Raw genomic sequence first — 144,179 nt, forward strand, 5'->3', positions numbered from 1 at the left:
CGTTTAGCTCCCCTAGTGATCTATATTCTATCTATTGAGCTGTCTCCGCAATAATTTAATGCCGGTGACGCCCATGCTCAGGATTGTTGTTTTTTCCTATTCTTATCTCTGGCTTACTCTGATTGACCGAGCGAGGTAGCGCAGTGGCTAGCACACTGGACTCGCATTCGGGACGACGACGCTTCAATCCCACGTCCGGCATCCTGATTTAGGTTTTCCGTGATTTCCCATTTCCCTAAATGCCGGGATGGTTCCTTTAAAAGGGCACGGCCGACTTCCTTCCCCGTCCTTCCCTAATCCGATGAGACGGATGACCTTGCTGTCTGGTCTCTTCCAAATGGCTCTGAGCACTATGGGACTTAACTTCTGAGGTCATCAGTCCCCTAGAACTTAGAACTGCTTAAACCTAACTAACCTAAGGACATCATACACATCCATACCCGACGCAGGATTCGAACCTGCGACCGTAGCGGTCACGCGGTTCCAGACTGTAGCACCTAGAATCGCTCGGACACTGCAGCCGGCTGGTCTCTTCCCCCAAACAACCCAACTCAACCCCAACCCAACCCAAACTTACTCATGATTGACATCCATTTACGTATTAGTAACAGAACTTGCACATTTATTCGTCCAGGGAACCTCCATTTGATGGTCATCGATTTGCGACTCAGATTGGATGCACACACACTTTTCTGTCCTCAGCGTTGTCAGTGTCAGTTTCTCACACTTTTGAAAAGCAATGGTTGAGTGATTGATAAGACTCGTACTTCGTCGTACGCCTCCTTTTGTTTGTTGTACTTCGTACCAGTGTAAGATCTTCATGCATATTTGGAGTTTTGTCTTGGGAAAGGGAAAAAAAGAGTTGGCAGCACGTTGATAGACATAGTGGGGGACAACATTTCAGACATCAGAGAACATTCAGCGCGGCGCGGCGAGACAATTGTCCGCTTCCCGTGACTCACAATGCCCTGCCGCAGAGCACGCATTGTTGTTACTTAATGGCCCCCATCTTGCCAGCAAAACAGCAAAAATAATTGAGGATGTCTGCCGTCGCGGTCAGCTGGCCGCGGGGACGCGCGGCCGAAGCCAGCGAGCGTGGGAGAGAGGAGAGGAGAGCGGCCGCGGTAAAAATCCCGCTAATGAGCAGCAATTCGCCCGATAGGAACTCGCGTTAGGGCGCACTCTGGCGCAGAAACGAGGATGCGCGGCAGCGGCCACGCGAGCAGCCGCCGAGCGCATCGGCCGCCGGCAAAGTGATCGCAATTTGGCGTCTCCGCTTTGTGCCGCGTCCGCTCTCGTCCGTCGGCGGGGACAGGATGCGAGGACAAGACGCGCAAGAGCAGTCCGAGCACGAAGACGAGGTCTTGCTCCGACCGTAATTTGGATGAATAATGATGATGAAGACGACACGACAACACCCAGTCATCTCGAGGCAGGAAAAATCCCCGACCCCGCCGGGAATCGAACCCGTGCGCGGGAAGCGAGAACTCTACCGCAAGACCACCCATTGGGGTGAGTCTCTGCATATTCCCCATCGGAAATGAGACCCTACATGTAACTGGGGACCTATTTTGCATTTCTGAATCATTTGACACTTGCGGCAGAAGTGTAAGCTTATTTCCGTCACTGTGCGAAACTAGACTGGGCAGGAAGTAAGTTCCGGAAAAGTTTTAACGCTTTGCTGTCATCGAGGACATTAGCTGAACTACCGACGATTCCAGGGGGCGGCCGTGACCTGTTTAAGAACTCTTTCAAGCGTTACCCTGATTCAGTGAAACTACACATAATGTATCCACTTTGGGTGGACGTGTATCAACCACTTACGAAACTAGATCCGTTTTTGTGATAGAGAACATTCGCAGTTAACTTGTTCCAAGTTGTGTTTAAGGATATTGTCTGCATTACTATGATGAATCTGAGACTTCGTGGTACTTTTTATTGTATGCAACCAAGTGTGATTATGAAGGCAACTTAAACTTGGAGAAGAGGGTGGGAGAAGATGGAGTCCCATCTAACACAGAACAGCGTTCACTATAAGAAGAGTGAAGTTGGAAGGGTTATAACTAGGGCCCAGATTTTAATTACCTAAAAACATTTAATTACATAAAAACAGCGGAGTGTGCAAGTATTTATGACGGAACATGTATATAATTATTACTTTAACAAATAAAGCACGGCTTTAATTTAAGTTTATTCAAAACATTATAGTTGGTTTTTTAAAATAAAGGGTGTAATGTGTATCAGTGCAGATGTTTTATATGTGTTGTTTGTTTTTTTTTCCCCTCCGTCTAACAGTCTTCCGACAAACATACCACAAACTTTACGACCTGATGTTTTATGCACGGTCGTTACTGCGCCACTAAGTGGACTACGACTTGTCAATATAGATTAACCGTTTTCTTCCATGCGTCCACACTTACACACATGACCTGCTGCCCAGGGGAAAATAAAGCATTAATGGCCTGCTAGCCGCGCAGGATTAGCCGAGCGGTCTAAGGCGCTACAGTCATGGACTGTGTGGCTGGTCCCAGCGGAGGTGCGAATCCTCCCTCGGGCATGGGTGTGTGTGCCTGTCCTTAGGATAATTTAGATTAAGTAGTGTGTAAGCTTCGGGACTGATGATCTTAGCAGTTAAGTCCCATAAGATTTCACACACATTTGAACATTTTTTGAATGGCCTGCTCTTGCTACATGTACTTGGAGGTACTATCCATCCTAAAAACATAAAATTTATAATAGTTATGAGTAGTTGTCTGAAAATGATGAAAATACTGATGTAATGTTATTCAGTACACCGTCGTCAGTCACAAGTAGAAATATCTGCAGTTCTACCCATTACATCCTGTATACCACGTAATACAAAATTAGCTTCTGAACAATTTGTGAGTACAGTGACATATTTTTGCAGTGCTTGAAACTAACTAGCATTTACTTTTGACATGTCTGCATGTGAGTGACTGCAGATATAAGTGAAATCGATTACACGGATGTTTAGCGGTGTAACTGGAAAGGTGGTTAGAAGGCAGAGACAGGTGGAGAAGGGAATCGAACAAGTTGCAAGACTGGTGAATAATATATATATATATATATATATATAAACAGGCAGCAAGGGAGAGGGTTAAACTTGATTGAGGGCGACATACCTCACGAATAGCAAGAAGGGACCGCAGAGCAAAATGCGCCTATTCCATAAATGAGTTGCCACGAACAGTGTCTCCTGCATAATGCAAGACGGACAGGTTTGGAATTTAATCAGAACATGAGTGAACAGTTCCTTGATATGAAATTGTAGATTACCGTCAGTCACCTGCTTTATGACCGAATTCTGGCGACGAAAATTCCTCCCTTCAAGAGATAGATGCGGATACCGAATTGACTGGCGCTTCCGTCTCAGCACGGTTCGACACAGGTGGTTTTGATGTGACAGTTAAGAAATTTTACGTATCGTTCTCTAGTGGTGTGAGCGAATTACGCGTACTCTGAGACCTTGTCTGGACGCCGACATCCGGTGCGCCGGTCGGTTTCCGGCCTGCCGGCCCTCCCCTGGCAGTAACTGGCGGCCGCGGAGGGCGCTTTTCGCACCTGGATCCGGCGCAACCCGAAGTCCAGCCCCCCCCCAGTGACGACTCTCTTCTGAAGCCTGTACCGAGAATGGACATGGTTTCTTCCGTTCCAGAATTACACCTCATAATCGGAACATGACTGAAAAGGGCAGTGAAGCAACTACGAAGTTAGCTATTTGAAAAATGGAACATAGTTGTCAAAGTTTTCACGTGTGACAGGACCAAAGCTCAAGAAATGTACTGTGGCGGTAAGGTGGCAAAATTTAATTTTTACATCAGTTGTAGGTAAAGCTAATAGCAGGCTCCGATTCGCTGGTAGGACGCTGGGAAACTACAGCTTGTTTACGACTTCTCATAGTGAAATACAAAGAAGGCTTGTTTGGCTGCTTAAAGAATTAACACATTGTTGTTATGGCATCAGTCCGACTATCGATTAGATGCACATAACCATGCTAACTATCCTGCGCAAGCCTCTTCGCCTCCGCAACACCAACACGACTTACATACACCTTCTTTCTTCTTCTTCTTTCTCAGAGCCTTTGTCCCGCTCCAACGCGGGGTCGACTTTGTTACGACGGACTTGGCAGAGGGTGTCCTGGTGCCCTTCCTGACGCCACCCCGAACCCCCCGGGACGGAAGTAGTGTACCCCAACTGTCCGCGTCCAGTGTAAGTCATGAAATAGTGCGAACGTTTTCAAATGTCTGTGAGTCGTGTAACTGAGGCGAAACTTGGGGACCAGCCCGGTATTCACCTAGCGGGATGTGGAAAACCGCCAGAAAACCACATCCAGGCTGGCCAGCATACCGGCCCTCGTCATTAATCCGCCGGGCGGATTCGACCCGGGGCCGGCGCGCCTACCCGAGTCCAGGAAGCTGCGCACTAGCATTCTCGGCTACCCTGGCGGGTCCACGACTTACATACACCGTAAGTCCAAAAAGTTTCTACACTGGATTAACAAAAAAATAGAAAAGTTAAAAATATGGTTTTAATACGTATGCGTTCGACTCACGGAACGTTATAAAAATCTGTATTTGGAATGTTGTTCAACTTGATATTGGCTTGAATGTCTGTCATGTCGTCGAGGCCTTGATCCTTCATGTGAATGAAACGGAGGAAACTTTAACCTGTGTTCGATAAAAAGATACTCTATGCCAAACACTTCACAGTGGACCTGTGTAGTCGAGGAAAATTTGTCTGAGAAAATTAATTTCAAACCAGTACATTAACATCAACCAATGGGAAGCTAAAAATGGGACCTCTTTTCTGTCACCCTTCTACCAGTTCAGAATACAACGATGATCTGTTTCAGATGACGTTTCCACTATAGTGAGATTTCTTGTCAGTCACATCACCATTAGCGTTGTTACGTTAAGTGTTACGACGCAGGCGAACGATGCAGCGATTAAGCCATCGCAATGTAAGAGTCCTGTAACGTGAGGTCATCTTGTCAGCAAGCGGTTCCCTAGGTATCAGAAGCGCCATAGATGGCTGTCACACGGTGTGGTCACACTAGTTCGAATGGCTGGTTAGGTCCCTAGCGACCGCGCGTGGCTCCCCACATCCCCCCCCCCCCCCCCCCCAACCCGCCCAGTGGCTTCCAGCTGCTCAGGGGAAGCGGGGGTTGCCGCCGCCATTTTGTTTCAATCCAGTGAAACGAGACACTGGGGGGATTTGCTCCGTGATTGCAACGTCTTCATTTAAGGGGCGAGCTCCAAGTCCGGGCGAGGGTGGAGTTTGACGGGCCTGCTTGTTCCCGGGGATGGGGGTGAATCGAGAGAGTTGCAGATACCGATCGCCAGCGGCCAACCCCTGGCAAAACGGCTTCGCTGGACATCGGCTGTCCACTCCCTACCCTTTGCATACCCTCCGGAGAAACAGCGTCGCCCAATGAATCAGTATTCCACATCCGTTGTTTGACTCCTTTCTCTGAATAACGATAATATATAGAAAAAATAACACACCTTGATATTACGTGGACTGGTAACAAGACGCTAATGAGCCAGATTAACGTCTCAGGAAAGTCTCGTTCGCAACTGAAATTGACAGAACAAATTCCGTGTTAACAGATGTCACAGTGAATTTCACCTCCTCCTTATCCCTTCATAGTATGAAACGATTTATCACCTTTATGCGCTTCAGCATGTCAAGTTGGGTTGGGAGTTTGCTTCACTGTGCTCTGACGTAGTTCAGAGAAACAGGCTAACGCTAAGAGAATGTTTCCGAAGAACTAATTGTCTCCTGTTTTCGTTCAATTAAGGATTAGTGCTTCGCGAAAGAAACATCATAAATCGCAGTCTGCTTCGCGAAAGAAACACCATAAATCGCAGTCGTGTTCAGCGGTTCTAGGCGCTACAGTCGCGACCGCTACGGTCGCAGGTTCGAATCCTGCCTCGGATGTAATTTCCTTAGGTTAGATAGGTTTAAGTAGTTTTAAGTTCTAGGGGACTGATGACCTCTGCTGTTAAGTCCCATAGTGCTCAGAGCCATTTGAACCATGTTCAGCGTAGCTGAGCTTAAGTACTAATGGATAGAGCTTATCATCTCGGCAGCTTCGAGATCATTGAAGGCAGAGCATTCGTCATGGATAGTAATGGGTAACAGCTGCAGTCTTCTGTAGGTATCATCCTGACATTCACCACGGATGACGCAGACAAACAACGGATAAGTTGAATCAGGGTGGCCATGCGGGAATTGGAAACCGTATCTTAGCTAACTGCTTTTCTCAGCGACTGACATGTGCGTTTGACTACTCTTTGACCTGTGAGCTACGCCTTTCTTAATTACATCATTTGAGGAGATGCATGGATGGTTTCTCCCAAAGTACCGTGACCAATACATTCTCGCACCCTTTTCTTATCGCGACAGTGTTCTGTTGCTAATGACCTAACCTTCTACTGGACATTACATACGTATTTCTTCGACAAGCCTTTAGTGCGAACTTTTTGCAGTGCAATGAACTGCTAACAACAATCGTGTGTTTGATGTGTTGCATGCAGTGTTTGGGCCGAGAATGTAAATGTTACAATCGTCAGGAAAGCTACAAAACGTGCTCGCACACCTCAATACGCAGTGACTTAACTTGTGAGGCAACGAATGTCATCCGGCCTCAACGTTAAAATGAAATAAATTTGCGAAAAATAAAGGACCCTGTGCGACGTTATAAAGGCAGAGAGAGAGAGAGAGAGAGAGAGAGAGAGAGAGAGAGAGAGAGAGAGAGAGAGAGAGAGAGAGAGAACCATCAGCAAAGTTAAATAGAAATTTCTCCTCGAGGTTTCCTTTCTACTTGATAAATTGAGACATCGTTCGTGGCTGATAACATACGTAGGCCTTGCAAGAGCTGTCGAGAAAGTGGCGAAAAAGAGCGCAGTCGATTTCACAATTGTGTGCGTGGAGTAAGAGGACAATATGGCGAGCGAGTCAGTTCTTTGGTGCCGGAAGGAAGATCCGCACTGATTGGGCCAACGAGAAGTGTGCTCTGGTGGAGGAGGCGCAGAGTCAACAGTCCGCCGGGCCTGGGACGGCTGTAGACAGACAAACAGAACACGAAGGCGGCGGCAGCGGCAGGTGCAGGCAGACATCTGAATAGCGACAGTGGCGGGCATTCCGTCCACTCACCACCACAGTCGTGGGAGGGCCCTTGCCGAGTGTAAACACTGTAGCCAGAGGGCGCAGCTTCTGCCACATTCTACTGGAGCTGCCGAGGCTTCCCAGCTTTTGCTGTGGTGGTCTGCCGATGCTGACGTCCTCCTTTCGATTCCTGAAAAGTCCGGCTTGGTGACCCTGTGGCAAAGCATTGGACAGGCAAACGAAAGTTCGAGAGACCTAATCCAGATCGCATCACGGTGTACTTCCGTTTGCTTTCAAAATATACGTCCCCTCTCAGTGACGTGAAGAGTCGCCAGAAATGATACGTGGTTCGGAGTCCACTATAAACTGTGGGTATTCTTTCCCCAGAAGGACTTGCATGGACGTGCAAGGCTCCGAAATGGCGTCCATCTGAAAGACTTAAACTAGGCCGTTGAGCCACAAGGAATTACTACTATTATCCCTGAAAAGTACCACAGGGGTCACTCAATTTCCAGCTGAGAGTCTGTTTATATGAACAGGCAAATACGCCCCTGTGGTGTCAAGTAGAAACGCTTCCAGCCCATCTGTAATACTCTCTATGACTCCTACATTCTTACTCTCTAAACCATCTAACAGTGTGTGGTGCAGAACATTACTGGTACCAGTGCGATTCGCAAATGGTAAGCGGGGAGAACGACTAATAGGAAGTCTCCGGAGTTCACTGGTTTTGCGTTCTTGGTTGTTCTGTGATAGGAAGAAGTAAAATGTTTTACGACTCAACTTGGAATCTACGCTTTCGGAATTATAACAGTAAATATCTCTGCGATGTAGAAACGGCAATTGCCGGCCGGAGTGGCCGAGCGGTTCTAGGCGCTACAGTCTGGAGCCGCGTGACTGCTACGTTCGCAGGTTCGAATCCTGCTTCGGGCATGGATGTGTGTGATGTCCTTAGGTTAGTTAGGTTTAAGTAGTTCTAAGTTCTAGGGGACTGATGGCCTCAGAAGTTAAGTCCCATAGTGCTCAGAGCCATTTGAACCATTTTTTTTAGAAACGCCTTGATTGTAGCGTTTGCCACTAAACTTTGATGAACACCTCTACAAGGCTTTCACACTTACTAAACGATCCCGTCCCAAATTGACATGCAGTAGAAATGGGTCGAACGACAGATTTTTTTTTTTTTTTGGTCGCTTTTAGCAACTTTCCCTTCTGGCAATTAATTGTTATTGTGATTAATCCTAAGATGCACCATGTTCAGAGTCGACGTCAAACTGTAGCTCCTTGTGCAACAACTTCAGAGGTCTGCGGAGGGCAAGAGAATACCGTCTCCAATAGGACTATGCCTAGTGAATACTGTGGTGTTAAACCGAACTTCGGTGTGAGAGCAAGTTCACTTTAACTTTCCATAATATTCCATCACATTTTGGTATTCCTTTGTATTTATCTCATTACTACTTCAGGTAAAAGCTAAACCATCCACACATTTCGCCACAGCAATTTATGTTGTTCATGGCGCTAGCCAAAGGCTGCTTTCAAGAAAGTCCGCGGAAGGGTGAGGCCCTAAGAGAAGCTTCGACGGGACGCCCGGCTAAAAGCTGCTGAATATCTGAGTGATTTAAGCGTGGCATCTCACTCGCAGCGTATATGGGAGGACGTCATTAATGTGAGTAATAAAAATGTCTAACGACCCTCATCTGGAGACCCCCCTTCTCTTTTTTTCCAGCGTCCCGCTATTTATGTTCCGGAACAAGCTGTGTGACGCGGAGTTGGCTGTCGCCGGCGGTATGGTGCGGGGTGCGCATCGCGGGAAGTGGGAAGCAAGCAGCGCCAGCAAGATGTTGGTCGTTTGAAGCCGGAGGGGAAAAATGGCATTATCCGTTCCTAATAGCGCCGCAGCACGCCTATCTAATCTTAATTTCCAGGGCCTCTCCGCTATTTTTTTTCCCCAGGCCGCCTCCTTCCGTTCCTTACTCGAGCGCCCGTGTGCCGGTTGCCTCCGCCGAGCAAGGTAGGCGAACGAGGGCTGCGAGGGGGTGGAAAGGGGGCGGCGTGGTGGACTAACGTAGAGCAGTGCCGGCGGGAAGGGGAGGGGTGGGGCGGGGGAAAGTGAGAGAGTCGTAGGGGATGAGAGGGCGGCTCGGGATGTGGTAGCAGCGTCAGGGAAATAATGGCACTTCGGGGATTGTGATTACAATTAAGAGGATTGCAGTCGTAATGGCAGGACCGTGTTGTGTGACGTCACGCCAAAGAGGTTAGCAAAGCCGCGCCTACCCGAAGCAGGGGCACTGCTCCGGACTCCTGCGACACGATCTCCCCCCCCCCCCCCCTTCCCCTCACTCTGCCCCTCCAACATCGACCCCCACCCCACCGCCTCCACCCAACAACCCTTCGGGTACTCTGGAAAATAAAACGAATTTCAATCAGGAGAGCTAGTGTGAGTGTCGCGTCCCGCCGCTGCAAGGTATTAAAGGAACGGCGGACTGATGCGGAAGCCTGTACGAGCACGCGGGCGCTAGAAGCTGCACCGTCCTGCGCGTTCGGGGCATGTCTCCGCCCAACTCTCTTTATGGGTCCAAACTGGCTTATCCCGAGACTCGCGCCGAGGGAGAAAGCCCGCACGTGCGTGACAGCTAATTCGAGGGCAAACGCGATTGTGACCCCGGCTTTATTTGACGTCGCTCCCCGCCTTACCGCCTGTAGGGGCATCCGTCTAAGCAATATTGAGGCCGAAGGCGGCTCGTCGCCCATGCACTGCATCTAGTGGCCCATCGCTATCTTCGAACGCAGCTTGTGTGGTAGCCTAGCGATGTTTCCTAACGGCAACTCTCCGTAATTTGATTTTGGGGTCCACTGGTCCGCCTAGCCTAGTAGGAAAAGACGCACATATGGCAGCTCTTGGTTGCAAACAGTCGCACTCGTCGTTCTCCAACTCAGATGCGACCAATACATAAGGGAAAACGGAATTATTCCCTTCTACTTCCAGCTTGTTCTGTCACCAAGTGGAGGAACACTCCTTTCCAACTTTCACGTTGTTCTGTCACACTCTGTATGACATTAAGTCTAAGCACCCAGTTCATTTGTGGGAACAGACAACCGTATCATAGCGAGTTGTACGTGCACTGTCTTCCGTCACTTCCTTTGGTCCTAATATACCGGGTGATCAAAAAGTCAGTATAAATTTGAAAACTTAATAAACCACGGAATAATGTAGATAGAGAGGTAAAAATTGACACACATGCTTGGGGGTTTTATTAGGGGGGGAAAAAAGGGAAAAAAACATATTGCTAGACGTGTGAAAGATCTCTTGCGCGCGTCGTTTGGTGATGATCGTGTGCTCAGCCGCCACTTTCGTCATGCTTGGCCTCCCAGGTCCCCAGACCTCAGTGTGATCGACCGACATCTCTAGGGATGCTGAAAGACAACATCCGACGCCAATGCCTCGCCATAGCTCCGGACATGCTTTACAGTGCTGTTCACAACATTATTCCTCGACTACAGCTATTGTTGAGAAATGATGGTGGACGTATTGAACATTTCCTGTAAAGAACATCATCTTTACTTTGTTATGCTAATTATTGCTATTCTGATCAGATGAAGCGCCATCTGTCGAACATTTTTTGAACTTTTGTATTTTTTTGGTTCTAATAAAACCCCATGTCATTCCAAGCATGTGTGACAATTTCTTCCTCTCTATCTACATTATTCCGTGATTTATTCAGTTTTCAATTTTATACTGACTTTTTGATCACCCGGTTTGTTGTCCTATGCCTTCTATTTCTCTCTTGCTTCCGACTTCAGTGTTTCGTTAAAGTTTTGAAGAGCCTAATTTTATATTGTCTAATAAGTACGGTGCCTTTCTACCTCCCACTTATGAAACAAAAGAACACACACTATTTTAGTGCACCACAGTTTTAAAGTGTCGAAAGTCTGTCTTTTACAAGTCACATTTGAGCACCGTATCTGTTCGTGCAGCGTCAGTACGTTTAATGTTTTAACTTGCATCCCTATTAACGAACCTATTTAAAGATAAGAATTTCCTGCTCATTCACCATTAGCATGTATTACAAGCTGGGGGAAACTGTAGTGTACTCCATAGATTTTTCCCTAGTCTATTCTTATTGTATTTTCTTTATTTTTGTACTTTATTGTCCACTTAAATTTGAACGTTCCCCATGGCGCCCCATTTGATGCTATTGCTTTCGCACTTTATTGTTCTCCAGATATTTGGTAGCGCACGTTTCCTGGTAACGCAGATCTACAGCGTCGGGAATTGTACGTCAGTTTCGCATCAGTATCTCGTACCAGTAGAGCTGCCAGAGAAACGCGAGCAGAGAAATCGATGACTGATGCACTCCCGGAGGCAGGGACGGATCTCTGAGGCTCGAGAAACTTGCGCAGGGGTACGCGTGTCACCGACGGGAGGGTGTCCGAATTTTTCAGAGCCCGGCTACCCCCTGAGTGATGGAGCTCGGCGACGGGCGGTGGTCTAGGACGACGTGCACACACAGAACACACGCACACGTAGCCACGCACACACGCACGCGCGTACACAGGCGGGCCTGCGGCGCCAAGTTTCCGAAGTTTGGCCGGCGCGGCGACAGCCCGGGCGTGGGGCGGCAGCGGGCCTGGTTGGCTGCGTGGTTGGCTGGTTCGTTGGTTGCGCTCTTATGTGCCAGAGGAAGCGCCAGCGGAGACGAGCGAGCGAGCAAGCAAGCAAGCGAGACGGGCGGCCGGGACCGAATATATTGACGGAGAGGTCAGCGTGGCAGTGATTGATGGCTGATTGTTTTACAGAAACCTAATAATTGGACGGACTAACAAAGCAGGCAGGCAGCCACCGTCCGCCGGAGGCGGAGGGAGGTGAGGAGTGGATATAGGGCGCGACAGGGAGAGAGAGGAGAGAGAGAGAGAGAAAGAGAGAGAGAGAGGGACGGAGACAGAGGGGCAGTGTGGCGGCCGGTGTCGCCTTACAACGTAAGGGATACTCAGCCGGCTAATTTTAGTGTCGACCAGCGGGGCTGTCGTTCCATCGTGCGCCGCTGCCTGCGTATTAGCGTTCAGTTTAAAAGCGGAGAGCGCCTCTACCGCGGACAATATCGCGGCTGTAAATGATAACAGCCGCAGCCTTTGTTGGCTCAGGACCACTGGCTGACGTGCGTGGGGATGGAGGGAGAAAAAAAAGAAAAGAAAGGAAGAAGAAAGAAGCAATACGAAAAAATTCGGAGAGGGAGGGGTGAGAACATAAAGAAAGAGAAATTTCGCCCGCCCCCTGGCGGCGTCGCTGAATCCGCGCTACTGTGTAATGTCCAGATCTCTTTTAATACATTTCCGCAGATAAATATCTTGCTCATTTACTTTTTTTTGTTATCTTTGCTCTCTGTCTGCGCGCCGGCCGGTACTTTATTAAAGTTTTTCGGCCTTTAGGCAATGTTCCAGGGCGCTTCCGTCAGGACAGCGGCTGCCGTTCGGTAAGTTTGGGACGGAGCGGTCACCGCCGCCGGGCTGGGATGGCGATGTGAAATATTCTTGCGGCTCGCCGCAAAAGTTTTGTGAGCGGCGATGGCAGGCCAGGAGAGGGGGGACGGGGAGGGGAGGGAAAGGGAGGGAAGGAGGAGGAGGAGGAGAGCGCAACCGGACGGGAAAGAGACAATCACTTAGGAGGACGCACAATAGCCCCTTGTTAGGGGCCCAAAGGGTTTTGCATCAAAGCGTCCATTGAGCAGTAGCCGGCCGGCATCGCTCGCCTACGAGCCGTCCGCGCCGAACTGGCCAGCCGTCGTGTTTCTTCTGCTCTGAATATCGCCGTGTTCTCTCCCATTGTGCGACGGAATCTGCGCTCGCCGGCCGCTTGTCTCGAGGGAGAAGTACCCCAGGAATTATCGATATCTTGCAGTCCCGCAAAGACACTAACACAGTTTAGCATCTACTGGTACATGACGAAAACGAGGTAACACATCCTTACGAAGCGCAATATTCTACAGTGCCAACAAGGTGGATGGTGTTCACCCCTAGACCGTGTTTGCCGGCCCTGGCAGGATTATTTAAGAAATAACGATGCATCAAGAACACGTTTACATAGAGGAATCCTTCATAAACGCGAAATATTTTTTTAAGAATCTAGCATTCGCAAAGATTGTTACAGATAATTATGTACAAATTAATCAAATAAAACGCCGCTCTCATTTTTGCCACTTTCTCAGAACGTATAAAATGCTATTTGGACACTGCATGAAAATCGTTGTATTCTTCAATGTGTTCGTAATTAGGTACAAACAAATAGTGGTCGAAACTTCTTGGCAGATTAAAACTGTCTGCCGTACTAGGACTCAAAGCCAGAACCCTTGTCTGTCGCGGACAATGCTCTTACCAGCTGACCTACCCAGGCATGACTCACGAACCGCCCTCACTGCTTCTGCCATTGCTTCTTTCCTAATTATCAAATTTCACATAAGTTCTCCTGAATACCTAGCGTGACTCTTACCTCAAACTGATGCATTTATCCTTACCCATCATCCTAGAAAGTTTTGTAACAACATACGTTTACAGGGCCGGTGCCCGTAGCTTTTATGCTCTGTAGCGTCGTTGAATGAAGTTTCCGGACACGAGTTTCGATGTAAAACTTGACCTACTAAGTCTCCTCTACAACCTCTAGAAGTTTGTAACGTGAACTGTGAAACACCCTATATAAACGTAATTGAGTTTGTACGTAATCAAATGGTTCAAATGGCTCTGAGCACTATGGGACTTAATATCAATGGTCATCAGTCCCCTAGAACTTAGAACTACTTAAACCTAACTAACCTAAGGTGGAAGGACATCACACAACACCCAGCCATCACGAGGCAGAGAAAATCCCTGACCCCGCCGGGAATCGAACCCGGGAACCCGGGCGTGGGAAGCGAGAACGCTACCGCACGACCACGAGATGCGTGCATGTACGTAATCCTTGTGTCACAGTACTACAACGCGCCGCTAGACGTCCAAAACCAGATTGCGCAGCCCATCCCCACTTTGCTGATCAGCTTCTTCGTCGTTTTGTTTTGAGTCGGGTAGCGGCGGCTATGGTGCCTGTGATACGACTGAGAACGATACGGTGTAAGAATTTAGGGATTAGACCGGCCGTCGAAGTGTTCGCGACAATCTCCGAATCGAAGCCGTGTTTTAGCGATCTCGTCCACGGAGGCAGGTTGATTTAAGAGGTAAAGAAAGGGAATATCGAGACGCGACTGGGCTTTCCATTACTGGCTTCTCCCCGTATGCGCTAGCGGCGTACCGAGGGACGGGAAATGCCCTGAAATAGCTCTGTCACTGAGGACAGCCGACCGGCCGGTCACCGCGGGAATCCCCTGATCGCCAACAAAAGATGTCAGTCAGCCCGAGGCCGCGCTCGGCCGTGTGAGCGACGGCAGGGGGCGGCCATAAGCGCCGCTAATTTTCGCAGACATTTCCACAGTAGCCGCCGCGGGCGACGCCGCGTCTGCCGTGCGCGAGTCTCTCCCTCTCTCTCTTTCTCTCTCGCAGGCCGACAGCCGGCTTTCGCAGTCTCGGGACGCGATGGAAAAAAAAAAAAACCACACACACACTCATACAAAAAATTTACGCAAAATCAAAGAAACGTCAGCCGCAACCTGCTGGCCCTTTTCCCTGCCCTTCACGGCCCTTTCGGCCGACCCTCCGTAAACCGGTCCACAAAACCCTGCGGCGCCGCCCGACTGGGCGAATGCGAAAATAATAATCAAAACACGCACACAGAGAGAGGGAGGAAGGCGCGCGCGCGGAGGCTGGTTGGCGGAGGGAGCAAGAGAGAGAGAGAAATACACAGACGGCGCAGGAATGCTCCCCGTAATACAAAACGTTGGTACGCGTGTTTGCAGAGCTACCGCGGGGAGGGACGCAGGGATTTTTATTTTTTATGTACGTGTGTGTGTGTGGTAACTAATGGAAGGAAAGGCAAAAGGCTGAGATGGACAGTGCGGGATGGTGTGCTCGGTGGCGGCGGTGGTGTGGGGTGAAGGTGATCTACTCGGTGGGGGTTGCGTATCTGCACGAGCGGCAGCCTCTGCCGGAATTAAAAAATAAAGGGCTTACTCAATAGCGCGCGATACGTAACTGATACGCGGCCGGCCACTTGCTGCGGCAGCAGAAGTTGTGTGTTCAAGGCAGAAGGCGGCGGAGCGCCCAGGAGCGCGGACCGTTGCCGCCGAGAGGGTGCTCCGCGGCTATTCGGACCCTCCTGCGAGCGCAAATGTGTGTGTGTGTGTGTGTGTGTGTGTGTGTGTGTGCGCGTGCGCTCGTATGTGTGGTGGCTAAATTCGCAATGAGATAGGCGAACGCAGAAAAGAGTCGAGTGGGACTCGGTGGAGGATGAGGGAAAAGGGGTTCGGAAAGGCGAGTGGGGTGGGAGGGGGGTTAGGAGTTTGCTGTCGGCGCAGGCAGATCTGTGGGAGCGTGTGAGTGTGCGTGGGTGTATGTGTGGAATCGGTGGCCCGGTGTTCGCTTGCTAGACGATTTTTTTTTTTTTTTTCGGGGTCTCGTTTCTGTGTGTGGTGTGCGGTGCTGTGGGTGGGGTGGAGGTCCAGGGGAAAAAGAGGGGCGGGGAGGCAAGAAAGATTGAGGCTATGTAGGCGCAGAAGTCATGTATGTATGTATATATGTGTGTGTGTGTGTGTGTGTGTGCGTGCGCGTGCGCTTGTGTGTGTGTGTGGAGTGAGAGATAACGAGCCGGGTTTCATATTGTGCCGGCGCGCAGTCCTCGGAGCGCTACTTGTGAAGTGCTTAGCGGCAGACCCCGTGGCTATCCGCAATCGCGCAGAGGATTTGCCCGCCGCAGGCCAGCCGGCGTGGGGGAGGCTGTGTGTGTGTGTGTGTGTGTGTGTGTGTGTGTGTGTGTGTGTGTGTGTGTGTGTGTGTGTGCTGAGGGCAGCGAGCGGGCCTGTCTTAACGTAGGAGCAGTCCAGACGGGAGCGAGCTATACTTGCGGTGCGAGCTTCGTCTGTTGGTGACTAGCACTTACCGTAGAGACGACAGTATAGAAAATTGTCAAGGATTTGGGACAAACGCTATTTGCAGTTCACAGTGGGCACCGTACTGGACACGTTCCACAACTGCACATGTACGCCACAAGACACTGTACAGTGTACCTGCGTCCACAGTTGTCTTACACAGTGGATCTTCGTCTGTACGCTGCTTAACTTTCTGAGCCCCAAGGTCGATTAAGTTGTGCAGCCATATGTATGTCTGATCATGATAAATCGACAGCATAATCTTAACAGTAATTGAGTGGAACATTCCAAACATACATTTTTTTCTAAGTAGGTTTCTTCTCAATGCACGGAGCCATTCTTCTAGCGTCTCCCACGGTAGTTTACTGGAGATCGCCGAGACATTTTCATTCTGGCTAAAGAAACCCATTTGACCAAGCGACCTACCTCTTTCGCGAATCCAACTTGGTTAGGATCCCAGGGCGACGGACGGTACTTAAAAATTGGTTGGATCTCTGCTGTGTATTTGAGACAGCCCTGCGACATGTTTTAGAGTAGCCTTGTATCAGTCATGTTTCTTTCATTTGATTGACAGCCATATATCCCCCCTTCTTAGACTTCCGTTTAGTTGTAACATGTCTAACACCATTCTAGACGGTACCTCTAGAGGAAGATATGACCTTGCTGTTTAAACGGGCCGGCCGGTGTGGCCGAGCGGTTCTAGGCGCTTCAGTCTGGAACCGCGCGACCGCTACGGTCGCAGGTTCGAATCCTGCCTTGGGCATGGATGTGTGTGATGTCCTTAGGTTAGTTAGGTTTAATTAGTTCTAAGTTCTAGGGGACTGATGACCTCAGAAGTTAAGTCCCATAGTGCTCAGAGCCATTTGAACAATTTGATTAAAACGGTCACATCATCACAACGAAAATGTCTGCTCTGCCTGTTAGAAGATGTACGCAGCTACTTCGCCGTCTTGCTACGCACAAAGAGTGCACTCTTCTCCTTAATTGGCCGTTTTTCACGCTGACTCCAGTTGGTAAAGAGGCCCAGAAAGACAGTGTTCTAGTACTGTTGCGCTACCAAAGGCGAGAAATAGGCGCCACTGTTGTCGAACGGGAGAGAACAACTGAGCCTTGTTGTTGATTTCGACAATTCGCGCGGCGCTGTGCTCGTCTACGTCGCAGTTTACCCTACTGGTCACGCACTCTACTGAGCAGTCTAGCACGCAGCTGCGTAATCAGTGACACAGAAACACGCCCCCCCCCCCCCCCCCGCGCTGGCCCCCTCCCCTCCCCTGCCCCGCGCACACACGCACGTTCGGTTACAGACTCGAATGAGATATGGAAACGGGGTGGTCTTGTGTCTCTCCCCAATTCTCCCCCTCTCTTTCCTTCTTCTAATGGTCACCGACGATAAATCGATCTGCTGTAATCGATAGCAATTTATCTTACGTTGTATTACCATCGATCACGTTGCCCACCCCACACCCTTTCTCTCTCACTCGAGAGGGAAGCCGATTCCCCTTGGACTCAGTTAGGAAGAAGGGAGAAGTAGAGGAAGGGGGGCAGGCATAATTATTAATAGGTCTCATTGCGAAAGCGCTGTGGCACAACAGCTGCATCGCGCGGCCGGGTAGACTTGCATTTGAGGCACCCCTATCCTCCTGCCGTCCATACGGAAGCGTCACATTAAATGTAAGTTTTTTTAACATCTTAGCGTCATGATCTTTCGTCTTAGTTTCCCTCTTTCAGCACTGCAGGTATCGCCGCTTTGTAGACTCGCTTAACCTACGCTCCCAACGTACAATAACAATTGGTCAGCTTCAGCGCATTCGCGAATTTCTCATCAAAATACATTACTCCTTCGTTCATTAGAAATAATGTTACACCTTAAAATTGTACCAGCTCTGCTGTGAATTTCTGTTTTCCTAGGTTACATGTACCACAGAATGGCTACGCAGTTGTAAATCGCTACAGTCCGTCAGATAACAGATGTGCGCCGTCATTTTGTTCGAGTTCTCTCTTGCGTACAAGCTATGTAGGAACATGCCAACCAGGCAGTGGAGCATAGCACGGTCTTCTGTGGCTGCCATGTTTAAGACAGTCAAAGTGGATTCCGAACGATGTGGCATGTTATTTTTTCACATAAACAAAAGTTGTCTGGACGACCAGTCACGTTATGCACCACAAAATTTCTATTACCATCTGTACTCTCTTTGGTAACGAGGTACTTATTTAAGACTGACTTGTAGCAAATTGAATCGGGCAACTGAAAAAGACCTCATTGTCGAATGTATAGACCCCTCGGAAAAAGAGCTTAGTGTCACTGTGTGAGCTGAGTTTTTCTCCCCAGCACGCGAGAAATGTGCACTCGTAAAATGCCAGAACTAAGAGCAAACTCCTTCAGTAACTAAACAGTTTCAAAACTTTCAGCACTTTCGACTAGTGAACCGAAGAATAAGTTTACATTGACCTGCCGTCAGATTGTTACAGAACCGACCCTGTAATTACGTAAATTCTGAGCAAAAAAGCTAATTTTCAGAATAATAAAATTAAGCAATAACTGATAAGAGTTTTTTATGTTAATGATAGTGGGGGGAGGCGGTATGCCTGAAAAGGGTAAGCAGTAAGTGCCACATACCGTAAGCCTGCGTGATTACTGGGAAGCCGGCTGCCAGAGACGAGTGTATAGAGGTAGGCCCTCCCCCTTTGTTTCTCAGTACCCACTGCAGCGTTTCCAACAGCCTCTCCAGTCATGTCTTGTCCGCTGACAGGCTTCCTGCTTGGCGACACATACAACTACAAAGCGGTTGTCCCACTTGTCATCCTGCTTCCCCAGAAAGGTTGCGGTGCTTCCACACGAAGTGCTTTGCAAGTATTTCACATCACAGTATGCCATACTTCTAGCATGCTGCCAGCGTATTGGTCTGCGACTACTTCTGCTCTTTCAACAAGGATTCCGTCGAGACAAGCCCTTGTTTCTCTATTCCCAAGAGGAATACGTCCATACGTCCGTCACATAATTTGAGGAACTAAGACGGTAACCCACTCCCCCCCCCCCCCCCCCCCCCCCCCCCCCCGCCCCCCCCCGCCGACTTCGAAATGGTGGAACAGTAAATCGGCTATGTTCTCTTTATATAAATAGAAACGAGGTGGGACGTGCACAAGCGCTTTAGGGAAACCACTGAAAACCAAATACTGGACGACCTAATGGAGAATAGAACTCTGGTTCCTCCGAACGCGAGTCCACTGTCGGTGGCTTCTTGTCAGGCTATCTCAATTTTGATAATAAAGTTCTCCATGGTGCACAACGCCTTATTTGTAGCACCTCTAACTGCAGTTCGCTGAAAAATTCTGTTAACACTCTCACGCTGTCTAAACTCATTCGTAACTAATTACACAGCTCTCCTTCGAATCTTCTCCGAAAAGTGCTAAAGAGCTGGTTTAACGACGGATACACCCACTTCCTGAAGGAATTGTTGTTGCTTTATATACTTCCCATTAACGACAATCCGGGGGCTTAATTTACATAATCGTTAAATCTTAAATTGCTCACGACACAATACACCTACATATTTGGCGGTTATGGCGGTTAATGTGCAGTGTGGGCCAGTGGGCTGGGCGAATGGAACCGAGACTGTTTTCAATACCGACTATGAATGATGCGTATAGTCGGGCAGAATTTGACGCCATGAAAATCTTCTTGTTCCTGAAGAAGTAACTCCTAATTAAGATGTAAGCTTGTTTATTTTTCTTCAGTCTTACCACTCGTACGGGCTGGAAGCTCTCCATTTACATCGTCCTGTTCCTCTTTCTTAATCTGCTGGCAACTTGGTCCATTTTTAATGTCATCCAGCGTTTCGAATCTTCGTCTTCGTGTCCCTCCCTATAACATATTTCTTCTAAGACTCTCTATTGCACGGAGTTTCTTCGCAGTACTTGTCTCAGCCAAGATCCTTTCCACAAGATTTCTTTCCTCTTCTCTTCATACAGGTACTTCTTTATCCGTCGTTCTGCCACCACATTTCACAACTGTCTCCGTATTCTCCCTCTCTTTTTTTGACTGTCCATGATTTACTGCCATGTAGTACTACATTGCAGAAAAGCACTTAGTAAATCTCATTCTTAATTCTATTGGAGTTCTTATTGCGGTCAACAAACCTCTCACCATCCTTCCGACGGTATTTTGACGGAGTCTTCGTGCTTGATGATCCCCACCACTCTGGTATTCCCTACATTTATCCTCACTCCGTACTTCAGGGGAAGAAAGCCAAAGACTGGAATTAAATGGTGTTCATCCATTTTGATTATGATTGATTTCGGAGGTTCGTGCCTCACCACAAACTGTACCTCATACATATACATCTTATCGATGAGCGGTATCTTCTTCTTAGGACCATGTCTTGTCCTTAGATAACGTTAGTAGGACTTGGTTCTAAGATGGTCATACTACACATCGATTCAATGTATGTGTATGAGGTACATGTCATGAAATTAAGAAGCCTCGAAATAGGTCATGGTACACCAAAGTGGAGAGCAGTGTGAGGTTATACGGTGCTATTTCCAATCTGTACTGTGTACTGGAAATTGTGTGAGCACTGTTTAATATACAGGGTGTATCGGTATATGTGCAGATATTTCTGTTGGTGATTGATGACGGTGTAGTGGAAAACATTACATCAGTATTTACTTCATTGGCAGCTGCTGTTAGGCGTAGAATGTTTTGAGATTGGTTAGTACCTCCAAGTACATGTGCCATGAGCAAGTCATTAATGCTTATTTTCCCCAGGGCTGCATATCAAGCGTTGAAGTGTGAACGCAAAACGGTTGGTCTATACTGGTAGGCGTAGTCCACTTAGTGGTACATTTACATCCGTGCAGAAACCTCAGGTCGTAAAATATTTGACGTGTTTGAGAGAAGTCTGTTCGACGCAGAGAAAAAAATAACCAACACACTGGTGAGTGTACAGGTACATATTAAGGTACCAAATATAAAAATATCTGGACTTATACTCGTTGCGCCATAAAGGTGTGTTCATGCACAAGTGGACCACAAGAAAACCTAAAGGAAAGAGAGTAATGTAGCATTTCACACATCGAAAGCAGCGAACGTAAATGTCATAATTGCGATAAAGCGCCCTAGGAAATGAGAATCGATTCCCAAAACACGTCGTGCAAGAAGAAAATAAACAAAAGAAAACCGTTAATGACAGTAAAATAAACAGGCTAGCTTTTAGTTCAAATATCATTGCACACTCTTTTCCCACTTTGGCGATCCTCAGCACTTTAATTTGTCGGTCTTCCTATGATTTAAACAACACTGCTTGATCGCCTGCAAATTTTGTCTCTATCGTTTCTGCTCCTATTGATATGCCTCTTGCTTTCCCTAATGCTTTGGCCTTTAATGGAGAGTGCTAATGCAGATTAGTCAAATCGTGGGACTGAACGGGTCCCGTACGCGCCTTATCCGCCTTGCGACTACTGCAGTCAGACGGAGACCTGTGGATGCCGATAGCAGCGTGTGAGCGCATCTTCTGCAGGCGCACAGTGCGGGCGCCTGTTGTGATGGCGGTAACGGGAACAAACACATTGCGGGTCGGCGGCGGACAAACAGGCATCTTCAGAATTGGGGCCGCGGCACAAGGCGGCGACTGTGGCGGCCCTGAGGGGCGCCGATTGTTTCCCGGGCAGGGGCGCCGGGCCCGACCGATAGACGCGTAGCGTCTGTGCAAACAGGCGGCGGCGCTTGTGGACTCAAGGGGCGGCGTAAAGGCCAGGTCAGGCGCGGCGCGAATCCTAAGCTGAGGGCTCCCCTCCACACACTGGCTGCTCTTAGGTATGGATTCGGAATGTATCCCATCGCGTGCGCGGTGGAGTTTCCACCGGAAGGCAAGCGGGTTCGATTCTTGCGCACGGCAGCGGTCGATGAAGACGGCGTACGTGCGCTTGAGTGTCCCTTACAGTTACAAGAGCGCGCTTCATCTCCTTCGTACGAACACCTTATTGTACGTAAACAGCGGGATAATAATGTGACACATTTCCCCCATTTTCTCATATTTCATTGTGCCATTACATTATGTGTAACAGTACTACAAAGATATGTAGTTAGTGTATTTTCTTTTCGATTGACTTCTAATTAAACGTTTAACAAACTTCCATGCTATGCGCTGTAACGTGGGCCGTACGTAGATTGTGTGGCACGTGTAAACATAAAATTCAGACATAATGTATTTTTCCCATTGTTTAGCCATCTCACTTTGGTTCGGGACTGTACAGCGTCAACCGATGACATATCCATATGTATACTCTCAGATACTGATAGTGGGCTGAATTAGACATATGATGCAGCGCATGTAGCACAAAGGAGTACAAGTCTTATTTTAAAATTCAGGCAGTTCTGAGAGCGGAGTTACAAGTGGAGGGAGCAGCAGCTAGTACAGAGAGAAGGATTTTGATGGAAAAAAAAGAAAATCGATCTCGCGCCCTATTTGGGCGTTTCCCCTGGGTGTCAGCCACGCACCCGGGTCTCTTTTGTGCCACACCGCGGCGTCGCACTCACAGTGTTATTATTCTGACGGCACGGCGCATTTCTAATTAGACCTATTGGATTCCTCTTGCCGAGACGTATCCGTCGAACTGAGCGGCTGCAGCGGACCCGGCCTGGGTATGGATTAGGCGGGCGACTAATTTCTCTTCTTCTGCAGATCTCCCCTGCCCCTCCTTCTGGAAACGCAGCTGCCTCGTTCCTGTTTCGTCGCCCCTTTCTCTTTAGCTCGGAACCCTTTCAGCCCCCACCCTCACCCCTAGCCTCCCTCGCGATAATTTCTTCCCGAAATGCTGCCCTGTCGATTTATGTTTAAACTCGATACTCTGCCCAGAACTCCACTGCCTCTCCCCACCCCCACGGTAGCCGCTGGCCATCGGACGCCCAGTTGGCCTTCTAATTCCTCTCGCTTAGCCCGTCTTTTCGGCCTTAACTCGTCACGCATTTTATTCCCTTTTCCGAAACTGTTCCCTTTTTTCTTTTGCCTCTTCCCACTCCACCTTCTTCCCGAGACCACTCGGGGAGTATTTCGTTTGTTAAACCTACCCGAAGGTGATTTTATCCCCCTGCAGGCCTCCTAATTTGAAAGTTTTTAGGCGGAGAGGATTAACCATAATCTACTTGCCAGGAGATCTCAATAAAATCAGTTCATATGGCGTAGTGTTTTGTTCTTACTCCTTCGACTGGTGGCCACAAGACCATTTTTTTTATATCAGCGCAGGTTTCTGTGTCCGGTGTCAGTGCCGGTAAATAATAAACATCAAATGCTGTTCATCACCTTGACGAAGCTCCTGTTTAATAGTAGCCGATGTCACACAAATACACTTAGAATACTGATATTGTTTCTTCTTTTCGGAAAGAAGTACCTTCCGTCGTACTGTAGAAGTCTGTAGTTGTTATAATACTTGTTATCTTTATTTGTTATACGGACAACAGTAGCAGGATATCAGTGTTCTCAATTGTGTTGATGATTACAGTGTTGATCATATATCTATCGCAGTTGATTAACTCTTAAGCTTCTCAATACTAACTTTCAAGACGGAGTAGACAAATAAACTTAGTCAACCTAACGCAGTGCAAAATTTGCTACTTTATAGTTATCTGACTCTGTTGTCGATTTTGCGACAGTTTTTCCCCTCTTTCTGTCATTATGGTGCGGAACCAACAATAAATTACAGTTTGACCGTTTTACCTGTTCTAATCAACAAGCAAATAGAAAAAAAAAAGAAATTGTGTTCTTTTGCTTTATTTTTCTTCTTGATTAGACAATTTCGAAATAAATGCGGAAGGTTATACCTTAATCTATTCTTAGTGTGTCCAGAGTTTGGTGCCAATTTTTAACCTCATCACCAGTCGCTAAAGCTGACAAATATTTCTAATTATTTCTATTTTGCTGTAGTCACGCTTACTTTTTACCTCGGAGAAACTGTAAGAAATTCAGCAAAGTACCGCAACGTGCTGTATGAGCTTTGGCTTGACATCTGTTGGCCTGTGTATATGGTCCATTATTGTTTCACGATTACTAGATGGTACTGAAATGTATTGTTTGCACCGTAACGTAATGAAATACGCGCCGATGTGGAGCCGATATGTTTGTTTACTCCTTTTCTTTCAAACGTAGGCAGTATTCAGTTTCAACTTAACCACTGTTTGAGGGTTGGTATCAGCCTATAGTGAATTCCAAACTTTGATGGCCGGAAGTATCCAGACAGTAGGAAACTTAAACTGAGTGTTTTGAGAACATGATCTAATGGCCGCTAATGAATATTTCTGGCGGTACGAGGTCTTGTATGAACAATACGTGTGTGGTACGGTTTTGTCAACTGTTGGACAGTGCTGGTGAGAGCTTGAAAAGCATCTGTGATGTGTCCACAGCTAATTTTTTCCCACGGGTTTACGTGAAGTCGTAAATGAATCAAACGCCAGTGGAAACTAGTGGCTATCCTGCATTGTCCTAACAGCCTCTCTCATTGCACAACAGGCCACATTGTTATCTGAGAAAGAGTTAACGAAAGTTGTATAGGTCGTTGTAGTGCAAGCGCTAAGGCCGGCGGTCGTTCCTTTGTACAGAAGTTGTGAACTTATGTTGTTGCTAAGAGGTGCAATACGTCAGCAAAAATACCGAGTATTGTTGTCTGACGATTAGCACCTTATATTAAAGTATCCAGTTTAGGATCCTCTGTAGTCTGTACAGCATCGGCCGTAAAAATTTGCAACAACCTTTGTTTTACTCATAACCGTTAGGTGTTATCATAAGCGAACTTAAGTAGTCGGAACGTTTATTGTGTTACATGTAACAGGTGTCGAGCATTTTGGAACACAGGACCAGATCTGGATGGCCCGGGAGCTAGAGAGAGAGAGAGAGAGAGAGAGAGAGAGAGAAGGAATGAGTGTCAGATATTTTATCACTGGAATGCTATTTAACGAATGAGCTCGATGGCCGGTTGATAGCGAAACGAATCAATAGCACAAACAGGGGCAGACACGCAGAGTGCCGTGCGTGGGCGCTAGCAGTGTTGCCGACGCCCCGGCGCCAGCGGTTGGTTGGTTGTTTTTAAAGACGACGACGCTACTTGGATGTCGACGCAGGGTGCAGATGGCCGGAACTGGCCTGCTCCGATCGTAGTTCGCCCACACAGCTGGGCCACCACCACTGCTCTTCCGAATCGCGAGATGAATTTATTTTGTGACCAGCTAACACAGATGGGGAAAGTAAGTAGCGTCACAGTGTGTAGTTCTTCACGAGGGTGTGTATTACTTCTAAGACGCCTCGCTTCGGTAAAACGAATCTAAACTCGCCACCCGGAGCACGATCTATACGGGATGTGCGTTTCAGCACTTCTGGCCTTATGCTTGGTCATTATTTGGCACATAAAGTCGCGACCTGAACTAAAATGGTAGGCCGTGAAGAAGGACTCGCTTGAGCAAGCAGACAAGTGTGGCGCCGGTTTTGCACCTGTGGGGTTGTAGGCGCGGCGTGTTCGCCGCGGAAACAACGCCCGTCTTACCCCTTGCCGGCCGCCTCGCTGCCTCAAGTAAGCTACTGGCGGGGGCCGCTAACCCCTCACCAACGACTAACGGCCCGAGGCGCTGCTGATCACCCAGTGAAGGGTTGCTCTGGGGTGGCAAGGGGAGCCGGCCGGGTACGTTAAAAAAGGGGGAAAAGGACGCAAGGAAAGGGGAAAGGGAACGGGGGAGGGTGCCGCCTCCGCTGACCACCGACTCTTTCGGCCAGATCGCCCCTCAGCATCCCTTCCGATATTCACAAGAGCTTCTCCCCAGTCCCCCCCTTCCCCGCCGCCCTCCACCGTCGCCACAGGCCGAGGGTTCCGAAAGGATACTCCAAAACATGAGCCGCAGCATCGGCGCGCGGATTGAGTCGAAATAACCAGCTACTTTCTCTGTTAGCGAATAATTTCGGGAACAGAATCTTGACTGCTCAGATGCGACGCAGACAACACTCTGCGTCTCTCTCTCTCTCTCTCTCTCTCTCTCTTCGAAACTTCAGCTGTTAATCCATGGCACTGTGGTAGTTTCTTGTACCGTCACGTACGCCGCAACACGTTCGTTGTAATCATTCCTCTAGCATTATTAAACTTGAACTAACATCAGTCTGATCTTGAAATAACTACGAAAGAGAAAAATGTTTTCTTCGGGAAGTATTTCCCATCAAGGTTTTCACAAAATGTCAAACTTTTGTTTCACGATGACTTTTTTGCTAGACTATTTCAGGAGTTGTATCGCGGTAGTAACAGAGACATCTGGGGAGTTAAAAATTTATAATGAATTTACACAAATAAATTAGGAATTCGTAGTTAAATAGATATCCAACAAAATCATCTGCCAGTAGCGTCATTTGACTTGGTAATAAGGGGCATGGGTCGACACACCGTTCTCCCGGCCGTTGTGTTTTCCAGACTTCGGACCCGCTACTTTTAAGTGAATCGTAATTTCGTTTCACGATGCTGACTGTACCTCGTTCCAGCCATTCCATCAAGGAAATAAAAAGTATGGTAGTATCAGGAACTGAATTTTCATTTCCTCCACATCGCAGTCATAAAGAGTGACCGCTCAGCTATGGAAGCGGACTCCATGTGTGTACTTTATGGAGGGATGTAATGTCATCCTTGTTCACCTTAAACGCGATTGGACGTTTTTATACTGCACCAAACTTAAATAGCACATTACTCCATGATATGAGTGAAGATACGTAAGTTGTTTTCTCTCGAGTCCGCTAGAAGCTACCTTAGGGGAAGAAAATGTATTGTCGATAGTGTGGGTTGTCACAAAAGGTAGCACATGTCAAATGAGTTTCTTGTATACAACAAGATGAGGAAAAACAGACTTTTCATCTCATTACAATACAGTAAAAATCCTCTTACCGTCGTCAAGAAACGTTACGAAAGTGAAGAATTTGAACTGGTATTATCTCCTGCTCTTGCATTTGCGTTAGAAAACTTAAATATCTGATGCTAAACGAACTGTAAGTCGTAAGTAATCTTTGAGACACGCTTCGTTTCATCGTTTCCTCTCTATAATTTCCCTATTGAAGTTGCATCGTATCTGTGAGGCAAGACAAGAGCGTTGGCATCTTAACCTGCGCCGAGGCGAGGCTTTATGAATAGCGGTGAGCAACCTCTATCGATCATTCTGTGTGTTACTGGCGGACTGGAATTTTGATTTTTATAGAGTATCTTCGCGCACTGTCAGAATAGGTCACAAGTCCCGGTGAGTCACTAGGATGCCGTATTACACAGAGTAAATAATGCAGAACATTAATCCTGTACAATGTTCGAATTGCCTAGTGCAAGATTTATTTTATCGTGTTGCCATGATCAGTAACAATTAGTGAGAACACACATGTAGCTACGAGGAAATAGCTAAGATTTTTCGGCTGGCCGGTAGAAATATCGATAGAAGTATTAATCATACTTTTTGTTACTGTAGTCATTAGTTTTGGCGCTTCTTATTGTTTGTCATAAACAGCTTTTGAAACACATGTACAGCGTAGATCCTTCCGGGTGACTGATCAGATATAACAGTGCTCTCACCACGGTCCTCCACAGTCTAGGCGCGCCGCTCATATACCCTTATCCAGATGACGGCATTATCTTTTCAGAAAGTGTACATGCATAATGTGAATCCTTTCCGTTTAAAGAATCACGAACTCATCGGTTTAAGGGTACTCCTATTTGATCAGTAGTGGAATTACACGAGACGCCGCTCTGACAATTAGCAAGGAAAGAGTCTGTAGATTGAACGGCGCAGTTCAAAAAATGGTTCAAATGGCTCTGAGCACTATGGGACTTAACATCTATGGTCATCAGTCCCCTAGAACTTAGAACTACTTAAACCTAACTAACCTAAGGACAGCACACGACACCCAGCCATCACGAGGCAGAGAAAATCCCTGACCCCGCCGGGAATCGTACCCGGGAACTCGGGCGTGGGAAGCGAGAACGCTACCGCACGACCACGAGATGCGGGCAAAACGGCGCAGTCTTCGGAAAAAAATGGCGTGAAAAAAGTGGTGGCTGGGGAGATACAGCAGTGGCAGCTCTTACAGGGGAGGCGGATGCTGTTGTCTGAGGGAAAGAGATTGTGACTCCAAACCTGGGAACATTTTTTTGTTTGTTTCTTTATTCCTTTCTTCGCCGTGCTTTGCTTCTGAAGATGATTGTTTGGTGCGGGACTGCGAGAAGGCAGAAATTGGAAAGCTACTGCAATAAGACGGGGCGGCCGTGGACGGACTGGCTTCATTGTGTCCTTCCCTCTTTAATAGTTTTAGTTTTAAGGTAAAATACGGTAAAAAAACTGTCTGTGGGACCAAAGGTGAAGATCACATTATGCGATGACCCTGTGTCAGTTGAGGTAAATCTATGCCTCGCTGGTAATCTTGACATTAATATTAAATCATCCTCCTTCTCCTCTTATTCTTCTTCTCCTCCCCCTCCAATTAAAGGTGGATTTGGAAAGGTGACATAATTTTACTGAAAGCAAAACGAAACATTTCATCATCATTGCGTCTGGAAAGAAAACGTTATGGCTGTTACCGCCTCCTCCGTTTCTGTATTTTCACATGGGAGAGTATCATTAATACTGACGTACTTTCAAGAGAAAGGTAGGAAGAAAGGTGGTCAGCAATGAACGTACAGTCATTGAGAACCAATGTAAGAACAGAGGTACTGAGTAGATGAAATTGGTAACGGTATTCTTAAAGGAACCATCATACCACTAGAATAATTTAGAGCCATATTGACTATTAATCGACTGTGACTTTCAAAAATAAGGCCAGATTTTACCAATATCCGTACCAGTCACAAAATTTGTTGACTATTTAAATTATTTTATCAGCACCGTGTTTCGAGGTTAGATCTCATCATCAGGCGGCAGTGCCAGAACAAAAAGTACTGAACACAGATGCACACTCATATTACAGACTTTACAAAGGAACTTTAATATATTGTCCATTTGTGTTAAATGTTTTTTGTACTGCCACTGTAGCATGATGATGAAGACTTCTAATCTCGAAACGTGTTGATCATTAAATGAGTCAAGTAATCAACAAATTTTGTGCCTGGTAGTGGTATTTGTAAAACCTTTTCATAGTATTAAGAATTTTATGGAGTAAACGGAAAATTTGACTCTGAAATTTGAACTCCCGCCCGTTTTCCCTGTGTGAACACGGTGTGTTGACAACTGCACTGCTTCAAAAAATGGCTCTGACCACTATAGGACTTAACTTCTGAGGAGGTCATCAGTCCCCTAGAACTTAGAACTACTTAAACCTAACTAACCTAAGGACATCACACACATCCATGCCCGAGGCAGGATTCGAACAAGTGACCGTAGTGGTCGCGCGGTTCCAGACTGTAGCGCCTGGAACCGCTCGGCCACACCGGCCGGCTGCACTGCTTCCCTCGTTGTAGAGGACAAGCGAATAAACACACATAGTGTGAATTGGGAGTACTAGACGAATCATCAGAATGGAATGATTAGGTCCTGAGCCTCGCACATTTTGGATACTGGGGTGTTAGACTGTAGTACCCGAATATGTTGACCGAATTATTGTGCTATTTCAAGCGATCGTTCGATGAGTTCCTTATAGGTATGTGGCATAATATAGCCGAAGGATAAGACAAAACAAAGCTCGTAACAGTAGCCAGCAGATGGCAATGCTCTTTAAGACGCTTCTGTTAGGGGACGGGTCGGATAAAAAAAAATGAATGTATTTTCCAGCAAACCTCTTAACAAGACGCCGCCTGAGGCTGGGAAGATAAAAAGAAGGGAGGCCTTTAAAAGGCGGACAGTTTTGTAAGAAGTGGGTCGGCAGCAGGCGTGCGAGAGTCCGCGCCAGGGGCCAGCGCGGCTCGGCGCCTTCGTCGACGCCTGCCGCGCCGCGCCGCGCCGCACTGTGCTCTGCTGTGCCCGGGTTGCTTGTGTTTAGTTCCTCGGCAGGCGGGCGGGCGAGCAGTAGCCTTTTCGCTCCGTCCCTCTCCAGCGCCACCATCCGTCTCTCCTTATTCCTCTTTATTTGAGTATAATTATTGATTATTGGAGGACGGAAGGCTAGTTGAGCTGCCAGTTCAGGGTGGAGACGCGGGTGAGAGGGGGAAGGGAGCCGGCGAGGAGGGGAGGCTCCGGGGGGGAGGAGGGGAAGGGGCCGTATAAGAGAGGAGGAGGAGGAGGAGGAGGAGAGAGAGAGATAGAGAGAGAGAGAGAGGAGCTGGAGGCGGCGGCGCGGAGAGGCGCGGAGGCGGCGGCGGCAGCGCGGGGGCGGGTGGGCGAGTGATTAAGCTCTATACGGCTCCATCGCTTCCCCGCCGAGTCTTGCGTTTGCTACTGACAATTAGACAGATACGCTAAGTCTGCTATCGATTTATTTCAGAGCAAGACTGCCGGCCTCCCTCCATCCCTCGAAACGGGGGGAGGGGAGCGGGAGGGGGTGGAAGGAGAGTTGCGGCACAGTGGTGAAGCCGTGGACGACGCGCGGGGCGGGGGATGGGGGTGGACGACGAGCGGAGGGGAGGGAATCTGGAAGGGGTGTGAGAAGCACAGCTAGCGAGGGGAGGGCAGTCCCTCTGTATGTTGTGAGATATATCGAGGAAAGTAAAGGGAATGTCTACATGGACGGCGTCGCCTTCCTCCGCTCCCGCCGCTGCTCAACGTAAGTGTTACTGACGCTTCTCGCTTTCCCGAAGCTCCTCTTTTTTTCGCCCACTTTTTTCTCCCAAACCCTTCCCAGCAACGCAGAGCTTTATATTTTCGCTCCATCTCCTTTCCTTTATAAATATGTATTAGGCACAGGAAATTTCCACTCGATCCACAATATCTATTTCTTCTATGTAGTACCACCTCCGAGTCCACCTGGGTGCATTTTGCACTTTGCGCCAGTGCTAGCTGCTCTGTCCTTTGTTTGAGAACGACGGTTCAAACCCGCTTCCGGCCGTCCTCATTCAGGTTTTCTGTGATTTCCCTAAATCGCTTCAGGCAAATGCCGGGATGGTTCCTTTGAAACGGCACGGCCGATTTCCTTCCCCTTCCTTCCCTTATCCGTGCTTCTACTCCGTCTGTAATGACCTCTTTGTCGACAGGGCGTTAAATACTTAACTCCTACTCCTCCAGTACTTTTCTAAAAACATTCTTTCGCTCACCTAAACCCTGCCCCTAAGTGTAAATGGCATAGGCAACTCCGCCCACTGCTTTGCCGTCTCCTGCTGCTCAACCTCGCGAATTTTGTGCCTCGAACCTCCATGTTTTGTTGTGCTGCTTAACGAAAAACGGATTTAGCTGTTTGTGTTCTCAGAGCAAAGGAAAATTTCAACCCTAATTATTATCTTTCCCAGTCGTTATTATCCTTTAGAGAGGAACGGTAGAAAAGCACAAGGAACAAATAAAAAATTTTCTGTTCCCCTGCCAGACTCACACCTGGCCTATTTCTTATATTTTAACGACAACAGGGATGATACTCAGACGAAAACAAACTAACCACCTACATGGGAATCAGCTACATTTACACCGATCTTCAAGCGACTTTCTCGAAAAGTCCTTGACCTTCTTCCCAACAGCTGCTTAGCGGTTAGCACACTGGACTCGCATTCGAGAGGACGAAGGTTCAAATCCGTGTCTGCGCATCCAGATTTAGGTTTTCCGTGATTACCCTAAAATCGCTCCAGGTAAATGATGGGATGGTTCTTTTGAAAGGGCACGGCCGATTTCCTTCCCCCTCTTTGAAACACTCCCAGCATGTGCTCCGTCTCCTGTCTATCTTTCCCAAAAGCACTCCAACATAATACGACGACAATTTTTTACAACCACACGATGCTGAAGATAGTGATCGATTGATCCGCTGCCGACGACTTTGCCAAACTGATGTGTCTGCTATTTATTCTTAAAGACACACTGGCTATTCGTCTCGTGCCTTGTTATACGTTGCCGTTGAGCGACCTCTAACGTTTGAGTACATCTTAGTCGTTGTTTTAAATACAATAAATGTGGTATATTGAAATATTTTACACTATGACGTAGTCGGGTCGTTTACTGGCTGCTATTCTCTTACGAGGTTTCACCCCCGGTTACAAACGGCATAGTCATCCAGTGTTAATGTCAAGCAAAGGCGAGACACAGAAGTTATCAAAATCCCAGTTCCTTCCGTATCGCAGTTAGTTCCGTGTTTCGCGGATTATATTCACAATAGACGCCGAGATATGTGCTGTCTCAATTCCGCAAAAGATTAGAGTGATTTACCAAAGTGAACAAAAATACCGTTCTTTCAGTAGAATGCTTCTCGTACATCCAATCCACACTAATTCGGTGGCACGTTACCTTCATTCTGTGGCCACTACATTCTAACATACTGAAATTATAATTTCTTAGATCCTGTCGCACCAACTGAAATTTTCCGCCCCATGGATTTTCATCTCATTATTCAGCCGCAAGTATTGTAATTTTCCTTTCGGTTCTCTCTTACGTTACGCGTATCAGCTGATGGTATCACATTATTCTTTTTATTGTCCTCTTATGTTTCCTTTCTTATCTGTCAGTTTTACATTTTCTCGATATTGTTCCTTTACTTTTATCTCATCACAGAACTGTTGATATCATGAAAGCCATTTGCTGTTTAGAGAGATATTAAATCATCACCTCTCCTGCTGCTTTAAGGCTGTTTTTATTCTTTAATTTAATACTTCCGGATACAGTATCTTGATAGATTTTTCTTAAACTTTTCCGTTTTTCTTTTGTCGTAATTTGTTCATTTTCCATACCCCTCTCAAAAGCCTTTTTTTTGGGTGTGATGTTATTTATACCCCCCCCCCCCCCCCAGCCGGCCGCGGTGGTCTAGCGGTTCTAGGCGTTTCAGTCTGGAACCGCGCGACTGCTACGGTCGCAGGTTCGAATCCTGCCTCGGGCATGGATCTGTGTGATGTCCTTAGGTTACTTAGGTTTAAGTAGTTCTAAGTTCTAGGGGACTGATGACCTCAGATGTTAAGTCCCATAGTGCTCAGAGCCATTTGAACCCCCCTCACCCCGTGTCCACCACATTACGCCATTCGGTCAAAAGCGTAATTATATGGCACCTTTGTACTATGATAACAGAACTAGAGACGTAATAGATCTTACAAGTTATGTAAATATTTAATGGTGCTGGACCAATAGCGTGTTTCTCCATCCTGGTGTCTTTAATCTGTAGTAACAGCCAAACCAGTGGAAAATGATGCACTACGGTACGGCCACACGGGCAGGAAGTATAGAGATGATTTCGCCACTGGCCGCTCACCAGAGAATTATTTAATGAAAGTACAGATTACAGCCACAGGTCGCGTATTATTTGTTTTCATTTGATGATTAACGTGCTAATTTTCATTCATTGCCCTGGTGAAAACAGTCTGTGTCGATGATGGTGCCGAGCGGGGAATTGAACCCCTAACTAGGGCAATAAATATCTCAGGATGTTTCGTACAATGAACGAAACTAGTTAATAAATCAAACAATACGCAACTGTGGCGGTTTATCTGTACATAAATTGCAATGGTCGGCGTGTCCGCTACATACGATGCCTGCGAACGCTACATTTATTTAATTATTTTGGTGTAAACACATCGACATATCGCGCAGTGATCTAAAATGGATCATACGAAGAAAGGCGCACAGTGTAGATCCTCGCAAGTCATCCACTAGTTGCCTGAACGTATTGGAAGGAGATCAAGTCTCCCAACACGCCCGCAGTGTTTGCAGTACATTTTGGACGGAAGGTACAGACGAGAGGCAGTGCGATATAAGGAATACGGTGCGGAGTTGCTAATCGATAACCTGACTGGTGGTCTAAGCGGCGTCGGCTGCCGCCTTTGTCGGGAGACGGCATCTCCGGACGCGAAAGCACGGGCCCGGCCGACCCGGCTACACCTGCTGCCTCCGTCCGAATGCGCAGGTATTTATTGTCAGCCGGCAGATCCAATATCTGGCGCGGCGCGGTGCGGCGGGTCCCGAGAAAGAGACAGAAGCTGCCATTGTTCTGCTGAGATAACTCATGCAAGATTGGAGGCAGGCGGAAAGGGTTGTAGCGGGCCCGGCGCTGTCGGAAGGTGTGCGGAGGCGGAGGGGGACGGCGTCGTGCGCGGCGGAGGCGGGACGCGGGGGCGGGCTTGATTTGGATTCTCCGGCAGCTCCTGTCTGGCTGTCGGTCGCCGGGCGGCCTCCGCAACCCTCCAATAGGCGGCATGCAAATATTCTATAACAAGGTTTGGCATAAAGCGCCTCCATTCGCCCGCCGCCTGCCGTACCCACCCCACAGGCCTGTCAGGTCTCGGCAACCCTAACGCACTTGCGTGATCGTCTTACCAACGTTCATCTGAATCCCTTTGCAGAGACGGCCTTACACGTCCTGTGGGCAATGCCACAATAGACTCTGTTCGCCGCGTCTGCGGCTCTGGAGTGGGAGTAAAACTGTAGTCACACCCGAGTTGTGTTCCAAGTCCTCGGTATACATGGCTATCCTGTGAAGAGGGTTTCATGCAGTAACAACGGATACATTAAAATATTTTGCACGGTCGTGGACATAACACTCATTAGGTTTTGTAGCTCTTGAGGACGTAGAAGCAACGTCCGTATCTACATATGAATTTGTATATTTTATAGTTAATCCATTTGCCGGCCGGTGTGGCCGTGCGGTTCTAGGCGCTTCAGTGTGGAACCGCGAGACCGCTGCGGTCGCAGGTTCGAATCCTGCCTCGGGTATGGATGTGTGTGATGTCCTTAGGTTAGTTAGGTTTAAGTAGTTCTAAGTTCTAGGGGACTGATGACCTCAGATGTTAAGTCCAATAGGGCTCAGAGCCATTTGAACCTTTTTTGAACCAAGTTAATCCATTAACTCATATGACAAGTCTTCCAGCCTCGTCTCTAACTGCGCATATTGTGTTTGGCATGCTTCAAATGTTTGAGGAAAGACATCTTAAGAGGCAACAACGCTGCTATAGAAATGCTGTTATTTATTCTTCAAAATAGTTCAGAACTTCTCATCTTTTGGCGGGTCTTAACGTTTCATCCTGTATAATTTACAGAGGAATCCCCTTGGCATCGAGTGGAGCGCCGTGTAGTGTCATTGTATACGGATAAGACACAATAACAGAACAATAGCCACTAAAATCACTATTTTGTTCCCAGTACGTGGACATTTACGATGAAACTTCCCGTTTACAATTATTTTATCGTCATGAAATGAAATACTACACATATTTTTTTTACTATTCGCACGGGAGTATATCAGTTTCTCTTACCGTCTTCCACGATCTTTCTTTCTTTTTTTTTCTTTTTTTTCCGAAGTAGTACTGCCTACTGACCACAATTAGTCCACACCGCTGTAACTGTAACGGAACATTAGGTACTAAAATAGCAGTTTTATTTCCACTGCCTGGAGTTTTATGTTGCAACTTCGCATCGGCAATTATTTTTCCGTCGTGAAATGAAATACTACACATATTTTCTTTAGTACTCACTCAGGAGGGTATGAATTTCACTTCCTTCTTCCACAATCATTTTCTCAGTGATGCTTTCTCCTAAAAATAATTCAGTAATTCTCATAGGACAGAAGTCTAATTACGTAAAAAATAAAAAAATAATTAATACTCCTAACGTGCGTATGTTAAATGTGAAGGAACATTTGTGCGAGTCGTGTATAAAACGGCCAAGCTCTATGGCTCTCGCATTCGGGAGGACGATGGTTCAATCCCGCGTCCGGCCATCCTGATTTAGGTTTTCCGTGATTTCCCTAAATCGCTCCAGGCAAATGCCGGGATGATTCCTTTGAAAGGGCACGGCCGACTTCCTTCCCCGTTCTTCCTTAATCCGATGAGACCGATGACCCCGCTGTTTGGTCTCTTCCCTCAAACAATGCAATGGATCTGTCACATAAGCATCATAATATATATAGAGGTGTAGCGTTTTCGTCCGCCTGACTCACAACAGCGACACGCTGTATTGGCGACCATAAGCAGTGAACAAGTAAGCAGACTTCCAGCAACAGTCATCCTTGAGGTGGCAAAGAGGCCATCACAATACTCATAGAAAGGTCATACATGTAAGAGAAGAAAAGCACATTGTTACGATGCTTGTGATTTTGAAGTGGAGATAGGCGAGGCTTTAAGCCTGCAGAACTGATGGACAATGGACTGGGCAAATTCTTTTGTGGTACCTACGTGTTAAGATACGTTCTAGAAGACGACAACTTTTTATCTACGATATCAGGGCAGTGGCAGGATTTTACTGGGTGGCATAAAGTTGAAGATCGTAGGATGTAGAAAAGTTGGGAAGACACCTTTATCCGACACTGAATAAAACATTGCTGCTGATGCAGATGTTAGCAATAACGAGGCGGTTTAAGATGAAATTCAGCCCGCTTGCACCTTGTATAAACTTGGCCCCAGGACGCTGTTCTCTCTTGGAGAGTACAATGTGAGAGGAGGTTCCGAAGTGCAACCACAACAACGTACTAGTGCAGAGGTACGGACAAGAAGTTCCGCGCTACGCCAGGCTGTGTTCGCGGCGACAAGTGTTCTGCTGGACCGCCACCCCTCTGCAGGGGCGAGGAGGGGGAGAGAGAGAGGGGGGGAGGGACCAGGAGGCACTTTGCCAGCACCGCCCGCTTTCCAGCGGACAAGATGTTCCGCCTGCTCGGGGCAGGACCAGCTTGTAGGTCACAGCTATCGGTTTCTAATAACAGCCGCCGCCGCCGCAGAACGCATCCTATCTTCTGCTTCTCGGAGACAATAACATTTCGTTCCATTACCCTCGTACGTCATGCCGTCCGCTACAACGATTGCTCGCGGATTGCTGCCTCTCCGCAGTAATTCCGGAATAAGTGGCGGGCGATCTTTTGGCAACCTTCGACAGCGAGCTATACCAATTTAGGGCACCAGATCGATATCTATAAAGAGCACAGTTCGGGACAGCATCATCCAGTGGAGTCTTGGAAGGCTACTGCGGAGTCTAAACAACTGCAACATGTAAGGAAATAAAAAGAATTATAAGCACACCGGATGAAAAAATTGTCTCCTCCACGAGACATTGCGCTAATATCTTCTAAACCTCTTCTAACGTTGATAATTATTCCAAATCGACGAGGAAGATAATTTAAAAGTTTCTTCCTGTATGCCATATCCAGGTGAAGGCGGTAGTCAGATGATTAGAGCTAGCAGATTGCGGGTATGTTGGTTGCTAGATTCACTCGCTGTTCGAAATAGTCCCAGACAGGCATTTTCTAGAGGATTTAGTCGACCAGACTTGATGACTGCCTGAGGTGTAGCAAAGCCTGCAACGGGCGCATGCAGCACTGTGAACACAGTTGTTGTCGTCTTTGAAGACAGGAACATATTCATAATGGAGATGTGTAAGAATGGGCAACACTTGATTTTTACAGAAATCTGAATGAATAGACGCAAGTCGTTGTACGAAAAGTCCCCGAAACATCGGCAGAACCATATCTGGCCTGAACTACAACCCCCCCACACGCATCTGCACTCGACGCCATTAGTCATTTGAAAAGAGGCAAAATGCCTCTGTGAGCAATGGCCTTTTCCGAGGTACTCAACTCCAAATGACGACTGCATGCAGTTCCCTTCGGAAAGTCTGCTTAACTGGTTGAGATGGAGTTGTATTCTCTGACATTCTGGTTTGAAAATGACTGTTATTGGCAAGGAGTGGCATTGGTCCTCGGTTTCTGCCGGCCACAATATTCTTAGGGCGCCGCGTTACATGACTATGAATGGTGTTATAGTGTGCACGTCAAAACACGATAGCTCTTTTCTCTCACGTCTTTACTTTTACCAGTATTACGGTGGCGATTCTTTACAACTGACTTACCCTGCCGAGATTTACGTTAGCGGTGGAGGGTTACTTGACAGCCTGGTAGCATTGTTGCGCCATCTACGGCACTCCGAAGCGACCAGGGTGCTGCTTGGAAGGGATGACTAAATTTTTGTCCTCAGAGCCTATTTAACCGAGTGCTTCCAATTGCGTACCAAGCTTTTCTAAACCGCTGCCACGAGAATGTTGTATCTGCTGTACATAGCGGGCGGCGCAACTGATGATGCAGCAGCGGTCAGTCTCTAAGAGGTTAACCGCCGAGGGAAACAGGTGCGCGCTGGAATCGGCCCGTACAGCTAGCGCTGCCGCATCCCCCCGGGCCGGTGCGCCAAAGGAAAGCGCCCGCTTTTGTATCGGCCGGTCTGACCGGTGGGGGTGGGGGGTGGGGGGTCCTAAGCTCAACAGCCGCGGGCGTCGCATGGCGCCCCACGCTGCTCCGTGCCGGCGGTATCAGTGCGCGCGGATAGACAGACGGGCCGCAGAAAACTCCCTGCCGCATCGTACTTTCAAATCACTCGGGCAATTAACGCCGCATCGCAGTTTGTTTAGCCTGCTTGTAAATGACGTAATTTCCAGCCGCTGTTCATTTGCGCGTAACCGTAGCGGAGTGCTGGAGGCACCCGCTCGCCCCCACGAGCGACCGCATCTCTGTTCCAACCTGCCTTGTCTCACGTACTCTGCGCGTCTCTCTCTCTCTCTCTCTATCTCCCTCTGTACGCATGTGCGTGTGTCTGTCTCTGTGTGTGAGTGTTTTTTTTTTCTCGCCGCCCTCGTCTCTCGGTTCCCAGTTCCCTTTCATTTGCGCAACGTCACAGACCTCCCCTCTCCCCCGGCCCCCTCCTACTCGGTGATCAGCAAACGTGACGTGTAACATAAAAAGAACGGCTGCGGAAAAGTGAGTGTCGGCTAAAAGATTGTACCGATGCAAATAATCCGACATTTGCCGAGCAATCAGCTTTGTCTTCTGTTGCGTGTACGTTCGACCGGTTCCTCTGTAGCTAAACTGCGATTAGTAAAACAAACCAACCTCTGTCGTCCCTATTTTTTTTCAGTTACCTGTATCCTCATTAGATTACTCCGAATTGTCACGCTCAGCTAACTCTGGTGTACTGGGACCATACGATGTGCTCCCCAACCTACGACCGCTGCCGCTGCTCCATCCGCTGTCTGAAACGACGTTGAGCAGTTAGAATGGGTGGTGTGCGGCACGCTTCTTTCCGGCCGTTAATGTCGGAGTTATAATACGAAGCCGCTAATTCTGCTTCGAGTAGTTTTCTACTCGAGTGCTCACCGTTGCACACGTCCCTCAGAGAAAAAAGGCTAGCCAGTCTCCTACAATTTTTCTCCTGTATTAATACGTGCTGACAGAATAGTTCCTTACTTGGCACATGCCCCTTTAAACAGTCCTTTCTCCTCGTAACTGTTTTTCATCGATTTCTTTTCAAGCTTTTTGTTTTTAGCAACTCTCATTTTCATTTAATTTTCACGTCATTCTGACGTCCACTCTTCAGAAGCTTCCAGTTTCTTCATTTCTAATTTTTAACGGTCCACCTATCCCATACCATGCTATATTGCTCCATATGCGTTATTTTAAAATCACCTTCCTTTCTAGATATAAAATTCTTTCATTTCTATTACTACAGCGCAGTTTTGCTTTTTAACAAGGGATTTTTCATTTTGTTAACGCTCTTAAAACATTTCAATGCCTTCCTCATATCATTTCCGTAATGTTTGTAATGCACGATACTGTCACGCTACGAAGAAATTTACTGTAATTTGTTTCTTTATGAAATACGTGCTTAACCATTCAAGTCATACAATTAATACTGTATGTTATTCACTGGTGTTGCTGAAGCCATTGCAGTATATAAAAAATTAATTTATGTTCAAATCGTCCGTCGACCTCAGGGACCTTAAGATACAAGAGAAGCTAAGACTAAAACAGATAAGGAAGCCCACAGGCGGTCATTTCTTCGTTTGCTTGAAGAAGCTAGAAACTAATGTTGATACGTGTACTAGACTACGAACAGAATAGTGGTAGCCGAGCTGTGGACAACAGTATGATAAGGGGACAAAGTCGTGAACACACGCACGCACACACACACGCACGCACGCACACACACACACACACACACACACACACACACACACTCTTAAGGTAGCGAGATGTTAACCCGTAATTGAGCAGTAGGATTCGGTACTTTTCCTTGCTAGAGCAGTCTCAGAGTAAGTGCGTGTCTGTTACCCAACCGCACAGTCCTGGTCGTGACAAGAAAAGTTGGAGCCCGCAGTGCGCAGCGATTATAGAAGGGGTTGACGGGGCAAAAAGAGTTGGAGGGAAGCATCGGATCCATCCCACTCCGAGACGAGAAAAAGGGGACGCTGGGGTGACAAAACAAAACACACGCTCGGACAGAGACACAGAAATGTGTAGAGGGGAGAGGAGGAGAGGGGTGGGTAGGGAAGACACAAAGGAGGGGAGGTGGGAAGGGTGGGATCGGGGCGCAGCGGAAGACGAAAAAAAAAAAAAAAAAAAAAAGGAGAGAGAGAGAGAGAGAGAGAGAGAGAGAGAGAAAAGAGGCGTGGAGGCGGATTGCAACGTCCAGTTAGTTTTCTGTCACGTCTGGGAAATGACACGGAGCTGGAATAACGATTCGGGCTGAAAAGGGAATGGACGAAGGACGGACACGTTAAGGGAAGGGGTGGTGGTAGCGAAGCAGGAACTGATAGGGCTGCGGCCTGGTGCCGCCGAGGAAAAGAAAATGAGTGGTTCTACCCCGCGCGCGACGCTCGTCGCCATTTATGTGCGTGCACACACACACACACACACACACACACACACACACACACACACACACAGAAGGTTGCAGTGGCAAGTGACGGAGAGTTGAGACTAAGGCGAGCGCTGTTCAGGAAGAAATGTCTACGTCGGGGGTGGAATGAGGCAGAGCAAGCACCGAGCAAAATAAATGGACCCGACGCAGGGATGTGGGCCCTTCGAGAATACACACCCACCCACCCATACACACACACACACACACACACACACACACACACACACACACACACCGGATCGTACGGGTTCGGGGTAGTGCTATAGCGGCGATTTGCAATCTGGAATCCAGTGCTCGGGAATGGATCCTTCTCCTTTCGCAAAGAATGCGGCAGGTAGCTCATTCTTTCTCTTTCTCCCAGCCTTTACCTTCGCTTCTTCTATTGTGTGCACACGCGAGTGGTCACCAGTCGCTCTCCCTATCTGCCTATCTGTTTCTTGCGCGGACTTTGTAATCCCTCTCTGATCCCACTTCTAAATCCAGGCTACCCCATCTTCGTCTCTCTCATTCGCAATGCGCGGGAGGGGGGTGGGGGAGTTCGTTCTTCTGCGTCCACCGGACCAGCGACCCACTAATACCACCGATGTCCTCCTTTCCCGCCAAACGCGCTGCGATCCAACCACGCCCCCACGCTCTACTGCAGTCAGTTCGTCGCTTCCACACCCCCGCTCATTGCCGCGAGCGTCAGCCTGCCGAGGGAGTTCAATAGCCATATCGTTTTTAACGGCAGTAAGTAAACAAGCAAGCAAGCTCGTCCGAGCTGCGTGGTTTCTCCGCCACTGCAGCCTCTGCGCATTCTCGCATGACGGCTGTGGCGCCAACTCAGTCGCTAGATCTCCTGGCGAGCCCCACGGTGGGCGCTTCTCCTCTTTATACCCTTTCTTTCGTGCCCCTCCGCATTTAGCTTTCTCTCTCTGTCGAGGAAGGGATCGCAACGCCGCTGCCTCCTCTGCGGGTGTACACCATTTCGTTCATATAAGTGTGCGCGAGAGTGCGCGCGTCGTCTATAGATGTGTAAGTCTGTACGTTGGCCGTTTGCGCCGAAGACACTGCAAATGACAGGAGCAGAAATGAGAGAGGGGAGAGGAAAAAAAAAGGACGAAAGCAAAAGTGGTTTGCTTATAGGGAAGAGGGGGCCGCCAGCTCTGCGCGTGGGGTTTCGGACGGAGTTAAAATGTATCCTTGTGTTATCTCTGCGTCCTCCCCTCTCATTCCCCCGTCCCCCTTTCCATGGCACCTCAGATCGCGTCGAGGGTGCGACTGGTCCTAACATCTCGCTCTCTGGCATTTCCTTTTTTTTTTCATTATTTCTTTTCCGTCTCAGTCTCTCTCTCTGCGTCTCCCTCTCTCCCGCGGCGGGTCTGCTCAGGTTACTTCAGGCAGGGATGCGGGCGTAAAGGGGTAAGAGGGCGCGGTGGGCCGGTGACTAACGCAGAGTCGTTATTATAGAAATAAGGCCCATAGCTCGGGCACTTTTATAGTCACCGTTGTTTCTCCTGGTATCGCGTCCAGGCGGGAGCCGCATCGCGCTACGTGTGCGCGCCGCCCCTGGCGGGCTGTAAACTGCCGTTCGTGGCTCTTTTAGCGGGGCGCTAAATGCTGTTCGTCTCTCTCTCTCTCTCTCTCTCTCTCTCTCCTTCGACCAACCTAAAAGCGTCCGCCTCCTCACAGGCAAGTATCGAGGCTGCGGCTAGCACAGTCGCCATGCGGTTTCCTCCGCTGCACGACGAGCCTGACTCCCCCTCCGCTTATACAATCTTTCCCTCCAAGACAGAATGACTTTGTACTGTTGTATATGGTAGCGCAAAGAGCAGGAAACAATTTTTAAAAAAGACAAACTGTCCACAGAGAAAAGTGAACGAGATTTATTATACAATTTGTTCCTATTTCTTACGGAGGCAAATACAGTGTTTGTTGTTGTGGTCTTCAATCCGAAGACTGGATTGCCCCATATCCCCACGGTAGTTCATCCTATGCAAGTCTCTTCATTACTACATTATTACTGCGACCTACATTCGCTTGTACCTGCTTACTCTATCGTTCTTTAATCTCCCTCTACAATTTCTACACCCTCACACATCCCTCCGTAACCAACCTGACGATTCCTCGAAGCATGAAAATATGTCCTATTACCGATCCCGCATTTGAATCGAGTCGTGTCATACTTTGTTTTTCTTCCCATTTCATTAGTTATCTGATCCAGTGAGTAAAGCAGTCACCAGCTCACCAGCCCAACGTTTGGTGTGATCCGACCTACCGAAATAATATTCAGCATTGTTCTTAGCAAAAACTTGTACTGAACTGTTCAACATCCATGTTTCACATCTGTACAAGGCTTCACGTCAAATACCAACAAATTTCTGTTTTTTTCTCTGTCGCTTTTCTTGGTATTGCCAGTTTGTATATTATTTTCTATCTACTTCTGCCAATGTCAGTTATTATCCTCCCAAAACAGTAAAACTTGTCTATTAGGTTCATTGTCTCATTTCCTAAATTCATTACCTTATGATCAACTGAATTAATTCGATTACATTCCATTGCCCTTGTACTACGCTTGTTGATATTCATCTTACAGTCTCTCTTCAAGACACTATTTATTCCACTCAACTGTGGTCACCCACATCCTTTGATGTCTCAGGCGTAATTTATATGTCATAAGCAAATATCGAAGTTATTGCTTCTTCTCCTTCAATTTTAGCTCCCAAACGCAGTAGCACACTTGTAGTTGTGACCATCAGAAACCTTGTCTTAGACACCATATGGTGAAGAGATGCACACGACAGGTGTTGTAATACGTATGATTATAGTGGTTCTTATGTTCCGGTGCTCCGCGGTACACATTATACTACTTGCGCGACCAAGATTTCCCCTTTGTTAAAGTAAAAGTTGGTAGTGCCTAGAAAGTACATGCGACGCCGTCGCGGATATGAATAGTGCCAATATACGATTCGTGATGGTTGGCTAGTCCTGATTACTGGTCTAATGATAAATGGTACGTGCGCAGCTTAAATGTGTTGTCTTCAAAAATGTTTACCAAGTATATAGATGGTCGGAAATGGTCTGCAGCTCCGCCTCTCTGGAAGTTGGAAAGTTGTCGTAAGGTCTTATGGTACCAAACTGCTGAGGTCATCGGTCCCTAACCTTACGCAAAACTTAATCTAACTTAAACTAACTTACACTAAGGACAACACACAGAGCCGGCCGCGGTGGCCGTGCGGTTCCAGGCGCTTCAGCCCGGAACCGAGAGACTGCTACGGTCGCAGGTTTGAATCCTGCCTCGGGCATGGATGTGTGTGATGTCCTTAGGTTAGTTAGGTTTAATTAGTTCTAAGTTCTAGGGGACTGATGACCTCAGATGTTAAGTCCCATGGTGCTCAGAGCCATTTGAACCATTTGAACAACACACAGAGCCATGCCCGAGGGAGGACTCGAACCTCCGACGGGCCTCTCTGGACTCGTGACTTTAGCGGTAGATTTCCTCGTGAGTTAATCGCAGTATAGCTGTCCAGCTGTGTGACACGGGGCTTCGCCGTGTTGCAGATCGCGCAGCTGCTGGAAGACGTGCAGCGGCTGCAGACGACGCTGTCGCAGCTGCAGGAGTCTTCGGCGGCACAGGTGGCGCGCCTGGAGGAACAACTGGAGCATCGGCGGCAGCACATCGCGCGCCTGGAGAACAGGCTGGACCAGCAGCGCGACTACGATGACCTCAAGCGGGAGGTTAGGTGAGTCCTCACCGGAGTGGATGCACTCCACCGCCTAGCAGCAACGCTGTCTGCCATAGGAGGATAATCACTGCCTCGTAAAAGCAGCTGTGACTACGCTAAATTGTCTGACTTCAAAAACAGTGACAGCTGTATCGCAAACCAGAAAAATGAGGGGCACTGACCTCTAAGCTTGAGTGGAGTTTCTTGGTCCTCAGTAACACTTTCTACGCCTTCTGTAGATTATATCAGTTCATTCCTCCCTTCATTGTGTAGGTTAATCTTTCTTGCACATTCGGAAATGGCAGCAACGGGCCATTATCCTTCAGAGTATGTGATACACTGAAGGAGTGGTGATATGTGTAAAGACTGTTGGTCACAGAATAAAGTGTCCGCCCCACAGTGGGCAAACGGTGGAGTAAGTCCAGAAAGGGGCAAAGAAAAGATATCGTGGAGTGAAAACATGACATGAAATGCGTTCTGCTTGGTTTATATTCTTCCAAATTATCGTGAAGTCCATTTGGTTGTGAATATTATTTGCAAAATGAAATAAAATAAGATCTACGGTGCTATTTACTAGTAACGAGCCCCCCCCCCCCCCCCCCTTGACGTAGATACTGCTAGTTACTGCAGTCTGATTATTCTTCGAAGATGTTGCTAAACAAACTGGATTTTTATTTGTCTGCCTTTGCGACATTTATAATACACCGTTAGCCTGTCATTGTTAGGAGCAAAACTGTGTAAGATCTGGAAGGGTTGCTTTTTGGCAGCTGACAACAGACAGCCAATTATTGGGAAAATTTATTGTACCGTAGACAGTTATAAATGGTGGGCAAACATTCACTCTTTGTCCTGTCGTGTCGCTTTATTCGGTACTACAGACAGCAGAGTGAAGGCGGTATTGAAGTTGGTAACTCGACAGGGAGCTGTTTTTGCACATAACGTCCTCAATTACTTGTTGTATGTATTCCAATTTTTGTCTTTCCCAACAGTTTATACCCTCTACAGGTCCCTCTAGTACCATGGAAATTATTCCCTGAAGTCTTAACATATGTCCTATTATCGTACCCAGTCTTCTTCTCAATACTTCTTACATTTTTATTTTCTCACTGATTCTGCAAAGAATCCCCTCATTCCTTATCTTATCAGTCCATCTAGTTTTCATTACCTTCTTGTAGCACCACATGACTAACGCTCTCGTCTTTTTCGTAGCCATTTATCAATAGAAATAAGGGGCATTTGGCCTCGGATGCCGAGTCCGATGGCCGTTTTGAGCTGCGAAATGGATGAAATAACAAAAAGCACAATAACTCTAATGGAACAGTGTCTCGCACATACATTTAATTTAGTGTATGCTGGCGCTCGTCGTTCATATGTGTCCCCGCACTTCCTGTGGGACTCATCAAGGCGAGCGATCGGGAGCGCTTCATTGTTATCGTAGTGCTGAAATCGGCCAGCGGATGTGACGTGACGCTCGGTTGATTCGCGCCCTCACCTGTTGCTCGCTGCCGAAAGCACACGTATTGATGGGGGGAGGGCGACGTGTGACGGCCACGAGGGTGGTGAGGTGTGTGTGTGTGTGTGTGTGTGTGTGTGTGTGAGAGAGAGAGAGAGAGAGAGAGAGAGAGAGAGAGAGAGAGAGAGAGAGAGAGAGCTGCCACGAAGCGAGCAAATAAAATATTGCGTTCAGTGCCCTCGGCGCGCCGGAACTTGTATTGTCACAACCATCAGTTTGACTAAAGATTACGCTGCCGAAACTCACTATGCATGTTGTCCTCAGGCATTATGTATACAACCTGCGTTTTGTTCGGTCCAATTTATTTGGAACATATGCAACGACTAACTCCTCTCTCGAGTAAAAATAAACTTGCAACATCTTCCAGTAGTTTCGGCTGTCTGTAAAGAATATTTAATAATTCCCACTGATGTTCTGTCGTAGATTTCAATTTACGATATGTATTTGTTCAACACCACACGCATCGAACCTGTAGATTAACTTCCTTCCGTGTAGTTATCATTCAGTGCCTTACATGTTAGAATTCTTACGTTTATTCGCGCTCAGTGTCGTTTGTCAAGCATCTTAGGAGCAAAATATTCTTTTTTCGCAACCTTCACACCATTTATGTTCAGCTACGAGTCACTTCACTTGCAATATGCAGTGTTTCTCATCTAAGAGTCGTCAGGAGCATTTTCTCTGGTGTTACGACAGATATTTGCGATTTCATTCTTGCAGTGTGTTGCTGGAATCGGATCAAATAAAAACTGCTCGTTGTGTTTCATGTGACGCCCAGCCTCGACGGAAAGCGTCGTTTGGTTTCCCCTTTCAAAGAGAATGATTTTTAAATCGGAATTTTACCTGGCACTTCGAGAGAGCTGTCTCAAATTAGTGTAGTGCAATATTCGTTTCATCAGTATGTATTAACAGGAACAGTAAAACACGAAGGAAAACTAGTACTCCAGGAGCGAGAGCACAGCCATGGCTCTTGCTGACTACTACTCCCACGCAGCAGCACTGCTCTGTCGCGTTTGGAGTTCTAGGTTATTCTTCGTGTTTTACTGTTCCTGTTAATACATACTGATGAAACGAATATTGCAGTAGACTAATTTGAGACAGCTCTGTCGAAGTGGCACATAAAATTCCGATTTAAAAATTAGTTTTTTTGTAACGGAAAAAGAAACCGACACTTTCCGTCGAAACTGGGTGTCACATGGAGTCTTAATGAGCAGTATTTGTCTGGGCTGATTCCGGCAAGATTGAACATCTAATGAAATACTGGAGGAATTGTGCCTGACGACCCATAGGACAGTGACCCGGTGAATTACAACACCACCTTAGCTAAATTTTGTTCACCCATTCATCTGTGGAGTTAGCTCCCATGAAAGATTTTAAATAAATACGTTTTCTGCTGTTTTTAATTGGGTTCCAACGACGTTCTGTAACACTAGATAAGTGCGAAAAAGTTAGAAGGTTGTTCGGCGTCATTGTCTTTTTCTTCTCTCCGCTCGAGTTATTTTCTAATGTTCTATTATTGTATAGCTATTTTATTCCACGTACATTTCTCTTACGTTATAGAAGCTCACATAGCTAACCGTGAATGACATACAACATATTTCTACGCCTCAGAAGAACAGTAAACATCGGCCGCAACCAAGTTCGCCCAATCGGTGCGAAGTTCATCTCTGACGAAATATGTTCCATGTTTACATCACGGATTTGCGTAGGCCGTAAGGTCTTTAGGAAAACTCGTACATTTGCTCTTCCTCAAAATCCCGAGAATTTCTCAAACGTCGCACAAAGACCACAAACGAGAGCGGAATAGCAGAGAGAAGCGAAGCTGACAGGGAAAGCCGTTAAGCCGAATAAACGCGCGCGATATGATGTCAAATACACTCGTATTAACATTTTTTGTACACTTGGTGCACACAGCTTGTGAAATATGTCCTCCTTAGTTACACAAAGAAGTATGCACTGCACAGCTTTTAAAATTCTGACCAAATTCAACTGTTTGTGGGACCACGTTTTCAGACGGGATAAAACGCTTACTGCGGCGACACAGTTTGACAAGATTAGTGGGGCGTGTTGATACGAGTTTCCACGCTCTGTTGTGACACACCAGTTGAGAATATGGACTCAGACCATCTAGCACGGAACAAATTTAAACATTTCATATGAAGCATGATGTTAACCGATTTTCTGCTTTTTATAAAATTCCATATTTGGTATGGCAAAAGTGAGTCTACCGACTTTTGGGTTTTTGTGTAACGCAACTTAGACGTAATGTGTTTTTGTCTCGTACTGAAAACAGCAAAACCGTGTGTCTTCGCACGACGTGATGTTACCGCTGTAAAATGAAATTGCTTCTCAGCTGCTAAAGCTAGTTTCCTTATGAGCAAGATGCGCGTAAAATTTTTCTCATAACTGGGAGAACCGATGAGAAATTTTCACCTCCGGCGAGGACGAGTAAAAATATTTAATATGTGGGAAAGACGATTGGCAGTTATCGGAAAAACGCCTGGCATCTAAGGAACGCGGCAAGTTCTCCCCTGTTCGGATGGAAAGAGACCATACAGAACGGAAACTTACGATGGAACACTCCGCTTTCACTGACGTCTGTGTCTAGATAGTATCGATATTCGGTAAATTCTGATGTCGTTTCTAGAAAGGCTAATCAAAAGATACTTTGAAGTTTGTCTTATCCTTTTCTTTGTTAAAGTTGCTCTCTACTGTTTCATGGGCCTTATTACCATTTTTTCATTACTACATTCCGATTATTGGCGGATATTCTCCTTATTTTATGGTGTCAAATACTATTTTTACTTCACAACTAAAGCCACGTCGATCTCTTACCCCTGCACTTGTCTAATACGAACAAATACTTCGCCGCTACAGACCTCGATGTCTACGAAATGCTAACTGTAACTTCCTCTTTTTTTTCTGATTAATAACTTCGTGCAGCAGATACTATGCGCGTCAAAGATATTGCTTTACACTAAACTATTACTCCAGAAACGGAGATCTAAGAGAGTGACAGATGCAGCCTATTTCCATAAGAATTTACAACCATTAGAGCATTTAATGAAGGACATAGGCTTCGAGAATGTCATGAATTTCACAGTGAAGATGACAGTTGTTGGCGATATTGTAATATTAGTGCTTCATTTCCCAGGGTACTGATTTTCTCCTCGTTCAGATCATGACTTGAGTATGTTACCAGGACAGTCTTACGACTCCTCGCCTCCAGTAGTCTTTCGCAGCTGTACTTGCAGCTGCTGGTGAGATGTTCAGCTGCTGAAGATTAGTGAAGACAACGTTCCCAGAAGAATCAAAAGTCACACTAGGATTGGCTACCAGAAGACAGCAAAAACTATTATAGCTGGAGAATTTGTTTGCAGTTGTGACTGTAAATGAAATTGTTTTATAATGCAGGGCTGTTTAAAAATATACATCTCGTTTAGTTAATTTTTATTTTATGAAATATAGATTCCTTTTGCTGTCTTCTACGGATAGCCAAGCCTAGCGAATTACAAGTAGTCTAAAGAGAGCTTTGCGAACTTTTTCAGTAACCCTGTATTTGTTTCGTGGTACCTTATCCGCGTTCTGTGCTGTTACTGTGCGGCACGAGTAGTAGTCATAATGTTTTAATCATCACCTCGAAAAAATAGAGTTATATAATCGTGGGTTTATTTTCCGGTACATGTCTGCAGTTCTGGTACACGTTGAAATCTCCTCACCACAGTACCGTAACGCGCTGTTAGAGGAACCAAAGGAAAATGGCACAGGCAGTTGCCAAAGTGGAGACTGACTGCCTAATTTTGTTTTGGTTCCTCTAGCTGCTTACTGTGGTACAGTGGCGTGGGGATTTCAGTGTGCAGCAGGACGTACACGTACAAACACAAAATTATGTAAATTTATTCTTTCGAGCCTTAAAGGCTTATCACTGCCCATCATATAGCTATGCCTACCCGGAGTCAGTGGGCATGTCTAAAGTGTGTTGCTGTTTTCAGTCTGCTGCGGGCGATGGAGCTGCCACTGTCTGGAGACAAACCGCTGGAGCTTCTGCTCCTGGAGAGGAGCAAAGCGGCTGCGACGGCCCTGCAGGCGGAGGCCAAGACGCCGGAGTCCGCAGGTGGGTGGCTGGACAGATGTGCGCGCGCGCGCTGGAGTAACAGCTACCGCTGCAGCCTCTCGGTCGCCGTCACGGGCATTCGCGGGGAGGGGCTAGAGCAAGAACCGCAGTAGGGCTAGGCGGTGTAAGTACTTCAGGACTGAAATGGAAAGCAGGCACGGGAAAACCTGTGAAAGCGGGAGAAATCGTCTTCTCATATCCAGCAGAATACTAGCATAGGGCGAAAATGAGGACGATGAATATTTCCCAAGGAAACTCGTGATTTTTGAATTGCATTCTGTGGTGTAGAGGTATTTACGGAACGACTACCTGTCTTCGAAATTTCTGACAACGCTTCTGTGCACAATGGTCGTCTTGTGCCCAGAAACGAAGCTCACGGATACCGTAGCACGCAATAGGTGTACTCTGCGCTAATAACCAGGAATCTGAGATAGGAAATGTTAAACTCAGACTAGTTGGGAGATTCCTAAGGAAGTCTAAATCGTGTATTAACGAGGTCTTGTAAAAAAAAAAAGTATTTTGAGTATTACATTTTATTGCGTGCGTATCGCTGCTCTGCGTTGCCTTAAGACCTAACTGGGTGGTAATGTTAGATGTGAAACGATTCTTACTTGAAGAGAAATACTCTTCGTATCTACATAGTTAAGCATTGTTTATCGAATGAGCGCTCTAGGACGAATATTTTTTGCTCCAAAAAGGACCATCACTTAAAAAAAAAAAGGTCCTCTGACACGTTAGTTGCACTCACGGGCGCAACAAACTCTACATTCGAGAAGTGTGACGATCAACTCATAAAAAGTGACAGATCACTTCCCGGACGTGGGCATTGTGCCACAGTGGCGATTACATTCACACGGCAGCAAACATCCCACATACCGGTAGGCACACCATACAGAAAAAAGGTGGAGCTTCCGCCTGAAATTGCTTCACTCTGCATCCTGTCGACAAGAGGCAGTCACCTCCGCCCGCAGACGCCCGAGAGGGCGCATATTAAATATAATCGAGTTAGGTAAAATATTACGACGTATGTTTCCTAGGAGTTGGCATTACTGAGAAATGTCGGAGGAAAATTATCGTAGCTGCAAAGTGTTGCATTTAAGGAAATACTAAGTTGTACAACAAAGAAACTGCTATATCTCCTCTTCACCTGTTGCAACCTTCTTTCGATATTTTGAACCATTCATCAAATATTAACGTTTCGTTGCTTCCGTTGCTGCATGTGAATGCTAAATGTACTGTGACGCACGTGAGTGGTATACAATATTTATAAAATTCAAGATAAAGATCCAGCCAGGACGAGACCGTTGTTGTCAACGTGTTAATGTATCTGTTGAGAACGTCACATACAACCAAGTATTGCGACCTGTTCTAGAACGCTGCTCCACTGTTTGGACTCATCATTATTTCTGTCAACAGAAATAGAAAGAATCGAGAGATACGCTGCTACACTCAGAATAATTCCGTTCAGACTATACTAAAGTACGGGTATAACTGCATTGATTGATACGTTAAAATGGCAACTGTCGGAAGGCGAATTTATTGTCACGAAATTCAGTGAACTGGTATCGAGGCAGACCATGGACCGAGTCTGCTGCCTTCATTATTTCTTGTGGCTAAGGAACAAGAAAAGAAGAAAGACTTGGAGGCATAGGGACACACAGAAACAGTATTTTCTCGCCCACTCCGTACACAAATGCAAAAGCACAGAGTGGATAGTATTAGACTAAAGTAATCTCCGTTATACACTGTGCAATGGCATGTGCGCTATATATGTAGATATATTTACAGTATTTTAGTCTTCTCAGCTGAAAGTACTAAATTCGTAATTAGCTTCCTGTGTGCGACAATTTGCAATAAGTTTGGCATCGTTCCTAGACTTGCTCCAAAAATAGTATGCATATCGATGTACAGAATTTGCTTTCGCCTCTGTGTTCAACACCAACTGTGACGGTGCCAGAGCGCTATGCTTAGCATTAGCAGCTTCAGCTTCTAATTCACATTTCTTTTTCCTGTGTGTATCTCAGCCGTTGCCTGCCTCATGCACGATCTGTTTTAGATGTGTATCGTTGTACCCTCTGAGTATAAAGAAAATCGATAACCCCTGTAGCTGCCCGTCCTTCTTCTGTGTCCTTCCTAATTTTTGTTTCGCTGTGATTGTTGTGTTCTGCTAATAAACCTTTTCCGATATATTCCCCCCCCCCCTTTTTTTTAATAAAAAATCTGTCGCTATTCTGGCATTCCGGACAACCTGCCTGGCTTCAGTGCATGCGCCAAAGTCGAACAGACATTAACCACGCATGAAAACCAACCGTAGTAGAAAAAATGTATGTTTATTTTTCTTTATCATTAACAGTTATCTTTAATATACATGTTTACTCTTCAGAGGAAGTCAGCTTGATTGCCTTTTTAACTCCTCCCACACGTAAAAGTTGAAAAGTATGGCAGCTTCATAAAACTGGCGTCTAGTTAATTTGTTTCTGTAACCACTTATCAGGCTAACTTCGTAAATCTGATTCAGTGTGCTATATAAATATATCGCCTCATAGAAGCTATAACTAAGAAACAGGTGTAAAAAAAGCGGCTAAACATAAATATACGACGGTAATTAACATTGAAATGATTTCATTTGTAGCTACCAGATAACATTAACAAAATTTATACCATTATGAAGTTCTGTTAATGCGCAGAATTTTCCGTTTATAAATCTGGGGCTTGTAAGTGTGTGTAACGGCAACGTTTCAGTGGTGGTTACCGACAACTACGTGAGATATGGTTGGTTACATCCAGTGCCTGTTCAGAGTGCAGAATACTCTGGGTGCATCCAATTTTGAAGCAGTTACCTACGTTTTGGTATTGTAATAAATGATGTCAGAAAACATCTGCTTTTTTTTAGTTTCCATTAATCTGTGATTGCCATAGATATTGGCAAACAACAGGTATAAATAGCCGTAGCTCACGAACGATAAAAATTTTGTCCGGTAGTATTACCACGGTAAGCTGACACTGTCTATTGACGTCACCTTCTAACAACATCATACAAAAGGAGAATCACAGCATTATAGTTTTACAGTGCCTCCGATGAATTAAGCAAGAGCTGCAGAGGAAAAACGTGTTTTTTTTTCCTGAAGTGTGGGATCAGCTTAGTTTTTTAATGGGACCGTATGATAATTCTGTACTATCACACCAGGCCTAATAAGTCAGTTTTTAAAATACTTGTATGGTATTGTATTTGAGCGAATAGATATTGTTGAAACAGCTGTAACTTGGTCATGTGGTCCTCAACCACACCAACGGCACTATGGCGTTGAACCGTTTCAGTACCTCCATTGAAGGGAAGCATCATGCGATCGTCCTTCATACAAGTTCGTCTAGTCGAAAAATCTACTCACTTCAATACTTTTTTCAAAAAATTAGATCATTTAAATTGTCTCCTTAAGCTTCTGTTAATAGTCTAAAATTACAACGAATCACGTGAACCTCAGTGCGTAGAAAGCAAGGTAATGTAGGCCAATAAACATCATTCGAATGCGAATAAAACATGTGCTGTCGTGAGTTCCTCCCTCTGATTTAAATAAAATATGATTAGAATGTCGTAGCAACCTCGGCATCAAGTCGAACAGCAAATTTGTGTGTTACACAGTTGCAAAGATGAAAGACGGTTTCATACTTTACGTTCGTCGCAAAATGGGCTGGGGGGGGGGGGGGTGTCCATTCCTTTCCTGGAAGATATTCGGGAGAGCGTCAGAATACAAGAATCACAGCGAGACAAAAGCGGCATTCCCCGTGTGTTTGCAGGGCTGCTGGGCGCGCCCGCCACCGCCCCCACGCCCCTGGGCGGCGCGCAGCACCTGCACCACGGGTCCCTGCCGCCCGCGTCCGCCTCCACAGCGGTGCCGCCCCCGCACTTGCACCACCTGGGCGAGCCGCCGGCGCTCGGCCCGCCTCCGCCCGTCCCGCACCCTCTGGACCCGCTGTCCTCCGCCCCCGGAGTCCAGCAGGCGCCGCCCCCACCGCAGCCTCCGTCCACCCCGTCCTCCTCCTCCGCCTCCTCCGCACCCTCCGCGCTGCCACAGCAACAGCCTCCGCCGCCCCCGCAGACGCCGTCTTCGGCGCCGCAGACCCCTGCCCCGCACTCTTCCGCCCCCTCGGCCACGTCGGCGGCCGCGGCGGCAGCTGCGGCGGCGGCCGCGGCGGCGGCTTCGTCGTCTTCCCCGTCAGCGGCGGCGGCGGCTGCAGCGGCCGCCATGCTGTTCCCGCCGCCGCTGCAGAACGTGGAGACGTTCGGCTCGTTCCTCGGAGAGGAGATCGTGGCCAACTGGAGGCGGTCCCTGGAGCGCACCATCCTCAGCCAGGGGCACCCGGTGGGCCACCCGGGCGTGCCCCCCGCGCCCCCGGGCCAGCCCCAGCAGCCGCAGGTGTCGGCCCCCGAGCACATGCAGCCGCCGGCCTCGAACCAGCAACCCTCTCTGACGTCAGTTCGCTCGCCCCCAGATCCCCTGCAGCAGCAGCAGTCGACGCCGCAGCCTCCGTCTCAGGGTGGCGGCTCGGGCGCGCCGTCGCCGGTCGCGCGGACGCCACCGGCTCCGTCGTCGTCGTCGTCGTCGTCGTCCTCGTCCGCCGGCTCGGCCGCCGCGTCATCGGCCGGCGCATCCCCGGCGTCGGCGTCCGCGTCCGCGTCGCTAGTGAATACGACGCCCGCCATAGCCAGCCCGCTATCGGCACCACTGGACCACCCAGGTCACCACCACCACGCCGGCCACCACCACCACCATCACCACCACCACCAGCAGCAGCAGCAGCAACAGCAGCTACTGAACGGCAGCCCACGTACGCCGCCGGACAGCAGCGGACCCGCCGCGACAGACGCCGTCACCAGCAATCCGGGACTGGTATGTACCACTAACATCCTCTACGTAACCTGCATTAACATTAGCGCTTTGTGGAGCCGTATATAAAAATTCGATCCTTTGTATCAGTGCTGCAGGCACCCTTCATGTGTAGGACAATGTTTACCACTCAGCGGTACCCTGTCCTTGAAGATAGCATGCATTTAGCGTTCGAACTGCGTATCACTTTTCGTTATATCCGTAGTTGTCAACACCTACAGTCTTCTCATAGGACGTAATTGATTAAAGAAATAGTTAGGGATTGTCCGCTAGCGAGTGACGGTGGAGCGGTGTCGGTCGCAGGTGATTCCGCCGCCGCCCACGAGTACGCCGACGCTGCCTCCCTCCTCCGCCGCCCCCATGTACTTCCGCAGCCCAGCGGACGAGGCCAGCATGAAGAGCCCCTTCCGCTTCGACGACCCGCGCAGCCCGTTCCGCTTCACCGACGACTCGCCCGTCGGCGGCGTGGCCCGGCTCGGCGAGTCGCTCATCCCCAAGGGGGACCCCATGGAGGCGCGCTTGCAGGTGAGTCCCAGCACGGTTTTATGTGGTGTCATAGTCCATTATCACATCGAAAAAGTCGGGGCGCGACAGTAAAAACTTGGTTACGCTGTTAGTCCTTCTCACATATTCACTCTTCAATGCGACACATTTTTCCGAATGACGGATGGCTTCGCAAAGTTGTTGGTTGCAAAAGTCTGCGTTTTGGGTGTTTAGGATACGTCCCATCTCGTCGTCATTCTGGAAATGACTGCCACGCAATGATTTCTCATCCGCATGAAGGGGAAGGGGGCCGGCCGCGGTGGTCTAGCGGTTCTAGGCGCTCAGTCAGGAACCGCGCGACCGCTACGGTCGCAGGTTCGAATCCTGCCTCGGGCATGGATGTGTGTGATGTCCTTAGGTTAGTTAGGTTTAAGTAGTTCTAAGTTCTAGGGGGCTGATGGCCTTAGAAGTTAAGTCCCACAGTGCTCAGAGCCATTTGAACCAATTTAAGGGGAAGGGGTCACTGGGCTACATATCGAGAGAATGTGATATCTCGAAGAAGCAGTATGTTTGACTACGTCGTGTGCAGAATGAGCTGGTGCGTTGTCGTGGAGGAAAGACACCCCTGTGTCCAGTCTCCTGCTACGCATCGTCTTGACGACCTTCCACAACCTCGTCAGAAGATTTCCGTTATAAGCTCATGCGCCACATAACCACTGCCTCGAATGGCGGCGCATTGTAATTCATTTCTACCAACTCAACAAGGATTGTTGCAGCGCTGTTCCAGTTCTTAACCCTTCCAGCCTAACAATATGAAAAAATATAATTTTAAAGTTTTATCACATTATTAACCTTTATTATCATAGTAAGCAACGAATACAAGAAGGAACTGGCAAAAAGTAAACAGTTGTTTTAAAGAGGTGGTTGCGCTTTAAAATGTAAAATATGTAAATTTTTTTACAAAATTATTCTTACGATCGTAGTAAGCAACGAATATGAGCGTAAAATGGCAAAAGGTAAACAGTCTGTTGTTTTGAGGAGGTGGTTTCATTTCGGAACCACTAGAACACGCAGTTTTCGACCACCAATCGTTTCGTGTGAAGCAAATTTGTATTTTTCATGTGAAGCAAATTCGCATTTTTACTAGACAAAATACCACGTCTCGAAACTTCCATGAACATATAACGCCTAAAACAAATTACATTCCTGGTTTCATTTCCATACTAGTAATAAAAGCAGTAGTACATACTCAGATTCTCTATTAAAAAAAAAAGAAAAAAACCGCATGTCACAATCTTCTACAAGCACGTAGCTAAATCTCGGCGCCGACTGTTGCTTTAAACGCTGTTAAGTGACTGCTAAAATATATTACATTCGTAGGAGTGCCTTTCCCATCCTTGACACAATCCGAGCTTGTGCTCCGTCTCTGATGATCTCATCGTCGAGGGAACGTTAAACTCAATCTTCCTTCCTTCTTTTCGTAGAAGTATCTCAGGTGTGCCACTAGAAATCTCTGTCTCGCAATAGCATTGGTGGTTTTACGCGAAAGGCACTGGTACTTAAAAAAGTTGAATCAGATGGTGGCTTCAGACAGAAACTATTAGGGCTCAAAGGATTAACAGTTAGACTGTCACATTGACGGACTTCGGGAAATAAGGAGAATTTTGGTTTCGAAGGACGGGCATTTATAATGAGGTAAAACGTGCATTCAGAAACAAAGTCAGACATTATTGTTGTTTTAGGTGGTACGCTAATTAGCTGCCATTTGAAGCTAGATGGACTTGAAAGGAAGAGGCAAAACAAAGTAGCTGTAGAGTGTGAGGAGCACTGCTAAGGCAAGCACCGATTGTCCGCTCTGTGCAGGAGATGCTACGCTACAACATGGACAAGTACGCGACGCAAAACCTGGATACGCTGCACATCTCTCGGCGGGTGCGCGAGCTGCTGTCCGTGAACAACATCGGGCAGCGGCTGTTCGCCAAGTACGTGCTCGGGCTGTCGCAGGGCACCGTCTCCGAGCTGCTGAGCAAGCCCAAGCCGTGGGACAAGCTCACCGAGAAGGGCCGCGACTCCTACCGCAAGATGCACGCCTGGGCGTGCGACGACAACGCCGTCCTGCTGCTCAAGTCGCTGATCCCCAAGAAAGGTGAGTGCGTCGACACGCTAATCCGTCCTAGAGCGACGAGTTCAGAGACACTGCGCCCTCATTTGTCACGTCGAAGCTTTAGAACACGGTGTACATTTTATAATCTGGGAGTACAAATTCTCCACAAGAAGACAACGACCGACCTATTTCACTATTAACTTCCTTCTCAAAGGTTGTGGAAAATTGATAGTATTTAAGAATGATGGAGCATGTCTGTGAATATAAGAGTCTGAGTCAGTCACAGTTTGGAGTCCAGAAAGGTCTCTTCATTAAAAGGTCTCTTCATTAAAGGTGTGATCAACAATTTCACTGAAATTATCAAAATGACAAGATTTCAACTACGGTGATGTTTGTCGATGTTTACGCCATGTGACTGAGCAGATTACAACACTCCTTTGGACAAAACGTTGTAGCTTTCGAAGGGTATAACGAGTAAATGGTTCCCTTCGCACTGAACTGATATGAAACAAAGGGCTACGTTAGACAGCTCATCCAGTCCTCATGACGTACCTTTTTCTTAGTGGGGACAAATTATTATTGAAGTTCCATATGTAATCACTATCGTTCTTTTCTCATACAAGGGGCATTCAGTAAGTAATGCCACACATTTTTTTTTCTGAAAGCGGATTCGTTTTATTCAGGATTCCAATACACCATGATATTCCCTACTCTTCTGGCTACAAACCCTTATTTTTCAACATAATCTCGGTCCAATGCGACAGCCTTTTGCCACGTTACTGAGAGGGTCTGTATGCCCGCATGGTACCACTCTACTAGTCGAGGTCAGGGCCAACGTCTTGCTGCATCAATAACCTCCCAATCATCCACGCTCTGCTTCCCGCAGAGTGCATCCTTCACTGGGCCAAACAGATGGAAGTCGGAAGTCGAGGAATCCAACAGACACACACCTTTGCATACCCCGACTGGTGGACAAGTGCGCCACCGCTATCAGCAGAGACGTACTGTCGAGTAGCGAGGTGTTTGATTGTGATCCATCAGTCAACTCGAGTGAGTGTCCGCACGTTCCAACATTGCAGGAGTCACAGCTTTGGGCTGCCAGGCGGCACGCGGAAGATCGGGCAGATTTGTGCGACCTTGCGATGATAACAGACGCCTCACGCAACGACTCATCGTGCTTTTGTTCACTGCCAGGTCCCCGTAGAGATTCTGCAAGCGACTATGAATATCTACAATGCTCTATTTTTCCGCCAAACGAAATTCAGTGACAGCTCTCTGCGTGGACGCGCCTCCGTTACATGCGCCATTTTAAAGGCTACGTATAGCGCCACCAGCTATAGGAACTACATGAAACTGTAGGGGCTAAAGCGGGAATATCCCAAGATGTCCTACAACAAATTTAGCATTTTTTTTAACCGAAATTGGCCGAGAAAAAATTTGAGTTGCATTACTTACTGAACGCCCCCCTTATAAATAACCTTCCATCTTACACTGATAAAGCAGATCTTTGCTGAGGTGCAAGCATCATAATCGAGCTCAACAGAGCTGCAACAAGAGAAGGTACCATAAGTAAAGTATTCAAAAAGTATTATTAATTATTCCTCTGTAAATGGTACTTCATCTAAAACACAGGTTGTTCAATTTCGTATAATACAAGCTGTATAATCATCAATAACAACACAGCACAGGGTAAAGGAAATATATAAAACTAATTGATCAGAACTTGAATTGGACGTAGGGGATACGCTGGTAGCTACCCTCCTTAAAAATCAAATGTTCCTCCTGCTGTTACTAGTATCGTAGACAGCCGCGTCGTCAGATCGCTACACTTGTTTTAACACTGCGCTTCTGTGGCATTTTTGGTGTTCCTATCATTTCTGAGAAGAGATATATACTTATAGACTTTCAGAGCTCAGTAAACATGGGCTCTAAAATGCGTATCTTAAGAGTATGAGGACTTGTCCAGTAGAAGAGGTGTGTTTAACAGTAGCGAAGATGAATAAGTGATCATAGCTCATAAAGTATACATTTTAGAGCTCATTTTTACCAGACATTTTTCTTGTCTTGGTCCATACTACCAACACTGAAAATTTGTCGGTGGAGTTTCAAGTTCACCCTGACAGAAAAAGTGAAGCACCCAGAAGACGTCGGATGTCAATCTACTTTCGCGCACATACACAGTGCCGGCGTGTATGTAAATTAAGACTTTTAATTCTCAGTAACAAATAGAACGTCCACTAGTGAATTAGTGTTGTCCGTGTTTAGTGTTTTCAACGAGCCTCGTAGGGTGTGTAAGGGGTATAAAGGGTATATAAGGTGTTTGATGTTAAGTAATCACTGTAAAGGACCCGCAGATGCCGCGTGCACCTCTGAGACAGCGTTATCAGCAGCTGACAAGAGTCTGAAAGAGGCCTCGTTGTGGGTCTCCATTTGACCAGTTGGTCGAACTGTGCAATATCCAGATTTATGAGGCGTTAGGATCTGACAGTAGGCCGATGTTGGACTGCTTGGGGGAGGGAGAGCCGGGAAGCATGGACTGCTGATGAACGGCTCGCTTTGTGTTTAGTGATGAATCGCTTTCTGCACGACCCCAGAAGACCGTCGTCGGACAGTATGGCGGCGACCTGCGGAGGGATCCAGATTTTCTGATGTTGTGGAGGGGCACATCGTTGTTATTCCTGGCGTCATGTGTGAGGAGCCATCGCGTATGACTTCTTTAGGCGATGGCTGGTAGCGATTAAGAGAAGTCTGACGGCACAACGGTACGTTAAAGACACCCTGTATTACCTCTCATGCGACAGTATTGTGCTGCCATTTTATAGGAGGACAGTGCTCGTTCACATATGGAACGTGTATCCATAAGCTCAGAGAGGCGAACTGATGCATGCATCCAGGCCGTAGAGGGTGTAGGAGCATACTGGTAAGTGGCTGATAATGCAAAGTTCTTTGTAGTCACTGATATAAGATCACATACCCTCTCAACTCGTGAAGCTTCATTTCGTTTCCTCCTCCCTTCTGGGTGCTTCGTTTTTCTTGTCAGGCCGTATGTATACAGGTATTAGAAAGTCTTTGCATCACACATCTAGGGTTGATAGACCATGTCGTGGGGAGCAACTTCTGTTAGAGACAAAATGTTTGCTGATGCTTCCCGGCGACGCTAGACGTCCTTTAGTATTTACTGAAAGGAAGAGATTTCACCGAACTAGCATACTACCTAACCCAGTAAATTTATAGAGTGGTTTTCAGTTAGAAAACCGTACGAATGAGTGTCTCTGAGTGGTGAAAGATATTTTAAAAGTAAATGAGGAACTTCAATTTTTCTGGGCTATCCCCTTTCGTGTGTAGCTGATGACTGGATTATAGGCAACACGCAAGGCATATACTTGCCGCAGAGGGTCTACACCCTTATGCCCCCCAGGGGCATAAGGAATACGCAAGGACGCCTTGTGTCGCCAGGAAGCATCAGCAAACATTCTGTCTCTCGTAACATTTGTTCCCCATTAGGTGACCTGTCATCCCTAGACGTTTGATAGAAAGACTTTGAAACATCCTATATTTATTAATGCCAGAAAAAAAAATCAATTTGTTCAGACGAGCAGTTTGAATCCTATAAAAAGGAATATCGATGAGGTGGAACAATAGTAAGTATTAGACAGTGATTATGCTACAATGAAGAAGTTATAAGGATATCAGAGCTGGTGTTGCAAAACTCTAGTCTTATATAAATTATGACGCAACGCAAGATAAAATATTGCAACAAGGGAAGGTATGGATCATCTGCGACAAACCCAAGTATAACATGCTACTTCTCTGCACGAGATATTTGAAGCGCTCGAGGGTTGCCGATTTTCCCAGACCCCAAGAGTACCCGATGACTCTTTGTCATTAATCACCATCAATAAATATCTCTTCCTGCGCGAGTGGAAGGTAGTGGTGTTCTCACTCACCTCTATTTTACGTGTCTCTGTGTAGGATAAACTCCTGAGCAGGTGTACGAAAAATATGCGCCAACATTAGTCAGTTCCCCCTTTCTTCCGCTGCTCTTTTTTTTCCTGGCAAGGTGCTTTGGATTAGACGACCAATCCGCCTCGCTTATTTCTGTCGGGACGGGAGATAACTCACGTTTTTGCCCCGTAATCCCCCCGCGAGCGCTGTAAGATATCGGTCCCACGCCTCGCGACCTGCACACACACACACACACACACACACACACACACACACACACACACACAGTAGGTATACTGAGCGCTGGCGAGGCGCACCTCCGCTGTCACGGCGATAAATAGTCGTCGCTTCCAATTAATAAAATATTCCGCGTCCCTGGCCCCACGCGGCTCGCATCTATCACGGTAACCGGATGAGGTCAGCGAATATTTTTTCCCTTTACGGCTGTGGCGCCGGCCAGCACTTGAACGCGGAAAGCGACGCAGCGGCCATTGCATACTCGCTCGTCGGCCAGGAGAAATTCGATCCACATCCTCCAAGCCACGCCCGAGTTCGGGCACAATATTTGTACTCTCAGCATACAATCTCCTGTGGCTCCAAGCGTAGTAAAACTCTGCTTTGGGAGGCAGTCCTTCGGTACGTGACAACTTCGCGCTTTTTTATGCCAGAGAAATTAACGCACACTATACGCTACAGCTGATTTTTACTATGTATAGAAATCGTCAGCGAGTACAAATACTTTGCTCACAACATTCATATAGTAACAGCCAAACAAATGGCAGAAATTCAACGTAGAACAGGATTTAGTTGAGCAACATTCAGAAGTCTTCAGTTCAACGTGACTAACTAGGAAATTCCAGCGAGCCTGAAAACGATGTGTGTAACAGTTATGTCCTGCTAGTAGCAGCGTAGGTCAAGAATCATAGTCTTCGTCTACTAGTAACACTTACACACCCTCAGTTATTTGTTGGATATATTTAAATCTCCAATTTTCCCTACAGTTTTTGTCCTCTACTGCTCCCTCTAGCATCACTGGAATTATTTTTTTGATATATCAATACTTGCTTTGTTCCTTCGTTCTTTTCACACATATTTTGCTTCTAAGGTAGCAAAATTCGTTCATTTCGCCTACTTTGTGGTTCCCCAATTCTGATATTTACGGTATAGCTAATTTCATTTCTGCTTCTCTTCATTACTTACGTCGTTCTCTGGTTACTCTCAACGCTCAATCTGTGTTCAGTGAACTGTTCACTCCATTCAACCTGTCCTGTACGTCTTCCTCATTCGCAGCAATATTATCACTGATATCCTTTCATCCTGAATTTTAAACTCCACTACAGAAGATTTATTTTATTTTCATCACATTGCTTCTTCGATGCACAGGGTGAACAATCCTTTCTTACGCCCTTTTCAATCAGAGCACTTCTGTCTTGGTTTTCCATTATTTTTGCTTCCTCTTGGTTCTTGAATGTATTGTGTAGTACCCATCTTTCTGAGAACTGCATCATTTACGTTGACGCACGCCTTTTCTAGGTCGAAAAAAATCCTATGACAGAGTCCTCTTCTTCTTCTTTTTGCCTCCTTCGTAAAGCGCAACGATAAATCTGTCTCTCTAGTGTCTTTCGCTTTTCTAAAACCAAACTGAAAGCTCCCTAACGGGTCCTCAGTTTCCTTTCCCAGTTTTCTTTGTATTATTGTTATCAACTTGGTAAGCATACCTGTTAAGCTGATAGTGCGATAGTTTTCGTATTTATTTCTCTTGCTGTCTTCGTAACTGTGAATGACATTCTTTCGAAAGACCGATGGCATGTCTCCAGTCTCCTAGATTGTACAGAAATGTGATCCAGACAGTAACAGAATGCACAAGGGGAAAAATGGGGCAACGAATGAGCTCCTACTTTTCCGGTCAGTACTGGAGTTCCGTCCGCGCCGATAAAAATCAACAGCTCTGATGTTGATGCGACAGGTGGTTTGGAGGACGCAGAGGCAGGTGCTTCGTCCACAGCTGTCTCTGGGACATGTGGTGCCCGAATGTGCGAGGGTCATCACCATTTTTAATTGAACTTTTTTCCTCTAGCTGGCCAGTTATTTAGCCAATTATATTCTTATGTTAATAGCAGTATTTCGATAGTATCACTCCTTATTAATTACATATTATTACTACAAATAACACAAACATATAAAACTTTCTTATTCTTGTGCTGGGAATGTTTATAATTATTGGTGATCATTTTTCACGCACTTGCTGTGGATCGGTGTTGGGTCATCACCTAGGCTCCTATAATATCAGCTAGGGACGACGGAAGGCTAAGCGTAGCAAGGTCGAAAGAACGTATTCCCTTACAATCGTAGATTCCGCTGGACTCCACCCGCCCATACATAAACACACTCGCTCTCTCTCTCTCTCAATACTACGGGCATGTAATAAATCTTTTCGCCAGTAGTTCCACAGTTAGTTCCGGTAGACACGAAAGACTGCATCTTGCTGTGTCCCATGACGCATGACCAAGAAACACTTGAAGTGTTTGTTGTTTCAGTTTTGTTATTTGTAAAAACTTTCTCCGAGAAGGCACATCCTGTTTGTCCGAGAGTATAAACCACAATAGTTCGGTATAATAAATGCAGACGGAAATGCCAAAGACAGCTGTTTGCACATTTCTCGCGCTTGAATAAACATTGTTGTCAACACTCGTCTGAACGCTAACACACTCTCTGGCGGAACTGAAGGCAGCCGAGACGTGTTCGCTGTTTTCGTATTAGCGATTACGTGTCACAGGCACGACGTGGTAGTAAGTTCTACACTACACAGAAATTATGTGACGAGATGGGGAAAATATCCTGGATTTTGCATTAATTAAAGCCTCACATATCATACAAGTAGCCGCTGGACATGTTGATGTAGACTACAGAATAAACAATTAAATAATACTGGTCCATACTCTATCACCGAGCGTCAGTGAAGAACAAGATGGTTGGGCGTGGGACGTTGAATACAGACAGGGGAGCGTAATGCACCCAAACGACTACCTTGCGTAAATTCATAATAAATGATTGCTGTTGTTACCCTCCCAGCTGCTGATCGGTTTTTCTGGTTGCAAATATACCTGCAGTAATTGCTGCACACTAAGCCGTGGTGTCGTTCTCCTCTTTGCTTAGAAAAAAAAACTGCCAGATGGTAAAAAGAAAAACTTAGACCTCCTTGAGTTCCATCAGAAAACTATCCGATCACCAGATAATTGTCAAACACTGTGACGCCATTAAGCCATAAGGATGACACGCACGGACGAGGATTAGTGGTAACACTCCATCGAAATTTAATGATTATAGACAAATTAGTCGAAATAAGGCCGAAAAATGTCCTCCTCTACCCTGAAACTTTCCTTTTGCTATTTCCGCACTCATAAAAAAAGGAAGAAATATTCAATGTATTTTACTGCCCCTCGCGTACACATATTTACATCTCGCCTGGAGGAGCAGCATTGAAAAGTAATATATGTACAAAATTACTCGAAAGGACAGAGCTACGTCCGAAATTATGTAACACTTGTGATTACTATAAATCAGTTCGCCAATTTCTTAATATATCAACTACGTTGCTGGAAGAGGAACGATTACATAAACGAAAATTTAAAACCTTATCCATGAATTTGGATGCCACAAATTGGTTACAGAATGGATGACCAACTGAAAGATATGGCATATTCGTTTGAAATCTGTTAACGTGTTGTACGTCATTTTCCAAGAGGAGTTTTCTTATTCGCCATATCGAATTGGAGATAGTAATTCATAGATGAGCTTTATAGGATGGAAAAACTGCACTTGTAACTTTATCGAGCGTTGTGGCTTTTTTCTTTTTTTTTTTTCTTTTTTAAAGCGTCAATGACTTAGAGCATACAGAATGAAAATTCTCCGTTAATTTTCCACATTCATGTATAATTATCTGTTAGCTAGAAGGTCTTCTTGACCTGTTGTAAAGTGCGTGCCTGGAAACTTAGAGGTCGCGGGGTCTAATCCCGGTCGAATGAGAGGGAAATTTTTCAGTGCGTCTTCACCTCTCAGTGATGTGAAGATTGGCCAGGAACAACACGTGCTTCGGATTCCAGGTTAACTGTAGGGCACCTTTCCGTGTGAGGAATACTGGAATAGGTTACGGACACGCAAGTTGCCGAAGCTGTGTCCAACTGAAACACTTTTTTGCGAGACCGTTGAGCTACACAAACTTAATATTATCTGTTAGTTTCCGCATTCTGTTTGTAATGAAGAGTTTCCATTAATCAGGCCGTTAGTTCAAGAATGTCTGTTCCCATTTTCCGAATACTATTCGCAACTGCTGCGTAGATCTGTCTTGTTTCCTAAGACTAGTTTGGCAAAGGTATAGATGTGCGAAATGTGAATCCTGAAGAAAAGCTTTACTGCTACATTGCCTTTTTTGTTTCCCGTTTTGATGGTCTGAGGGTCTACATATTGCTGAGTTTGCAGCTGATGCGAGTTGAAATTTCGAGTGCATTCTGCATACGAGAGATGCTGGACGCTGGCAGCCGAGCTAGAATACGTATGTTGGCAGGCGTGCCGTGTGCAAACGAGTCCAAATCGATTTATCACGGCCGACTATCGGAACACGTAAGACGGGGCGGTCACGCTAGGCAGCAACGCTACAGCCAATAACTGCGCTCCACTGTGCTTATTCTCAACAGGCTGCAGCGCTGCTCTGTCAGCACATTTGGACAGGATCAAGTTCTGAGAACTACCTGTTTCTGTTTCTCAAAAGATATTGTTGTGACAGACCGCCAATAATCGACCAGATTCTTCAAGTTATTCACCGTAGAGTGGAATCGGTATAATAATAATAATAAATGTCACGAGATGAACGCTTGCGTGAATTAAATCACTTAGTTGCGTAGGACAATCCAGAAAAAAATCGATCAGCCCAATGACACCTTGGGCAAACATGACCCGTGTATGGAAGTACAAACTCTCTTCGTCCACGGGTGAACAATATCAGACTCAGAAAGAAGAGTTTTGAGGTTACATTGCTTCGTCTTAGACACACTGTTTTTGTGTAAAATGATGAACACTGCGTTTTCCTTGTGCTGTATTTAAAGTATGACGTGCGCATTTTTCTTTCGATTCTTGCAGTACAGTAGAAAAACTTACGCTGCTGCGTAACGATAAGAGTGCTGCAGCAGAGTAACGTTAAATTCCTAGTTAATCCAGTTGGACAAGCCTCTGAAAGAAAATTGTCGACGATGGGGCGATTGGAGATGGAGCACAAGCTCTCGTAGGGGAGGAAATCGGCCGTGCCCTTTTAAAGGAATCATACCAGCATTAGCCTTAAGCTGTTTAGTGGATGACCGGACAGGGATTTAAACCAGCGTCCTCCCGAATACGATTCCGACCAGTATCTTAACCAAAGCGCCACGTCGCTTGGTGAACGTAAATCGGTTCCCACGACAGAAATAAAATGTAAGGCTTACAACTCGTTATGATGTTCCTTCTCCATACAAGAGATTCACTTTACTGATACGAAGTTCAAAATATTTTGCATGTGAAAGCCGACGGCAACTCGAGCTATTTGTGTTCGTTACAAAACGGCATCAACGCACTGGCAGTTTACTCACAAATTCCGACGACGCACACAGTGAATTGATCGTCTTAGTCTGACATCATTGTGTACTGCCGAGCATCTTAGCTTCAAAGTTGTCGCCCCATCCCACGCAGTCATCAGCGTCACAAATAATAATACACTGTTGCGCTGCGGAAAACTTTCGTTATTAGTTCAGGTTTCGCTACACAAAAAAGTGCGACACAAAGGCTTGTTAATGGTCGGCGATTAAAGTTCATTAGCAGCTGCCTTTCCTTTTTGTTTATTTGTGGTGATCACTTTTTCAGACCCAGCGAATACTTCGTCAGGGATAATTACGGAATTCCCTATAAGTCATTACCGATTCCGAAGACCAGACAACTTTGGAGCTGTCTATCAGCGAAACAAACGCTCTTGTTTCCCGCGCTGTTTTTGTGTCTGCCCACTTTTCGAAAAGGCGTAACAAAGTGGGGCCCCCATTGTCGGCGAGCTTTTGTTTCTCATCTGGGTGTCTAAACCGCAGAGCGGCACACCATTCACTCTTCATCTTGGCCGCCCTCAACGCACGAACGACTGTATGATTTATGGATGATCCCTGCCACTACAGTACTGGAGTTTCTTAAACGCCTCTGCCTTTAGCTCGTAGCTTCTGAGGTATTTCATCTCAATAATAACTGAAGTCATGGGGCGACGTCAACGTTTGGCGGGTGCCTTATGATTGTTCAGTTCTCTGCAATTCAATGCGACAATCCTTACACTCTAGATACACATCGCAGGTACAGTACTTAGAACTCCATGTGGAAAATCATTCTTGTAGATTCATCTACACAAATAATACATTTCCAAATATAAAAAATTGTTTTTGCATATTTGACCGTTTAATGTCGTTTTCACGACCCGAGTAACAGTCTCATCTATCGGTAGTTTACGAAATTTTTTTCATCAATCTTGTGCGATGTACCCTGCTACGACTTCCTCTCCTGTGTCTTCCCCTACAATTATTGCCCTCCGAGGCTCTCTGTAGTAGAAGGGGCGATCAAAAAGTTTACCTTCGAAAGCCTTACAGCCCAGCAACGTTATGCAGATCAGGCAAACTCGCCCTGTTCATTGAGACAATCATTCCACCGACGCACCAGGTTGAATATATCCGTTTGGTATAACACCATGTCCTGCTACGTAAAGGAGTCCGTAACCGCCTGCTGCACATCCTTGTCGGACAGGAATCGTCGACCCTTCAACGCCTTTTTTAAAAGACCTAAGGCGTTACAATCGCGTGGAGAGAGATCGGGGCCATAGGGCAGGTGCTGGAGTGGATGAGGTTGGCCTCTAAGATCGACAACGTCTTCTGTCGAACCGCGACCAGCACGGAACTTGGTGCACCATTCCACAACGGCGGTTTTTGACAGAAATTCTGCCCCGTATAAATCCTTCATTCTCCGATCGATGTACCAGTGTTTGCCCTCCGGCAGCCAACATAAGAATAACATGTTCGTCGCTTTGGACCCATTTGTTAATAATGTCGCCATCGTTCACGAATCCGAATTTACCGCACGCGGTTTGGAAAGACACAAATGCCACATTAATTCGTTGCCTAAATGGCGGTGCTTATAAACTCTCGTCGGGAACACGCTACTTTACATATACGGCCATGGAAATTCCTTCTCTTGTTCCTCCTTCCAGTTCCGTTTTCTCGCTGATTTTATGGAAAACGACCTCGTTTTATTAGTTTATGGGTTTAAGAGATTAGCATATTAAACCACTGTATGTTTAGTCGTTTCAGAAGGCAGAGGACAGTCTCATAATTTTTCCTCTTTGTAGCAGTCTGAACTTTTGTTTCCCCAGTCTCATTAGGAGTGATGCACTAACCATCCTAGTTTTATGTCTAGGCTGGATTATGTGCGAAATATCATGATAACAGAAAGTATATTAGCAGATGAGATTATAATAGACACAGTTGAAATATGTCTTATTTGATACAGGCATCTCAGGAGGACACAAAGATATTCGATAAGGGCACGGAGACGGGTTCGACCAGAGAGAAGAAAGCTGAACAGTTGAGGTGAAGACGTTCGTAATGCGATAGCCGCGAGGTGACTCCAAGAGGAGCGGATTTTCAGTACATCTAGGTATTTTCGGCTCCCTACACAAGATGGTGACATCTGAGGCCTTCACTTGTACGCTGAGATTCGGGACCGCAGAGTTCGGCGCCACGGCGACTGCAACCCTCACTGGTAGGAGCCGCGGGGCCCCGGCGATATAATTACCCTCCCCGCCCCTCCCCTTCCCACCAGCCTCAAACAGCTAACCCTCTGTGCCTCCCTCCGACCCCGGCTGGCAGAAACAAAAGCGTGACTGATCTTCGGAACGCCGCGCGACCGCACGCCCACGCCGTCGGGGCGCCCCGTGCAACAACAGAAATGCAGATTCCATTTATGTAAGCATCGCCGCGAAAACAAAGGAGCCTCCGTCATTTTTTGCCCCTCTCGAAGCAGAATAATAATAGGCCTCCCACGAATAAATAATTTAGAGAGGAGGAAAAAAAGAGGAAGTGCAATCTAGCCCTGAACCGTCTCTATCACGCGCACGGAAGGGATGGGCGTTGGGGGGGAGGGGTGGGGGGTGGGGGTAGTACCCCGACAAGGGACGGAGTGAGAACGACATTTGAAGAGATTGGGGGTGTACGGTTGGAGGTCGGAAAATGAAAGGCTGCGCAATCGTTCTTTTATGGAGACGTCACCGTCAACCCATTTGACGTGATGGAAGGACCGACGTGCCGAGTGGCTGCCCTTCATTAATTTACCCTCTCCTTCCCCGTGGATCCCTTGTTTTCCTTCTCCCACGACCTTTCTATATTTAATTGTCAGGTCGTCGTATTTCCATATATTCAGTTTGACATCTTGGCCATATTCTTCCCGGTGTGGGCACGCGCCCGTCGCGTGTCATTTGTCACTGGGGCGCCGGGACGCCGCCCGTCAGTCCATCTTTTGTCTCGGCCGCCGCCCCGGAATTAGCCGACCGCCGGGCAGCATTCGGCAGGGTCCTATTCTCCCCTCTCTCCCCCCCCCCCCCCTCCCCCCACTTTCACCGGCGGCGTGGGCGACCCAGCACTCCTTAGAAGCGAGCCGCAGCCGACCGCCCGGCGAACACCGGAAAGAGCTCTCAGGACTGCCCTCGCCACTCGCCCACCTAGTTCCTTCGAGTACGCTCATTGAAGAAACTGCAACGAACGCAAACAAGACGGCAACATTGTAATTTACTTCTGGCCATTTCGAACTGACTGATTTCCGTACAACTCCGTCTGAGGTCAAGACTTGAGGACTGTTTCGTGCGCAGCCCAAGGAAGTGTTTTAGCGCCATTGTTATGTACACGACATAGTGGATAAAGTCGGAAGATTCATGAGGCAGTTGATGGTGTTGTACGGAGAAGTTGTAATGCTACGAAATTATAGCAAAATGTCGCAAGCCTTGCAGAGGATCGACGCTTGATGCTAAGATGGCAGTTGACCCACAACTGTAACGTAGCGCACATAAATGTCAGAGTGAGATTCATCGCTGTCCTCAAGCGATGGGCGTAGCAGATGAAACCCTTGTCTTGTTCGACCGATAGTCGAGAACTTCTCAGCAGTCGGGGATTGTTACGAGATGTGACTGACAGAAGAAATAGAGAAGATCCAAAGAAGAGCAACACGTTTCGTCATAGGTTCGTTTAGTAACAACGGGATCGTCACGGAGATTCTCATCCAACTCCAATGGGAGGCGCTACAAGAGACAAGTTGCGCTATACAGAGTGGTTTAATATCAGAATTCCGAGAATGTACCTTTCTAATGTATTTCTTCCTTCTCGGAACATCTCGCGAAAAGATTACGAGATAAAATTAGAGAGATTCGAGCTCACATGGAGGCTTACTAGTAACAGTCGTTCTTCCCGCGCACCTTTCGCAACTGGAAAGGGGGAGGAGTGATAGTGGTACATAAAATACCCTCCTCCATTCACAGTCAGGTGGATTGCAGAGTACGAGTGAAGAACTACAACAATTTATATTCCTAAGAAACGCCTCCAACACGTAGCTTTGTGGCATCTTTGTTGACCGTATACTTGCACAAAATATAAATCGAAGTCAGCTACACTACACAAGTTTTCTTTGGGCGGAATTTATCATTACAGAGAGCTCGAGGAAGATTGGTTTGCCACACTAGAGTTTTATATACAGGGAGTGTTATAACTTTTTTTGGAACGTATCGTATAACAGCAGCAGGAGAAGGAAACTGAATGCTACAAAAATGCAAACAGCTCGAGAATAGTGTCATTTCCTGCTCTTCACAGATACTTTATATCGAAACTTGATAAGGAAATTGTACTGTCTGATCGGGCACGATTAGAACTTTTACCGTTAAAAAAAGTCGTTTGCTGACAGTAGCCCATGAACTAGACCCCATTTGGTTACTTATTTGATAAATTATAATGCCGTTCGTCTACAGAAGGTTACTATAGTTCATCTCATCAATGAGGGTGTCAGTGAAGGCTTGCATGCAGGCCGTTGATTGGCGCACCATGCCGCTGGATTTGACATCATCTCTGGGAGGTCGTCTTTCTTATTCTTGAGCGGAATCCTGCTGCGAGCCTGCGAGAAATGTCTGCTCTCGCAAGAATAATCTCAGGTTGGCGGGGCACATACAAAACCACACGCCTAGGCGGCCGTTTCTTCCCAGGGGAAATCTGGAACTATCAGCTCCATGTTTATGCCTTCACTTGCTTCAATTCCGCGTTCCCCCTCCCTCCAGTCTAGCGCCAGCCTTCCTTCGTGTCCTATCCTCGCGACCCCTTACCATTCTCAAGCCACAAGCGCTCCTTCCTATTTCCCCTCAAGTCCATTTATTTCCCAAATAATATTTCATTTTATTGTTACGTGCGTGCATTAAAAAAATAAAACAAACGAGGGCACGCGTAGGATGCGGATGAAATTACTCATAATTAAGCAGCGCTGGTGAGAGAGAGAGAGAGAGAGACACAGTGAGGGAGAGAGCTGAGGGAGCAAGCCAAGGCTGCCACAAGCAGCACGCCGGCCAGTCGTATCTGCTGCCCTTGCTGGGAGAGAAAAAGTGCGAGGGTGGGGGAAGAGCGTGCCGCGATGCGAAAAAAAATTAAAAAATGGCCAGCCCTTTGAGGGGAGGACATAGTGAAATCTACGTCTAACGCGCGTGCGGGCGTGCGAGAAAAAGGAGAACGTCCGGGGGCGGAGCTTAGTCGCAGGAGGGGGGGGGGGGGGGGGGGGGCACGACGGCTATCAGTAAAAATATTTCCAGGCGAATGCAAACAACAAAAGAATGAAATATCAAGCGGAACTATCATACGAGCGTGTACAGAAATTAAAGGCAGCAATTAAAAAATAAATTAGATCCCCCAGAATTCGCTCCGATTCATTTGAATAAGAGCTATCTTTCCTCGTGGCAGCGGCCGTCTCTCTTCTCGCTCATCTTTTGTTTCGCACTCCTTCCTTCTCTCCCACTGTTTCTCCCCCCCCCCCCCCCCCTCTCACTGGCTTTTGTCCTCCTTTTTTCGGCGTGTTTTCGCTGGCTTGTCTTGTATAGTACGTTTCATCCGTATCTCTCACTCGCCTGTCCCCTTTCCTCCCTCCCCGTCCTCCTCCTCCCGATAAGTCAAAGATAACACTGGCCACCGTCTGTGTTTTCGATTTCCAGAGGTTTTATCCGAGCGGAGCATTTACGTTTTGCACAGAGGCCTGATTAGAATATAATTTGATATTTATCTCTGCCGGCGCCACAGACACGGTCACCGTCTTTGAGAAGTTGTTTATTCCTTTGTAATAACAAAATGGCGTGGTGGAGGGGGGACAAACTGGAAAAAGAGAGAAGACGATGTCTGCAGTCGTTCGAAGGAAGAGGAGGTTTATTTCTCTGTTCCCTGACTTTAAGGCACGGTTGGCGCAGAATCCAGTCTTAGAACCCTTACGAGTTTAGATAGGACTGTGCTTCATATTTGTAATGAAGTATACTAGAAATGAAGAATCTTGCGAAATGCCTAGATAGATACGTAATTGGAATGAAAACTGCATTGCTTCACTCGGAACGTCGAGTCACCAACAGAATCTCAAAGTGGACGCTTTAGTTCCCTTAAGAACCCATATTAAGACCTTTTTTATTGTAGCACTTGGTAAAAAGTTCCAATATCATTCTGATAACCAGTGAAGCACTTATTTGCAGTGAAGTGTTTGTAAGGGTGTCAATTCCGACTGAAATTCCTCAGTCTGCCGCACTATGAATATCCCATGCCTGTTAAAACTGTGTCTTCACGAATTGATTTGTAGCTTCACAACTCCTGATTTTCTCAGAGATTTCAAACATTTGATTACAGAATTTCTGGGAGAAGGGAAATTATGGAGGGAGTGGTTTGGTAGTAGATTGTGATGTCTTTATCGATGTAGCCAACTGCTTCCTGCTGGGTCCGCACGGGTGTCCATTTGTGAACTGAGAAAACTGAAGATGTTAGGAAGGCAGAGTGATATTTGACGTACCATAGACGACGAGTTGAACACAGAATTTAAGTTTATTTGTGGTTACTGGTACACGGAACACAATTTCGTCAAGCTCGCTTATCTGACGATAAGACATTTGGGATTTCTGCATCCTTGTACAGTGTTCGTAAGGTAGAGCCATTTGGTTCTGAAATCGATGTCAAGAAAATCAGAAATAAAGAAGTTTAGGTGAAAGGGAAAAGAAAACGGGAGAAATAAATATTTATTTTCCCCTTGTGAAGGATGTGGAAGGTAGACGCTATTGGCCTTCTCAAAGGAACCTCTCTAGCATTCGCTGTAAGTGAATCAGATAAACCATGGGAGATGTGTACGTGAATGGGTGTTAGAGAATTTGAGCAATGCCTCTCCTGAATGACAAACATACAGCATTCTGCATTTGTAGGTGCAGATACCGACTTAAATTTACTGCAGAATTGTTTTCATGAAAATTTTTCTCTATACTACATGGAAAATCTTAGGAAAACGAGTTAAACAGTTTCATATTTCGGGGCAGTGAAGACTGGAACGTATACGCAGAACCGTAATGAGTTTGCAATTCACGCCGAACTTTGGTTGCTATCTTTTTATTTCTCTCGGGACGACGAATAATTTATGATGGCATCGCTGGCAGCCGACGATGGCGGACGGAAGGAAGGGCCGCGATGCGCTATCCGATACGCCGGCCACTTCAGCCGAAATCCGGCCCTGTTTGCGAAGCGATCAATTGCCCGCTTCCGTTAATTTGCCTGTGCAGACCTTCCGCTACGGCGGAGCCGCGCGCTAATCTGAATATCTAAACAGGATTTCTTGGACGGTGCGCCATAGCGTCGCCGAAAGCTTCCTGCCGCTTTACGTCCCTTCGGTTCCGCCGTGCTTCACTTGCCACCTTTCCTTACGCTCAGACACATACAGTTCGCGTGGAGCTATGAATTTTCGGGACCACTTCCTGTGCTTGCCCGCTATCAGCTCCTCGCGCAATTTTGGCGTAGCAACAGGAGGTTAATAGCACTAAATCCATCAGGGAGCAACAGTTGTAAGGGCAGCTTGATAGATGCTGCCGAGCTGAATTCTGAACGGAATTTCTCGTTGTAAACTATCGCCGTTTTCGTTAATAGGTGTACGAAGCGACGTTGCCAAGGTGAATCGGGGAGAACACGCTACGGAGAGAGACATATAGCTACTACATCCACGACAGAGGAATTTTCCAAACGAAGTTTGCACACACATAGTGCAAAGGCAAAAATTACTTGCGCACAGTCATGATTTGGCACAATAGCTGTACGGCGCTTCTTTATTACAATTACCTGTTCGGTCAAACAACAGATATCCACAGGGATTAAGAACGACATTAATTACAGATCGTGCGTGCAGACGCTATCATTTGCACATTGATCACTGTTATGCGTTTAGATACAAATGATCATGTTTTGACGCTTGACTTGTAATTAATGTCGTTCTTAATGCTTGAGGACTTAACATAATATAAACATTCTTTAATTCTCTTTCTCTTAATGAATATAAAGGTAGTAATGGTCTCATAAGCAAGAAATACACCATGTACAATGAAAATATTTAACGAACAGAAACCGGAACTTGACGCTGAATACGGAAAGCAACGTGTACGAGAAAATAATGAGGCGCAGAGCGGCAAACGCTACACACTTTAGTTAAGGTCGAAAGTGCACTAAAGATTAAAATCTACTCGCACGACTGACAAGTTGGAAACAGAAAACAGCTCTTGCCGAATTGACTTCGATGTGCTGGTCGGAACGCTGGCTGATTTCGACAACCGCGTAAGGGGAAATGGAAGGCTCTTACGCCAGTTTTTTCAGTGTAGAGAAAATGGCAGTGCGCGTAGAAAGAGAGGATTGGGGCGACAGAAAAATCTTCGGTTTCTAGAATCACGCCGCCTGTGCCACGAGAGTCTAATTTTTCCCGTAGTCTTCTTGGTGATCTACTGTGCAACGGTTTTATTGTCTGTCGGTAATGTTAACTTATTTCTGATAATATACACATATGGAGCAGATAATACTGACCGAGGTGGTACAATGGCAAAACACATGGGACTTATTCGGAAGGAGATTAATTGATGTCTTGGTACTGATTCAACCTTTTGATCGCTTCCCGTAAATCACTAACAGGCGAATGGTAGGGCAGTTTCTCTAGGAGTGGACCTCCGTGAATTTTTCCATCCTCGTGATTCTAATGTCGACTGGATGAAAGACAAAAACGAAATGGAACGGAATAGCGCGCGCGTTTGTGTGTGTGTGTGTGTGTGTGTGTGTGTGTGTGTGTGTGTGTGTGTGTGTGTGTGAGAGAGAGAGAGAGAGAGAGAGAGAGAGAGAGAGAGAGAGAGAGAGAGAGAGAGAGAGAGAGAGCGCTTGAGGTTGGTACCAGGATAAGGAGTTCAGTTTCAAGATAAAAGTTTCCGTATCATCAGGTAAAAGTAAAACTCTAGAAGTATCCGAGACGGGCTATTCAGTACCGACCGGTCGCTGCTTCATCATCTGCCAGTGGCATTATTCGGATGCGATACGGAGGGTTAAGGGGTTAGAACCCCGTTCTCCTAGCCGTTGCCAGTTTCCCAGACCATGGAGCCGCTATTTGTCAGTCAAGGAGCTGCTCAGGTTGAGTGCACATCGTTCTGGTCTTCCTACCAAGAAAAAGAATCCTGGCTACCGGAACTGAAAGCGGCTCCTCCGCATAACAGACACTCTGACCACTTAGCTACGGAGGCAGACTATTGTCAGGTGTGTTTCACATTTCCTTCCCACAATCGCCACCTTTTCCCAGGAACCTCACGTCGAGCGAGATCGCACAGTTGTTACGACACTGGACACACATGCTGGAGCAACATGATATAGAGGTAGTTGCTCTATGTCTGGATCAGAGGCAACTTAAACAACAAAAAAGCTAAAGAGGTTCAATTATGTAATTTCGACCCCACTGCTGTAACATCATCATCACTAAGACCGACCACATTTTGCGGGGAGGTCCTGTTACGTATCCGTGAGGCTCTTCATTCGCTCGCCTTTTCGAAAACCAGTGCTGGATTCGAAATGGAGGACGGGAGCCGAAGCCACTTCTTGCGAGCTGCGTGTATGCGGACAGAGGCGGCACAGGCGCCGGCGCGCGTCGGCGTCGGCGTCGGCGTCGAGTTATTTACCGGCTGGGGGCCCGGCTACAAACTGGCCAGCACAATTACAGGGCCGCGCGCGAGAGAGAGAGATACAGCCAGAGTGAGAGCGCGAAGGGGGAAGGGAGGGGGAGACGGACAGGCGGAAGAGCGGGGGCAGACGCGGCCCCTTCAAAGGAATCGATAGACTTAACGCCCGCCGCCGCCGCCGTCGCCCCCTGGCCGCCTCCAATCACGCACCGCTTCGGTCTCCGTCCGAGTGCACGCCGCTATAACAAGGCGCCGCGCACTGTAGCCTGCGCCGTGTCCTAGTACGCAGTGCGGCCGGCAGTTCATGACCAAGTAGCTGGGCCACTGTTACCTACTGACTGAGATAGCAACGTCTGCTGTCGTAGCAGTTCGCAAGTATTTACCCAATACTCGCGTACGTAACTTATGATATCATCCATTCATAACTGTAAGACATTTTCACACAGTTTGTCGTGCTACCTTCCTGAACTGGTATCCATACGGCGACTTCAGCCTCAATTTCCCTTCTACGTAAATGCCCAATATGATTCACTGGAGGTGAAACCGCTGATGGTACCGAAACTCGACGATAGTATCAAAAGGGACAAGAATTTGGCTCCGTGGTCAACGATCGTAACTTCACCTACTGACAAGTGAACCTCTCCATCGCATCCCCCCTCGGATTTAGTTATACGTTGGCACAGTGGATAGGCCTTGAAAAACTGAACACAGATCAATCGAGAAAACAGGAAGAAGTTGTGTGGAACTACGAAAAAATAAGCAAAATATACAAACTGAGTAGTCCATGTGCAAGATAGGCAACGTCAAGCATAATATAAGCATAGGAGCGCGGTGGTCCCGTGGTTAGCGTGAGCAGCTCCGGAACGAGAGGTCCTTGGTTTACGTCTTCCCTGGAGTGAAAAGTTTACTTTGTTTATTTTCGCAAAGTTACGATCTGTCCGTTCGTTCATTGACGTCTCTGTTCACTGTAATAAGTTTAGTGTCTGTGTTTTGCGACCGCACCGCAAAACCGTGCGATTAGTAGACGAAAGGACGTGCCTCTTCAATGGGAACCAAAAACATTTGATCGCAAGGTCATAGGTCAACCGATTCCTCCACAGGAAAACACGTCCGATATATTCTATACGACACTGGGTGACGGCATGTGCGTCACATGACAGGAATATGTTGTCGACCCACCTAACTTCTACATTTGGCGAATGGGTAAAAAGATGCTTCTACCTTGCCCAATTTAGGTTTTCTTGTGGATGTGATAATCACTCTCAAAAAAGTGATGAAACCATAAGAGTTTGTGACATAAACTGTAAATAAAAAATTAAACTTTTCACTCGCGGGAAGACTTGAACCAAGTACCTCTTTTTCCGCATGTGCTCACGCTAACCACGGGACCACGGCGCTCCTGAGCTCACGCTCTCCTCGATGTTGCATATGTTACGCATGGACTACTCAGTTTGTATATTTTGCTTATTTTTTCATAGTTCCACACAACTTCTTCCTGTTTTCTCGATTGATCTGTGTCCAGTTTTCAAGGCCTATCCACTGTGCCAACTTATAATTAAATCTGAGGGGGGTGCGATGGGGAGGTTCCCTTGTGAGTCCCCTAGAAGTGAAACTATGTACCTCATCTGTCGCCGACCGCGGTGGCCACGCGGTTCTAGGCGCTGCAGTCCGGAACCACGCGGCAGCTACGGTCGCAGGTTCGAATCCTGCCTCGGGCATGGATGTGTGTGATGTCCTGAGGTTAGTTAGGATTAAGTAGTTCTAAGTTCTAGGGGACTGATGACCTCAGATGTTAAGTCCCATAGTGCTCAGAGCCATTTGAACCTCATCTGTCGCCATTCGAAAATCACTTCCGGTCCACTCTCTAGGATACAACAGCGAGTGAGACAAATTTTCGTTCTAACCGTTGGTCAATGTTCTATATATTATAAAATGAATACATGTAATTCTAATCTGTATGGTTATTTGGGAGTTAAAAGAACAAATATAAGGGACAGTCAAATGAAAATGAGTCAGATGGAAAAATGTAAGTAAACTCAACATTATTTCAAAAGTAATCGCCATAAACATTAATACATTCATTTCACGTGAGGCAAGGCTGTCGATGCCTTCATGGAAAAATGTTTGCGATTGCCTGCGGAACCACGATTTTATCCAGGCGTGCTCTTCTTCGTCCGAAGCAAATCGACGGCTAAAATGTCTTTCTTCACGTGTCCAAAAATAACGAAGTCGCATGCGGAGATATAGGGACTGCATGGAAGATTTTAAGGGCTTCCCAGCGAAACTTCAAAACCGTAGTCGAAACCACTTTGGCAACATGTGATTGGGGCATTATATTGCAACAGAACGATGCCTAACGCATGGCGGTACGTGCACATTTTACAAAAACTGAAGTCAGGTTCGAACGCCCAGGAATGTTGACCGACAGCATGATTCTGTTGTAGGATAATGCACTACCCACACGTTGCCAAGTTTGTTTCGCCTGCTACGCAGAAGTTTCAAATGGTTCAAATGGCTCTGAGCACTATGGGACTTAACATCTCAGGTCATCAGTCCCCTAGAACTTGGAACTACTTAAACCTAACTAACCTAAGGACGTCATACACATCCATGCCCGAGACAGGATTCGAACCTGCGACCGTAGCGGTCGCGCGGTTCCAGACTGTAGCGCCTAGAGCCGCTCGGCCACTCCGGCTAGCGCAGAAGTTTCGCTGGGAAGCCCTTACACAGCCTCTATACGATACCGATCCCTCCCCACACACGCCACCGATTTGCTTCGGACGAAGAGGTGCACGCCTGGGTACAACTGCAAACATTTTCCCATAAATGTATTAACAGTTACGGCGATAACTTTTGAAATAATAAACAATTTAGTTGCTTTTTTTCATCTCTCTCATTTTCTTTTTCGTGCCCTTTTAAATAAAAAAGAGTTTAGCTATGTCTACCGCAATTTTAAAACGTGCTGCTGGGAAAGGGGAAAATAAAAAGGGAGTGAAAAAGTGCTGCCTTTATTTTGTGTTAACTGTTGGATCAGTGTGAGCAGAAGAAGAAACATCGAGCCTTACGTTTGTCAAGCGGTCCTTTACATGCCTAGCCCGCTCCGTTTCCTCCGTTTACTTCCAGCCTCAGCTGGAATCGGTATAAACAGGGCAGTGTGGATCCGTAGCTTCTACGTTTCCTCTCTGCAGTTCCACTATTAGTTATGCAGCTATAATCTTAGTACATTTTAAGCATCATAATCCCTGATAGCTACGTATAAAGATGGATATAGTGCAGTGGATATCAAGCCTTACGCAAGTTCCGGATCCAGAGTATACTTCACGATCCGTGATAGCGACCCATACCCGCTATTGTTGGGGTACTGTCCGTCTTGAAAGAGAGACAATGACCGTACTGCACTTGGAGTAGGTGTGCTGCGGAACTTCTAAATGATTACATGTGTTCTTCTTTCCATAAATACGCAGAGGCCATAAAAATGTGTTTCTTTTAAACAATATAGCATCTCGATATAAATTATCCATAGAGAGAATTACTTCTCAACTTACTTTCAAAAACATTCCTATGTGGATGCCAATGGCAACATTGTGGAATAGAGCGTTAGCTCTGAGGTAGTTTTACCGTGGTCAAAGTCTCCGTCCAGCCACGGCGTATCGTAAACATTCATCTACCCGCAAGAGCAGCCCCAAGCATTTAAGGAGTTTGCAGGGTATCTGCGAGCGTTGTTAAGGTCCTATGGCTCACCAGTTCTCAGGCTGTTTGAGAAGTGTAGCATTGTTACCGATTTATGGGTATCCTGCAAATAAACGAAAATACACGATGAAACAATGTTGGCATATGGCACTGTCCTTCTGAAATACACAAAGCACATTCGAGCTTAACGCCCTCATTCTAGGGACCGACTGTCATCAAATTTTCTCATGATAGAAAAATCAGTGCGGAGAAGTTGACAATAAAATCACTTGCGGGCTGAACAGAGTCCGATTACTCTCCGCTGCTACTTTTTCCTCTTCTCTGTTGCTTCCCTGGTAAGTTACCTTCGTATCCAGCTGCTGCACTACTGCAATTTAACGATCATGACAATAAGCTCTTGCTTCGAAAGTAGATTAGCCTTTTCAACGAACCATTTTCCTAGCGACATGTTCTCCGTTCGGAGAAGGGAATAAACAAGCCCGATAGCCGACGAACTGCCACTGTGCACAGTTCCTTTCTGGTTTGATTGCGAATGGCTGCTCAATAAGCACGTGACGTAATCGATTGTGGGAAAAAAGGGGCCTTACGTAGCGTTTTATCAGAAAACAACTGCTGTGATAAGCTCGCAGAGCATAAAACCTCTTTTGAGTCTCAAATACAAACTGCATCATAGATTCGTCAGAAACATGCGATTCATTGAGTTCGTGTCATAGGTTATCTCGGTTTTGTCAAGGGCGACTACTGCTGGTTTCCCCTCGAGTGGGCGTGTTGATTGTACGTGACCTGACGCGGCGCAATCAACTGCTTGTTTCAAACTCAGCGAGGGCTGCATCTTTAACGCTTCGATGGGACGTTGGCTCTGGCTACTGGGCTGTGGATCAAGTGAAAGTCTCTTCTAACTTACTTACCTCAGGTCTGCACGGTCTACGGTCTGTCCCTTTTTCAGTTGTTGGTAAAACTGAATTAATTGCTGTTCAGTTGGACCCAAATCAAATGGTTCAAATGGCTCTGTGCACTATGGGACTCAACATCTTAGGTCATAAGTCCCCTAGAACTTAGAACTACTTAAACGGAACTAACCTAAGGACATCACACATACCCATGCCCGAGGCAGGATTCGAACCTGCGACCGTAGCAGTCCCGCGGTTCCGGACTGCAGCGCCAGAACCGCTAGACCACCGCGGCCGGCCGGACCCAAATCCAATCACAGAATGGACACGTGCTTATAGCTGTTTCTAGGAATCCGTTTTTAACATCTGAAGTCAAATGTACGTACGTGCAAAAATTCCCAAAGAATAAGTGTGAGGGACGATCATAAAGTTTCGGTTTTATGGCGTTTGTTGCAGTATGCACCGTAGCGGGACTCCGATGCGGGAATAGAAGCACCGACGTATAGGGATGAAAGCGCCATTCGCGTCTTTCCGACGTGTGTGCGGTAAATGCGGAAAAGTGAATTATGGCGACTTTTATTACCAGATGCGTCCAAACAGGACTAAGTGTTGCTATTCTTTTCTTGGCTGCCGAGGGAGAAACACCGGCAGATATCCATCGGAGAATGAAGACTGTTCATGGGGCAGCATGTCTATCGAAAACCACCGTTGTGGAATATTGCGTCAAATTCCCATACTGCAAAAGTGCAAAAACAAAAGTTCGCCAGCTCAAGTGACACACACTCGATCACACGTCCTATAGTCCTGATCTCTCCCCATGTGATTGTCACGCCATCGGCCCCTTGTAAAAGGCCTTGCAAGATCGATGATTTCTGTCGGGTGAGGATGTGCAGCAGGCATTCCGGACTTCTTCACTCAGTAGGACACAGTCTTCCGCCAAGTGGGTATCTTGAACCTGGCGCTTCGTTGGGATAATTGTATCAGTGCTCAAGGCGATTTTGCCAAATTGGCACACCAATTCTGAATGGTACAGCCTTCGAACGGAAACTTTTTGATCGTCCACTTATATTAACATTGAATGTCCAAATCAGTTAACTCATTCAAGAATACGAGTATATACATATTTTATGGCTCGTTGCATTCGTAAACGTAGTGTTGGAAGTGTAAGATGATTATGAAAGTAAAATTATACCCAATTTTTCCCTGGTATGAAAATTTGTATGTTTTCCTAGCCTTTAGACACGTTTGACGCCATTTAGTTCTCCATCGTCTTCGAACTTACATGACATTAGAGCCCATATGCAGCATCTTATCTTCCACTTCTTCAACTTCTACCTCCTATCACTGTTCCATCTCTACAGTACCACCACAGCCCTGCTTCCCGCCCAGTACTTTTGTCCTAGCAGTGGCTTTTCTGAGGGTTCCGCAAATTCTTCAGACTACCATCTTGTAGGTACTTGTTCTCCAAGTATGTCCAGCAGAAGAGCGCTCTATTTCTCATTTCGACCTCCCGATGCCAGTGAGACAAAAAATGTTCTCCGCCTCCATAAGCTTCACCTATCTTCTTCCTACAGGGTTTTTCTTGTACAACATTTCCTCGTCAGTCGTTTTCATCTACCTTATTTTTTCCACTGCCTTATCTAGGATGTAACCTCCTCTCTCACTCAGCGATATTATGTATGAGAAGAGAATGTCAGCGCCACGTGGCCAAATTTTGCACAGTTGCCCGGCAAACTTCCCCTTTTCTGTACGTGTATAAAATGTGTGGCTGGAAATATATATATACGTTGTGACGATTGTAGCGGTCTTTTGTTGTCAGATCGATTCTGAAAAGAGAATTTTCTTGCTTGTTGCCGGGTACAGTAATGACATTTTCGAAGGTTCACCCGGCCGCGAAGCAAGTATTGCGAGCAGACGCGGTGATTGGATTTAAACATTACGCTGCTGAGGCAGCCGTTCACGCTGCTTCTGTAGAAATCAATTTAACGCCAAGGCCGCGAGCGGCGGCTGTTGCAGCAAGCGCTGCCACGCCATGCCGCGCTGCGCTGGTGCCGGCGAGGTGAGCCGAGCTGCAAACGGCCAGACGGCCGATTGGTTTTTCTGTCGGAGAAGCATTATTGCATCAGCGTTCAAGGTTAATCGGCCAGCCGTGCGTCTGATGCCTCTGCACTTTCTCAGCTGAACAATCAGCCCCACGCCTGACGTCGCAAGCGCGGCCACCCACGCTGTATTGAGAAAGTCAGCGACAGGTGAACACCAATGTTATGGCTTGCCAGGCGGACTGATTTCCAAATACTACTGCAGTATATTTACTAGCGCAATCAAAACGCAAACACAACAACTACCGATGATTAAAAATATAAAAGAGAGGACTAAAACTATTCGATTATTTGAAATTGAGAGATTAGATTAGTATTCAAGAAGAGAGGCGGCTCCATTACTGCTGAGTTTTTAAAATAGTGAATGAGTGTGTATACGAAAACCAAAGGATATGGGCCTCTGATGCATCAGATAATTTCATGTGCGACGTTAGAAGAGTGTCAGTAGGAAGAAAAAGACAATGGAAGCAACCTTCTTTTGGGAGGAGAAATACTCCTTTTACGTACTTAAAATGTGGGGGATAATGCATCACCTAGACATTAAGAATATGTTTTATATAAACTACGGTGCTCTCCCCCCCCCCCCCCCCCCAAAGTCGTCTCTCATTAGTTTATTCAGTTCTATTGCCCGTGCCGCGCGGGATTAGCCGAGCGGTCTTAGGCGCTGCAGTCATGGACTGTGCGGCTGGTCCCGGCGGAAGTTCGAGTCCTCCCTCGGGCACGGGTGTGTGTGTTTGTCCTTAGGATAATTTATGTTAAGTAGTGTGTAAGCTTAGGGACTGGTGACCTTAGCAGTTAAGTCCCATAAGATTTCACACACATTTGAACATTTTTTTGGTTATCGTTTCCATAGAACATGGGGAAAAATTGTAGGTCTGAGTCCTCTGTATGTCTGTGAAGCATGAACTTTTTTTAAAAAAATTCCACATTTTTAGAGTGGTCGAAAATACTTCAGTGTCTGATGTTTCTGGACCAGGGCCTGCATAATCGGCTACACACACGATACAAAAATGCCCCTCGAAGCCATTGAATTGAACCTTGTACTCTTTTACACAGAGATCGCTATGACGATATTACAGATCGTATTCTGGAAACTTAAATTTCGTTCTTTTGCTTGTTACGTTCTTTGCTTGGAAATTGCAGTTACTTGGTTACGACGGTCACTTCGAGTTTGTAATGACATGACGATTTTTGACATGTAGTTTAAACGTTCGTCGCCAGCGTTTATCTCTGGTAGATGCCGCAGGGTTTTGCGCAACAAATCTCCACCTTAACGCGGACAACTACTTATTCAGCGGCGAATGGACAGCACAGTAGGATAGTGATCCTTGCGTAATGTCTCAGTGCGCCTCGGGAAAAAAAGCTCGCCAGCCTGCGCTGCTGAAGCGACACGAAGCAGTGGCGCAAATCGGTGCGTGATTACGACTGAATTTCCCAACGGTTGCGTACCACACACATGCCTATTGTTACGGCGGCGCGGCCGAAGCCCAATATAGCACGAATACCGCACGCGACTGCCCTAAAATTATATGGGGTTACTGAGTCTTGCCGACTGACAAAAAAGAGATTCTTACCATCTGAAATTAATAGAAAAAGAAAAAAGGAACAAACAGGCGTAGATCTGGGGACATTGAGCCTCAGTCTGTGTCTGCTCTACCCGCTTCGGTTAAGCATGCGATCTGTTCCCGACACGCAAAGCTCTCAGAAACGTTGTCTTTATATTAATTGTATCTACCTAAGTTAGATTATAGTGGCTAATTCTCTTCGCACTCCCGAATCTCTCTCTGCAGAAACATCTGATTCATTTACACGCTTAAATACTTTGGTCTATTACATTCATTCGCAGTAAGCAAAAGTCAGGGGGGTCACTAAAATATTAATTCCTTATTTACTTATTGCTGGCAGTATTGTGGTTCCATACGATGGTGCCAACCGCCAAAATTACATTTTTATGCAGTTTGCCCATTATATACTGGTCTTTGTTCATATGACCCGGCTATTATTTATTACCTACGTTGTACTAATTTAAATCACGAGACGCTTTTTTCCCCCACACTTCTCGTCCACTCTGTATTATACAAAATCATAATGGTTGGTTTTCGCAAATCACGTTTGAAGGTAAAGAAATCGTTGCGTCAACACTGGCTACAACTCGCTCATTATTCAAAGTTCTGAAAGAAGTTTGATGGAATACAACTGCAGCATAATTCCATCTTATTTCTCCCACCCCTCCTCCCTCCATTCCTGTCGACAAAAGGAAAAAGTTGTCATAACTTACGTCCTGTGGTAAAAATTCATAAAACAAATTACATGCAGTCGTTTCCATAATTTCAGAATCTGTATTTTGTTTCGTTCACGTTAAGTTCCGTCGAAAGGTTTCTGAACAGGTCTTTCTATCGTCCGATATACAGGCTCCTGCAACACAAAACAGTTTTCCTCTTGTCATCAGTTAAAAGTGAAGTGACACGTTTATGTTATCGCACATGCTTATAGCGCGGAAGCATGTATGTTATTTCTAAATGGTACCAGTCAAGTGAAGCTCTGTTTCTATTTGTGACTGCTTATTTCCATATTAATTAAGAATGTAGTATTAAATGAAATGTACGCAGAAAATGTGTCTCAGTGTAAATATCAGTGTTTTTGGTCCAGAAATGTTGTTATATACCTTGTCGTTAGTGAGCAATGCATATGTTACGAGAAATTGTTGTTCTAATTTAATCTGACAGTGAAAGTTTCTGAAGATGCTTTTTGAGTAACAAAGTTTTTTGGAGATGTTTTCATTTCATTTGCGACGATTTCGTTGAAAATGATAAAAACTGTCGTCGGACGTGTTCGCTGTTCCATTCCAAACTGTGGAGCTGCAGAGATAACAACTTTCCGCAAACGTCTGAGAATTTTTTCGACAATATGTATGTTCACAACAGTTGCAGTCCAAGTTTGTAATTTATATAATTTTCTAGAAAGTTACTTAAGGCCTCCCAGAAACAAGTGAAGTGCAATGACAGTATTCGTTGAATATTGATTAAGCAGAGCGAAAAGTCAGTTAACGTTATACACATACAAAATTATAAAAGCCAATAGGGAATAGTGTATTATTCGGATTATTTGGATTTTTCAAGATGCAAAATGCAGTATCTTATCCTTGACGTAATGTTTCCAGTTAGGACAAAGGCAACTGATGCTGAATCCAGAGGAAAAGAAAAGATAGAAGCTAAACAGCAGAAATTGGTTCATGTGGCAGTACTATAGTGGTATTCATTACTGCGACAGTACGCAGGGAGACGGGTGCTTTCCCGGACGGCTGAAACGTAAACTTTTTTATCTACCGTGGCACCGAGGCAAATCCGGATCTTTTACAATAAACCATTTACTTTTTTTAAGCAACTTTCAAACGTCTTGAAAACAAGAGTATAACAGAAAATGCCCGTCAACATATGCTGCATATATGACTGACAAGGATGTTAGCTTAGTTACTCTCGTTGTGTAATGGGACTTGGATCAGTGACATGATCGTAAAATTTAAACATTTCCTTCCTCCCATTTTCTGTCATTTTCGAACATCGTGAGACGCTGTATCCTAATTTTTCAAGAAAGATAGGATTTGAAACTTCCTGGCAGATTAAAACTGTGCGCCGGACCGAGACTCGAACTCGGGACCTTTGCCTTTCGTGGGAAAGCTGTGAGGATGGGGCGTGAGTCGTGCTTGGGTAGCTCAGTTGGTAGAGCACTTGCCCGCAAAAGGCAAAGGTCACCCGAGTTCGAGTCTCGGTCCGGCACACAGTTTTAATCTGCCAGGAAGTTTCATATCAGCGCACACTCCGCTGCAGAGTGAAAATCTCATTCTGGAAGATAGGCTTTGTAAATCGTTTAGAAAAAAAAAAAAAAAAATGCTGCTTCTAGAGAATTCAGAAATTATGAAATTCAGTGTAGTGGCAAGTACTCTCTAATAGGGGCTGCGTACTGCGCTTAGGAAGGTACGCCGTGCAGTGATACTTTTGGATCGGGATGGATCGAAGACTGCCATAGATATAGTTGTAGATCTAAGTGTGTTTCAAATAGACTTGCAGAGCGTGGCGAGACTGGTACCAGTTGGCGGATAGCACCTAACTTGTGTAGTGAGTGGGTCAGGAGGCGCTGACGGCTGTTGTCCGCTGGTTGCAAGGTCTGGGCCGCAGTGGCGTAGAGGCGAGAAAGACGCCGACGGCGGGCATGCACTCGCCGCCCAGCCGCGGTAGCCCCGTGCCCGTGGCGGCCGCGAGCGCGCTGCACGACCGGCTGGGGCCCTCCGCGGGCGCCGGCGCCGCCGCCGCGCCGCGCGACTGGTTATTCCAACACCACCACCCGGGCCTCACGACGCACCTCATAGGTTCGTCTCGTCGTCTCGCGCTCGCCGCCAAACCCTGCTTCTCTCTCTCTCTCCATCTATCTCTCTCTCCATCTGTCTCTCTCTCTCTCTCTCTCTCTCTCTCTCTCTCTCCTCTCTTTGTCTCTCTCCGTCTGTCTATAGTCGGTTCTTCTGGCACCCGGGTCTACCCTACCTTCCGTGTCTGTTGCTTTTTGTTCTACCTCAGCACGTGGGTCTATCACTCTTACTGGTCTGCTCCATGGGCGACGCGCACTACCTGTACTATACACCCCACTGTACAGTCACCTGTCCAAATTACAGTCTTTTGTAAATATTTCATCCTTACACGCTGCAACGAGCCAAACCTTGCTCTAGCTACTCTGTTTCCGAAGTGTCCCTTTATCCCGGAGTGACCGGTAGTAGATACAGGGTGTTACAAAAAGGTACGGCCAAACTTTCAGGAAACATTCCTCACACACAAATAAAGGAAAGATGTTATGTGGACATGTGTCCGGAAACGCTTAATTTCCATGTTAGAGCTCATTTTATTACTTCTCTTCAAATCACATTAATCATGGAATGGAAACACACAGCAACAGAACGTACCAGCGTGACTTCAAACACTTTGTTACAGGAAATGTTCAAAATGTCCTCCGTTAGCGAGGATACATGCATCCACCCTCCGTAGCATGGGGTCCGCCTCTACCAATCCATCGGTCATCGAATCTGTTGTTGAGAAGCGTACGAACACTTCGACTGAAATGTGCAGGAGCTCCATCGTGCATTAACCACATGTTGTGTCGTACTTGTAAAGGCACATGTTCTAGCAGCACAGGTAGAGTATCCCGTATGAAATCATGATAACGTGCTCCATTGAGCGTAGGTGGAAGAACATGGGGCCCAACCAAGACATCACCAACAATGCCTGCCCAAACTTTCACAGAAAATCTGTGTTGATGACGTGATTGCACAATTGCGTGCGGATTCTCGTCAGCCCACACATGTTGATTGTGAAAATTTACAATTTGATCACGTTGGAATGAAGCCTCATCCGTAAAGAGAACATTTGCACTGAAATGAGGATTGACACATTGTTGCATGAACCATTCGCAGAAGTGTACCCGTGGAGGCCAATCAGCTGCTGATAGTGCCTGCACACGCTGTACATGGTACGGAAACAACTGGTTCTCCCTTACCACTCTTCACACAGTGACGTGGTCAACGTTACCTTGTACAGCAGCAACTTCTCTGACGCTGACATTAGGGTTGTCGTCAACTGCACGAAGAATGGCCTCGTCCATTGCAGGTGTCCTCGTCGTTCTAGGTCTTCCCCAGTCGCGAGTCATAGGCTGGAATGTTCCGTGCTCCCTAAGACGACGATCAATAGCTTCGAACGTCTTCCTGTCGGGACACCTTCGTTCCGGAAATCTGTCTCGATACAAACGTACCGCGCCACGGCTATTGCCCCGTGGTAATCCATACATCAAATGGGCATCTGCCAACTCCGCATTTGTAAACATTGCACTGACTGCAAAACCACGTTCGTGAAGAACACTAACCTGTTGATGCTACGTACTGATGTGGTTGATGCTAGTACTGTAGAGCAATGAGTCGCATGTCAACACAAGCCCCGAAGTCAACATTACCTTCCTTCAATTGGGCCAACTGGCGGTGAATCGAGGAAGTGCAGTACATACTGACGAAACTAAAATGAGCTCTAACATGGAAATTAATCGTTTCCGGACACATGTCCACATCACATCTTTTCTTTATTTGTGTGTGAGGAATGTTTCCTTAAAGTTTGGCCGTACCTTTTTGTAACACCCTGGGTGTTAGCTGGGCTGACGATTCCATTTTCTGCACAAATTGTGTTCGTCAGGTTCTGCGAGGGACGCTCATAGACGTACTCGTTGCCTAGATTCCATCCACAAAAGAACGGCTGAAACATGCGTTAAAGTGGGTTTACACCTGTGCGACTTCCCCTGCGCTTGCAACCGTTGCACGAACGAGGTAAGGAAGCGCATGCTCCTGTGGAAACTCGCGCATCCCTCTGAACTGTGCTCACGAGTCTCCCCATAGCAGGCGGGGAGACAAGCCCCTCTACTTGCATGTGGGACAAGCTCAGTCCGCCGTGCGCAAGGCGCACAGGTGTGAACGCACCTTTGTACGGCTAATGTACGAATGAACGATCGTCTAGTAGATATCGCAGCTGGTTAGAACACCTAGATTGTCCACTGGCCAAGACGAACGCACAATCTCTAAAACTTCTCCCGCTTGTTGGCTAGTTGACACGCCAGTTACAGTACACCGGTACTATCTAATCCATCGTTCATGTCTGCAGTACCGGCTCCAGACTACCTCTCGCAGCACTTGAGAAGATGTCTTGGTCAAACTTGTGAATATTGTGCATACAAATAGAATAGTAAATTCGCTAAGAAACCAAAAACACATCGTCTAATATTCTAGACCGTCTCTAAAAAATCACTTCTGTGTCAGTGGTGGGTCGTATACCATGAAAGTTGGTCTTCAGCTATTCGAAGAGTGGAAATCATTGCGAAGAAGGACTTTGACGTCACGTCAGCACCAAGTATTGGAATTTTGAATCCTATTCATTCCGAATACGAGTTCAGTGCTGCAGGGGGGGGGGGGGGTGATCAGGTTGTAGTACATTAGGGGAAGGTCCTGGACCATTTCTCCCTAAAGTCCTTACGTGGGAAATAGAACAAATATTTCGACAATTATGACGACTGTGTCTAAAAGCAATGAGTGTCAGTGCCATAAAAAATGTTATTGTATCCATAAAATCACATTAATAATTTTGATATTTTAACTGTAGAAAAATAGAGTTCACCTAATAATAAATGTGCATAGGTCATGTCTATACAGTGTTTCACATACGTTTATAGAACATTGTTGTAACATAGATGCAGTCAGAATGATTCAAATGGCTCTAAGCACTATGGGATTTAACATCTGAGGTCATCAGTCCCCTAGACTTAGCGCTCTTCCTTGCAGACGAAGTGTATGTGTCGTACCGGAAGCCTTATCTGTGCCACTGAGAATATCACAGTTGCGGGTACAAAATACACTACCTCGAGATATCTTCCATTCTTCAGTGGAGAAGGTACTTCCTCGCAGATTAACCCTATATGTCTTACCGGAAGTCTCACGTGTACCTCTGAGGACAGAACAATTGCTAAAACTGTCTCCAGACAGGCGCTCTGGTGCGGTGTTTCAATGATAATCTTATTTATCTCCCACCCCACCCCACCACCATCAACTGATTACGTTTAGTGTGGTGAGAAGAAGTCTCGTAAATTTTTACCTAGTTGACGTAGCCTATTTTGGCCAGTTCGAGAGCAGTTATTTAAAGCAGCAATGAACTCCGTTTGTATTTACTGGCTCATATTTTCAATGTTCTCCCGAAATAGGACTTGTCTGTATAGAGTATAACTACCCTGTAGCTCTCCTAGTTATAAGACCCCATAGACACGGCACGCAAGACGCCGAAGTGGCGTGAACTAAAATGACTTGAATCAGGCGACCGGTCTACCCGACGGGAGGCCCTAGCCACATGACATTTCATTTTACTGCTCCTTGTGATAAAACCGCAGCTTTGGGTTACTTATTGAGGTGGTAGATGTAAACTTCGAATTAGAACAATAATGAAAATTTTTGCTCCTGCGCAATGTAACTTGCTTTCGTTTTAATGTTGGCGCTGAAAGAACTTCCTCTGTTCGAGGGCATTATGTTTTATTTCCCTTCTTAGCAAAGATTAATATCAGTATCATATGAAACGCACTACCAGTTATACTCCTACAACTTATGGGCTCAATTTCTCATGCAAATTTTCTTCGCATTACTGTATTTACGCTTTCGGGGGGGGGGGGGGGGGGCAAGCTTAGTTCAATGAAACCAACACTATAGCTTATGGTCGAGTCTAACAGTACTACTCATCTAACTACATTCTCTGAGCCGTGGTTTAGCATATCTGCTCCCCCCTTTGCTACAGCATTGCTCATAAAAGAAGCAAAACTAAACGAATGGCTTTGTTTAGTGTTACAGTTTCTCATAACACTAATTGTTATTCTCGAAGCGGAGGACAATTACATAGAAAATACAATCAAATTATGATGCTTTTACCACATTTAGTTGTTTGATTTTGCTTCTTTTTTATGCGGTTTCCACTGTAGAGAAAGTAGTCCAACACTTCCCCAGCTGCACTATAATATACGGATATGGTATTACACTGCTGTACAGATCAATTTGGTGTTAAATTTAAACGACGAAAGCATCGTTTTTAAACGACATTTATTTAATATGACAATTTTGTGTAATATTTTTAAAAAGTAGTTATCTAACTGTGACAGTGATGTGTGATCGAACTAGAATTATTGACCTCGACCTGACCTGTAGAGCGATTTTGAACAGGCGAAATCGTTGGTTTTTGGCTGGTTTAAATTTTTCAGGGAAACTATGACAGGAAAATAAAAGGTTCTCTCTTGAAATGGAATAATTTAATGTTGCTCTACTGTAGACATTCGAATTTTCTGGCAAACAACTCTTTTTCACACCTAGACTCATAGGGCTGTATGCTCTTTTGTACCATACCCAGATCACTGCATTCATTTCCAGTGGGTGTTCGAAGCGAATCATAAACAGGATTTTCCGATAGACATACTGCATATGTTAGATCTCTAGTAACTCAGGCAAATCCCTTTCCAATCGGTAATGTTTTTGTAAAAAGAGCCCTGAGTTTAACTTATTGGAGGAGTGGTTTCGAAGGGTTTATTTTCAGGAGTCGGCGCGAAACAAAGGAATTCATAAAATTTGTAATACATGCTCGCTAGAAAGCAATGAATTACACTCACGGTATGTAACTGTCTTACAGGAAAGGACTCCGCTATGCCTCCATTTGGAAGGGGTGAGACAGACAACATGACCGAGGAGAGAATCGCACATATCCTAAATGAGGCTTCACAGATGATGAAAGTGGAGGACAGCCACAGCAGTGACAGCAAATCACCGAACCACGCACAGGTAGGAGCAACATCTGCTGCACTGGCAGACAGTTATTACAATTACTTGCCACACATTTTATTTACCAACGTACGTTTACATATATGAATTGAAGTTAAGCGCTGAAATATATTCTAACTGTACCTGAGTTAGCAGTTTATCATATTTTTAATAATGGAAATTCACTTATCTTATTTGAATATTTCAACTAGATAGTTCTCACTGCGTAGTAAGAACGACTTTTGTTGTCGGCATTATTTGTACGCACACCGATTTTCAGTGATAGTTTCGTAGTTTATCGCAAATCAGTCTTTTGCAGCTGTCTTGTCGGTCATCGTGTACAATTTATTCGGAACTTATAGCCTTGAAAACTGTCGACAGCTGCAGAAGGCTGCAAACAGACGAGCTTATATCTTTACTGTTGTGCACAGTGTCCATCACCACTGGGTGGAAAGGACAACTCACAGAACCGACGGCTCAAGAAATATGAAAATGATGACATTCCACAGGAAAAGGTGGCCCGAATCTACCAGGAGGAGCTGGCCAAGCTGATGGGGCGACGCATGGACGATCACATGCGGGGACCCCGCGAACCTTTCCAAAGGTATTACATTTACATTAAATTATGAAAACTTACCGAGTGATGCAACAGTAACATAAAACGGTCTGTCGTCTCTGTCGTCTCTCTCTCTCTCTCTCTCTCTCTCCTTCTCCCTCCCTCTATCCCTCCCTCTATCCCTCCCTCCACACACACACACACACACACACACACACACACACACACACACACAAAAGCTGTGAAAGTTTCCAGTGCAGAACTGGCGGTATGGACACAGTGCTTTTGATAAAGATTATGAATTTTATTTTCCTGCTATTCATTGGTTCGGTCAATTGATAAACCACCTAACAACAAAAAAGCAGATTTTGGCAAGAATATGCCGTGTCACACTTATTTTCTTTGCCATAGTTTTGCACATGGTAATCGATAAAACAACACCTTCCTCTTATTCCAGCCTTCTATTCCCTGGCTTTGGGCCAATGGACCGTACGCAGGAGGAGATCCGTATGGCATTGGATGCATATCACCGAGAATTAGCCAAGTTGAATTCTGCTTGCCCAAGCACAGCTGGCCTGCTTGCTCTACAGCAGCAAGCCGCCATGAGCCATCAGCAGCAACAACAGCATCAGCAACAACAACAACAGCAGCAGCAGCAGCAGCAACAACAACAACAACAGCAGCAGCAGCAGCAGCAACAGCAGCAGCAGCAGCAACAGCAACAACAACAGCAACAGCAGCAGCAGGTAAGTGGGCCGATGTACAGTTTGAATGGATGCAAGCAAGGTTGGCGACATGTGGAAGTCTCTTGAAACTCGCTACATCTATTGTCACACAAAACTCACGTCCCGATTGTAACAATCTCTAAGTTTACAGCAATTAATTCTTTTCTGACATCAATCTTTATTTCATAACACTTCTTGTTATAATGGAGGCACCGTGGAACATATGATCACGATCTATAAAACTACATATTTAAATTTATGAGGGATTAAGGAGCAAGCTTTCCACATAGATATGAACTCGTGCAATTCTGGAGCAAAAACTATTGGAGATTAATAGCAATATATACAGGGTTATTACAAATGATTGAAGCGATTTCACAGCTCTACAATATCTTTATAATTTGAGATATTTTCACAATGCTTTGCACACACATACAAAAACTCAAAAAGATTTTTTAGGCATTCACAAATGTTCGATGTGTGCCCCTTTAGTGATTCGGCAGACATCAAGCCGATAATCAAGTTCCTCCCACACTCGGCGCAGCATGTCCCCATCAATGAGTTCGAAAGCATCGTTGATGCGAGCTTGCAGTTCTGGCACGTTTCTTGGTAGCGGAGGTTTAAACACTGAATCTTTCACATAACCCCACAGAAAGAAATCGCATGGGGTTAAGTCGGGAGAGCGTGGAGGCCATGACATGAATTGCTGATCATGATCTCCACCACGACCGATCCATCGGTTTTCCAATCTCCTGTTTAAGAAATGCCGAACATCATGATGGAAGTGCGGTGGAGCACCATCCTGTTGAAAGATGAAGTCGGCGCTGTCGGTCTCCAGTTGTGGCATGAGCCAATTTTCCAGCATGTCCAGATACACGTGTCCTGTAACGTTTTTTTCGCAGAAGAAAAAGGGGCCGTAAACTTTAAACCGTGAGATTGCACAAAACGCGTTAATTTTTGGTGAATTGCGAATTTGCTGCACGAATGCGAGAGGGCTCTACCGCCCAGATTCGCACATTGTGTCTGTTCACTTCACCATTAAGAAAAAATGTTACTTCATCACTGAAAACAAGTTTCGCACTGAACGCATCCTCTTCCATGAGCTGTTGCAATCGCGCTGAAAATTCAAAGCGTTTGACTTTGTCATCGGGTGTCAGGGCTTGTAGCAATTGTAAACGGTAAGGCTTCTGCTTTAAACTTAAGACTGTAAGACTTTAGACTGTAAGACTTTAGACTGTAAGATTTTCTAAACCGTCGGCTGTGGTACGTTTAGCTCCCTGATTGCTTTATTCGTCGACTACCGCGGGCTACGCATGAAACTTTCCCGCACGCGTTCAACCGTTTCTTCGCTAACTGCAGGCCGACCCGTTGATTTCCCCTTACAGAGGCATCCAGAAGCTTTAAACTGCGCATACCATCGCCGAATGGATTTTTTTTTTTTGTTTGGTTTGTGGGGCGCTCAACTGCGTGGTTATCAGCGACGCCGAATGGAGTTAGCAGTTGGTGGATCTTTGTTGAACTTCGTCCTGAAGTGTCGTTGCACTGTTATGACTGACTGATGTGGGTGCATTTCAAGCACGACATACACTTTCTCGGCTCCTGTCGCCATTTTTGTCTCACTGCGCTCTCGAGCGCTCTGGCGGCAGAAACCTGAAGTGCGGCTTCAGCCGAACAAAACTTTATGAGTTTTTCTACGTATCTGTAGTGTGTCGTGACCATATGTCAATGAATGGAGCTACAGTGAATTTATGAAATCGCTTCAATCATTTGTAATAGCCCTGTACTTTAGAGTCCATTCTTAAGTAGCTGCTTTTAATTTAACAGTATTTTCTCGTGACACAAATAGGAATAGCGATCAGTGTAACGCATAAACCGTAACTCTCGGTCCACATCCGGCAGTATAAGTTTCGAAAATGGTCCTGGCTGCATTGATCCAGAGTTTGTGCAGTTCTCATATTCAGTTTGACTCCCCGTCCGCCACACCTCCCCTGGCAACACTAGTGAGTTCACAGCTAAACGAAACAAAAACGACAATGCCTCATTTTTTTTTTTCTCCTGTCTTAGATTAACGGTCAGTCGGGTTTTCACTAAACCTCCAACGAGAGAGACAGAGACCATTTACTTATATTTAGAAAATATACAATTCCTAGCAATCCCAACACGTTACCTGCCACAGCACAACATGGCACGTACGCAAAATGGCGAGAGCCAGTAATCTAAACTGATGGAGAACTATGGAGGGTATGGCATCTGACTATGAGTGATTTGACCGAAACTGGTTAGGATTAAATAAAAATTAGGATATAGATAGTTATTTTCTACATGTTTATGCAGTTACGCTATTTTCCAGGACATTCTTATTACAAAAAACAATTTTTGTCCTTGCAGTTACTTTAGCAACATTCTCGCTTCGATTTAGAGTTGATAGGAACTGCGTTTGTAGTTTATAAACACATAGGTAAAACTGAAAGAACGATTATGGAAACTGACCTGGCTTGTGCAGCGGCAATATTCGAAGACCTACCTGCAATTTTTGACGTGCGTATTTCTGTTTCCTTTGCAGTTGAATGGAGTAGTCCAAGACCTGTCAATGCCGAAACCAGCGACAGTTTCAGCTGATCAGAGGGACGAGAAACTTCCCAATGGTGAAGTCCCATCTGCAAACTGCGACCCAGTATCTGCTGCAGCTGCAGCTGTCGCCGTCAAGAAGGAAGTCCTCGAGTCCGTTGCAGATGCTTTGCGACATGCCGGTAGTGCCTTCTCCCTTGTAAGGCCCAAACTTGAACCAGGTGCGTGCCCACCCCCTACGCAAACAACATTTAATCAATTTTTTTTGCCAATTAGTAAAGGAATGTCAGATATAATATATAAATATATAGACGACTATAAATATATACGAGTGTAAATATACAGTACAACTTTCCAAATTCATTTCTGAACAACTCTCACATAGAGATACTAGTGATATCAGTGACCATGTGGACAGAAGTGAAAGTAACTGGACTGGGATGCAATGGTGTTCCAGGCTTAGGTCAACCAGGACAACAGCAAAGTGGAGGGTCTGCAGCAACGACGCCGGGAATCCCCACGAGTGGTAGCAGTCCTCTCAGCAATTCCATCTTGCCGCCAGCGATGACCCCGGCTGACGACTTCGCGTCTTCGGCAGCCGCGAGCCCCCTGCAGCGGATGGCCAACATCACAAATTCTCTCATTTCACAGCCGAGTGCCCCCACACATCACTCTCCCTCACAGAGGCCTCTAAAAGCAGTGCTGCCACCCATCACGCAGCAACAGTTCGACATGTACAACAACCTCAACACAGAGGAAATTGTGAAGAAGGCAAGTTTTATAGTACTTCACCTTGTAGCACCCAAATGTTCTCTCACTTCCAGCATTTCGATGCTGAAACTGCGGTCCAGTACCTTCTCAAGCAATGCACAACTCTCTCGTTGGCTTTGGAGTGGGTTCTGAGATTACCCACTTAACAGTCGTCAGATATTAGTCATTTATTACTTAATGATTAAGCTGGCTGCCTCACGTTAAAGTCCAAATCTCCATCTAGGCACCTCAGTTTATGTTGACTGTGGTTTCTTCAAATCGCTTTAAATGAAAGATGGAGATCTCTTCACGAAAGATGAGATCTATTCTAACTTATACAAGATGGCACACGAAAAACTGGTCCTGAGTACAAGACTGCTCACTGTCACCGACCAACTGTTATCTATCGTTTCAAAGCTGTTGTGACTAGGTTTTGTATTGTCAGTATGTACGTTTGCTGTCTTTCAACAGGATGGGGTGACCTGTCACAGTTCACACAAGTCAATCTCACGAATTCATGAAAGATCCACAGATGAAAATACCATCAGCAAAGGAGTTTGTCGGACATAATCTCTTGTAACTTTTATCTGTGGGACAGTCTAAATGGAAAAGTGTGCACGAATAACCCAGTAACGTCAGAAGACTTGAAGGACAACATTCGCAATGAAATTTTGAGAACTGATAGCTATGCAAAGTGTATATTAACATGTTGGGGTGCGTGCAAAAATGCATTGAAGCAGAAGGAGATTATTTTCAGCACTAATGCAATGTAATAGACACTATCAATTTGGATTAGCTTATTTGTTTATTATCTAATTATTATGTAATTATCTGTTTGTTGTTATATTCGCTCATGGCGGGCAACAATTCTTGTGTAATTGGCGAGCAGTCTGTACTCAGGGCTGGTTTCTCATGCGCCACTCTGTAGGACAGGAGATGCAATATACATATCAAAGTCACTGCACAGGACAGTACTTAGAAAAATAGCAAGTTGTTATATTTTTAGCAAGTATCACGCTATTCGAGTATAACACAGAGGCCATTGCACGATGTGTCAACCTAAACATCCAAGGGTCCGGAGTTTGACAACAATTTGACCCCAGCAAAGTTTCTTCCAGTTGGGAGCCATACTATCTCCAATTGGACCACGTGTAGTAATGTTCTCTGGTGCCTGAAACAAATTATTAATGGATGCTTTTACACTTAAGTTCTTACAGGGTGACAGTTATTGAACTGTATGGGGGGAAAAAAAAGACGTAAGTTACTTCCAAACTACAGCATTCACACACTTTATTTGAATGTAAACGTAACTGCAGATATTCAGATTTAGCTTATGGCGTGTTTGATATATCTGCCATCATTGGCGATGATGTGGCACAGACGAATAGCAAAATGCTGTATGACCCCCTGAAGTGTCAGAACATCGATGCTGTTGATGACCTCCTGAATGGCTGTTTCAGCTCAACAATGGTTTTGGGGTTATTGCTGTCACCTTGACTTTAATATAACCCTACAAAAAGGAGTCTCATGTGTTCAGATCTGGAGAATGCGGCGGTCAATCAAGGCCCATGCCAGTGACCTCTGAGTACCCCAGAGCCAGAATGCGGTCCCCAAAGTGCTCCTCCAGGACATCAAAAACTCTTCTGCCTCAATGGGGTCAAGCCCCATCTCACATGAACCACATCTTGTCAAAACCAGGGTCACTTTGGATAATGGGGATGAAATCATCTTCCAAAACCTTCACGTACCATTTGGTAGTCACTGTGCTATCAAGGAATACTGCAGCGATTATTCTGTGACTGGACATTGCACACTACACAGTCACCCATTGAGGGTGAAGAGACTTCTCGATATGCGGATTCTTGGTCCCCCAAATGCACCAATTTTGCTCATTGACAAACCCAAACCATGCGCATACTAATTCCCATCATGCCCTGTGGCCAACCGTGCAGTTAGAACATCCTAACATAAACTGTTCAGAAGTTACGACGATTTTATTTCACACAGTTCAATAATTGTCACTCTGTAAGAACTCTTAAACACATGATTTAAATGCACCATTTCTTGTTTAGTTTTCTCACTTTGCTTTGGAAAGGACAAAATTGTAGTGCTACCTTTTTGATTGAACCAATTAGTCTACTTGTATATGAGCATAGAAATTCTGTTGACATTGAAAGAAATGGGGCCAACTGGGAACATTGGATGCATTCAAAGAAGGGCAGCACAAACTGTCACAGGTGTGCTTGATTCAGTGGGAGGATGGCACAGAAATGCTGATGAACCTAAATTGGCAGACACTTGAAGATAGATGTCGACTATCTTCCAAATTCTTTCTTATAAAGTTTCAAGAACCATTATCAATTCCAGATTCCAGAAATATTCTTCACATGAATTTTCTTCAGGTTAGTACATATCGCTCCCTTAGACAACAGGAAGATAAGGTTAGTCTAATTACAGCACACACACGTAGGGGTATAAGTTTTCACACTTTCCACACTCCAAATCTGATTGGAACAGGAAGAAACACTAACATGTGGTGGTAGAATGGCAGATATCCTCTTCCATGCACCTTACATTGGTTTGGAGAGTATGTACATAAATAGGAAAATACATATGTCTCACAGTACCAAATCTGTATATTCTTAGTAGCATTAATTGGTAATACACGATGTTTTAGAAAGAGCATGTGGTGTGAACTGTATGAACTTTGTAGGGAGGTGTGAGTATGTTCACAGGTCACTGATCATTTCTGTGTGTAACTCGTTGCAGGTGAAGGAGTCGCTAAGCCAGTACTCAATAAGCCAGCGGCTGTTTGGAGAGTCAGTGCTGGGGCTATCGCAAGGCAGCGTGTCAGACCTCCTAGCACGGCCCAAACCGTGGCATATGCTGACGCAGAAGGGGCGTGAGCCCTTCATTCGAATGAAGATGTTCCTCGAGGACGACAATGCCGTCCACAAGCTGGTTGCCAGCCAGTACAAGATAGCGCCTGAGAAGCTCATGAGGACCGGCAACTACGCTGGAGGCCCACTCAAATCTCGTGAGTACATTACATTGTTGCTGCCTCTTAAGCACAGTCATTAACTGTAAGGCAAAACACACATTTGCAGCAACTTCTGATGATAAACTTCAAAAGGCAAAAAAGGGTAACAGCTCAAAGTCAGCTGGTTGAAAGTAACATGAAAGCACCACACTTCAAAGTTCCATGGAAACAAATGTAATTTATAGCATAATTTTGACCTAGAAGACTCCATATCTTTCATTAAAAAGCATCCTCTGGTGAAATGCTCCCCTATTTGTTGTGAAACCTGTTCTGATCAATCACATGCACATACACTGATCCGCAATAATTTTTGCAAAATTGGAAGTGCCTACTAAGAATTGCACACCCATGCATGAAATACACTTGTGAACTCTTTTAAACTTCCTGCACTGGCAGAATACTTAACTGATGATTAGGATCACTCATTCTTAAAAAGGATTAGGATCACTCATTCTTAAAAACTCTTCCTGAGAGACCCGTGGCTCACCTCCTGCACCCAGGAGGACTGCTGGGCGACCGCACAATTTTGTGAGCTAGAGGCAGCTTTAGGCCTTTCAGCCAACTGACCTTTGCAAAAGATTCCAGACATTTCCATTGCTCATTTCGTGCTCCCACTCACAACACTCCTCTTGCAAGTGGTGCTTCCTGCCATGACTTCCAACAGATGCTGGAAAACACGCCCTTTAATGGAAAAGTTGGCAACACTATAGCAAGCAGAGCAGCCTCTAGCCACAGATTACTTTAGATAGATTACTGTAAAACCAATCCTTCAGCTCCAGGCTGGATAAAGCCCGCTACCACCAGATACCAATAATTGATTTTGGTGTCCCTAACAGTGTTACGGTGAAGCAAAAACTGTAAATCAGATGGGTGTAGGGCAACTCAGCTGTTAGGATAAACTAGATGCTGGTGCAAATGCCAGCGCTCTGACAGTGGTGTTCTTTCCATTTGGTACAGCGTGTGCCTCACTGACAAAGCCGCAGCCGCCGAAACTGTCGAAGCAGCCAGAGCACCACAATGGGCACAGTGGCCACGGTGCCCACCTGGGCCACGAACTGCCTGCCTCACTGCAGCTGCATCACCCACACCATGCTGCTGCTGCTGCAGCAGCTGCCGCTGCTGCTGCTGGGGCTGGTGCACCCGCCTCAGTGCCCCAGCCACCACCACCACCCATGCTTGTGGGGCCAGGTGCATTGGGGCTGGCAGGCTATGGTGCTGCACTCACTGCTGACAAGAAGGACCGCCACGGGCAGCCACCGCCACCACCGCCGCAACAGCATCAGCAGTCCGGCATGGCCATGGCGGCACTGCGCGGGCTCCAGCAGCATGTGGCACCCTCCGTCTACGAGATGGCTGCACTCACGCAGGACCTCGACACACAGACCATCACCACCAAGATCAAGGAGGCACTCCTTGCCAACAACATAGGCCAGAAGGTGAGGATGCATACCCTCCCCTGTCAATTTCTCTTCCCTCCAAGTATCACAGTTCAGTTCATTTCTCTTCTCTTTGCATGATATCACAGCACTTTAGAAACACACAAACACAAAATACGAAGCCAAGGTGAAAATTTTCAGACAGGCACAAAAATAGCATTCATGACTATGAAATTTTGATTTTTTATATTTTTACAATATGCATTATACTGCAAGTCAAGTATCATTTCAATCTGCAGGACAGATTTGTTTATGCCGTTTTTAAAGAAGTCACAGTAAGCAAATTTCACTCCAGTCTGGGATAGTGACTGAAATCAAATATGGTTATAATTCTACTGAAGATAATTCATGTGAAGAGCATCCCAAAATTGCAGTCACATCTGAAAACCGTGACAAAATGCACAATATGGCTTGGAAAATAACTGGTTAGAGGTGCATGTAATGGCCAACACAACAGTCATAGCAGAAGAGAGAGTACTTTTCCTTTGCATGGAAAGCTGACTATAGGGAATCAATCTCTAAGCAATTTCTGGACATTTTGAAAAGAATCCAATTGATTCTTTATGTTGATTTGTTAATGTGGATGAGGTGTGGGTCCACCACTTCAGGGTGGAAATGAAAGCATATTTCAAGCAGTATGTGGCAGCTGCTGCCACCTCGTCCCACAAGTAAAATGTTTTCACAAACCGAAAGTGCATCCTGCCCCATAGAAAAACAGTATCAGTTTGAAGAAAGCCAGAATATCTCACGATTACTGACTAGTAACGAAGTCACCCAGAGTCATTTGTCATTGAGTCTCAAAATCATTTTGTGCTTCCTCACGAAACTAACATGTTAGAACATTTGACTGCTTTCAAACTACATTTGTGGACAGTTAGCTGGGCTACTTCCTGTAACCTTTCAATATGGACTTATTTTCTTTGGTTCTGTCAATATCTTCCTTGTGCTAGATGTAAGCTGGAAAGCAGTATTTTCTTAAACTTCTCACAGGGATTACTTTCACAATATTTTAACTGCAGTTATTCACAGGAAACTTTACATCTTCCTCATAGTACCTCTCATACCACTTTATTTACTGGTTCATTCAATAGAAATGATTAAATCATCATTCAGCAATCAGTCAATCAGAAAAATAACTTTATGTGTACAAGCGGTCTCTATATATCTCATAAATAAATGTTCTCATTTCAACTTAGGCAGTTAATGGTGCCACTACTGCTACTCAGTTTCTTGTGTTAAAATTTGCGTTAGTTCATAGAGCTTTTTAAGTGACATAATATTTCATGTTTATAATACTAAATTTGTCTTGTTTAAATTTATGTGTTTATTAGAGCACTAAAAATGAAATTTGCACCTAAAAACACTTATTTTTATGAACATTTGTCATAGGAAGTGATTTTCTGTTGCTTCCTGTAACATGTGCTGTCAGTTACATACAACTTCAACTCTCAATGATCAAACAAAAATTACATTGTTCAACTTATTTTGTTAACCATATATTTATTCTGTGGGTGCTAGAGGAGCACTGTCTTGCAACTCTGTTACACCAAAGATTCAAGTATACCACATGAAAGTAACGAACTTTTGATTTTTTTGCCAGCTACAATAATATATTGAAATATGGGAGTGCCATGTATTTGACCTTAAGAGTAAAAGTCAAGCAGATTGTTGTGACCCAATTTTCTGGCAACACACTCCTATGTACTGGCAAGTTTTATGACTTGTATTAGACTCCTATATACATTATTCACTTTCACAAAAGATGCAGCAGTAAATTTTAACTGATTGCAACAAAATTAACTGGACTGCAAAGAGAAAAATTTAAAAGTATTTTAAAGAAAATGATACAGAATATCTGTGGGGTAACTCTTTACCAGTTACATTTCGAAAAGAGCCCAGAATACATTATATTCATTATTATTACACCAAATCTCATGAATTCATTAATTCAGTGGCATTCAGTAACTCATAAAAAGCATAATGGTAATAATAGTACATATGCTCAAAAGGCTACTTTTTGGAAAAAAATGGCTGAGAAATATTCTACTTATGAGATTTTTTCTTATTTTTAATTGGGCATCCACCTTCTAACCAAAGCATTGTTTATATGGAGACCGTGCTACATGTCGGTATTGAGGAATCACCATGGTAAACAATGATGGCATGTGTAAAACGCCTTATGAGGCACATTACAGGTCCAGTTCCGTTTTATTGTGAATATAGCCTAACAGCTGTGCAGGTAGACTACTGTCATAACATGTGTCCTTGCTATTCTGCGAAAAGTCTCATTGTGAACCTGATATATGTTATATTGCTGTTCTCTTCTTTTAATGGGTTACTGAATCTCACTAAAAAGGTATAAGTTACATTTAAAAGGGGAACAGTTGCTTTGATAGCTAAGTAAATAAAAAAGTTGCAGGCATTGAAAACACAGCAAAATACTTGCTCCTTTGCATTGTATTGCTGATTGAAAACCATTTTTGATTCTAATGGTTTTGTTTAACAGCATGATGTATTCACATTTTGTGCTATTTGGTCATGCTGACCTCTCAATGTTGAAACTGAAATTACAGTTTGCAAAAGTCCAAAATTAGGAGCAATGCGCGCAGATTTACAGAAAGGCCTGCACTGTTCGAAGTTGTCCAGCCATGTTGCAAGGACAAAACACTTTTGCCTCTGAACTGCAAGAGGTGGCAGTGCCTCTGAGCTCTTAGTTAAAGACGTCATCGTCTTTGGCACAGATTTTCGGAGAGGCGGTGTTGGGGCTGTCTCAAGGCTCAGTGAGCGAGCTGCTCTCCAAGCCAAAGCCTTGGCACATGCTGAGCATCAAGGGTCGCGAGCCCTTCATCCGGATGCAGCTGTGGCTCAGCGACGCTCACAACATCGACCGGCTGCAGGCACTGAAAAACGAGCGCCGCGAGGCCAACAAGCGCCGCCGCAGTGCCGGGCCTCCAGGCTGCACGACTGGAGGTGGCGTCGCGGGTGGCGGAGGCAGTGGCAGTGGCGGTGGCGCGGACAACAGCAGCGACACCTCCTCCAACGACACTTCCGAGTTCTACCACAGCCCAAGCCCTGGGCCCGGACCACCATCAGCCAAGAAGCAGCGTGTCCTCTTCTCAGAGGAACAGAAGGAGGCGCTGAGGTTGGCCTTCGCTCTGGATAGCTATCCGAGCGTAGCCACCATTGAGTTCCTCGGGGCGGAGCTGGCGCTGTCCACCAGGACCATCACCAACTGGTTCCACAACCACCGAATGAGGTTGAAGCAGCAAGTTCCACATGACAGCAGCAGTGGAGGCAGTGGTGGTGGCCAGGGCCGTGAGGGCAGTGTGCCACCGGGTGCGGGAGGTGGTGGCAGTTTCGACCCCGTCCAGTTCCGGCTGTTGCTGAACCAAAGGTTGCTGGAGCTCCAGAAGGAGCGGATGGGGCTAGCACCAGTGCCGCTGCCCTACCCGCCCTACTTTGCCAACAGCAACTTGGCAGCACTTGTGGGAAGGGGCCTGCTGCCATCGCCAGGCTGTGACGTTGGGGGTGGTCCACTGGCCGCCGCAGCTGCAGCTGCTGCTGCCGCTGCAGCTGCCGCCAAGGAGCAGTTCAGTGGGCTCGATCTCAGCATGGGCATTAAGCGTGAGCCTGACTTCGAAGAAGAGGAGGATGCAGAGAGCAACCTTGGCAGTGAAGACTCCAACCTGTCTGGTAGCAGCCTGCGGGACGTCGCTGCATCTTCCGTCACTGGGTCTTCTGCCAAAAAGGACCTCCCTCTTTCATCCTCTGTGGCAGTGTCACAGCCATCAAGGACATCGCGGCGCAAGCCAGCTGCCCCCCAGTGGGTGAACCCTGAGTGGCAGGATGCCACGGGTCATGGGGACGACCACAAGGACAAGGGTGGTGACCAGGAAGTCATTATAAATGGAGTGTGTGTTATGCAGACCGATGATTACGGGATGAAGTTATCCAAAGATGAGGAAACTGTCCGTGTGGAGCCAACACCTGTCCTTGACAGGTATGATGAGGATGATGATGAGGACCAATGCAGTGAGGCCTCATCGATGACAGGGGCAGACCGCGGAGGCAGCGAAGTGGCAACGACGAATAGGCCTCCGTCAGCATCGGCTTCTGACACAGGGATTCCGGCACCTGCTATAGGTCAGGATGGTGATGATGGTGATGAAGAGCCCGAGCGGAGGAGCATCAAGTCAGAGCCACGTTCCCCGACTGTCGCGCCTGATGATGCTGGTCCACTGCCGGAAGCTGCAGTCGTGCGTGAAGAAGAGGCTGTGGGTGAACATTCCGTCACTGATGGGTGGCAGTCTGAAGCAGATTCTGCGGACGTGTTGCGCAGTAGGATTAAGACCGAGGAGCAGGAGGACAGGTGGGAGTACTAGTGCAGTGTCGTGCACCTAACTCTATTTTGTGGTGGGATCTTGGACGCTCTCCGAAATGTGCGCCTCCCCCAGGATGTGCAATCATCGAAATCGGACTCTCGTCTCAATTGTGATCCTCATTATTTTTTATTTGTTATGTAATTTTCGTAGAAGTGGAAGTCTAAAAGAAAAAAAAGAATAAATAACGATGTTATCCATCTACTTAAGCATTATTAGATTTTAAATCTTCGACGATCGACCACGCGTTACTCTAAACTTTAATTTATATCTTAGACTATAAGACTGTTACTGTAATCTTAGTAGGAAACATAACCAAAAAGTAATATATTTAAGGGTCGATTTTCTTATCGACTGCATATGTGATAATGAGCTTGCGGAACTGTCTGACGAATTGCGCAGTGCTCTACTTCCTTTAATGAGCAAACCAAAAAAAGTTTATTTTAGACTCTCAGAATATCATTTCCATGTAATGAAGTGCAAGGAGAGGAGACTCGCTCAAGCGGTCTGGGGGGGTGGGGAGAAGTAAATAAATGAAACTGTCGTTGGTGATGTCAATGTTGTTAAGGACATGATGAGTTTCATAGTTTTCAGAATGTTTCTGCTTTAATTGTTGCTATATCGACATTTTTTCTGTGAAAGTAAATTTAAATAATGACAGAAATATATACTTTGTACATAGCAGTAGACATAGTGAAGTCCTATCAATGATAGACATTGTTTGACTTCTATTTCGCCGGCGTTATTGTGCTTAATAAATTTACTTTTCTGACTCGAAATGTTCCAAATTTTGTTTCCAACTTGTGCCTCAGGTACTGAATGTTTGTTTTGTTTACACATGCAGAATATTATGTAACTGTTTATGCTTTAAATCAATTTTAAAAACTTTAACTTTTTATATATATTATAAATAGTTGCATGTTCATTGTCGTTGCTATATAGGAATGAAACTCAAGTTTTTGGCATTTTCATTATTCCTAGTGATTAAATCATAAAGAAAAATCAGTACCTTTAAACAGTCATTGCTATCCGTAAAGAAAGCATGCAGACCGAGAATGTACTTAGGAAACAATTCAGTCTCATTTCCAGAACTTTTCTTTGAGTCATCAAAACACCTGCAAGTCCTTCTGAGAAAAATTAAATCTAGTCTCAATTTCATCACCATTGCATACATTGGTAACATGTAAATCCCTTGGCGGTCTAAATAACTAGTTATCCTTCAGGCATGAAGCCTGATAGCATAATAGGGACAATTTTGTAGTGTGCTTTGTGATGTTTCGATATTTTAATGAAAGGTTAAAGATCTCATACACCAAATACTTCCTCACAGTTTTCATAATGTTTTTGTTAGGTTTTTACTTTATTTTTATAATGTTAATATATACCCATTTCTGATTTTTTCTCACAAGGATCAATAAATTATTTGCAGACAAGTAGATCTTATTGTCTATTAAGCCAACCTTGATTTTATGTGAAATAGCATACAACAGGAACCATCCTAATACTGCAGTTTTGTTTATTTTACATTTGGTTTTACACTAATTGCTTGACATTGATACAAATATCACCTGCTCCACTTTTAATTTTTCTTGCAGTTTACATAAACACAAAAACATGTGTAATTCTTCATATGTAGCTTACAAATTTGAGTAATGAAAGCCAAAAATCTCCACAGCTACATTACGTTTGTCAGTATTTCATCTTCCGTTAACTAATAATCACCGCACCAATTGGCACACTAATTACAAAATATTGATTTTTCACTACATAAGACAGAGTAAACATCAGGGACTTGAACAAACTCACAAATGTGAAAGAAGTCTTTCTAGACAACATTGACTACATGTGTTCTATGTAACACAAATGTACTTTTGTAAAGCATTAGTTGAGCCATACTATTAGTGTCATAAAAAATTTATAACAACTTTCTTTCTGTTGTTCAGGACCCTGGTATTAAATATCCTGGTACTATGTACTATTCATGTTTATGTAATATTTAAATAAGTTTAAATGATGTGTTATAGAGTTCTAACATTCTATGGGAGAAAAGCCTCCAGTTTTTAAGTATACAAATGTATAAATGTAACAAAACTTATTGCTGCATAATAAACTCCTGTATCTTACCCAGAATGCATTACAACATGAATTTTATAAGTTTATCATGGCAGTGTTGATTTTAATCACTTTATGTCACGGTGTACTGAATTCTGATTCGTAGCATGCACATACTAGGGAAAATCATAAGCATACAGCTCTAAAGTATAAATGAAAGATGTAAATTACTTTGCTAGAACTGTGTGTACAGTTAATCAGTGTCATTGGGTATGAATGTGAATATAATTGTTCCAGTTATTATTATAATTTTTTATTGTCTGGCAAATCTAGCAAATGATGTACCACACTATCTTCCACATGTCTCATATAATGACGTTAATACCTTAGCAGCTATGAAACGCTGTAGATCTGTATTTCTTGGAAAAAAATAACGTAATAATAAAATCAGGGCATTGGTGGTGTTTCTCAGAAGATGAGTTCCACTACATTTAAATATTCTGTTATTGTCTCTCCCAATCCTAGTTCACCATAAGCACAGAACTGGAGAGCAAACAGTGGTTTATTTTTTTGTCAAGGAATGAGAGTTAACAAATCATGAAAATAATTTATTAAAAAGACTGGATTTAGTGTTGTGTGGTGGTAATTTGAAGAGTACTGAAACAGTACATCAAGATATAGTGTATGCCTACACAAACAAGAAAATTATTAGAAATAAATTTCCAGTGACACTATCAAAGTTACCTTTTTAGTGCTAAGGATTTTATGTAGGTTGCACACATACAGTGAAAACACATGTTAAAAAGTGCCCAAAATATAAATATCAGTTTCATTTAATTATCATTATAGCTTGCCATTATATTGTACATATTTATATTCATATCATTGTGTCCTTTTAACATTTCTAATATTAAAAATTTCTCTGTATTTAAATCTGCATTTTGTGTCCAGTATTTCACTGTTAAAACCCTTTTCCCTTTTCATATTAGGCCTCTAATATTGACTCCACGTTTTATTTCAGCCAACATTAAATACAGCAACCAATGTGTCAAGTTGAAGTAATAAAGATGTGACAATTTCAAATAACCATGTTTGTGAGCATGTTTGATCTCTCTCTCTCTCTCTCTCTCTCTCTCTCTCTCTCTCTCTCTCTCTCATACACACACACACACACACACACACACACACACACACACACACACACACACACACACACACACACACAAGCAATTTCTGAATATTATGTAGACACTAACACTGACAGTCGGACTTTTCGAAGGTTCTGAATCCAGGTCTGTGCAATAGATTATTCAGTAATTACATTTAGGGCAGATATGAAACTGAATCAATCAGTTTTTGTGGGTTAGGACCCTACATGTCATTCCATATTAAGAATTATCAAGTGCTGAAAGAGATTTTTGATGTCAGTTAGGATAGTGTAACATGACTTGTTAGATGCTACCAGTAATTGTTGTTTGAAAGTAATGAAGTAATTTGTTCAATGGTGGTCAAGTTTTATTTAGAATTGTCCTGGTTTTCTAAAATGTTGTATCTCTTGAAGTGAGTGGCATCAAAATCTATACTGAAGAAATATAAAGAAAAATGAATAAACAGACAAAGTGTTGTAATCAGTTGGTAAAATCGTGACAACTGGTTCTTTGCTGCAGAAGTTAGTTGTGAGGAGCCACTTGTATGGCTCACAAGGAGTATTGCATCTCCATTGTGATTCTTATCACGTGCAATAGGCTGAATAAGTAGGAAAAAATCAAACATTTGCAATGGTCTATTTGTCAGCCAATAGTACTGGCTCAAGAGCTGCTGAACAAATTGAAATCAGAGAATAAAAGGAATTGTAACAACAGCTTACTACATACTAGGTACATTAATATCTATGAAATTACTGTAGGTAGATTAGATCATGAAATTTTAAACACAACTGTACACTATTTGATAACAGGATATGGCTGTATATACATCCCGTAATTAGATTAGATCATATGTACAGCATTCACAAGAGCCAACTTTTAAGTTTTGTTATCTCAAACTGACTGGTTTCAGGCATTGTTGCCCATCTTCTGATAATTGCTTGTAGATCTGAAAGTGGTCAGTGCTGCCTGAAATGGATAAGCTTGAGATTATAAAGACAGCAATCAACACACAGATAGTAAGTGAATTTTTTAGAAATAAGGATTGTGAATAATGCCCTAGTGACAAGTATGTCCAGTGATAAAAAAGAAACAAGCAAACATATTGTTGGAATGTTTCATAAAAGATCCACTTTTGCTGGTTTGCTTTATCTTGGAATACCCAAACATGTGATTGCTGCTTAGTTTTTCACTTGTTCAAGTACATCCAAGCTTTGTTTCCTGTTACAATGTTCCTTGGTGCAGTTTCTTGAGCATTTCCTAACACTATATGGCACAACCCTGTTTATGAGCTCTGGTCAAATCGGCAGAGTCAGTCAGAAAAAGATCTTTTTTACAGCTAAATGTTCATGAAAATTCAAATATACTGCAGTCTTTGATAAGCATAAAGATGCCTTAATCTCATGGTAAGTAACATGCTGCTCTTCTACAATCATGTTGTGCACAGCATTGATGTATTTTGTAACAACTGATTTTCACTGATCTTCATGAAATTCTTCAGTGATGGAACCACCAGGAAGAATTTTGCAAACTAATTGTAGAGAGTCTTTACTGTTGGAGACTGATTCCAAAAAATAGAATGAAGTGATTAGAGGCATTGCTGTTGAGTTAGTCTTTTACAAACATCATAAAGAAATATAATACAACAAAAACTCACATGTGAAATTTCCATTTGTTGACAGCCCTGTTTCTTCAAACAGTCACAGAAAACGAACAACTTGGTCATATTCTGAGCTCCCATCTAGTGACTGGCTGCCAAAACTTAATAGGTGAAGTGAATACCCTGTTTGTGAATGGAACAGAAATGACACAAAAAAACCTGCATCCTTCATCATGTCCATAAGATGGCTTGTGACTGTCGCAGAGTTAAATGTGGATAATATATTAGTCGGGGTACACTTCTTAGTTCTGTCATGTAATTTAAGAGATTTGTAATGGTTGCAGTTTGTGCACTGCGTGCAGCATCTAATTTGGTGAGTCTGATTGCTGCATAATTAAGAAATGTTATCACTCCAAAACAAATAGCAAAATAATTTTCTATGTTTTTCGTAAATTTTACGAGCAAATACTAGGGCAACAGCTTGTAAGTTTGCTGATGATCACGCTACACAAGCCCAAAATATGAGAAAGCACTAACTGACTACTGACAAATAAAAGTCATTGTACATTGAAATAAGAGCTTTAGTTCCATTAACTGATACATCACACACATTCAGTCACTGAGTACATTGTCAATTTAGAAGGCAAAAAATTCTCGAGTGGTATTTATTTTAATGGCTGTGGTTTGTCACTACTTCCTTGCTACAATTTTTTTTGACAGCTCCATTTACTCCCTCATTCAAATGGAAACACTGCATGTGAAACATGCATGCCACAGTTAGTGTATAGCTGCAGGTGGTTCATTATATTTATAACAAATATGGAGGAAAACAAACAACAAACAGTGACATGCTTAAAAATCTGCGCAAAGCTTTTAAATGAAATACGGATGACAAATAGTGATATTAAGTATACACTTGACCAAGGTCTTAACGGCCAAAAGCTATAACTGTGTCTTTTTGTTATGCCTATCTGCGTCTCATCACCTCCGCTATATGGTAAGTAGCAATTTTCCTTCTCATAATATTGTTACAGTCCACCCTGGATTTTCCATCGTTTGAAATATTTTCAAAAATTGCTTATAGAGATGTTAATTAACAACAGTTTATTCTGTATACAGTATTTTTGGGCATGGTCCTCAGATACACACCACTTGAAATAGGTTCAACACTTGGACAAACTAATCAAGAACTATGACTCAGATTTAGAAGTATAGTTGATGATGCATTGAGTTTATATGTACATAGTAGAATAGTTCATGATGGAAGGTACCCTCCTTCATATACAGTCACTGTAAAGAAACTTCTAAAGAAACAGAGATTATTGCAGAATAGGTGTAAAACAAAGAGTTAAAGATGGGAAGATGCTGAACGAAATGTGTTTGGTTGTCAAGATGGCAATGTGTGAAGTCATCTGTGACTACAGTAAGAGAATATTATCTAAGGATCTCTCACAGAACTCAAAGAAAATCTGGTCATATGTAATAGTTGGTGATATCAAAGTTAGTATCCGGACACTTGTGAATGAAACAAGGACTGAAGTTGAAAGTAGGAAAGCAAAACCAGACATCCAAACTCTGTTTTCAAATTTTCCTTTGCAAATGAAAATTGAGGAGTATTGGCTTGGTTTAATTCTCACACTACTGCAAAACATTAGTGTCAGTGGTGTTGAGAAACAGCTGAAACTGCTAAAACTGAACAAAACTCCAGGGCCTGGTGGAATCCCTGTGAGATTCTACACAAAATTTGCAGCTGATTTACCCTTCTTTTAACTACAATCTACTGTAGACCCTTCGAAAAAAAAAAAAAAAGAAAAAGAAAAACCATGCCTAGAACAGTCAGAAGAAAGGGTGGCAGAAGTGATCCTCAAATTTTCCATCCAATTTTCTTGACATCAAATTGTAGAATCTTAGAACGTATTCTGAGCACAAAAGTAACGAGATATTTTGGACAAAATGATCTCCTCCATGCTAAGCAGCATGGATTCCAAAAATGTCTGTCATGTGAAAACCAACTCACACTGTTCTCATGTGATATCCTGAATGCTTTGGATCAAGGCCTTCAGATAGATGCACCATTTCGTGATTTCTGAAAAGCATTTGACTCAGTAGAACATCTACACTCATTATCAAAACTAGGATTGCATGGAGTATCAAGCAGCTCAATACCACATTTACACTTGTCATCTAAAGTAGAATCATATGCGTAGGGAGAACATAACATGCTATCATGGATGGAGAGTCCTTGGCAGAGGTAGAAGTAAGTTCGGATGTGCTCCAGTGATTTGTATTGGAACCTACACTGTTCATGTTATGTATTAGTGACTTTGCAGACCATATTAATATTACTCTCAAGCTTTTTGCAGATGATGCAGTTATCTCTAATGATGTACTGACTGTGAAAAGATGAGATTTCAAAGTGCTGCAAAGACCAGGAACTTGCTTTAATTATTGAAAAATATAAAATTGTGCCCTCCACAAAAAAACTTAGTACTCTGTGACTACAAGTCACAGTTGGAATAAATCAACTCTTACAAACATCTGGGTGTAAAACTTTGTAGTGGTACGAGGGCTATCCACAAAGTACATTACGTTTTGGAATTAAAAATAAATAAAGTATTCGAAATTTTTTTTATTATATACAGATGAAAGCCACACTTAAATACTACTTTTCTACATAGTTGCCATTTAAATTAAGGCACTTATCGTAGCGATGGACGAGCTTGGAAATTCCTTCATCGTAAAATTCGGCCACCTGTGCCTTCAACCACGTGGTTAATCAGTAACCCGGTAGAAATACGATTTTTGTGGATTTCCTGGAAAGAGGCACTACAATAAACTCTCAAAGGTATTGCCAAACTCTGCACAACCTCAGAATAGCAATACAAAACAAGTGCAGGGGAAATTTGGGCTCAAAGACAACGCCCGGGCCCACACGGCAAATGCCACTCGTGAAGTTCTCGAATCTTTTAAGTGGGAGTTGTTTCCTCATCTGCCGTACAGTCCTGACCTGGTACCGAGCAACTTCCACTTATTCCCAGCAATGAAGAAGTGGTTGGCTATGCAGCGTTTTGATGACGACGCACAGCTTCAAGAAGAGGTAACCACGTGGTTGAAGGCGCAGGCGGCCGAATTTTATGACGAAGGAATTTCCAAGCTCGTCCATCGCTACGATAAGTGCCTTAATTTAAATGGCAACTATGTAGGAAAGTAGTATTGCAGTGTGGCTTTCATCTGTATATAATAAAAAAAAATTCCAATACTTTATTTATTTTTAATTCGGAAACGTAATGTACTTTGTGGATAGCCCTCGTATTAAGTGGAACACTCACTTAGGTTCAGGTGGCAGACTTCAATTTCTAGTAGAATACTATGGAAATGCAATCAGCCTACAAAAGAGATCACTTAATGATCATTTGTGCGACATATTCTGGAGTATAGCTCTCATGCATGAGACCTGTACCAAATAGGATCAAAAGAGGACATTGATAGTATACAAAGAAGGGCAGCACTAATGGTCACAGATATGTTTGACCCACAGGACAGTGCCACAAGACACTTGAAGATAGATGCAAGTGTCCTAAGAAAGCCTACTTACCTAAGTTTCAAGAACCAGCTTAAAATGATGACTCTGATGAATACACTATAACACCCCACATCTTGCACCCATAAGGGTCATGTGGATTAGTTTAGATTACTTACAGCATTCACAGAGGTATTTAAATAGTAATTCTTCCTGCACTCTGTAAGGGAATGGAATAGGAAGGAGCCAAAAAACAGGTACAGTGGAAATTTCTCTCTGCCATGCACTTCACTGGGGTTGTAGATGTAAATGTAGATGCTCACTTCAGTGTGTTATTCTCTTAGAAGCACCTCTGACGATGTTCATGTAATGACAAGAGTGGTGACTTATTTTTCATTTTTTCACTCTCTTTTGCTAAATCAAATTATCTTTTGGGGCAGTGCACCTAAAGTTAACAAAGTATTTCTTTGGCAGAAGTAATAAGTGAGATAATTGTCATACTGTAACCACATCAAGTCTAAACTGGAAAGCAGGGCAGTCAGTGAAGTATAGCTTGTAGCAATGGAAGCAAGTTTATTACTGACGCCAATGTACAGAGTCTGAAGAGAAGTGAACTCCTGGCTGGAGAGTGCAGCTATTTATATGAGCACTGAATGTGCCAGAGTGCTAGTGTTTATACAAGAATTGGATATTCCAGAATATACACACATTACAATCATAAGATATTTTCAGAAATTCCCATAACTGATCAATACTAAATAACAAATAATTGCTGATGGTTCAGTTTGAACTGCTGACCAACAGCACGCTAGCCAGTGACACTCACTACTCCACACTGCATGTGCCACAGACCACAGCTTGTGACATTGCTCCTTCTCCAGGAGAAACAGAAAGCCACTGTTTCAGGAGTTCTCACCAGAGCTGACTACAGCACTTTGAATCAAGATCTTGTCAATGGTCCTCATATGACAGCAATTGTGAATCCTTGCATTATGGCCATGTTGTTACATCTTCTTCCCTATGATAAGCATCAAAGGCAGCCCCTCATGTTGAAGTTTCGTGATTTCAAAGCGAGTCTCCAGTTTTCTTGAACTTCTCATCATCAATTTGTCCCTCAGGACTGTAGTAGGGCTTCCTATGGACGATAGGGACAATATCTCTGCACTTTCATGTTCTTGATGAAGGGCCATAATTCTCAACTTCATATGTGATTTCCTACAAGCAATAAAGGATACCATATGGCCCAAAGTACCACTTCAGTAAATTCTATGATGCTCCCACCTTCCACACAGGCATTAAAGCCCATAACAGGTCTCCCAGGCTGTATTCCACTGGCTGGTGTTTGGAAATGCAGTTATCTCAGTCTTTCTCCTGGACATCCACAGTCCATATGTGAGCCAGTTGCTTCTTTGGTCCTGGTGATGAGATTTTTTCACATAGTCATCCTGAATATCATCAAGTTGAAATGGGAACAGTGTATCCATTGTCGTTTTGGCCTCATAACCATGGAGTGTGAAGCTTGTAGTTCTTTGCTTTGCCGTGTTGTATGAAAATGACACATGGGCAGCACTGTATCCCAATCTCTCTGTTCACTATCAATGTTCATTGAGAGCATATTTACCAGTGTCTTACTAAAGCATTTTGTGAGTCCATTCAGCAGTGGGTGATTTTGCAGTGTGAAGCATCAGCACCCATTTTGCCAGTCTGCCCAGGGATCCTTCAGGCTAGTCGACCAGCACATGAAATGGTGGCCTGTTACAGTACTGAATAGTTGCCAAATAAATACCTATGGAACTTTTTGATGGCCTATACAACTATAGGACACTCTTTCTACTAATTAGAGTAGTTAATTTCAGGCTTGGAGAGTACTCTGGAAGCACAAGCTATCACCTTTTCAGCATCTTCCTGAATTTGCACTAGAACTGCATCTATTCCATATCCACTAGTGTTGATGTGAAGTGTTATCTCAGTATTCTCATCCTACTCTCGTCCTACAATGCTAGGACTGGAGAAGATGATGATAACTTCTTAAGGACAAGGAAAGCTCTTTCATGCATCTTGTTCCAGGAATTTCCCTTCAGTATTTCTTGTAAGGGATGTGTCTTAATACAGAAGTCCTTCAGAAACTGCTGATAGTATGGGCCCATTTTAAGAAAACTTCTTACATCATGATTGTACCAAGGAGTTGGAATATATGTGACTGTTCTTATTTTCTCTGTATCAGGATAGACTCAACTGCCAATCACTTGGTGTCCCAACATTTCTATTTCTTGGGTGGCAAAGAGGCACTTTTTTGGATTCATGCTAAGCTTCTGGTGAAGCAAGCTGGGATCTCTTTACTTCCTCTCTTGTTTTGCCATCTGCCTCCTTAAATTCATTTTTTCATTTTTGACTAATTACCATTAACGTACATGAGTATAATCTGCATTTTCATAAAAGAGAAAAGTTGGCCCACAGTCTTAAGAAATATAGTACCAGATCTAATTTTGTGCTTAGTTTTGTGTATGTACTCAATTTCCTAATTTATTTGGCTATTCCTAGTTTTTATAGGGCGAAATCAGTAATAGTTTTGTAACTTAAATTCTATTGCTGACTTATAAACAAATATAAATTCTGTACTAATTACAAACATTCTAAAGAACCACCACTATGATCCTTTAAGTATTTACTTGTCTCTATTTGAAAATATATTAGCAAAACCAGCCCTTAATTAATTCCAAAATAATTACCAGGTTTGTCAAAAGCATTGTTTGTGTTACTATATCTGTTAATTTCATTATTTAAACAAATAAGTTGGCCTAATCTTTGTGGTAGAAGAAACTGTTAGAAAGAAGACATTTTTCAGTGTATTCAGTTAATTGAATGAGTTACGTTTTAATTGTAATTTCTGTAAATTAAACATCAAACATTGTGTAGTTTCAGTACCTATTATTGTGAGGATATATAAAGGCCTGATTTTTGGTCCTTAGACAATCAGTCCACAGCCAAGTTTCAGACGAGAAACCTCTATTGGTTAGATCAACAACAATCCATCAACTTAACCGTGAAATAAGTGTAACACAAATAATGAGTGTCTGTTCAATAGTGTCACACATACCTTATTGTTCTGCAAGAACTGTGTGGTTAGGTTTTACTGCTCATAGATGTTCAACAGTAAACTATTCTAGCACTATGCTGATGTTTGTTATGCGAGTGATGGAGCCCCTTAAGGATATGGCAGCTAACGACAGGAAGAAAGCCAATGGGCACTCTATGTGTATACCGTGGGGAGTCATCCAAGATGTGGATAGGGTCCTTCTGCATGCCATGAACGGTACAGGGTGCAGCCATCTGAGGTGGTGGCTCATGTCGGCACTAATGACATGTGTCGCTATGGATCGGAAGAGATTCTCTCTGGTTTCCAGTGGCTATCTGAGTTGATGAAGACTGCCAGTCTTGTTAGCGAGATGAAGGCAGAGCTCACCATCTGCAGCATTGTTGACAGGCCTGATTGCGAACCTTTGGTACAGGGCCGCGTGGAGGGTCTGAATCAGAGGCTCAGATGGTTCTGTGACCATGTAGGCTGCAGAGTCCTCGACTTGTGCCGTAGGGTGGTGGGGTTTCAGGTTCCGCTAAAACGTTTAGGTGTCCACTACACACAGGAGGCAGCTACATGGGTAGCAGGGGCTGTGTGGCTTGGACTGGGCGGTTTTTTAGGTTAAACTGTCTCAGGAAAGATCAAAAAGGACTTAGGGCAAAGAAACAACAAGAATTGACCAAGCAACAGTCGGTATTGGTGTCATAAATTGTCGTAGCTGTGTTGGAAAAGTACCAGAACTTCAAGTGCTAATAGAAAGCACTGAAGCTGAAATCATTATAGGTACAGAAAGCTGGCTAAAGCCGGAGGTAAATTCTGCCAAAATTTTTAAAGAGGCGCAAACTGTGTTCAGAAAGTATAGGTTAAATAAAGTAGGTGGTGGTGTGTTTGTACCTGTTGGTAGTAGTTTATCTTGTAGTGAAGTTGAAAGAGATAGTTCCTGTGAATTACTATGGGTAGAGGTTATACTCAACAGCCGTACCAAAATAATAATTGGCTCCTTCTACCGACCCCCTGACACAGATGATATAATAGCTGAACGGTTCAAAGAAAACTTGAATCTCATTACAAATAAGTACCCCACTCATACAGTTATAATTGGTGGAGACTTCACTCTACCCACAATTTGTTGGCGATTGTACTAAATCTTTCTCTGAGAACTACTTTGAACAATTTGTTCATGAGCCCACATGAATTGTAAATGGTTGTGTAAACACACTTGACCTCTTAGCCACAAATAATCCTGATCTAATGGAGGGTGTCATGATGGATACAGGGATTAGTGAACCCAAGGTCATTGTAGTGAGGCTCAAAAACATATCAACTAAAAACGTTATAAATAAATGCAAAATATATCTATTTAAAACAGCAGATAAATATTTGCTTGATGGCTTTCTAACAGAGAGTCTCCACTCCTTCCTAGCTAATTATGTAAGTGTAGACCAGATATGGCACAAATTCAAAGATAAAGTATCAACAGCAATAGATAGATTCATACAGCATAAGTTAATAAGAGACGGGACTGATCCACCATGGTACACAAAACACATGAGAACACTGTTGCAGAAGCAACGAAAAAAGCATGCCAAATTCAGAAGAATGCAAAATCCCCAAGACTGGCTAAGTTTCACGAAAGCTCGAAATTTAGTGTGGATGTCACTGCAAGATGCTTTTAATAGTTTCTACAATGAAACATTGTCTCAAAATATGGTAGAAAACCCTAAGAGATTCTGGTCATATGTAAAGTACACCAGTACTAAGAACAGTCAATACTGTCACTGCACAATAACGATGGAAATGTTACCGCTGATGGTGCCACTAAAGCAGAGTTACTAAATACAATTTTCTGTAATTCCTTCACGAAAGAAGACGAAGTAAATATTCCAGAATTTGAAACCAGAACAGCTGTTAGGATGAGCGACATAAAAGTAGATATCTTAGGTGTTGCAAAACAACTCAAGTCACTTAAGAAAGGCAAGTCTTCTGGTCCAGATGGTATACCAATCAGGTTCCTTTCAGAGTGTGCAGACACAACAGTGCCTTTCTTAGCAATCATATACATCCACTCACTTGATGAAAGGTCTGTTCCTAAAGACGTGAAAGTAACACAGGTCACACCAATATACAAGAAAGGAAATAGTAGTAACCAACAGACCAATATCGCTGACCACAATTTGCAGTAGGAATTTGGAGCATATACTGTACTCGAACATTATGAATCACCTTGAAGAAAATGACTTTTTGACACATAACCAACACGGATTCAGGAAACATCGTTCTTGTGCAACACAGCTAGCTATTTATTCCCACAAAGTAATGAGTGCTATCGACAAGGGATCTCAGATTGATTCCATATTCCTAGATTTCCAGAAGGCTTTTGATACAGTTCCTTACAAGTGACTATTAATCAAACTGCATGCATATGGAGTCTCGTCTCAGTTGTGTTGCTGGATTCGTGATTTCCTCTCAGAGAGGTCACAGTTTGTAGTGTTAGACAGTAAATCATCGAGTAGAACAGAAGTGATATCTGGCGTTCTGCAAGGTAGTGTCATAGTCCCTCTGCTGTTCCTTATTTACATAAATGATCTAGGTGATAATCTGAGCAGCCCCCTTAGATTGTTTATGGATGACGCTGTAATTTACTGTCTAGTGAAATCATCAGATGATCAATTCCAGTTACAAAATGATCTAGAGAGAATTTCTGTATGGTGCGAAAAGTGGCAATTGGCACTAAACAAAGAAAATTGCAAGGTCATCCAAATGGGTACTAAAAGAAATCCAATAAATTTTGGGTATACGATAAATCGCACAAATCTAAGGGCTGTCAATTCGACTAAATACCTAGGAATTACAATTACGAGCAACTTAAATTGGAAAGACCACATAGATAATATTGTGGAGAAGGCGAAACAAAGACTGCGCTTTTTTGGCAGAACACTTAGAAGATGAGACAAACCCAATAAAGAGACAGCCTACATTACACTTTTCCATCCTCTGCCGGAATACTGCTAAGCGGTGTTGGTCCTTACCAGATAGGATTGATAGAGGACATCGAAAAAGTGCAAAGAAGGGCAGCTTGTTTTGTATTATTGCGCAATAGCGGTGAGAGTGTCACTGATATGACAAGCGAGCTGGGGTGGCAGTCACTGAAACAAAGGTGGTTTTCTTTGCGGCGAGATCTATTTACAAAATTTCAATCGCCAACTTTCCCTTCCAAATGTGAAAATATTTTGTTGACACCCACTTATGTACGGAGAAATGATCATCCTAATAAAATAAGAGCTCAAACAGAAAGATTTACGTGTTCCTTTTTCCCACGCACCATTCAAGAATGGAATGATAGAGAAGTAGTATGAAAATGGTTCGATGAACCCTCTGCCTGGCATTTAAGTGTGAATTGCAGAGTAACCATGTAGATGTAGATGTAGATGTTTGCCTGCAAACTATTAATGAGGCTTATCAAAAGTTAACCAATATTGAACTGGCCATATTAACTGTGTGATATTGGGGGGTTGTGAACAGTAGAAGTAAAGAATTGTGAAACGCAACTGTGCAACTGTCGGCTATATCATTTACAGTAGTCGGTGTTGACCTTCCACCTCCAATTTTTCAGCCAGTATAACAACACATTATGTCAACACTACAGACTATCAATGAAGAAATAAAGCAGGCAAATGTCAAAAACTGGTTGTCAGGCAGCTTAGATGTTCTTCAAATGTCTTTTAAAAAGAAGGACAATGTCATCCAAATAGCAAAGATGTACTGTCAATTTAAAGTGTCGAAGCCAGGTATCCATTATGCTTTCGAAGGTGGCTGGAGTGTTACACAGTCCAAATGGCATAACTTGAAATTCTTAGAGGCTATGGATTTGCCAGTTTCATGTCCATAGTTGAGAAGTTCTTTGTTCCTTTCAGGCAGACTAGGGTATCATCAGTGGGTGGCAAGGGACAGATGAGCTTATTGTATGTCTATAAATGTGGAAAATTCTAAAGAGATATTATAAAAAATATTTTTTTGGGGGGGGGCATACAGGGGATCTTGCCCTGGGAAATTTTCTAAATTTTAGATGAAAAATAATGTGTTTTAAAGTTTTTTAAAGCATTTTAGAGTCATATGATCAACATAGAACCCTGAAAACTGGACTCTCGATAACTCGACACTGGGAAACTTGACATGCCTGACACAAATTTTGGCTTTGAAAAAAGAAATGAAATGCCATGTGACGAGGGCCTCCCGTCGGGTAGACCGTTCGCCTGGTGCAAGTCTTTCGATTTTACGCCACTTCGGCAACTTGCGCGTCGATGGGGATGAAATGATGATGATTAGGACAACACAACACCCAGTTCCTGAGTGGAGAAAATCTCTGACACAGCCGGGAATCGAACCCGGGCCCTTTGGATTGACAGTCTGTCGCGCTGACCACTCAGCTACCGGGGGTGGACTTGAAAAAAAGAAACAAAACATAAACACATAATTATTTTCGTTAAAGCTAATTTAATTTGCAGTAATAATCATGCTTATAGACTATTACAGAGCAGTGAATATATAGCTCTGAAATGACTTAAATTATATTTAAATAAATCCTAAACTATCGTTAAAAGAATAAAACATAAAATATTGCTGTCGCACAGTAATAGCACTTTGATTAATAAGTGAAGTAGCTAATTTAAGATTACTTTGAATCATCTCAAAGATAATGCTTTAATACAGTTAATAAAGTTAATACAGTATGCCTAATACTTTCAGTTAAAAAGTATGTAAATAGCGGGTTTTAATTTGGTCTTACACCCTAAAAATATTTAAGTATTTGAAAATAACAAATACAGTACTATAGTAATATAGTTTATTTATTTATTTAGCAGCTTATGATGTACATCTATGGAGTAAGTACAAGTACATATTTGCTTTATCAGTTTTCCAATAAAATACACTACTTTTACTTATTCTAACTATAGTTTTGCTAAGATAACTAATAAATTTTAGCCACATTTCTGGAAATTAACATCATAGTTACAAAATTTTAGATACTGTAAACTGAACGGATTTTATGAGGTATACATAATACATGGAGAAGAAATAAAAACTTTGAGGTTCGCCGATGACATTGTAATTCTGTCAGAGACAGCAAAGGACTTGGAAGACCAGTTGAATGGAATGGATAGTGTCTTGAAAGGAGGATATACGATGAACATCAACAAAAGCAAAATGAGGATAATGGAATGTAGCCAAATTAAGTTGGGTGATGCTGAGCGAATTAGATTGGGAAATGAGGCACTTAAAGTAGTAAAGGAGTTTTGCTATCTGGGGAGCAAAATAACTGATGATGGTCGAAGTAGAGAGGATATAAAATGTAGACTGGCAATGGCATGGAAAGCGTTTCTGAAGAAGAGAAATTTGTTAACATCGAGCATAGATTTACATGTCAGGAAGTCATTTCTGAAAGTATTTGTATGGAGTGTAGCCATGTATGGAAGTGAAACATGGACGATAACTAGTTTGGACAAGAAGAGAATATAAGCTTTCGAAATGTGGTGCTACAGAAGAATGTTGAAGATTAGATGGGTAGATCATATAACTAATGAGGAGGTACTGAATAGAATTGGGGAGAAGAGGAGTTTGTGGCACATCTGGACTAGAAGAAGGGATGGGTTGGTAGGACATGTTCTGAGGCATCAAGGGATCACCAATTTAGTATTGGAGGGAAGTGTGGAGGGTAAAAATCATAGAGGGAGACCAAGAGATGAATACACTAAACAGATTCAGAAGGATGTAGGTTGCAGTAGGTACTGGGAGATGAAGAAGCTTGCACAGGATAGAGTAGCATGGAGAGCTGCATCAAACCAGTCTCAGGACTGAAGACCACAACAACAACAATATAATCTATGTACCTAAATTACAGAAAATTTAATTGCAATAATTCTATACTACAAATCCATCCATCCGAGGGAAACACTCCACGTAGGAAATATATATCTAAAAACAAAGATGATGTGACTTACCAAATGAAAGTGCTGGCAGGTCGACAGACACACAAACAAACACAAACATACACACAAAATTCAGGCTTTCGCAACAAACTGTTGCCTCATCAGGAAAGAGGGAAGGAGAGGGAAAGACGAAAGGAAGTGGGTTTTAAGGGAGAGGGTAAGGAGTCATTCCAATCCTGGGAGCGGAAAGACTTACCTTAGGGGGAAAAAAAGGACGGGTATACACTCGCACACACACACATATCCATCCACACATATACAGACACAAGCAGACATATACAGAGGCAAAGAGTTTGGGCAGAGATGTCAGTCGAGGCGGAGGTGCAGAGGCAAAGATGTTGTTGAATGACAGGTGAGGTACGAGTGGCGGCAACTTGAAATTAGAGGAGATTGAGGCCTGGTGGATAATGGGAAGAGAGGATATATTGAAGAGCAAGTTCCCATCTCCGGAGTTCGGACAGGTTGGTGTTAGTGGGAAGTATCCAGATAACCCGGACGGTGTAACACTGTGCCAAGATGTGCTGGCCGTGCACCAAGGCATGTTTAGCCCCAGGGTGATCCTCATTACCAACAAACACTGTCTGCCTGTGTCCATTCATGCGAATGGCCAGTTTGTTGCTGGTCATTCCCACATAGAATGCGTCACAGTGTAGGCAGGTCAGTTGGTAAATCACGTGGGTGCTTTCACACGTGGCTCTGCCTTTGATCGTGTACACCTTCCGGGTTACAGGACTGGAGTAGGTGGTGGTGGGGGGGTGCATGGGACAGGTTTTACACCGGGGGCGGTTACAAGGGTAGGAGCCAGAGGGTAGGGAAGGTGGTTTGGGGATTTCATAGGGATGAACTAAGAGGTTACGAAGGTTAGGGGGACGGCGGAAAGACACTCTTAGTGGAGTGGGGAGGATTTCATGAAGGATGGATCTCATTTCAGGGCAGGATTTGAGGAAGTCGTATCCCTGTTGGAGAGCCACATTCAATGAGATCCATCCTTCATGAAATCCTCCCCACTCCATATCTTATGTGTGGATGGATATGTGTGTGTGTGTGTGTGTGCACGAGTGTATACCCGTCCTTTTTTCCCCCTAAGGTAAGTCTTTCCGCTCCCGGGATTGGAATGACTCCTTACCCTCTCCCTTAAAACCCACATCCTTTCGTCTTTCCCTCTCCTTCCCTCTTTCTTGATGAGGCAACAGTTTGTTGCGAAAGCTTGAATTTCATGTGTATGTTTGTGTTTGTGTGTGTGTCTATCGACCTGCCAGCACTTTCGTTCGGTAAGTCACATCATCTGTGTTTTTAGATATATTTTTCGCACGTGGAATGTTTCCCTCTATTTTTTTTATATATATATATATATATATATATATATATATATATATATATATATATATATATATATATATATATATAAAATTCAGGAGAAAGAAAACTGGCGTTCTACGGATCGGAGCGTGGAATGTCAGATCCCTTAATCGGCCAGGTACGTTAGAAAATTTAAAAAGGGAAATGGATAGATTGAAGTTAGATATAGTGGGAATTAGTGAAGTTCGGTGGCAGGAGGAACAAGACTTCTGGTCAGGTGACTACAGGGTTATAAACACAAAATCAAATAGGGGTAATGCAGGAGTGGGTTTAATAATGAATAGGAAAATAGGAATGCGGGTAAGCTACTACAAACAGCATAGTGAACGCATTATTGTGGCCAAGATAGATACGAAGCCCACATCTACTACAGTAGTACAAGTTTATATGCCAACTAGCTCTGCAGATGACGAAAAAATTGAAGAAATGTATGATGAAATAAAAGAAATTATTCAGATTGTGAAGGGAGACGAAAATTTAATAGTCATGGGTGACTGGAATTCGAGTGTAGGAAAAGGGAGAGAAGGAAACATAGTAGGTGAATATGGATTGGGGGACAGAAATGAAAGAGGAAGCCGCCTGGTAGAATTTTGCACAGAGCACAACATAATCATAACTAACACTTGGTTTAAGAATCATGAAAGAAGGTTGTATACATGGAAGAACCCTGGAGATACTAAAAGGTATCAGATAGATTATATAATGGTAAGACAGAGATTTGGGAACCAGGTTTTAAATTGTAAGACATTTCCAGGGGCAGATGTGGACTCTGACCACAATCTATTGGTTATGACCTGTAGATTAAAACTGAAGAAACTGCAAAAAGGTGGGAATTTAAGGAGATGGGACCTGGATAAACTAAAAGAACCAGAGGTTGTACAGAGATTCAGGGAGAGCATAAGGGAGCAATTGACAGGAATGGGGGAAATAAATACAGTAGAAGAAGAATGGGTAGCTTTGAGGGATGAAGTAGTGAAGGCAGCAGAGGATCAAGTAGGTAAAAAGACAAGGGCTAGTAGAAATCCTTGGGTAACAGAAGAAATATTGAATTTAATTGATGAAAGGAGAAAATATAAAAATGCAGTAAGTGAAACAGGCAAAAAGGAATACAAACGTCTCAAAAATGAGATCGACAGGAAGTGCAAAATGGCTAAGCAGGGATGGCTAGAGGACAAATGTAAGGATGTAGAGGCCTATCTCACTAGGGGTAAGATAGATACCGCCTACAGGAAAATTAAAGAGACCTTTGGAGATAAGAGAACGACTTGTATGAATATCAAGAGCTCAGATGGAAACCCAGTTCTAAGCAAAGAAGGGAAAGCAGAAAGGTGGAAGGAGTATATAGAGGGTCTATACAAGGGCGATGTACTTGAGGACAATATTATGGAAATGGAAGAGGATGTAGATGAAGATGAAATGGGAGATATGATACTGCGTGAAGAGTTTGACAGAGCACTGAAAGACCTGAGTCGAAACAAAGCCCCCGGAGTAGACAATATTCCATTGGAACTACTGACGGCCGTGGGAGAGCCAGTCCTGACAAAACTCTACCATCTGGTGAGGAAGATGTATGAGACAGGCGAAATACCCTCAGACTTCGAGAAGAATATAATAATTCCAATCCCAAAGAAAGCAGGTGTTGACAGATGTGAAAATTACCGAACTATCAGTTTAATAAGTCACAGCTGCAAAATACTAACACAAATTCTTTACAGACGAATGGAAAAACTAGTAGAAGCCAACCTCGGGGAAGATCAGTTTGGATTCCGTAGAAACACTGGAACACGTGAGGCAATACTGACCTTACGACTTATCTTAGAAGAAAGATTAAGGAAAGGCAAACCTACGTTTCTAGCATTTGTAGACTTAGAGAAAGCTTTTGACAATGTTGACTGGAATACTCTCTTTCAAATTCTAAAGGTGGCAGGGGTAAAATACAGGGAGCGAAAGGCTATTTACAATTTGTACAGAAACCAGATGGCAGTTATAAGAGTCGAGGGACATGAAAGGGAAGCAGTGGTTGGGAAGGGAGTAAGACAGGGTTGTAGCCTCTCCCCAATGTTGTTCAATCTGTATATTGAGCAAGCAGTAAAGGAAACAAAAGAAAAATTCGGAGTAGGTATTAAAATTCATGGAGAAGAAATAAAAACTTTGAGGTTCGCTGATGACATTGTAATTCTGTCAGAGACAGCAAAGGACTTGGAAGAGCAGTTGAATGGAATGGACAGTGTCTTGAAAGGAGGATATAAGATGAACATCAACAAAAGCAAAACAAGGATAATGGAATGTAGTCTAATTAAGTCGGGTGATGCTGAGGGAATTAGATTAGGAAATGAGGCACTTAAAGTAGTAAAGGAGTTTTGCTATTTGGGGAGCAAAATAACTGATGATGGTCGAAGTAGAGAGGATATAAAATGTAGGCTGGCAATGGCAAGGAAAGCGTTTCTGAAGAAGAGAAATTTGTTAACATCCAGTATTGATATAAGTGTCAGGAAGTCATTTCTGAAAGTATTTGTATGGAGTGTAGCCATGTATGGAAGTGAAACATGGACGATAAATAGTTTGGACAAGAAGAGAATAGAAGCTTTCGAAATGTGGTGCTACAGAAGAATGCTGAAGATTAGATGGGTAGATCACATAACTAATGAGGAAGTACTGAATAGGATTGGGGAGAAGAGAAGTTTGTGGCGCAACTTAACCAGAAGAAGGGATCGGTTGGTAGGACATGTTCTGAGGCATCAAGGGATCACCAATTTAGTATTGGAGGGCAGCGTGGAGGGTAAAAATCGTAGAGGGAGACCAAGAGATGAATACACTAAGCAGATTCAGAAGGATGTAGGTTGCAGTAGGTACTGGGAGATGAAAAAGCTTGCACAGGATAGAGTAGCATGGAGAGCTGCATCAAACCAGTCTCAGGACTGAAGTCCACAACAACATATATATATATATATATATATATATATATATATATATATATATAAAAAAAAACAAAGATGAGGTGACTTACCGAACAAAAACGCTGGCAGGTCGATAGACACACAAACAAACACAAACATACACACAAAATTCAAGCTTTCGCAACAAATTGTTGCCTCATCAGGAAAGAGGGAAGGAGAGGGGAAGACGAAAGGAAGTGGGTTTTAAAGGAGAGGGTAAGGAGTCATTCCAATCCCGGGAGCGGAAAGACTTACCTTAGGGGGAAAAAAGGACAGGTATACACTCGCACACACGCACATATCCATCCACACATACAGACACAAGCAGACATATTTAAAGACAAAGAGTTTGGGCAGAGATGTCAGTCGAGGCAGAAGTGTAGAGGCAAAGAAGTTGTTGAAAGACAGGTGAGGTATGAGTGGCGGCAACTTGAAATTAGCGGAGATTGAGGCCTGGCGGATGACGAGAAGAGAGGATGTACTGAAGGGCAAGTTCCCATCTCCGGAGTTCGGATAGGTTGGTGTTGGTGGGAAGTATCCAGATAACCCGGACGGTGTAACACTGTGCCAAGATGTGCTGGCCGTGCACCAAGGCATGTTTAGCCACAGGGTGATCCTCATTACCAACAAACACTGTCTGCCTGTGTCCATTCATGCGAATGGACAGTTTGTTGCTGGTCATTCCCACATAGAATGCGTCACAGTGTAGGCAGGTCAGTTGGTAAATCACGTGGGTGCTTTCACACGTGGCTCTGCCTTTGATCGTGTACACCTTCCGGGTTACAGGACTGGAGTAGGTGGTGGTGGGAGGGTGCATGGGACAGGTTTTGCATCGGGGGCGGTTACAAGGATAGGAGCCAGAGGGTAGGGAAGGTGGTTTGGGGATTTCATAGGGATGAACTAACAGGTTACGAAGGTTAGGTGGACGGCGGAATGACACTCTTGGCGGAGTGGGGAGGATTTCATGAAGGATGGATCTCATTTCCTCAAATCCTGCCCTGAAATGAGATCCATCCTTCATGAAATCCTCCCCACTCCGCCAAGAGTGTCATTCCGCCGTCCACCTAACCTTCGTAACCTGTTAGTTCATCCCTATGAAATCCCCAAACCACCTTCCCTACCCTCTGGCTCCTATCCTTGTAACCGCCCCCGATGCAAAACCTGTCCCATGCACCCTCCCACCACCACCTACTCCAGTCCTGTAACCCGGAAGGTGTACACGATCAAAGGCAGAGCCACGTGTGAAAGCACCCACGTGATTTACCAACTGACCTGCCTACACTGTGACGCATTCTATGTGGGAATGACCAGCAACAAACTGTCCATTCGCATGAATGGACACAGGCAGACAGTGTTTGTTGGTAATGAGGATCACCCTGTGGCTAAACATGCCTTGGTGCACGGCCAGCACATCTTGGCACAGTGTTACACCGTCCGGGTTATCTGGATACTTCCCACCAACACCAACCTATCCGAACTCCGGAGATGGGAACTTGCCCTTCAGTACATCCTCTCTTCTCGTCATCCGCCAGGCCTCAATCTCCGCTAATTTCAAGTTGCCGCCACTCATACCTCACCTGTCTTTCAACAACTTCTTTGCCTCTACACTTCTGCCTCGACTGACATCTCTGCCCAAACTCTTTGTCTTTAAATATGTCTGCTTGTGTCTGTATGTGTGGATGGATATGTGCGTGTGTGCGAGTGTATACCTGTCCTTTTTTCCCCCTAAGGTAAGTCTTTCCGCTCCCGGGATTGGAATGACTCCTTACCCTCTCCTTTAAAACCCACTTCCTTTCGTCTTCCCCTCTCCTTCTCTCTTTCCTGATGAGGCAACAATTTGTTGCGAAAGCTTGAATTTTGTGTGTATGTTTGTGTTTGTTTGTGTGTCTATCGACCTGCCAGCGTTTTTGTTCGGTAAGTCACCTCATCTTTGTTTTTATATATAATTTTTCCCACGTGGAATGTTTCCTTCCATTATATATATATATATATATATATATATATATATATATATATATATATATATATATATATATATATATATATATGGTAATGTAGCACATACATATTCTAGATCCCATTTTGTTTACATTTACAAAAAAATTTAACAGCAATAATACTGTAGAAAACAAAATATTTAGATAAAACAATGCTGTTAAGAAGTTAACACATTTTACTTTTTCTTTTTCTCTATACCTGTGTACTTTTTTTTTTTTTTTAGTATAGGGTACTATGCCTGTTTGCTTCAGTTATTTTTGTGTGAATGAAAGGCTCTGTTTGAATATAAAGGGGGTTCTATTAGCAGTTTTTTTGATTTACTGTTTAAACTTATCCTTCAATTTGGCATTAGTGATGTGTGGTGGTAAAGAGTTGTACAACTTTACTACCATGTAACCACCGCTTCTCTCATATTGAATTGTGTTATGCTGCGGAATTCTTAATTTCTTGGTGTTTCTGGTGTGGTGGTGGTGTACATCTTCATTTTTGTTGAATTTATCTTTAAGATCCCAAGCAAGGAGCAGAATTTTATAATGTACAGGCTGTAGAAGGTTAGAATCTTATATTTTTTGAAAAGAGGCTCGCAACTATCTTTGTTCTTTTGTTTCCTACTAGGCTAATTGCTATCTTCTGTAATTTGAATATTTTAATTGCCTCAGTTGAGTGGCCCCAGATTTCTATACCATAGCTCGTTATAGCATTGAAGTATGAAAAATACACCACGCGCATATCATCTTCAGTTATTAGTGGTTTAATTTGTCTCAGAGCAAAAACAGCACTGCTAAGTTTATTGATTATTTTGAAAATATGATCTTTCCATCCTAAACAACTGCCCACGGTGATCCCTAAAAATTTAGCACTTTCAGCTACTCTTACATCTAGCTCTTGCAATTATAATAATAATACAGTACTAAACTAGTACTAATATTTCAAAACTGAAAATTTATCATTATGTATGTATTTAATTCTCTATTTTATAAAGATTTTTAATATTGCTCTAAATGCCATTATCGGGGCTAGACTGTCTTTAGAAAGGTGAAAATGTCAACTGTCTGACTGGATTACTGGTGAAAATGTCAACTGTCTGACTGGATTACTGAATATGAAGTCGTTGATGACTTGTCGGATATCCAATTCATCTAAAACATCTTGTTGGGCGTGAAGAATAGCCAAGTTGTTCAATCGCTTCTGTCCCATTGTTGATTGAAGATATGGTTTCAGATGTCTAAGGGTGATAAATGACCATTCTGCTCTTGCTGTCATGATTGGAACTACTTGGAGAAGCTTAATGCACTTCACTACTTCACATAACATTTCTCCAACTGCAGGCTCTTGTGTAATGTAGTTTCTTACATCACACATCTTTTTTAAGACCATATCAGCTAACATATTCAAGTGTAAGCACAGTCTCTCAATGTCTAGGTCATTTTTGAAAAACTCAGTTTATTTTTCCAAATTTGTTTCATCTCTGTTTACTAAAAGCAAGCACTCTTGTTCAACTGCAATGACTTGTGAGAGTCCAGTTGAAGCAAACCGCTCAGTAATGCAAGATTGCACCATTTCACAATCATCAATTAAATAGCTTTGTAGTATTCCTTTGGGGTTCTGAAAGTGTGTGGTGAGCTGGCTTCATTGTTTCCATACTTCTTTGGTATACTTTGATTCCGAGGAAGTGAAGGATCAGCAACTTGTGAAGGGTTTTCTTTTAAACGCAATTCCCAAAAGTGTTCAAAGCTATCACTCCTTCCATTCAATATACAAATCAAGCCCTCATATGTTTTTTCCAAATTAGAAACACTCAGATGAGGCCATTGAACTTTTTCATTGACATCCTCTATTGGGTTCATTGCATGGCAATAAAGACATAAAAAGAAATAAGTCTTGAATTGTAGCATTGACTCTAGGTAGCCTGCACATTTGTAACTTGCCTCTGTTTTGTCCTCTGCAGAAAATATTTCAAGAAACTCTAGAAGTTCTTCAAAGTTTTTCAATATTCTCAAGATACTAGAAGCTTGCATAGACCATTGAGTCGGGCAAAGGGGTCGTACACCAGTTTGGTCGTTGGCGCTCTCACAGCATATGCTTTCCTTTTGTTGGATTCCCTTACAGTGTTTATTAAGTCCTTGGCTAATGCTGCAATATCCCTCATAGACGTAAGATGGCAGTGACTGTCTATAACTGCCAAGTTTAAACTGCGAACAGTGCAGTGCACATAACGTGCATTTGGTTGTATATCCAAAACTAACTTTTTTAGTCCTTTGAACTTACCTCTCATAATCGAGGCACCATCATAGCACTGTCCTCTTAAGTTATCTATTGACAAATCAAGACGAGTAAAAAGTCTTCTAAAATACTAAACAGAGTTTGTGATTCAGTGTTGTGGGTCTCGTATAAGCCAATAAAGTCTTCGCTGATGAATAAGGAATTGTCAATACAAAATGACACTTGTTCACGAATCAAAGAATCACTTGTTTCATCAACTTCAATAGAAAAATATTTAGTATTCTTGATTGAAGCCAATAGCTTTCTTAACACAGACTTTCCTAGCAGATCAATGATCTCATTTTGAATATTGTGGGACGTACACTTATACCGCAAATGCCCTAACCAGTCTTTTAACTCAGGTATGTCATTCTTTCGGAGTTCCAACAATTGTAAAAAATTTGAGTTTACATCTTAGTGCCCTCTAATTGCTAGTCCTTGTTGGCGTAGAAATTGTATGGTAGTAAAAATTGTCTCAAGAGCTAAACGACATTACTTCATATCACTATCTAATTGTTCATTCAATTGGGAGGCCACACTTCGGTTAGTGATAGAATTTAGTTTCAGAATACCTTCTTTATGCGTAGACATATTTTCATGAAGATGGAATTTTTCCAAAGCCTTTTTCTTCTTTTTTTGAAGAAAATTGTAATAGATTTTTAGCATCTGCCTCTTTGCAGGTTTTGCAAAAAACTTTTTTGGTAGATGCTTCATACTCTAGCCATGTATATTTGATCAACCAAGACTTCTGAAATGATCTTCCCTTACCGGATTGTCCAGGTTTTGGTTGTGAACGGTTCTCGCCTGAAGACAATGAAGCAATTGACAACACAATAACTGTTGGAGGTCTAAGTGTGCCCACAACACCGTAACACTATCATGATTCACACCACTCGTTTCCAGTTAACCTGCTTACTACCATAATAATTGTTTGATTTAACTAATTACTGAAAGGAATTTAAAACGTAACTATCATCAAACATGGAAAATAAAAAATTCCAACATAATTTTGTGATTTTACAAAGCATAATATAACTAATAATTTTCTTAAATTACTGGGGGGCTTGGGCCCCCTCAGGTCCCATGGAGCTGGTGCCTGTGACACCACGTAACCAGAAGAATGGAGAAGTTATATATCAGACTTTCATTATTTTCATGTAGAGTTAACATGGAAAAAGGAGGAGTTTGTGAGTTGTTATTGCAGAATACTTCTCTGATCATTGTAACAGACCACAGATCCCCCCCCTTCCCCCCCCCCCCCCCCCCCCTTGCCCCCAGGAAACTTTCAATTAATTATGAGGAATCTAGATGCATTATGGAGCTACCTGTCAGCAAAGGAGAAACAGTTAGTAGATTTCTGATGTGCAGCAAAATAGTAGGACACGGATTGATAATGTTTTTATAGACAGTACCCAAGCTAAAACAATTTATGTGTACCCAGTTGCTAATGGACTATTTAATCATGATTCACAATTAATGGAAATAAACAGTATGGTACCTAACAACCTGGAGGCAGGTTCATACAAAGCAGTGATGGTTACTCATGAGAATAGGATACAGTGTTCTAAGAGGGATGGTATGGGATGAGGTATATGTAAAAGAGATGCTTATGCCAAATTCAACTTATTCCATAATAAACTTGTGTCAATATTTGGAAGTTGCTTTCCTAAAAAATTACCCAACAGATCCATTAAAATAATGTAAGCCATGGATAACTAAAGGAATTAAAATCTCATGTAAGAGGAATAGGGAAATTTATGTAAAGTCGAGAGTAAGTCAAGATCTGACATTACCTGCGTACTCCAAAAAATGCTGTAATATTTTCAGGTATGTCAATAAAATGTCCAGAAGTATGCATGTACTGACAGAAATAAATCATATAGGTTAAAACTATATGGGAGACAGGATAGCCAGTCAGTGTATAAAGATCCAATAATGGTTAAACTAATGTTATGACTGATAATTCACAAGTTGCAAGTACATTAACAATCACTTTCTAAACATAACAGCAAATATAGGATTAAATGGTTCAGCTGAAGAAGAAAGAGAATATATTAAAATGTTATTCCATTTAACTTTAAGCATCCAGAAGTATCACCTACAACCTTCACTGAAATTTATACAATTCTAAAAAAAAAGGTCTTGTGAAGTTGATGGAATTTCAAACAGAATTCAGAAAAATTGTTACAACTTAATAAGTAATGGCCTTAGTTATATATGCAATGCCTCTCTGGCACAGGGATTTTTTCAAACAGTTTAAAATATGCAGTTTTTGAACCACTTCACAAGAAAGGTGACTAGACAGACTTAAATAATTATCATCCAATTTCTTTACTGGCATCATTTTTTAAAATATTCTGAAGAAATGTAAGTTGCACACTTAAGTGGAAACAGTTTACTTAGCACATCACAAGCTGGATTCCAGAAAGGTTACTCGACTGAGAATGCTATTTGTACATTCATTCATAAAACAGTATAAGCCTTAAACACTAATATAGTGATCGGTTGGTATTATTTGTGATCTTGTGAATGACCTTTTACTTAATATTCAACTAGTAAAATTGGTACTTTTTGCAGATGATACCACTTTTATAACAAATCCCATTACAGTGAAAGCAACAGAAGAGTTAGCAAAAGATATTTTTCAAAGAATTATTAAGTGGTTCTCTGAAAATGGACCCTCACTAAATTTTGAAAAAAAAAAAAAAATAAATAAAATACACACACGCACACACACACACACACACACACACACACACACACACACACACACACTACAGTCAGGTCTGTACGACAATCAATCATATCACATGAGCAGGAGTCAGTAAGTAGGATAGAATGCTCCACATTTTTGGCTTTACATATTGATGAATGCTTGAACTGGAAAAAGCATATTACTGAGCTTCTCAAACAATTTAGTTCAACTACTTTTGCTCTTCATACAATTGCTAATCTTGGAAACAAACATATCAGTTTCCTGACATATCTTGCATATTGCCACTCAATAATGTCATATGGAATATTTCTCTGAAGTAACTAACCACTTAGAAAGAAAGTACTGATTGCACAAAAGCAAGCAATAAGAATAATATGTGGTGTTCACCCACAGAAGTCTGTGCTGTCACAATAGGTGTTTTTGCTAGTGACAGTCACTGTAAATAATCCATCACAATTTTTGAAGAACAGTGATGTACATACCTACAACATTAGACAGAGAAATGACCTTTATTACTCTTTGTTAAAGCTGTCAGTGGATCAGAAAAAGTTCAATATGCAACAATAAAATACTGATAGGTAGCAAAGCAACTTTTAAATCTAATTTAAAATCATTTGTGCTGGACAACTCCTTCTGTTCCACTGACAGATTTCTACTTAAAAACTGGTAGCCAGTATAAGAAAAAAAAACTTCTTGTTAAGTGTAGCTGGATGAATAGGAATATAATGGTAATGTGTTCATTAATGTTTACGGTAATCACGTACACATATCCCGTAAACTGACTCGTTCCACATCATTTCGATATAATAATCATTCAAATGCTCTATGGGCACATGTAACTGACTGACTAACTAAGCCGTGGTGGCCAAGCAGTTCTAGGCACTTCAGTCCGGAACCGCGCGACTGCTACGGTTGCAGGTTCGAATCCTGCCTCGGGCATGGATGTGTGTGATGTCCTTAGGTTAGTTAGGTTTAAGTAGTTCTAAGTTCTAGGGGACTGATGACCTCAGATGTTAAGTCCCATAGTGCTCAGAGCCATCTGAACCAATTTTTTTACTAACTAACCAACCCACCGTAGGGATGACATACAGGACTCAGCCATACTCCTTTTGTCCGATTCTTTTTCTGTTGGATTTCTTCAGTGCTCTGTCAACATTTGATACATTCCACAGATGCTGTGACACCCTTTACCAGACGAGTTTGGTACATGTCTTCTGCATCTTCTTTCAACAAATGTGTGATATTGTCACTTTCTGTCACATTTGAATTCAAAATTGAGCTTCTCTTCATTGTTCTTGAACCACTGTTGGACTTTGCTGTCCAAGTAAAGGTACACATTTGCTCAATACGTCATGTTGTCCCACCAATCATTTTTGGTGACTCATTCAAATCCTTTGAGCCATTTCATTGAGTCCCGACCAGCATCTCCAGACAAAATTGACAGATGCCAGATACACACCAGACTTCCTGCAGACTTGGAATCCATTGGTCTCCTGAATATTAGTACCATGGGAACATTGTACTTCTTGTATTCTGGTTCTTGTGTGGCATAGAGTACCATAAATATCGATATTTGTTCTGTGCGTAAGTGTGCTATCTTTGAGGAGAGGGCTTTGGGGAGGATGTTGGACGCTAACGGCAGTTAGCCTCCGGACTTGTATCTGTGTAGAAGCTAAGTGTGAATAAATCTGTATCTGAGAGAATTCTAGTTGTTTACCTACAACTATTCCATATTCCCTCACTGGTGACCCCCTTTTTGTGTAATACGCGTCCGAGTTACTGCCCGAAAGTTATTTATTGCGCCTACCGTGTCGGGTTTCTCCGCGATCGCGAGGGCCTTTGTTCAGCTCCAGACAATGGCATTTCAGCATTCACCGCCGCCCGGATTCCAGCAACATCTCTCCAGCACTCCTGCAGTCGTAGTGGACATGCCGCAAGAATTTTCGGAATCCTTCAGCCAGAACATGCAGTGGAGTTCATTGAGTGCCGCCAGCTTCTTCCAACCGCCAACGGTCGTGGACTCTGGCTTTGTTAGCCTGGACCTTCCCACGTGTTCTCCACAGAGTGTTGGTTGGAACATTCCTACTCCTGTGTCGAACACACAATTCAATACAGTTCGTGGCGTCGAGCGAGGTTTTGCTACTTTGGAAAATCCAGTAGTAAATTCAAACTCGAATCAGTTCCCGCCACGTGTGTATCCTTCTGCGCCGGCTAGTCAACAGGTGTTCAATGCTCGCCAAACAGCAAATATCACACCGAGTGTGCATCCTAGTGGACATGTGTGGAATCCTTGTGTTGCTTCTAATCAAGTCAACAATTCTGTGCTGGACAGTAATTACTCTGACATCTACAACCAGCCCCACCACTCACGGTTGAGTGAATACTGTGTGCATAACGGGCATTCACTGGCGTACTTAAGCACTTGTGGCTTCTCTCTGAGCTACCACGTCAATGAGAATGCACATTTTGACTACGATCCTCACACCATTCGAGTGCCTGTCGCTTCTCTGCCGCCCCCCCCCCCCCCCTCCCCGGCGTCAAGTGAATTTCGAGATTCCCACATTACGGGACGCCAATAATTCGGACTCGCAATCTTCTGCATGCTCTACTTCCGTCCGAAGTAATAGGCGCACCTCCGCAGTGACTGCAGTGCCGAATCTGCCGAAATTACCAGACTTCAAACCCGCTCACCTGGAGTTCTGGTTTAACCTGGTTGAGCAAACATTCAATGTCTGTGCTTTGGACGATGACGCACGCTTCGCCTGCCTCATGAACCATCTTCATGACCGCATCAATTTAATTTACGATCTGGTCAAAACAGCCCCCCTAGCAGGGAAGTATGCTGTGGCGAAACAGACGATACTGGAGCGCGTCTCTAAAACCAGGAGAGAAAATGTGCGACAGCTCATCTACGAAGAGCGTCTTGGCGACAGGTCTCCGTCCCAGCTGTGGCGGTGCATCCATCTTCTCGTCAATGAGCAAGTTATGCCTGATGACACGCTCGCAAAAATCTGGACTGAAAAGCTGCCTTTGCCTGTCCAGACAGCAATCTCTGCGTATGAAGATAGGCCAGTAAATGAACGTTTATGCGCCGCCGACAGAGCATACTCCGTCAGGCAACGTGAGCTCCGTGCACTGCATTCTGGACGTGACCACACTAAGACGCTTTCTGACACCACGCCCTTGTCTGGTGCTGCTAATAACAAGTTTGTTAAACTAGCCGCTCTGCCTGCACCTTCAACTCCCCGCAACGACAGTGCATTAGCCTCTGTGGAAGACTCTGGGGCACATACTCCGTCACCTAGCAACTACCCACAGGAGCACAGGCCCGCCCAACCTTACTGTTTCTTCCATGCGAGATTCGGGGAGCAAGCTCGCAAATGCCAGTCACCGTGTTCTTACCCAAACTCCAACCACAGGTAGGCTATGGTGCCACCTCCTGCGATGTAAACAATGGGCACCATCCCACGTTGCACTCCGTTTCGGACAATAACAGTAAGTGTGGTCAAGTCTATGTTCGCGATTTACGATCAGGTGTATGTTTCTGGTAGACACTGGTGCAGACGTCTCTTTGCTGCCGGTTCGCCTAGCAGTGAACTTGTCTACCCTACACTGTTCGGGTTCCACTTTGTATACAGTGAAACTTTTGCCCGAGTGAAAGCTGGAGTGGACGTTTCTAGTGTCAACAACTGAAGAACCTATTCTCGGAATTGATTTCCTCAAGCACTATCAGTTGTCACTATATTTTGTGCAAAATACTGTGTTTTACCCCCCCCCCCCCCCCCCTTAACAAACATATTCCTTTCGCTTCACCGAGTGACAGTTCGGCTAACACCAAACATGTGTGCTGTGCTAAGAAGTGTGTAAACCTATCCTTGGAGCTGCAATCTTGGACAAACAAGTGGCTGGTGGAGTGTGCCAAGTCTTCAAAGTTGCGGATGGAACGTACAGAAATGCTGCTGCATCTCCGCGACATACACCACGAGTTGGCCTCCACACAACAACGCCTCGCGGCACTACAAGCAGACGACTCGTTGGCTACAGACAAGGTCAGTCCATGCCAATCTGGTGTTCCCGTGCCCGCGCATGTTAACGACAATGTTGTGAACTCTGTAAACTGTGTCAGCACCCCCTTTTGTAATGATAAGGGTATGCCCGAGTGCTCATGCTCCTTACGTTCCAAATGGACAATTAACTTGCCAAGCTTGTGGCAATGAACTACGGCCATCTGCTGTTCGGCCACGCCCATTCGTGCCTACAGCACTCGTAGCAGCAAGGACCGCTACCAAGAACCAGTGTACCAACCTCGCCCATGTTGACACGTGTGCGGCCTTTACGCAGCCTATGAGCGGGTGGCACGCCTGTACTTCCGTGCCCTCAGTGCCACAGCTTGGCCCGTCCACCACTGCCTGCTCCGCTTCACGGACATCTGACTGTCGTGCCGCGCCACGTATTGCAGTAGTCACTAATGGCACAGTTCATCGGTTACGTCTAACCGATGGGCCGCCCATATCGCAACGCCCACGCCGCCTCAAGCCGGAATTTATGAAAATTGCAAAAGAACAATTGGATGATCTGTTACAAAAGGGAATAATTGAACCTTCTTCCGGTTGCTGGGCTAGTCCTATCCTGTTTGACCAAAAGAAAGACGGTGCTTGGCATATGGTCGAAGACTATAGGCGTTTAAATGCCCGCACCATCATTGATAAATATCCGGTCCCACACATTGCAGACTTCAATCATGCACTCACAGGTGCAAAGTACTTCTCTGTTTTGGACTGTAAGCATGCATTTCATCAGATTCCTATGGCTCTGGAGGATATTGAAAAGACTGCCATAACCACTCCCTTCGGGCTGTTCCAATACAAATTTATGCCGTTTGGGTTGAAAAACGTGGCAGCCTTTCATCAATCAAACTTTATCCCATCTAGACTTTTGTTTCGTATACATGGACGACATATTGGTTTTTGCTTATACTTTGGAACAGAGTGAGGAGCGTATTCAAGTCATGACAGATATTTTAGCAGCCGCTGCTATTGAACTGAACAATAAAAAGACTCAGTTGCACCAGTCATCCGTCACATTCCTAAATTATGTTGTGTCATCGGACGGTCTGACACCACAGGACAAGATCAAGCCTCTTCTCGAGATGCTACGCCCTCAGACCTATAGGGAATTATGCAGGTTCATCGGAACAGTTAATTATTACCGGAAACATTTGCCAGCTACTTCTGTGGTGCAGGCTCCTCTCACAGATGCTCTCGCTGCTCCACAAATTTCTGGCACCCGCCAGGTACCATGGACACCAGACATGGACAAGGCATTTAATGAACTCAAACAGCTGTTGGCCTCCGCTGTCACTATTGCTCACCCACAGGCGGACGCCACAATGTTTATCACTACTGACGCTAGTGACAATGCTATCGGTGCAGTACTGAGTCAGACATACAACGATGTTACGACCCCCCAGCAGTTTTTCTCAAAAAAGCTAAACAACGTGCAGAAGAAATACTCAGCATTTGACAGAGAATTACTTGCAGTTTACGAGGCCATAAAACACTTCAGAACTGATGTTAAGGGACGAGATTTCTATGTGCTCACTGATCACAAGCCGTTGGTTCCTGACATAAAAAATCCTGCGGCTGATCCGCCCCTACGACGCTTTCGTCACATCAATTACATCTTGCAATTTACAAATGACATTCGCTACATCCGAGGAGCGGACAATGTGGTCACTGATTTTCTCTCGCGTGTTGGTGCTGTCACAACCTTAATTGACTTAACGGACCTACCTCGGTTGCAATCGGCAGACCCCGATACCATGCAGTTAATTTCAGACCACAGCTCCTCTCTCCAACCGGTATGCTCTACTTTCCCTGGCATATCTGACTTAGTGTGATGTGATGAATCGACTGGTATGTTGCGGCCATTCATTCCTAAGCCCCTTCAACACCAGGTCTTTGACAAACTACACACATTAGCACACCCCGGTGTCAAAGCTTCCACCCGTCTGGTAGCTGAACGGTTTGTCTGGAGAGACATGTGCCGTGACTGTCAGTCTTGGGCAAGGGCATGCATGGTGTGTCAACAGAACAAAGTTTCCAGGCACACTTCTCCACCCCTTGGCTGTTTTGCCCAACCGCCAGGCCGGTTTCACCATGTTCATGTCGACCTCGTACGTCCTTTGCCCCCCTCCGAGGGTTTCCGTTGCTTGTTTACAGCTATTGACAGGATGACTCGGTGGGCTGAGACTGTGCCTCTGAGACAGTAAGTCGAGCATTCTTAGATTCGTGGATCTCTAGATTAGGCTCACCTGTTTACCTCACCACTGACCAGGGGCGACAATTCGAGTCTTCAGTTTTCTCTGACTTATGTAAAATGTGTGGTATTGTCAAAATTCATACTTCTGCATACCACCCCCAAAGCAATGGGCTTGTCGAGCGATGGCATCGCACCTTAAAGTCTGCCCTGTGTTGTCATGACTCACTATGGACAGAGGCACTGCCCTTCGTGCTTCTTGGCCTTCGTGCGACTTTCAAGGAAGACCTCAAGGGTTCCGTAGCCGAGTTTGTGTATGGCCAACCTCTGGTTTTGCCTGGAGAATTAGTCACTCCGACCCCACTTCCATGGCCCTCTGAACTCCCTTCACTTCTCGAGCGGGTGCACTTGCACTGCAGCAAAATTCAGCTGCCACCTCCGGCTGCTCACACACCTCCGCGCGTGTACGTACCGCGCACGCTAGACTCTTGTGAGTACGTGTTTCTCAGAGACGACTCAGTCAAAGCCCCGCTTCAGTCGCCCTACACAGGTCCTTAAAAGGTCGTCAAACGCTCTGAGAATAACATGGATCTCCTCATAAAAGACTCTGTCACCACAGTCTCACTCAACCGAGTGAAACCAGCTTTCATTGAGCCTCAGGTGAACCTCCCTGATTCTGCCCCTACTTCTCCCACTCCTGCTGCCATCCATCATCCAACACCATGCATTCGGGTATTGATTCTCCACAGCGTGCTTCTCTGCCGAGCACTTCTCCTTCTCCGCGTTCATCTAATTCGAGTGGCCAATCTTTTCGGGGCTTCACTCCTCACAGCCCTCGCAGTCGAACTGCCAACCACTCGGATTCTACCATTGTGTTACCATCTTCGTGTGACAGCTCTTTGTCACGCCGTTCAATCCACGCTGGCTCCTCGTTGCCTTCGGTCACGCTCCCTCGTCTGTCAGCTGATCGCCCGAGGTTGTCTCCTGCGCAGTCCAGTGCACCTGCCACCCCCCTCTTAGCAGATGCTTCCCCCTGCCATTGCTTTCCCACACCTCCCTGCCACCCTACCATTGCTCGTACAGGTGCCATCCAAGAATTCACAACACATGTGCACCCTGATGACATACATAAGTTATCTGTTGTCGTAGATGGCGATACGGTGTGTGTGGTACTCGCGTGTGACAATATTGAGGGAGGAAGTGCAGAATCTCGTGTGGTGCCCCGCTTTAAATTGAGCAGAAGTGCTGCGTGTGGCAATTTGTGTGCCTTTGTTAGGCCGTCTGGCACCCAGGACGGGACGTCGTCTTCAGCCGCCGGTGTCGCTTGCTGACTTCACCGTCGACATACCGGGTTTCACCCCCCGGTCTCCTACCAGTCGACCGCTTCTGCCTGATGCAGAAGAACTGTGCATTACCTTCCCAACTTCTCACCCCCTCCCCCCCACCATTCACAGGGACGTACTCCATACTGTGCGGGAGGGGGGGGGGGCTATATGGCGTAGAGCGCCATAAATATCGATATTTGTTCTGTGCGTAAGTGTGCCATCTTTGAGGAGAGGGCTTTGGGGAGGATGTTGGATGCTAACGGCAGTTAACCTCCGGACTTGTATCTGTGTAGAAGCTAAGTGTGAATAAACCTGTATCTGAGAGAATTCTAATTGTTTACCTACAACTATTCCATATTCCCCCACTTGTATATGCAGGCAGCAGCCTTTTTTATGTTGCATAATTGGAGTCTTGGTGATGTAGATTCTTTGATGTGCCTGGTGTCACCATCAAACACTGTCACATTATAATTACAATCAAGTCCAAATCTGACAGCAGGGACATGACTGAAAGACAGCACTTAGCAATAAGGTGCTTGTATTACAGACACCGGGGTACATCCACAATAGAACTTAAATCTTGGACAGAAAGTGCTGCTATTTATGCAAACATCAAAAGTTACAGAATGCAAGTATTTGTGCAAAGGTCAAATATACCAGACTATACAAGTATAAGATTTGTGAAGAACCTTCCAGAAACGATAAATACTAAACAAAAAATTATTGTTGATGGTTGGGTTTGAATTGGTGGCCCACAGCACAAGAACACTAACCAGATAATCACTTCATCACACTCTATGCACCACAATTTGTGGCAATATTATTTAGAGTAGATAACCACACATTTTGCAGAAGCATTTTAAGTATCTTGGGATTATAACACTTGATTACAAATATATTTACTCCTTAATGGCTTTTGTTATTGATAGTAAAAATCAGTTTCAACTGAGCTATAATACACACAGTCACAATAAAAGATACAAAAATAGTTTTTGTATAGCCATTGTCTACTTGTTTAGGATTCAGAATGGAATTATATTCTTTCTTGGTATGATATTCAGCAAGCTTCCATCCAAAATAAAGCAAGAAATTGGAAATCACTGCTAATTCAAAAGGAAATTAAAAACATAACTCATTTGGCACTCATTCTACAAATTGTTTGAATATCTAGTACAAAAGTGCACAAGAGTTCTAACTTTTATAGTAATGCACAAAAAAATCAGATAAATGGAGACCCTCAAGGGTCAGTTCTTGGGCCTATTCTTTATGTTAATGATCTATCAGAAAAATTAACTGAAGGGACGATAGTACTTTCTGCAGATGACACAAATATCCTAATTAAGTCATGTGAAGAGGAAAGCCTACAAAACACAGTTGCAAATGTAATACAAAATTTAACACAGTGTATTCTGAAAAAGAGTGACAGACAATTTCCACACTTCGCAGAAACTCCACCTGGCAACACCAATTTTTAGCATTGATGGAAAAACTCTCTCATCTGTGAATGTGAAAAATTTTTTAGATATACATATCCAGGGTAACCTGAAATGGAAGACACACCAGAAAAATGTAGATAAGAAG

The 144,179-nt window shown here is 44.6% G+C and overlaps 1 protein-coding gene across 1 annotated transcript; it reads left to right on the forward strand.

Annotated features, from left to right (window-relative positions):
• The first annotated feature begins 41,643 nt into the window (after nt 1-41,643).
• Nucleotides 41,644-109,327, forward strand: LOC126419378 (homeobox protein cut). Its single transcript, XM_050086565.1, has 14 exons — nt 41,644-41,694; nt 44,382-44,563; nt 50,048-50,169; nt 53,965-55,058; nt 55,359-55,580; nt 57,402-57,684; nt 92,783-92,931; nt 93,342-93,514; nt 93,924-94,212; nt 96,755-96,980; nt 97,217-97,530; nt 100,279-100,546; nt 101,507-101,985; nt 104,727-109,327. The coding sequence occupies exons 1-14, from the start codon at nt 41,644-41,646 to the stop codon at nt 106,365-106,367; spliced, it is 5,493 nt and encodes a 1,830-aa protein (XP_049942522.1). The 3' UTR covers nt 106,368-109,327.
• Nucleotides 109,328-144,179: the final 34,852 nt, after the last annotated feature.

This window comes from Schistocerca serialis, chromosome 9, assembly GCF_023864345.2.
Source record: "Schistocerca serialis cubense isolate TAMUIC-IGC-003099 chromosome 9, iqSchSeri2.2, whole genome shotgun sequence".
Classification (NCBI taxonomy): domain Eukaryota; kingdom Metazoa; phylum Arthropoda; class Insecta; order Orthoptera; family Acrididae; genus Schistocerca; species Schistocerca serialis.

Coding starts and splice junctions, on each gene's coding strand:
- LOC126419378 (XM_050086565.1), top strand. CDS start 41,644: ATGACGGCTGTGGCGCCAACTCAGTCGCTAGATCTCCTGGCGAGCCCC. Junction 57,685..92,782: donor GTCGCTGATCCCCAAGAAAG/GTGAGTGCGTCG, acceptor ACTGTCTTACAG/GAAAGGACTCCGCTATGCCT. Junction 100,547..101,506: donor TGGAGGCCCACTCAAATCTC/GTGAGTACATTA, acceptor CATTTGGTACAG/CGTGTGCCTCACTGACAAAG.